The sequence below is a fragment of the Heptranchias perlo genome, chromosome 11 (assembly GCF_035084215.1).
Source record: "Heptranchias perlo isolate sHepPer1 chromosome 11, sHepPer1.hap1, whole genome shotgun sequence".
Classification (NCBI taxonomy): Eukaryota; Metazoa; Chordata; class Chondrichthyes; order Hexanchiformes; family Hexanchidae; genus Heptranchias; species Heptranchias perlo.
In genome coordinates this window covers 24482858-24594291 of record NC_090335.1, presented here as the reverse complement: position 1 = coordinate 24594291, position 111434 = coordinate 24482858, and the positions used below count along the sequence as shown (strand labels likewise).

The following is a 111434-nucleotide window of genomic DNA, read 5'->3' as shown; positions in this document are numbered from 1 at the left end:
AATGTATCAGTGAATGGAAAGACCGTTGGTCAATTTGCAGAAAGGAAACTCAGATGAAAGCTCAGTTGGCAAGACTTCCTTTAGGCTGCTTGTAGGATCCTTGTTAGATAAGCACATGGTATACGTTTTCTATCTTGGTCTTAAAAGCTTAATACTGCAGTACAGATACAAGGACACAGACCGTGCTAAAACAAATCTGCCTAGTGATTTAAAACCCACCGCTTTGTACCTAAGAGTTATTTTAAATAAATAGCCAACTAATGCATTTAAAATAGAAGCTGTTGATTCCTCTTAAAAAAGAATTTACCATATTTCTGTGTCTGGAAGAAAAGTAAGTTTAGCTGTAAGGCAAGATAGAAACGGATGTATGAATCACCATGAAACAAGCTACATCAGCCAAAAAGCCCATCTGTCAGCTTTTCTATCTGACTGTATCTAGCTGTCAAATATCTGTTTCATCTTTAATTCTTCCTATTTTACTTCCATCTCTCTTTTATGATTTCTCTTTTTGCTTGTGTTTCTATAAATTCACCAGATTAGAATATTAGAACATAAAGAATTTCTTATGAACAGGAGAAGACATTTGACACAACCAGCATGCTCCTTTTTCATAGATTAACTCCAGCTACCTGGCTTCTCAACATATCCTTAATTCCTCTTTCTCGCTCTCTCTCCAAAAACACATTGGGCGCTAATTTGGGCTGTGTAGTGCCCGTTGTTTCGGCACTATGCGGCCTCATGAACATCCAAGGTGGCATCTTGGCTGCGCACACGTTTCCAGCGTGACTTGTGCCAGATGCCATCTTGGTATAGGAGTTAGCACATGCTCAAAGACCGAACACCGGAAGCATGTAAACGAGGGAGAAAATGCGTGCAATCAGTGTGTAATGCTGATTTAAAGTGATAGACACCATTTTGGACCGTAATGCTCAACTCAACACACAGTCTTAATCATGCACACCTGAACATGTCTTACAGTGCCTGGAGGACCCCCCCCCCCCCCTGCCAGCGCTATTTAAAGGGGCCATGCAGGATTTACAGGTTAGTTGCTGAATTATTGCTTCTGGATGCTGGTGGAGTAGGAAGTGTTTTTTGAAGCTCCCTATACTTACTGAGAGTTCCTAGACTACATTTGAGAGTGCTCTGGCAGGTACTGCCTTACGGTTCAGAAAGTTACAAGTGTGGTTGAACAACATTCCTGGCAACCAATGGGTGGTCTGCTAGAGCTCCCGCTGGGCATTGAGCACGACTGGGAGCATGCAGAGAGGCCACGCCCAGCAGGTCAAGCTGCGAGGAGGCCCGGGGCACTGAGCAGGAGGCCCTATGCAATGAGGGCTCGCTGGGACCAAATCTCTTACCTCAACGTGACAGAGGAGGATTGCATCCGATGCCTGAGGTTCACCAAGGAAGCCGTGACCGAGATCTGTCAATTGACGTGGCCTCAACTGCAGCCTCAGAGCAGGGCAAGGACAGCATTGCCTGTGGCTGTGGAGGTCACCGTGGCGCTCAGGATCAGGATCAGTTCAGGCCTCTGCTGGCGACATGTGCAACATCTCGCAGTATGCAGTGCACTGCTGCATAAGAGAAGTCACAGACGTACTGTACCAGATGAGGAACAAGTTCATCACCTTCCCTCTTGACAGAGACAAGCAGAACAAGCAAACAGAGGGGTTCACTCGCAATGCTGGCTTCCCCATGGTGCAGGGTGCCATTGACTGCACACATATTGCCCTGCTTGCCCTGCATATCAACTTGGCCGTCTTTGTCAACCGAAGGGGCTTCCACTCCCTCAACGTGCAGCTAGTGCGTGACCACACGCATCGAATCATGGAGGTCGGTGCCCACTACCCTGGGAGCAGTCTTGACGCCTTTGTCATGCGGCAGTCTAACGTGCCAGCTATCTTTCACCCGCCTCGGCAAGTCAAAGGCTGGCTACTGGGCGACCAGGGCTATCCCCTCACGGGGTGGCTCATGACTCCGGTTAGGAATCCACGCACACGTGCACAGCAGGTCTATAATAAGAGTCATGCTGCCACACACATCATGGAGCACACCATAGGCCTCCTCAAACAACGTTTCCACTGCCTAGACTGGTCTGGAGGAGCCCTGCAGTACTCCCCATGAGCGGGTGGGCAGGCTCGTGGTGGTATGCTGCATGCTGCACAACCTCACCATCGTGAGGGTTCAGCCTTTGCCACCAATGATCAGAGAAGACCTGAGACGGAGGTGGAAGAGGAAGAGGCTGAGGAGGAGGAGGGGGAGGGGGAGGGGGAGGGGGAGGGGGAGGAGCCGGAAGAGGAAGTGGAGGAAGATGCAAGGGTGCAACAGGGACCACACACCTTGTCTGCGAGAGCTCTGCGTGCTCGCCTGATCCGTGCCCGCTATCAATAATGTCAACTACATCCCCCAACTCACCATCAGTCCTACACTCCCCACCTTTCCGCTCCCACAAGAAAATCAAATCGCCCTCCATCTGATTACACATTGGTTTCCCCCTCAGCTCATTGCACAAATGAAAACCACCACCAAATGCAAATTCAAAGTCACAATTATCAATGAATAAATGAAATTATGGAATCAGAACAGAACTATTCACCCATGTGCATTCCCTTAGTGCCTGTTGTTCGTGTGCCTTTATCTATCCCAGTGCTCCTACGAGGTGCTTCCCCAGTAGCTGGAGCATGGATGGTGGGAGGCTGCTGGCCTTCAATGGAGGAGTGTGCAGATGGCCTTGGAGGACGACCTCGAGCAGCTCTGGGCCGGGAGAGCCCGGCTACAGACTGCACCATCTCAGCATAGGCTACAGCAGTCTGGCCTGGCTGGCTGATAGGCAACAACAGGGGCACTGGCGGAGGGCACAGGTGGGAGCAGGAATGGTGTCATCCTGAGAGAGGACAGCAGGTCTGACTGCCATGGCACCACTGCCACTCTCCCGGGGTGGCGCCTCAGCAATCCTGGTGATCAGCTGGAGAACGGATTGCTGGAGTGCTGTGACGCCCTGGAAGCCCCATTCAACAGTGGTCCCCAGAGCCACGATAGCAGCAGTCTGAGCTTCCATTGCAGCAGTCTGAGCTGTAACCGTATCTTGCAGACCTTTGATGACGCCAGTTTGTGCTGCAACGGAAGCTGCGATATTGGCCATCAGACGCTCCATCATGGTGGGTTCCACAGATGCGCTGATGGAGGTGACCACCCATTCCATTTGAGAAAGGATGGGCTCTAAGCTCTGCGCAAAACCCTGCGCCAAGTTGGAGCTGGACTCCCTCCATGCCCCTTGACATTGTGCGCAGGCTTTCTGGCAGGCTTTCCAGTGCCCCAAGCATTTGGTGGTGTACGCCCATCTTCTGTAGCATGGCCCATCGAAGTCCTCATCTGACTCCTCTGCAGCAGAACTAGTGAGTGACCTCGCCCTCCAGCGAGCTGGTACCTGTGGTATCTGTTCCCCCCGGCCCATCTCCTGCACACTTGTGCTCGGTGTCTCACCACATGCAGATCCCTCCTCTAACCTAACCTCTAAAGGACGCGCAGTATCAGTCTTTGAGCTGGTGGAAGCAAGTGTCAGATCGAGTGACAGTGTGGCTTCAGTGTCCTCCTCCTCCTCCTCCTCCTCGGACGGTGCCGTCACATGTTCTTGGGTATCTGCAATGACAAAGGGAAACAGGTTGAGTTGTGGAGTGGGGAGAGGAGCAAGTGAGACGCGCGTGCCGACAGCATCTGCAGCACGTGAGTCAGAAAAGATTATGGGAGGAGGGAGATGTGGGAAACGAGAAGGAGATTTGCAGACACCCCCTTCATCATGTCCTCCAGCGCGGCATGTTGTGATGGCTGCAGCGACGGCCTGCCCAGAAGCACTGTCTCCTCTAGGGGAGTGAGGACGTATAAACGTGTCCGTCCACCCTCAGGTCTCTCCTGCTACCGGCTGTTATGCGCCACCTTCTCCTGCAAGACAGAAGACAGTGTATTAGTGAGTGTCCTGCAAGGTGTGTGGATGATGTGCCTGTCATGGTGGAATAGCTGCCAGTGAATGTGACCTGTGAGTGGTGGTTGTGTAGCCTGACAGTGTGGTACTATGTGCGGGTGAGATGCAGTATACCAAGTGCAGCTTTGCACATGGATGGGCAGTGTTTGTTGGTGTGTGGGTGACGGAGGGTGTGATGCGTGGAGCAGTGGTCCAGTCGGTAGGATGTGCTACTTGACACTTGCATTCACTCACCTTGACCACTCGTGTCAAATCATTGAACTTCTTTCGGCGCTGCACCTACGTGTGTGATGTAATGCTCCTGGTGTTCACTTCCCAGGCCACAGACTGCCAATGCCTGCGGAGCTGCAGTCTGGAGGGTCACCTGCCATCCTGTGGGTACATGTTGGCCCTCCTTTCATCCACCCCTTCCACCAGAGCCTCCAGTGCATCATCGGAGAAGCGTGGCGTCCTCTCTCGCGCTGGTCCTGCCATCCTTGTGGCCATCTTTCCCTCCTCCTAGTGGACTGTGCATGTCACGTTTAAAATGTGCACCTGCACCTTTAAGAGCTGCAAGCTGCTGATGACGTGCGCTGAGCACGCCCCACTTCCGGCTTCCTCAATCTCTGTGCAGCCTCTCAGCAGCGGGGGTAGCGCTGGCTGCACGGAGATACCATGGTAAGTAGCAGGCAGCTCGAAATTCACATGCTGCCTGCGTAGGAGCCATCAGACGCGGGGTAATAGCGGATTATGCTACCCGCGCCCAAAAATGGGCCCTATCAAATTTTATTTTCCCCCATTGAATTGTCTCTTAAATTCTTTTATACTGTCTGTTTCAATGGCCTTCCCTGGTAACATCCTATAACTATATTACTCTTCAAGTGACTACATTCCATCTCCACCTGTCTCCTTGCTTCTAATTTTTAACTTGAGTCCCGTGATATTTGAAACTTTTGCCACAGTGAACAATTTGCTTGGATCAATTTTGACAAAATTATCTTTCATTATCTTGAAAACTCCAATTCAGTCTGCTCTTTTCCAAGTACAAATTCCTCCATTTTTTTTTGAAACTTCATTTCATGTTTACTCCCCTTGTACCCTCTCGAGGGCAATACTGTCCCATCTATGACTAGATGAACAGAAACATCTACATGCTTCAGCGTGGGTCTAACCAATGTCTCTGATTTGTCGTGCTGCTTGTCTGACATTCTGTATTGGCTGAGCAGAAATTTCCTCCAACTAAATATTGAAAAGATAGAAGCCATTGTCTTCGGTCCCCGCCACCAACTCTGTTCCTTGACCACCAACTCTATCCCTCTCCCTGGTCACTGTATGAGACTGAACCAGACCGTTCAAAACCTTGCCGTCCTATTTGACACTGTGCTGATCTACTGACCACATATCCGCTCCATCACCAAGACCTCCTACTTCCACCTCCGTATCATCGCCCGCCTCAGCCCCTGCCTCAGCTCATCTGCTGCTGAAACCCTCATCCATGCCTTTACTACCTCTAGACTTGACTATTCCAATGCTCTCCTGGCCGGCCTCCCACCTTGCATCCTCCATAAACTTGATTTCATCCAAAAATCTGCTGCCGTATCCTAACTCGCACCAAGTCCCGTTCACCCATCACCCCTGTGCTCGCTGACTTACACTGGCTCCCGGTATGGCAATGCCTCGATTTTAAAAGTTTCATCCTTGTTTTCAAATCCCTCCATGGCCTGGCCCCTCCCTATCTCTGTAACCTCCTCCAGCCCCACAAACCTCCGCGACCTCTGTGCTCCAATTCTGGCCTCTTGCGCATCCCCGATTTTCATCGCTCTGCCATTAGGCCGTGCCTTCAGCTGCCTAAACCCTAAGCTCTGGAATTCCCTCCCTAAACCTCTCCACCTCTCTATCTCTCTCCTCTTTAAGACACTCCATAAAACCTACCTCTTTGACCAAGCTTTTGGTCACCTGTCCTAATATCTCCTTATGTACCAAATTTTGTTTGATAACGTTCCTGTGAAGGGCCTTGGGATGTTTTACTGCATTAAAAGCGCTGAATAAATGCATGGTGTTGCTGTTACACAACAACAATACAACCTCTTTAAATTTGTGCTTTATCTTTGCTAATGCAATGCATCATCATGTCCTAAATTTGTCTGTTACTAGTTTGAACATGCCCCCTTGTGCTACTGTCATTTTTGTCCTTGCCTGGGTATATAAAATAATAAGGATGTAAATATTTACAAGAAAGTGATTACATTTCCTGTGCAGCGGCATTTTCTGTGTTGAAATATGTCTTAACATTTTCATTGGAGGCCTGAGTCTTTCCGAGAAGCCTGGGCTTTGAGTTAATGGGCTTCTCAGAGTTACCACTGAAGAGACTCAACAAAGTAGCAGTCTGCAATTCACAACATGCATTTTTTTTTATCTACAGCAAGACTAGCCATTCACAGAGCATGCCAGGATTTGCTATTTGTAAGTACCATCTACCATCACCTCCCCTTCTGTCCAGTGATGGAGCAGCACTGACAGGACTAAAAGCTAGGCAAACCATTTTAAGAGCAGTGAAAGAAACCAGTATATAAGTATCAACAAGCTCTACAACTTTCTATGAGGTGACTGCTGAAAAGACAGTGTACATGACTATATTCAGGGGGTTGCTTATGTACCAGATGGAAATGTTACATGTGTAACAAATGACAAACTTTCCATTTTGGAATATTTATATCTAATATTTTAGTAATGTATTCAAATTGACTTATCAAGAATTAAAATGGTATACCAAGAAATAAAAAAAATAGTTAATATAAACAACATGTTCTGGAATGATGTTACAATTATTCAAGTCAAGAAGGAAATTCTGTATAAGGTCCTGAATTTAAGCTTATTTATTTGAGCAGAACATTTTATTAGCACTAAGCACTATTATGCACTAGGATTTGGACAAATATGAGCTGATCAGAGAGAGTCAGCATGGATTTATAAAGAGTAAGTCATGTCTAACGAACCTAGTTGAATTTTTTGAGGAGGTAACTAACGCAGTAGATAAGGGAGTGTCTATAATGTTATTTATATGGACTTCCAAAAGGCATTTGACAAGATTCCACATAAGAGACTGTTAAAAATGAGAGCGCATGGAATTGGAGGCAACCTATTGGCTTGGATGGGGAATTGATCAGGAGGTAGGAGACAGTGATAATGGGTATGTAGTTAAATTGGCTGGATGTGACTAGTAGCATCCCCCAGGGATCTGTACTGGGGCCACAGCTTTTCACTATAGTTATAAATGACTTGGATGAAGGAATAGAGAGCCGTAGATCTAAGTTTGCTGATGACACTGAGTTGGGTGGTGCAGTAAATTGTGTAGATGGGAGAAGAAAGTTGCAAAGGGACATTGATAGATTAAATGAGTGGGCAAAACTGGCAGATAGAGTTCAATGTGGAAAAGTGTGAAATCATCCACTTTGGACCTAAGAAAGAAAGATCAGAGTACTTTCTAAACGGCGAGAAGCTAGGAACTGTGGATGAGCGGAGAGATTTAGGGGTCCAAGTACAGAAATCACTAAAAGCTAGTGGACAGGTACAAAAAGATAATTTAAAAAGCTAATGGAATATTGGCCTTTATCTCAAGAGGGCTGGAATACAAATTTATGTTACAGCTGTACAGAGCTCTGGTTAGACCCCATCTGGAGGACTGCATTCGGTTCTGGGCACTGCACCTCAGGAAGGATATATTGGCCTTGGAGGGGGTGCAGCGCAGATTCACCAGAATGATACCAGGAAAGGGTTAAATTATTTTAGGTTGCATAAACTAGACTTGTATTCCCTTGAATATAGAAGATTAAGGGGTGATCTAATTGAATTGTTTAAGATGATTAAAGGACTTGATAGGGTAGATCGAGAGAAACTATTATCTCTGGTGGGAGAGTCCAGAACAAGGAGGTATAACCTTAAAAATAGAGGTAGGCTGTTCAGGGGTGATGACAAAAGGTACTTCTTCACACAAAGGGGAGTGGAAATCTGGAACACTCTCCCCCAAAAAGCTGTTGAGGCCAGGTGTCAATTGAAAATTTCAAAACTGAATTGATAGATTTTTGTTAGGCAAAGGTATTAAGGGTTATGGAACCAAGGTAGGTAGATGGAGATAAGATACAGATCAGCCATGATCTAATTGAATGACGGAACAGGGTCGAGAGGCTGAATGGCCTACTCCTGTTCCTATATTCCTCTATTGCAGAGATACTTGGTAAAGAAGGAAAGATGTAAATCTTATCTTAAATTTTATATGTTTCTTCATTCTTACTTTAAAAAAAAATGCATCCTAAACAGATGAACAGTAAAAGTCAAGATATTACATAATAAATATAAGTGAGTAGGGCTAATGCCATGCATGTGTTTACCACGCTGGGTTCTGAATTTAAGTCTGCTGAGAGGGGAAGGGACTTAGATGCTATAGAGCATAATTCTCTAAAGTTCCACAGTGGGGTTGCCAACTCTGGTTAGGCATATTCCTGGAGATTTCATCACATGACCTCCTGCTTCCAACTGCCCCACCACCACACTCCTGCCATTGGTCGCCTGACATGTCGATCCTCATGGTGCATTACCTTCCTACGCCAATCGGAAAATGAATAGACTCTTCATTACCCGATTGGATTATTCTTCACTGTCAGTCAAACTGCCTTTTTTCCATTTCCAATATTTTCATAACTAGTAAACAAAAGTGTTCAAAGAATATTTTTTTAAAACTACAATTGTTTTTTATTGCCTCAATGATTTTTCTCCAGGGTCACTTGCAGCAGTGTCCTGGAGATTAGTATTTAATTCCTGGAGACTCCAGGGCAATCCTGGAGGGTTGGCAACCCTAGTCCATGGCCAGTGCCAAAAGGCTATAGCGAAAGCAAATAGAGCATTGGGATGTATAGCTAGGATGATACAATATAATACTAAGAGCACCACAGTGCCCTTGGACAAGACCTTGCTTAGGCCCATCTAGAGTACTTAGTACAGTTCTGGTCCTCTCGCATGGTGGGAGATATGAAGGCCCTGGAAAAGGTTCAGATAGGCCACTAGATTAAAAACCCTTAGTTTATCATGATAGGCTTAGAGAGTTACGTTTTTTTATTCTAGTAAAGTGTAGACTTCAGGGAGACTTGATTGAACTATTTAAAATGATGAAGACAATAGACTTTGTCCATGCAGACAGTTCATTTGAATTGGTCAAGTTGAGGAGAACAAGGAGGCATGAGTATAAGTTAACTAAGCATAGAACTAGGTTAGATGTCAGGAGCTCGTTCATTTCCCAGAGGATTACTGACTTTTGCAATAAGTTGCCGGCTCGTGCAGTGAGTGTGGATTCGCTGCAAATGTTCATAAAGGAAGCTGGACAGGTTCCTGAAGGAGGCTGACATCGCTGCACACGGAAGGTAGGTGGGATGTTGGGTGATATACCTCGTGGTTACTGTTATCTCCAGGAACTCGTTTTTAATTACGTTCGGAAGTCCAAGAGTAATTTGCCAGCATTCTTTTCCCTGAATTGGCCTAGGTTTTTAAAAATCTGTCTTTTGTCTATCCCAGGCTGGTGGTGGGCGGGGAGCATTGAGAGTCATGTTGCCTAGTTGCAAGTTGGGATGGACCAGCTGGTCTTTTTCTATCAACTTTTTTGTGTGTATATGCAGATATTTATTTATGTAACTGTGCTATATGGTAATATGTAATGGATAATGAAAATACTATTTTAGAGGAACCAATAAAGAAACACTTGCTTCACTGCCTGAGGGGATTACTTATAAAGATCTTTCCAAATATTTTCAGTGGATATGTGCGCCCTCCCCAAATCCAACAACCCAGCACTCCACCCTCTTGCAACAGCATAGCCTCCCACCCATTATGAACAATGCCATGGAAGATCCAGTGTCTATATATAAAAGTCCTGCATGTAGCACATCCACCACACACCGGACATCAAAGTACGACACTTTGTTACAGATACAAAACAAACTTTTTTTAAAAAGAGGAAGAAAGCCAGTTGTTGACTTGCAGCCTGAAATTTGCAAGCTTGACCAGTGAATGACTTTGTTTGCCTTTTTGGCCCAGTGGCCTTAAAGGGACAGAGTTAGCAGTTAAACATTAAAACCAGACCCTAGATTAATTACGACCAATGCCACAGGAGATCTGCTAATATTAATGGTAAAATAACAAAGGTCCCAACATTGATCACCAGGATAACTTCTTTTTCCAGTCCGATTATAATTACCCTTTCTTTTTTAGCCAAGGTTCTGCCCAGCCCTATACCATACTTCCTATTCCATAAGTCCTTACACATTGGTAACTGATGAGGAACCTTGTCAAAAGCTTTTTGAAAATCCCAAAAAATTGTATTTCCCTGTCTACCAGGTCAATAATAGCTTCAAAAAAATCTTCAGCAACTTTTTAAAATATGACCTCATTTTCCTGAATCCATGCATCCACCCTTTAACAAGTTATGCTTTTCCAAGTTATTTAGGGATGTATAGGACTGGAAGAGCCCATTGTGTTCCATCTGCCTGCTTCCAAAGTTTGAACAATACCACATTCTATTTTTCTTATCCTTCAATCCTTTGATCTGCAAAATATTTATCCTGTTCCTCCTTGAATTTGCCAAAGCCATCCACCCAGGCAGTCTGTTTCATATTTTCACCACCTTGTGTAGAGTGTTAAATCTCAACTATCTTCACCTTTCTTCTTCTGAGCCTAAATTAATGTAGTTCAGTGTTTTTAGACTTACAAATAAAAATAAGCACAAAGTCATTGTCAACAATATAGATCGGCATTTTTCCAACTTTCTCCATGGTTTAGTATTTAGAGAAAAATCAACAATCACCATTTGGTGACTGGTATGTGAAATGTACAACAGATAATGCACATTATAAACAACAATTAGGACCATGGCTACAGTTTATTAACCATGCAAAACATTTTGTTTCATGCTATCTTTGGAGAGGTGGAACTAATTATTGAGTTTCACTTTCGTTGTTCTTGTACAAGTGAAACTTTATTTGACACCAAGTTCTAGACATACCAGCTCCTAGATCTACAGTAGGTAATACACTGTACACACTCTACAAAAAAAACTTTATCTGCTAATAGGACGAGGTAACGTTGAAATAATTGTTGTCATCCAAAGAATATTTTAGCAGTTTTGTTTAGAAGATGAAGAAAAGTTACTGAGGCAAACGTGGCTCCTTCTAGAAACACAGAAAAAATGGTAGGTGTTGTATCACTTCTACTTTTTACCATGTGTTATATTCTTTGGAAGTTTGAAAGTAATTTGGTGTATTTTGTAATTTTTAAATATCTCAAATCTAAGTGTTAAGCTTTAAGGTGATTTTTTTATACCACTATCTCAAACAGTGTTAAATCTGATTTTTGTATTGGCCTTTCAGTAATGAATATCTTGTTCGTCAGTACAGAAATCAGTATTACACATTTGCAGAACCTATCTCTTCCATACTATATAAAAGGATGTAAGTTATCCATTGCTGAAGGGAAATACAGTAGCATTCTGAAAGGATGGTCACTTCTTTTTATGTAAGGAGTCGCACAACACCAGGTTATAGTCCAACAGCTTTATTTGAAATCACAAGCTTTCGGAGCTTTGCTCCTTCATCAGGTGAAGGACGAAGGAGCAAAGCTCCGAAAGCTTGTGATTTCAAATAAAGCTGTTGGACTATGACCTGGTGTTGTGCGACTCCTTACATTTGTCCACCCCAGTCCATCACCGGCATCTCCACATCACTTCTTTTTAGTAAGGAGAACTTGTATTAAATAAATATTTGCTGAATGTGTACTGTTAAGAAGGTGGTTGAAATAGTCACGTTTGATTCCTGGTCTGCATTGAGTTGGCTGAGCTTAGCTCAAAGCTATGGTAAGAGTGCTACAATTAGTCTGAGTGTCACCTGGGCTAAGGAGGGGAAAATCAGCCAAGGTTCCCACTTCTGAACGCTATCGGCGACCCCCCTGCTGGAAGATGTGTGTGTGGAGGACAGGTGAGGCAGGTTCAGGCTTGGCTGCAGTGCTTCCAGGATTGAATAGGCAGCCGACATTTACTGTCTAGGCTCACATGTGAAGAATGGTCACTTGGGCAAAGTGCTGGAGGACTGCTGGCCCTGTACCTCATTGAAAGGTAACGCCTTGAGAAAAGGAGGAAAGTAAAATTTATTTTGCACAGAAAAGGAAATATGAGGGTTTAAATTTATTTTCAATAAAATTCCCAAGGGAAATCAGGTTGCCAGATTGATCTAAAACTATAGTATCTGTGATCTGTGATTTAAATGTAAGGGAACTATTCACAATCCCAAAACACTCTGTTTCCCAATGACTGCATTGCAATGAAACCAATAATTTTGTGTATTGCTATGAAGAGTGTTCACTATCCCATAACAACATAAAATATAACATGAAAATATTGAACACGCAGAGAAAGTAGGTCCAAGAATGGTATGTAAAATATATATGCGTGTGTTCACGTGCACTCACCAATTATTCAACATTGAGATTTTTTTGGGTGATAGCAGCTCTCTGATAATGGATGCTCAAAGCCAATGTGCATTGTATTTTTAGCATCATAATATGAACCCTGAAGGGTGTGTAATAAAATTATAAACCCGTTCTTTATTAATAGGTTTAGTATTTTGTTACACTTAGTACACAGAGGAAATCTTCCTCTACTGTAAGGAAATTGTTGCAAGTTTATCAAATAATAATTAACAGTTAATGACTGATAATGTGAGGAGAACATTTCATCTGGTCAATATGTGTTAGAGATATTGTAAACCTAATGGGAAGATTTCCCATGCTTGCTATTTCTAGCAAAATCAAAATGATTTTACTAGAGATAGCGATCAGAAGAAATCTTTCCCATGATTGGTTTATACAGAATAAATGATGGGCACAAATGGGTTACCAGTTGTCCGTTCAAGCTTAAATGTTGTCAACAGGAAAGCTAATCTTGAGTGGTTTATAGAGTCGTAGAATCAGCCCATCGAGTCCGTGCTGGTTCTATGCAAGAGCAATCCAGCTAGTTCCACTCCCCCGCCCTATCCCTGTAGCCCTACAAATGTTTTCCTTTCAAGTATTTATCCAGTTCCCTTTTGAAGGCCACATTTCAATCTGCCTCCACCACCCTCACCCCCCCCACCCCCCACAGCAGTGCATTCCAGATCCTAACCACTCATATGTAAAAAAAAATTTAAATCTATGTCCTCTGGTTCTTGACCCTTCCGCCAATGGGAACAGTTTCTCTCTATCTACTTTGTCTAGACCCTTCATGATTTTGAATACCTCGATCAAATCTCCTCTCTACCTTCTCTGTTCCAAGAGAACAACCCCACCTTCTCCAGTTTATGCATGTAACTAGACCCTCATCCCTGGAATCATTCTAGCAAATCTCTTCTGCACTCTTTCTATATCCCAAGAATCTGTTATAATCTCCGAGACATTGTAACTTTAATAATATATAGAGTTTGCATATTTTCTATCCACGAGGAACCAGGTTGAGACAGCCCAAATCCAGTTCATACCAACAGACCTTTGTCCTATCAGACTGAGCTGGTTTTGAAACCCGATCCCAGGGATCAACCTGCTCCACCACCCACCTTGAAATATTTAGAATGTAAGTGGACCTGACCCAATAACATTCAAACAAATGTGTTTCAGGTGGATCAGAGGTATATATAAATATATACTGATAGGCGTAGTATTTGCATAATATGGGCCGAAGAGGTTAAGGGGGTTGCCTGATAGAGGTCTTCAAGAATTCAAAAAGATATGATAAGGTAAACTTTGAGAGGTTGTTTCCACTGGTCAGTGAGATGGTAAAACAGGACACAAATTTAAGATAATCACAAAAAGAATTGATGGGGAAGTTAGAAATATTCCTTTACACAGGGCATGGTTAGAATGTGAAATTCTCTGCCACAAAAAGGGAAGTAAATACTTAAAAATTGTAGGTATGGAGAGTGGGATTAGACTAGGTGGCTCATTTGAACAAATACACCATTATAGACTTGATGGGTCAAATGGCCTGTTTCTGTTCTGTAAGATTCTATAATTCTAATGTCAGAAACACAACATCTCCAGCTAATTTTTGAATTTGTAATGGTAGATGAAATTTAATGCAGACAATTGCAAAGTACTACACATAGGAACAGAAAATGGACAACGGCCTTGCTCATCCATAATTACATTGTTATCCTGTGAAATCAGGGAAATCATTTGCAGTTTTAGTGCTGATTAGTCCTAAATATGTTGTCATATTTGGAGAGATCACAAATGTGGGTGTTCAACATGGACATTTCATTCTGATACAATAGGGGTGCTTTTCTGTGGAGAGGGTGGATAGAATTTTATATCTAGCCTGTGCTATGCTTTACTATGTTTGATTCCGAACAGGCCAGGCCCTATAGGCAATGCAGAGTAGAGCAACGAGGCTGATATCTGTTTTATGAGTGAAGAGCTATGAGGAACAACTTGATAATCTAGGGCTACACAGCATTGAAATTAGATATCTCAGAGGGAACCTTATAGAATGGTAAAGAAGAAGTAAACCTGAAACAATACTTCCAGATTTATGAGGCAGCAGGACAAGAGGGTACAGGTTCAAGGATGTGACAGAAGTCAGGAGGCATTTCTTTACATAGAGGTTGGTTGTGGCAGTGATTGTCAGGAAGAGTGCTTGAGGTCAGGAGCCAACTAGTATTCTGGAAGAATGAGTTTAAATGGACTGAAGGGCTTTCTTCATCCAAAACTACTTTGGTATCTTGAAATACCAGAAGTTCCACTGCAAGGAGTTTATGTCCTTCACGTTGAATAGCACAATTTTTTTTCTAAGTCTCAGCCTTGGCTCAATGATAGCATTCTCACCTCTGATTGAATTCAAGCCTCATTCCAAAGACTTGTGTACATAAGCCAGGCTGACACTTCAATGTAGTATTGAGGGAGTGCTGCACTGGTCAGAAGTGCAGACCTTTGGATGAGACATTATATGGAGGTCCCATTTGTCCTTTCAGGTGGACGTAAAAGATCCAATGGCAGTATATGAAGAAGAGCAAAGGAGTTCTCCTGGTGTCCTGGCCAACATTTACCCCTCAACCATTTATCTCATTGCTGCTGTTGGACCTTGCTGTGTGTAGATTGGCTGCCATATTTCCCTATATTACCACAATGACTACACTTCAAAACTACTTATCTGGTTGTGAAATATTTTGGGACATCCTGAGATTATGAAACGTGCTATATAAATGTGAATTCTTAATTTATAAAATAAATGTAAGTTTTTAGTTATCTATGTGTGATTGATGGGGCATAGTAGTCTCACTAGCTGTAAAAATAGGCCAAACTCTTGGTCCCAGTTATTTTCTAGCCAAGTAGGAAGCCCATCTTTCAAATGTTTTAATTTACCAATGGTATTTGGGCATTTAGCACCTGAAAAAGATCCCGTCACAGTGTTAACAAAGGATATTCCATGCCACAATAAAGCAAAAGCAAGGACATTCTTTTTAAAGAAGGTCACTTATGTTGCATAGTAACATCATAATATTTTGGGCAAAGGAAGACCATTGGTGCATCTACCCTATCCTCCTAAACCACTCATCAGTTTCCTTACCATGATTCTGGAACTAAGAGCCCTGTATCCCCTTTTCTAATAGGAATTCATCCAATCATTTTTTAAAAACCTTTCATGGCATTGTGTTCCAGCACCTTTGCTGGTAACTTGTTCCACAATTCTACCCTGCTCTTTTCTTTTAACATTAAACTTTGACTCCTAGTCATCGACATTTTAAAAATAAAATGGAGCTGATGAATAGTGTTGAGGATATCTTCCAGTTGTTCCCTGCACCACTCCAGTACAAATATTGATCATTGAGATCCAGTACCAAATAGTGCCTCCTGGTTCCATTTCCATCAAATGCACACACGATCAGCAAACCATTACAGCTCCTGGTTGTGCATATGAGAAAATAGCATACCAAGTGCAACCATCCAAAAATTACTCATAATCAAAGCTTCCACCTTCAAATTTCTCATACTATATTTATTATTTAAAGTTATCCATATATAGGTAACAATGAAGGGGTTGAGGTGAGTATTTAATGTAACTTTTAATGTTCCTCTTATACCGTTTTGGCACAAGGCAAAACTGAGTGCTGAAATGGGCCCTGATTTGGTAAAGGCGAGATAAATGGACCCTTTAGAGTTCATCATTGCCATTAGGTCATGGTTCTGTATATATTATAGTTAATTTATGTGGCTATGATTCTTTGACTGTCCTGATGTAAAACAGTGAACTATTTGTGAGACTGAATAAAACTGGGCCTGTATGTGGGGGAGTTTACAATAACTCATCGAGTCAAAACTGTCCTTTCCCTTACCCTGCAATCTTCTACAAACTGTAAGATGCGCGTGTGGCTTAAATCACCGTCTTCTTTCTATTTTAGGTAGTAGTAAACAGTGCCTCTGTCCTGCTGCTTCACGTCCTCTTTCTATTTACCTCAGTTTCGAATTCAACTGAAAGCAGATGGTTTCCAAGAAGTCTCCCATGCGACGTCAAGAAAAGTGGCCCTGCGGTGCTTGTGGACTGCAGTGATCGTGAACTGAGTAAGGTGCCAACGGGGTTTCCTTCAAACGCCACCAACATCACCTTGACCATCAATCACATCCCAGAGGTCCACAGCATGGCATTTTCTGGGCTGAATAACCTCATTGAGATAGACCTGAGATGTAACTGCGTGCCGGTCAGACTGGGTCCCAAAGACCGAGTGTGCACCAAACCTCTGAGGGTTGAAAGAGGAGCCTTCTCCTCCTTGCCAGCCTTGAGATCGTTGTACTTGGACGGGAACCAACTCAACAGAATCCCGCAAGGCTTGCCTCGTACTCTGACCTCGCTGAGCCTCGAAGCCAACAACATTTTCGTTCTGGGCAAAGAAAACCTTACGGAGCTGACCAACCTAGAGGAGATCTACCTCGGCCAGAATTGCTACTATCGCAACCCTTGCAACACTTCGTACCGAATCGAGGAGGACGCTTTCTACAACCTGAGCCGTCTCACCATCCTGTCGCTCAAAGACAACAACTTGACCCATGTCCCTCGGAGACTGCCGCCGAGCTTAAAGGAGCTTTTTCTCTACAATAACATGATTAAACGGATTCATGAAAACGATTTCACCAATCTGGTTGAGCTGGAAACCCTGGACTTGAGTGGGAACTGCCCCCGGTGTTACAATGCTCCGTTCCCTTGCCAGCCCTGCCCTCCCCCGGGTCATATAAACATTCCTGCCAATGCCTTCCTAACACTAAGCAATTTGAAGATTCTGCGTCTCCACAGTAACGCTCTAATGGCAGTGCCCAGCTCTTGGTTCAAGAACACTTCCAACCTAAAAATACTGGACCTGTCACAGAATTTCTTACTGAGGGAAATAGCCGCGGCCACTTTTTTAAAATATCTGATCAAACTGGAGGAAATAGATCTATCCTTTAACTATCAACTAAAGTTGTACCCGAAGTATCTGAATTTGTCCAAATATTTTTCCAGGTTGGAATCTCTTCAAAGTTTAACAATCAGAGGATATGTTTTCAAAGACCTTAAGAACCAGAATCTGAGGCCGTTGTTGGACCTCAGGTACCTCAAACTTCTGGACCTTGGCACAAACTTTATCAAAGTGGCCGATTTGCAGATGTTCACCAAGTTTCAGGCTCTGGAAGTGATCAACCTTTCAGAAAATAAAATCTCTCCCTCTTCCACCGACTCGTACGCCGGTTCGTGCGGGACGAGTGGTCATTTCCAGGGCACCAGTGGGTTTTATGGATCTCTCGACCAGTTGCATTACTTCCGCTACGACGAATACGGCCGGAGCTGTAAATCCAAGAACCCCTTCTTTCCCGTCCTTAAAACCGAGTGCAACAGTTACGGCTCGACTTTGGACCTGAGCAGAAACAACATCTTCTTTATAAGTCCCACACAGTTCAAAAACCTTTCCTTCCTGAGGTGCCTGAATTTGTCCGGCAATGCTATCAGCCAGACCCTCAATGGCAGTGAATTCCAACATCTCCCCCATCTGCAGTATTTGGATCTTTCAAATAATCGCATTGATTTGCTTTACGAGTCTGCTTTCCAGGAACTGAGAGAACTTCAGGTTCTGGACCTCAGTGGCAATAACCATTATTTCGAAATGGAAGGTTTGACCCACAGTTTAGGTTTTATGCAGAACCTGACCTCTCTCACAAAACTAATCATGAACAAGAATGGAATTTACTCTTCAGCGGACCCTATACTCAAGAGCAAATCCCTCAACGTCTTGGAATTCAGAGGCAACCGCCTGGATTACATGTGGAAAGATGGCAATGACATGTACATAAAGTTCTTCAAAGACCTTTGCAACCTGACCCGGCTCGACCTTTCGGACAACAGCCTCAACTTTATACCGCCCGGAGTCTTTGAGCACCTCCCCCCAACCCTTAAAGAGCTGCTGCTGAGTGGAAACCAGCTGACGAGCTTTAACTGGGGCAGACTCTACCTGCTGGCCTCGGTGGAGATGCTGGACCTCAGCAGCAACAGGCTGACCACCGTTCCCCGTGTGCTGGCCAATTGCACCAGCACCCTGCGTAAGTTTATCCTGACCAGAAACAAGATCTCCCACTTGACTAAGTACTTCCTCCAGGACGCCACCTTCTTGCGGTACCTCGATCTGAGCTACAACAAGTTAAGTACCATCGAGCCCTCCAGTTTCCCAGAAAACGCCCTGGGCCAACTCGAAGTGCTGCTGTTAAATGGGAATCACTTCCTCTGCACCTGCGACGCGGTGTGGTTCGTGTGGTGGATTAACCGGACCACCGTCAACATACCCCGGTTGGCTACAGATGTCACATGCGCCTCACCTAAAGCACACCGGGGCCAGAGTGTCATCTTCTTAGACCTGCACTCCTGTGAGCTGGACTACGTCGGGGTTACCCTGTACTCTGTCACAGCCGCCAGTATCCTCTTGCTCCTCGTGATCTCGATCACCGGCCACTTGTTCTTCTGGGATGTTTGGTACAGTTATCACTTCTGTGTTGCAAAGTTAAAAGGGTATCGCCCGATAGCCACAGATAACACCACCTATGATGCATTCGTTGCCTATGATACAAAGGACTCGTTAGTGACAGACTGGATCCTGGAAGAATTGATAACTAATTTAGAAGAAAAAGGAGAAAGACGGTTCTGCTTGTGCTTAGAAGAAAGAGATTGGGTGCCAGGACAACTTGTAATGGATAATCTATCTCAGAGCATACACCAGAGCAGGAAAACTATTTTTGTCCTCACTAATTGCTATGTAACTACTGGGAATTTCAGAACTGCTTTCTACATGGCTCACCAGCGATTACTGGATGAAAAGGCTGATGTGATCATTTTGGTTTTCCTGGAGAAAGCTTTGCAGCACTCCAAGTACCTTAGGCTGAGAAAGAGACTGCGAAGAAGCTCAGTCCTCGAGTGGCCCTGCAACCCTCGGGCGCAACCCCTTTTCTGGCAGTACCTCAGAAATGCATTAGCTACAGACAATCACATGCAGTATGGGAAACTCTTCAATGAAATTATATAGCTCGATGCATTTGGGAATGTGCCAGAAACAATCTGCTTTAGATTAGTGGGAAGTGATCAGCATCAATCAAAAAAGTTCCAACGAACCGAAATGTATAATGTACATGTACACATTTAAAATTATAACCCTAATAAAACCCACTGTGTAAATACAGGACGTTATGTTTTGCAGTACGATGCCAGGTTATTCGCTATCTTGTACACATTAAATACCACTAATGTTTATAGTCCAGTTGTTACTGTAGGAGCAGCAATTCACATAATAATAAACAATTAGGAAGGAATTTCAGTTAGTGGTACAGGTTAAAATGTTTACCGATATAAACCATAAGAATGGTTGGTACAAGAGATGCAAATCCCAGATTTGTATTATTACTGTTAACTATCTCCTGTTTATATTCAGCTTGAATTTTTAATCATGGGAACTGAAACTACCCAGCGACTTACAGTATTCACAGCTGCCTTGGATCCTTGTACACTGATGTCATTAAATGTATATTGCACAAGCTTTGTGGCATATAAACAAATTAAAGTTATTGATATGTGATTGACGGAAAGTTACGTTGTGCCATACAACAGCAAGTTATTTGTTATCTTGTGTATATATTAAATACCACTAATATTTATGGCCCAATAATGACAATGGCATTTGTTACTACAGTATTATAATTAGGTCTGGCACCATTTACACTCTATTCAGACAAAGTCACTCTGATTACAGACTAGGACTGCTCTGGACCACACTTTTGCCAGTATTCAGAATATACAGAAAAAGGTTGTGTGAAGGTACTTTTCATTGAGTCTTCCAATGGCAGTTACCTTGTAAATTATTCTTATCTGAACAGAGTAGGCAATTTCATGCCAGCTAATGTCACATTCTAATTGAGCTCTTGAGATTTGAATGGGTAGTCTCAACACAGCAATAGTGGGATAACTTGTATAAGCCTTCACCCTGAAACACAGTTGCAGCCTGAAGTATATGATCAAGTAACTGGATTTTGGGTTCTGTTTGGTTGGATATTCAAATTTAACTAATTAGATACCTATAATGTCACACATTAGCTGGTTAAGGCAATGCAGGGAGCCAATAGAAAGCTGGCAATTGAAAAATGACAAAGCAGCTCTGTATGGCATACTTCATTTTCTAAAAGACAGAAATAACTTGCATTTATATAGTACCTTTCATAACTTCAGGGGGTCCCAAAGTACATCACAGCTAATGGATTACCTTTGAAGTGTTGTAACTGTTTTGTGGAGAAACACAGCAGATAACTTATGCACAGCAAGCAAACAGCAATGAGATGAATGACCCATTAATCTGTTTTGGTGATGTTGGTTGAGGGATCAATTTAGCCAGGACACAGGAAGATTTCCTTCAAAAAAATGGCATGGGATCTTTCAATTGACGAGGTCTTAGTTTAACATCTCATCTGAAAGCAATACCTCCTACAATGCAGAAGTCCTCAATACTGCACTGAAGTGTCGGCGTAGATTATGTGCTCAAGTCCTGGAGTGGAATTTGGACTCAAAACCTTCTGATTCCGAGGTGAGAGTACCACCACAGGGCCAAACTAACACTGAATTTTATATATGTATATATAATATTGAAAGTTGTTAGTCTGCACAGTGTCTGCGGCACTTGACTTCCTGTTGTCATGTTTTGAAATAAATTCCTATGTCCATATTCATAATGGAAAATGCTTCAGTAAACTTGTCACTCTGATTGTATAGTCTGGCCACTGTGTTCCCACAATTCTCTCAAAATGTTTTCCAGAGATGATTTTCATCTGCCATTATTTTCCTCAGTAACTCAAAACAAGGGTTTGACCAAAATTTTAAAAAATACATATTTCACAATAACATAATTGTATTTATCAATTGAATTGTCTTTTGAGTGTTTTTTAAGTGTGTGAGAGTGAGAGCGAATTGACACTGTTCCGATTACACATTAGTTGTAGCCTTTATTTTGTGTTCTATAGAATTTCAAAAGTGAAAGGGAGAGAGACTGGGTTTGGAGACAAATGGTGGGTGAGACAAAGGGTAAGAGGGAGAAAGCATGCCTTTCTTCAATTAATAATACTTAAATTTAAAAAAACAGTTAAACATTGAAAGTGACCGACTACCTCACATGTGTTTTGTTAATAGTTAGAAAAGGTCAGTACTAATGGCTTACACCCGTGAGACAGAGGTTCTAATTTCTAACACCTGTGAAACAGAGCAAGAGAGAGACAGAGAGAAACACACAAATAGAGAGAGCAAGGCAGGCAGACAGTTTCTTTCCACATTCTAATTTGACTTTTTGAAAAAATATATGAATTTTAAAAGCAAACAAAGCCTCTTCTTTACAACGCTTCTTAAAACCTACCTCTTTCACCAAGTTTTTAGTCGCCAGTCCTAATGTCTCCTTCTTTGGCTTGGTATCCATTTTATTTGTCCGATTATGCTCCTGTGAAGCGCCTTAGGAAGTTTTACTATGTTAAAGGTGCTATATAAATTCAAATTGTTGTTGTTATTATCCTTTTTTAATATCTGCAATCATTACTGTACTTCATTGAAGCACAACAAAGTAAGCTGAAGATGATTGGGCCTAGGACACTGCTCTGAGGAACTCCTGCAGCAATGTCCTGGGGCTGAGATGATTGGCCTCCAACAACCACTACCATCTTCCTTTGTGCTAGGTATGACTCCAGCCACTGGAGAGTTTCCCCCCTGATTCCCATTGACTTCAATTTTACTAGGGCTCCTTGGTGCCACACTCGGTCAAATGCTGCCTTGATGTCAAGGGCAGTCACTCTCACCTCACCTCTGGAATTCAGCTTTTTTATCCATGTTTCGACCAAGGCTGTAATGAGGTCTGGAGCCGAGTGGTCCTGGCGGAACCCAAACTGAGCATCGGTGAGCAGGTTATTGTTGAGTAAGTGCCGCTTGATAGCACTATCGATGACACCTTCCATCACTTTGCTGATGATTGAGAGTAGACTGATGGGGCGGTAATTGGCCGGATTGGATTTGTCTTGCTTTTTGTGGACAGGACATACCTGGGCAATTTTCCACATTGTTGGGTAGATGCCAGTGTTGTAGCTGTACTGGAACAGCTTGGCGAGAGGCGCAGCTAGTTCTGGAGCACAAGTCTTCAGCATTACAGCCGGGATGTTGTCGGGGCCCATAGCCTTTGCTGTATCCAGTGCACTCAGCTGTTTATTGATATCACGTGGAGTGAATCGAATTGGCTGAAGGCTGGCTTCTGTGATGGTGGGGATATCGGGAGGAGGCCGAGATGGATCATCCACTCGGCACTTCTGGCTGAAGATGGTTGCAAACACTTCAACCTTGTCTTTTGCACTCACCGCCTTGTTTTTGGCTTAGGAAAGAATGTTGGCTAAGAACTCCCTGCTCTTCTCTGAATCATGTCATGGAATCTTTTAATGCACACTGAATAGGCAGGCGGATCCGGGAATTGTAAAAAGATTCCGGTTCTAATTAAGCAATTTAACTGTACAAGTGACAGAGGAAACCAAGAAAGAAAGACAGTCTCAAAGCAGGAAGTAAGCAAATATTATCTCGATTGGCATCAACATTGACAGATTTGAGAATAAGACAAATATTGTACACCAGGGGGCAATGTAGGCAACTCTTCACATGATGTCGGTGATGGCACAGTGTACTCTGCTAAATTATATTCGCATCATTTAACTAAGGTGGATTGTTACAGTATTTAAAAGTGACTTCTACAAAAGTCAGGAGACAACTTTAAAAATGCAGTGTGTTTTGCAAAGCACTCAAAACTGTTGAGCTCCTTACCTCCCTCCATCATCCTTCTACAATCAACAGGCTTTTAAAGCCCGATTTAGGCATCACCTAATCATTCTTGATTCACCTAATCTTCTCTCCTGGTCTTTCTAATCTTGATTATGTCTCACACTGTGAAACTTGGCCATTCGCTTACATTTCTTAATGAAGAAAGACAGCTTATTGATCAACATGCAATTGGTCAACAGTTGCTTATATTGTTGCTTTTAACATATCATATATTCCTGGTTATACATGCATAGCATGCTGATACAATCTAATCACAGTGCAGGTTTTATTTTTATTGTTATTATGAAATGGAGCATGCAATCCACAGTCAGAAAAAGCCTATCCTTGTGAACCTTCAACTTTGACTGGGAGGGTGGGTGGGGGTGGGTGGTGGAGTAGGAGGAGGCACAGGGGGCAGGAGACAGGGAAAGAGATAAAGCGACCAGACATTCAAAAATCGCCCTTCAGTTTATCTGCCATCCAAAAAGAACTAAAAGGCAGGGTAAGTAATCTCCTTATGATTTTATCCTTTTAAAGCAAAACCCATTAATAAGTATAATAATACTTCTATTTATACCTAATGTCATTCACATCTGAACTTCTCAGGGGAGTTTACACGTTGAATTATTTTTTGAAGTGCCCATTTAATGGATCAGTACCTGCATTAAAATGGTGTACAGGCAAATTTCATCTAGAGGCATTTGTTACCAGTATCGCACAGCACAATTTCTACCTTACTATTGTTTTAGATAAATTATGGATAAACGTCAAAAAAGTGCTGATTTATAGATTGTTGTAAGATCACATCTTGAATGTTTTTCTTTCAAGATGGCTTCTCTGTTTATTTTCATTTATTGGGGTGGTCTTTTTTCGCTTAATTATGCACTACTTTATCGTGCTTTAAGAAAGTATGTTACTTTTATTTGCTTTATAATTCTTATTGCTTGAAAGATTTGGATCCGTGTCATGATCACCATGTTACCATAGCTGCATAACATTACTATGAATTACAGAGGCGAGAAAGGAAGTCAGTAGCTGAGAAACGTTTTTGTAAAACCTTAATTTTCTCATCTGTTTTGTGGTTATCATTAGAAGTGAAGGGGTAACTTTGTGTGACTCTGCCGCTTACTAGGCTTTGCCAGTAGTGAGTACAAGTCACAGATTGGGACGACATTGCTACAACCTTAACTCCACCAGTCCTTACTGAAACAGAAACAGCACCTTGCAAAATTACCCCTATAATGTCCCTAAAATAACAGAAGAGAATACTAGGATTCAGTTGGGCGACTCATTCAAATTATGCTGGGCCTCTTATGTAAAACAGAAGCATCCAAGACCAAATTGGCAGATATCTTGGGCATAAAGGATCAGGTGAAAGTGATCCATGAAAGAAAAGAAAGAAAGACCAGCATTTGTATGGTGCTTTTCGCGAGCTCAGGATGTCCCCAAAGCGCTTTGCAACCAATGAAGTACTTTTGAAGTGTAGTCACTGTTGTAATGTAGGAAATGTGGCAGCCAATGTATGCACAGCAAGATCCCACAAACAGCAATGAGATAATGACCAGATGATCTGTTTTAGTGATGTTGGTTGAAGAATAAATGTTGGCCAGGACACCAGGGACATGTCCCCTGCTCATCTTTGAATAGTGCCATAGGATTATTTACATCCACCTGAGAGGACAGACGGGGCCTCAGTGAGAGCTTGACCACAGAGGTTGGGAAAGACAGAGAGTGAACCTCAAATGGAGCGAAGCGCTAATAGAGTGAAGACATTCAACTGGGAATTTGGTGAGTGAGGGAGTTAGGTGCAGAGGGGGAAGGAGGAGCTAAGTGATTTAAACCCAAAGAACTACAGACAAAGACTGAGCGGAGCATAAAGGGAGACTCGAGGAATCAAAACAAGAAGTGTCAAGGGTAAGTCCGTAAGTATTTAGTTCATTGGTTAATGTTTCTAGTGGTTATTGGGGATAAAAGGAGCAGGAGCGGAGACCCGAGAGCAGAAGGAGCGGGACCAGTGACCAAGAGCAGAGCGGCAATATAAAGGAGAGGGGCCAGTGACCGAGAGTAGGGCGGCGATATAATGGAGAGGGACCAGTGACCGAGAGCAGGGCGGCGATATAAAGGAGAGGAACCAGTGACCGAGAGCAGAGCGGGGATATAAAGGAGAGGGACCAGAGACTGAGAGCAGAGCGGGGATATAAAGGAGAGGGACCAGTGACCAAAAGCAGAGCGGGGATATAAAGGAGAGGGACCAGAGACCGAGAGCAGAGCGGGGATATAAAGGAGAGGGACCAGTGACCGAGAGCAGAGCGGGGATATAAAGGAGAGGGACCAGTGACCGAGAGCAGAGCGGGGATATAAAGGAGAGGGGCCAGTGACCGAGAGCAGGGCGGGGATATAAAGGAGAGGGGCCAGTGACCGAGAGCAGGGCGGGGATATAAAGGAGAGGGGCCAGTGACCGAGAGCAGGGCGGGGATATAAAGGAGAGCAGACGGGGATATAAAGGAGAGCAGACGGGGATATAAAGGAGAGGGACCAGTGACCGAGAGCAGAGCGGGGGTATAAAGGAGAGCAGACGGGGATATAAAGGAGAGCTGACGGGGATATAAAGGAGAGGGACCAGTGACCGAGAGCAGACGGGGATATAAAGGAGAGCAGACGGGGATATAAAGGAGAGCAGACGGGGATATAAAGGAGAGCAGACGGGGATATAAAGGAGAGCAGACGGGGATATAAAGGAGACCAGACGGGGATATAAAGGAGAGCAGACGGGGATATGAAGGAGAGCAGACGGGGATATGAAGGAGAGCAGACGGGGATATAAAGGAGAGCAGACGGGGATATAAAGGAGACCAGACGGGGATATAAAGGAGAGCAGACGGGGATATGAAGGAGAGCAGACGGGGATATGAAGGAGAGCAGACGGGGATATGAAGGAGAGCAGACGGGGATATAAAGGAGAGCAGACGGGGATATAAAGGAGAGCAGACGGGGATATAAAGGAGAGCAGACGGGGATATAAAGGAGAGCAGACGGGGATATAAAGGAGAGCAGACGGGGATATAAAGGAGAGCAGACGGGGATATAAAGGAGAGCAGACGGGGATATAAAGGAGAGCAGACGGGGATATAAAGCTGAGACCAAATCAAACACGGGCAGAAATTTGAAGGAGTGACATCAGAGGACAGCTGGTTGGTGACTGGTTGGTGGGTAATACATTTTTTTGCTCTAAGCTGGGGGCGTGGTTTAAACTAGCAACCTATCACTTGCTAATACTTTATTAAATTAATAACCTAAACTAGATAAATTAATTTTTAAAATAATTAAAAATAAACCAAGTTAATTCATTACATAAAAACTTTAAATAAATAAGTAAAACCGGATTAGATCGAGATGCCAGTGCAGGTGATGTGCATAACTGCAGTATACGGGAGTCTGTGGAGAGCAGCATGACCCAAGGCAAACACATCTGCAGTAAGTGTTTTTTGGCATCAAGTGTGTTCCTATTCGGGCTTATTTGGATCTGAGCGGATTGGAACGCTGGCTGCGACCTCATGCGCTCGTAAAGTGCGGACTTTGCTGTGATTGGTTGTTTCGTGTGCTGGCTCCTCCCCTAAATTTGCATAAGGACCACATCGATACTGCAATGGCAGGGAAGGGCACCCGGGCACCCGGCCATGGTGTGCCAAACACTGTCAGGGTGACGGTAACGACAGTTGAATGTGTTACGCTGGTGGATCGTGAGTTTTTCGTCAAACGAGTTTTGCTCGACTGCTGTGGATTCAAAGCGACGGACATCTTCTGCCTACAGGATTTCCCTCGAAGCGGACATTTTGACGTCACCTTTAAAACCGTCGCTGGATGCCAGAAGCGTCTTCAAGTCTTCGATGAGAAGGGGAGCGAAGGACCGCTGGCCATTCTCGCTGCGGAGCCGCTCTTCACCCTCCCAACGCAGAGGAATCGGAAGCTGATTGTACACATGTACAACCCACACGTCCCGGTCGTCGATGTGCTGACGTTCCTCGCCAGATACGTCAACGGGGCGGAGAACAGCGTCGACATCACCGACCAGTTTGGGATCTGGACCAGCAAGAGGGAGGTCACGGCAACGTTGAGACTGGACGACCACGGCAACATGCAACATCCTCCACCCTCCCTCCAGCTTCGCCATCGGAGGAAGTCGAGGGTACATCATGTACGTGGGGCAACCCAGAGTCTGTCGCACCTGCGGCAAATCCGGCCACATGGCGGCCTCCTGCACTGCAACCGTCTGCAAGAACTGCAAGCAGGAAGGACACCAGACGAAGGACTGCAAGGAGAGCAAGTGCTGCAACCTGTGCGGGGAGGATGGCCATCTCTACAGGGCCTGCCCCAAACGCAGCTTCAGCTACGCCCAGGCGGCCAAGAGCAACACAGCGGAGGAGGAGGGGGCAACAAGCAAGGCTGCCCCAAAGAAGGCCAAGAGTCATCGTCCGGCCGCGACCTCCTCCAAGAAGTCCCTGGCCCAGGAAGACAAGGAGCAAGGAAAGGGTCAAGCCGAAAACTGCCAGACCCCGACACCCAGCTCCGAGCCTCCCCACCAGACGACAGAGTCCATGGACGAGGAGGCAGCAGAGGGAGAATGGCAGCTGGTGAGCAAGAAAAACAGAAAGAGGAAGCCAGAGGAAAGGAAACGAGCCCCTGCCGACACTACACCAGGGGTTAAAAGAGCACTCGAGTCGCAGTCGGACTGCAGCGACTACCCCGTGTCTGACGAGGAGGGACGACAGGAGCGAAGTGGTCAGATGTCCCACCGAAAGCGGCAAAATGTCCAAGGTGACACAGACGCGATCGGCAGCCCCCATCTCCAGAACACTGGGAGCGACAACGCCTCCAGTACCCTCCAGCTCCGGGAAGCCGGCAGCATCGTAGTGCCCAGCGCACACCAGCTCCGGGACACCGGGAGCAGCACCGCAGAGAGCGAAGAACGGCTCCGGGAAACCGGGAGAAGCAACAACGAGGAGCCCCAACCGATCGAGGATCGCACGGACTCTTCACCCGACACCAGGCCGCCGATGTCACCCCGGCGGAACGACGACCCCCTCTCTGAGGCAGAACAGAACTCGTACCTCAGCTCAAGGAGCATGGAACACTTTGCACAGATCACCGGGATGCAGGGACACGGCCAAGAGCTGGAAACAGCAAACGGACTGTCGGGTGAGACTTTAAACTGTTGTTAAAATGGGTCTAAATGTCGCATCCATTAACGTGCGTAGCGTTAAATGCACTACGCGATATGTGTCGACCTTGGACTACCTGGCCAAGGTCAAGAGCGACCTGCTGTTCTTACAGGAGTGCGGCCTGCCGCATCTCAGCAATTACCGGCAATGGTCGCAGCGCTGGGCCCACGGGCCGTCGATCTGGTCGGGAGGCAACGATAACCGTGCCTCCGGCCTGGGGATTCTGCTGCGGGGAGGCAACTTCACCATCACCGAAGTAAAGGAGGTGGTGGGGGGTCGTCTCCTCGTAGCAGACAAAATGTACAAAAACGCTCCGCTCCGGCTGATCAACGTGTACGCCCCGGCTCTGAAGAGCGAGCGGCTGGCCGTCTTCCAGCAGCTCCCACTGTTGCTGGCGACGTCCAAGCCGGTCATTCTCGGCGGTGACTTCAACTGCATCATCGATGCGGCTGGACGATCCGGCAGAGCCGACAGCAAACTGGACTCCACGTCCAAACTCCTGATGGAAGCGGTGAAAGACGCCAAGCTGTGCGACATCTTCAGCAACCCTGCAGACGGAGTGGCGCGTCAATACACCTGGTCCAGACCAGACGGGTCCGTCCGTTCCAGGATAGACTTCCTGTTTGTGTCCCCGAAGCTCAAGGTCAGATCCACCAAGGTCACACCGGTGTTCTTCTCTGACCACTGCCTCCTCCTGGCCGACTGTCACCTACAGGACGATCAGAGAGTGGGCAGGGGGACATGGAAGCTGAACTTGAAACTGTTGACCCCGGGAAACATTGAGGAACTGACGAGGGATTACAAAGGTTGGAGAACCGTAAAGCCCCTCTTTGATTCCCCAGTGCACTGATGGGAAGCCATCAAGGCGAACATCAAGAGGTTCTTCATCCTCAAAGGTGTTCAGAAGGCGAGAGAGAGGCAGAGGGAAATGTCCCGACTCCAGAAAAGCATGCAGAATCTTCTCCTGCTGCAGTCGATGGGGATCGATGTTGGGGAGGAACTCAGAGAGGTGAAGGACCAGCAAGCCTCGCTCTTTGCCTCCGAGGCCTCCAAGATCATCTTCCGGTCCAGAGTCCGCTCCGTGGAGCAGGACGAGACTTGCTCGCGCTTCTTCTTCCAAAAGGTGCACAGAGAGAGCTCTGTGATCAGCAGCCTGAAGGAAGAGGACGGCTCGGTCACGTCCTCGCAGCCCGACATACTGAGGATCTACAAATCCTTTTATGCCGGACTGTACGACGCGAAGCCCACAGACAGCGCGGCCTCCCAGTCCTTCTTGTCGTCTATCACAGAGGTTCTAGACGACAGCAAGCGGGAGAGTCTGGATCACCCGCTAACTCTGGACGAACTGACAAAGGCCGTCCGTTCCTTCGAGAAGAGTAAGACTCCCGGAAGCGACGGCTTACCGGTGGAGTTGTACTCGGCTCTGTGGGACTGGATAGGCCCAGACCTGCTTGAAGTGTACGGGGGTATGCTTCTGGCAGGCAGCACGTCAGACTCCATGAGGAAAGGCATCATCACCCTCATCTACAAACAGAAGGGGGAGAGGGAAGAAATCAAAAATTGGCGACCCATCTCACTACTTAACGTGGACTACAAAATTCTGTCCAAGGTCATCGCCAATCGGGTCAAGTCAGCCCTGGAGGTGGTGATCCACCCCGATCAGACCTGCACCGTACCCGGCAGGAAGATCTCTGATAGCCTGGCGCTACTCAGGGATACGATTGCCTACGTATAGGACAGGGGGGTGAACACCTGCCTGATCAGCCTGGACCAGGAGAAGGCCTTTGACAGAATATCCCACACGTACATGATGGACGTGCTCTCCAAAATGGGGTTTGGGGAGGGAATCCGCAATTGGATCCAACTGCTCTACACAAACATCAGTAGCGCAGTTTCAATCAATGGGTGGGAATCAGAAAGCTTTCCGATCAAATCTGGAGTCAGGCAGGGCTGTCCTCTCTCCTCCGTCTTGTTCGTGTGTTGCATCGAACCCTTTGCCGAGTCCATCAGGAGGGATGCGGGCATAAGAGGGGTGACGATCCCAGGCAGCGGAGGTACTCAGGTCAAGGCCTCCCTGTACATGGATGACGTCACCGTCTTTTGCTCAGATCAGCTCTCGGTCCGCAGATTGATGAGCATCTGCGACCAGTTCGAACTGGCCTCGGGGGCCAGGGTAAATCGTAGCAAGAGCGAGGCCATGTTCTTTGGGAACTGGACCGACCGATCCTTTGTCCCCTTCACCGTCAGGTCGGATTACCTGAAGGTGCTGGGGATCTGGTTTGGGGGGGCCGGGGCGTGCACCAAAAACTGGGAGGAGCGTATTTCCAAGGTTAAGCAGAAACTGGGACTGTGGGATCGACGATCCCTCTCGATCGTGGGCAAGAGCTTGGTCATCAGGTGCGAGGTGCTCTCGATGTTGCTGTACGTGGCGCAGGTCTGGCCCATACCTCGCTCCTGCGCCGCGACAGTCACCTGAGCCATCTTCCGCTTTGTCTGGAGATCAAAAATGGACCGTGTCCGCAGGGTCACGATGTACAAATCTCCAGAGAAAGGGGGGACAGGTGTGCCCAACGTGGCCCTCATCCTGATGGCCACCTTTGTGTGCGGCCGCATCAAGCTGTGCATAGACCCTCGGTACGCAAACACAAAGTGTCACTACGTGCTGAGGTTCTACCTGTCCCCGGTGTTGAGAAGGATGGGCCTGGCCACACTGCCACGGAACGCTCCGTCCAGTTGGACCGTTCCGCCCCACCTGTCCTCCGTGGAAAAGTTTGTGCAGAAAAACACCTTTGACCACAAGGCGATGAGCAAGTGGTCCGCACGTAACGTCCTCGAGACCCTGCGGGAAAAGGAGATGATGGATCCTGTCGGTTGGTTCCCCGAGCAGACTGTCAATGTCATTTGGCAGAACGCCTCATCGCCAGAGCTTTCAAACAAGCACCAAGACCTAGCTTGGCTGGTGGTGAGAAGGGCCCTTCCCGTCAGATCCTTCATGTACTCCCGGACTCTGGATTACCACCTGAGCCATGTGCAAATTGGCATAGGGACAAACAGATTAGATGGTTAAATGGGTGGCTGAAAGAGTGGTGTGGGAAGCAGGAGTTTCAATTCATGAGGCACTGGCACCAGTACTGGGGAAAGAGGGAACTGTTCCGTTGGGAGCGGCTCCACTGAAACCGGGCTGGGACCAGTGTCCTGGTGAATTGAATAACTAGGGTGGTAGATAGGGCTTTAAACTAATAATAGGGGGGCAGGGTTCAGGTTAGGGTAAATTTATAAGTTTAAAGAGAAAAGTCAAAGCTGTAGAGCAGAGTAGTAATTTGGGTCAAAACAAGAAGAGTGCGTCAGGAAGGAACAGAGAGTTTAACAAAGGTAAAGGGCATTAGTGACTGAGGTCACATCAGGGAAAAATAGTAAAAGATTAAAATTAAGACCTATATCTGCTTGCATGAAGCATTGGTAACAAGATAGATCAATTAATGGCACAAATAAAGACACAGTAGTGAAAAAGGATCTTAGCTCAGAAAATCAGGATGTAGAATCAGTATGGGTGAAGCTAAGAAATAACAAGGGGCAGAAAACACTGATGGGGGTAGTTTATAGGCCCCCCAATAGTAGCTATAGTGTTGGACAGAGTATAAATCAGGAAATTAGAGGAGCATTTAACAAGGGTAATGCAATTATCGTGGGAGACTTTAATCTTCATATAGACTGGGCAAACCAAATTGGCAAAATTGTTTGGAGGAGGAGTTTATGGAATTAATCCAAGGCAGTTTTCTAGAACAATATGTTGAGGAACCAACTAGGGAACATGCTATTTTAGATCTAGTATTGTGTAATGAGACAGGATTAATTAGTAATCTTATACTTAAGGATCCTCTGGAGGAGAGTGATCATAATATGATAGAATTTCATATTGAGTTTAATAGTGATGTAGTTAAGTTCGAAACTAGGGACTTAAATTTAAACAAAGCCAATTATGTGTGTATGAGGGGCAAGTTGGCTAAGGTAGATTCGGAAATTAGATTTAAAAATATGACGGTAGATAAGCAATGGCGAACATTCAAAGAAATAATTCATAATTCTCAAAGAATATACATTCCCTTGAGGAATAAAAACTCCACGGGAAAAATGATCCAACCTTGGCTAACTAGAGAAGTTAAGGATAGTATTAGATTAAAAGAAGAGGCTTACAATGTTGCCAAAAAGAGGAGTAAGCCTGAGGATTGGGAGGGTTTTAGAAATCAGTAAAGGTTGACCAAGAAATTGATAAAGAGGAAGAAAATTGAATATGAGAATAAACTTGCAAGAAACATAAAAACAGATTGTAAGAGCTTCTACAAGTATATAAAAAGGAAGAGATTAGCAAAAGTAAACATGGGTCCCTTAGAGGCAGAGACAGGAGAAATTATAATGGGGAATAAGGAAATGGCAGAGACATTAAACAACTATTTTGTATCTGTCTTCACAGTAGAAGACACAAAAATCATAATGAGAGTGAGGAACTTAAAGCAATTAAGATTAGTAAAGAAAAAGTACTGGAGAAATTAATGGCTCTGAAAGCCGACAAATCCCCTGGAGCTGATGGCCTACATCCTAGGGTTTTAAAAGAGGTGGCTGCAGAGATAGTGGATACATTGGCTTTGATCTTCCAGAATTCCCTAGATTCTAGAATGGTTCCCATGAATTGGAAGGAAGCAAATGCAACCCCACGATTCAAGAAAGAAGGGAGAGAGAAAACAGGGAATAATAAGCCAATTAGCCTGACATCAGTAGCAGGGAAAATGCTAGAATCTATTATTAAGGACATAGTAAAAGGGCACTTAGAAAATCACCATACGATTAGGCAGAGTCAACATTTTTTTATGAAAGGGAAATCGTGTTTGACAAATCTATTAGAATTTTTGGAGGGTGTAACTAACAGGGTAGATAAGGGGGAACCAGTGGATGTAGTACATTTGGATTTTCAAAAGGCATTCGATAAGAACATAAGAACATAAGAAATAGGAGCAGGAGTATGCCATATGGTCCCTTGAGGCTGCTCCGCCATTCAATCAAATCATGGCTGATCTTCGATCTCAACTCCACTTTTTCACCCAATCCCCATATCCCTTGATTACTCTGGAGTCCAAGAATCTATCCATCTCAGCCTTGAATATATTCAATGACTCTGCATCCACAGCCCTCTGGGGTAAAGAATTCCAAAGATTCACAACTCTCTGAGTGATGAAGTTCCTCCTCATCTCAGTCTCGAATGACTGATGCCTTATCCTGCAACTATGCCTCCTAGTTCTAGACTGTCTAGCCAGGGGAAACAATCTCTCAGCCTGTCAAGCCCCCTCATAATCTTTTATGTTTCAATGAGATCACCTCTCATTCTTCTAAACTCCAGAGAGTAACTTCTCTTCAGAGGACAACCCTCTCATCCCAGGAATTAATCTAGTGAACCTCCATTGCACTGCCTCTAAGGCAAGTATATCCTTCCTTAGATAAGGAGACCAAAACTGTGTGCAGTACTCCAGGTGAGGTCTTATTAAAGACCTGTACAACTGTAGTAAGACTTCCTTACTCTTGTACTCCAACCCCCTTGCAATAAAGGCCAACATGCTATTTGCTTTTCTAATTGCTTGTTGTACCTGCATACTAACTTTTTGTGTTTCTTGTATGAGGACACCCAAGTCTCTCTGAACACCAACAATTAATAGTTTCTCACCATTTAAAAAATAGTCTGTTTTTCTATTCTTCCTACCAAAGTGAAAAACCTCACATTTCCCCACATCATACTCCATCTGACACCTTCTTGCCCACTCACTTAATCTATCTATATCCCTTTGCAGGCTCTTTGTGTCCTCCTCACAGCTTACTTTCCCACCTAGCTCTGTATCGACAAAAATAGATACATTACACTCGGTCCCTTCATCTAAGTCATTAATATATTTTGTAAATAGCTGAGGCCCAAGCATCGATACTTGCGGCACTCCACTAGTTACAGCCTGCCAACCTGAGAATGACACGTTTATGCCTACTCTCTGTTTTCTGTCCTTTAACCAATCCTCTATCCATGCTAATATATTACCCCAAACCCCATGAGCCCTTACCTTGTGTAACAACCTTTTATGTGGCACCTTATCGAATGCCTTTTGAAAATCCAAATATACTACATCCACTTATTCCCCTTTATCTACCCTGCTAGTTACATCCTCAAAAAATTCCAATAAATTTATCAAACATGATTTCCCTTTCATGTTAATTCTGCCTAATCATATTATGATTTTCTAAGTGCCCTGTTACCACTTCCTTAATAATGAATTCCAGCATTTTCCTGATGAGCGATGTCAGGCTAACTGGCCTGTAATTCCCTATTTTCTCTCTCCCTCCCTTCTTGAATAGCGAAGTAACATTTGCTGGCTTCCAGTCCACTGGGACGGTTCCAGAATCTAGAGAATTTTGTAAGGTCATAACCAATGCATCCACTATCTCTGCAGCCACCCCTTTTAGAACCCTAGGATGTAGGCCATCAGGTCCAGGGGATTAGTCGGCTTTTAGTCCCATTAGTTTGTCCAGTACTTTTTCTCTAGTGATATTAATTGTTTTAAGTTCCTCACTCTCATTTACCCCTTGGTTCCCCACTATTTTTGGTATGCTTTTTGTATCTTCTACTGTGAATATCAGATACAAAATATTTGTTTAACCCATCTGCCATTTCCTGATTCCCCATTATAATTTCTCCTGTCTCAGCCTCTAAGGGACTAACGTTTACTTTTGCTAATCTCTTCCTTTTTACATACTTGTAGAAGCTCTTATGATCCATTTTTATATTTCTTGCTAGTTTACTTTTAGATTCTATTTTCTCCATTTTTATCAATTTTTTGGTCGTCCTTTGTTGGTTTCTAAAACTCTCCCAATCCCTGGGCTTATTACCCTTCTTGGCAACATTATAGGCCTCTTCTTTCAATCTAATACTCTCCTTAACTTCTTTAGTTAGCCATGGGTGGATCACTTTTCCCATGGAGTTTTTATTTCTCAATGGAATGTATATTTGTTGAGAATATTAAAATATTTCTTTAAATGTTTGCCATTGCTTTTCAACTGCCAAACGATTTAATTTAATTTCCCAATCTACCTTTGACAACTCGTCCCTCATACCTATGTAATTGGCTTTATTTAAGTTTAAGACTCTAGTTTCTGATTTAAGTACATTACTTTCAAATTCAGTGTGAAATTCTATCATATTATGATTACTCTTCCCCAGTGTTTCTTTTACTGCGAGATTACTAATTAACCCTATCTCATTACATAATACAAGATCTAAAATAGCCTGTTCCCTGGTTGGATCCATGATGTATTGCTCTAGGAAACCATCTCAAATACATTCCATGAACTTGTCTTCCAAATTACCTTTGCCAATTTGATTTGCCCAGTCTATATGCAGATTAAAGTCCCCTATGATGACTACATTTCCTTTGTTAAAAGCTCCTATTATTTCATGATTAATACTCTGTCCAACGGTATTCCTACAGTTAGGGGGCCCATAAACTACTCCCACCAGTGTTTTCTGCCCTTTGTTATTTTTAATTTTCACCCATATTGATTCTACTTCCTGATCTTTCGAGCCAAGATCCTTTCTCACCATTGTCCTTATGTCATCCTTTATCATTAGGGCTACACCAACTCCTTTTCCATTCTGCCTTTCTTTTCTAAATGTCTTGTGCCCTGGAATATTTGGTCATTTTCCATCCATGTCTCTGTAATGGCTATTAGGTCAAACCCATTTATCTCTATTTGTGCAATTAATTCATCTATCTTGTTACGAAAGCTCCGTGCATTCAGAAAAAGTCAATTTTGACTTTTTACCATTTTTTCCTGCTTTGAACTTACTTGTTGTTACACTATTATTGGTAAACTCTCTGTCCCTTCCTGAAACACTCTGCTTATCTTTACCCAAGTCACTACACTGTTCTATTGTCGTAACTTTTCTCATTAGATTTTTAAATTTCCCCTCGCCTGACCACTCCCCCACTCCCTTTAGCTTAAAGCCTTATCTACAGCCCTAATTATTCGATTCACCAGGACGCTGGTCCCAGCTCGGTTTTAGTGAAGCCTGTCCTGTCGGAACAGCTCCCTTTTTCCCCAGTATTGGTGCCAGTGCCCCATGAATTGAAACCCATTCCTCCCACACCACTCTTTGAGCCACACATTTAACTCTCTGATCTGTTTGTCCCTATGCCAATTTTCACATGGCTCAGGTAGTAATCCAGAGATTATTACCTTTGAGGTTCTGCTTATTAATTTAGACCCTAACCCCTCAAACTGTCTCAGCAGAACCCCATTCTTAGTTCTACCTATGTCGTTGGTTCCTATGTGGACCACAAATGTGCCACACAAGAGGTTGTTACACAAGATTAGGGCTCATGGGATTGGGGGTCATATATTAGCATGGATTGAAGATTGGTTAATGGACAGAAAGCAGAGAGTAGGAATAAACGGATCATTTATGGGTTGGCAGATTGTAATTAGTGGGGTGTCGCAAGGATCAACGACTTAGATGAAGGGACCGAGTGTAATGTATCCAAGTTTGCTGTCGATACAAAGCTAGGTGGGAAAGTAAGCTGTGAGGTGGACACAAAGAGGTTGCAAAGGGATATAGACAGGTTAAGTGAGTGGACGAGAAGGTGCCAGATGGAGTATAATGTGGGGAAATGTGAAATTATCTACTTTGGTAGGAAGAATAAAAAAGCAGAATATTTTTTTAAAGGTGAGAAACTAAGAAATGTTGGTGTTCAGAGGGATCTGGCTGTCCCTGTACATGAATCACAGAAAGTTAACATGCAGGAACAGCAAGCAATTAGGAAGGCAAATGGTATGTTAGCCTTTATTGTGAGGGGGTTGGAGTATAAGAGTAAGGAGGTCCTGCTGCAATTATATAAGGCTCTGGTGAGACCATACCTGGAATACTGTGTACAGTTTTGGTCTCCTTACATAAGGAAGGATATACTTGCCTTAGAGGGGGTGCAACAAAGGTTCACTAGATTGATTCCTGGGATGAGAGGGTTGTCCTAGGTTGAGAGGTTGAGTAGAATGGGTTTATATTCTCTGGAGTTTAGAAGAATGAGAGGTGATCTCGTTGAAATGTATAGAATTCTTAGAGGGCTTGACAGGGTAGATGCTGAAAGGCTGTTTCCCCTGGCTGGAGAGTCTAGAACTAGGGGTCATAGTCTCAAGATAAGGGTTCAGCCATTTAGGACTGAGATGAGGAAAAATTTCAGAGAGCTGTGGATGCTCAGTCGTTTAGTATATTCAAGACTGAGATCGTTGGATATTTGGACTATAAGGGAATCAAGGGAATGGCAGAGCAGGCTCAAGGGGCCATATGGCCTATGCCTGCTCCTATTTCTTTATGTTCTTATGTTCTTAATGTCTCATCTGAAAAACGCCACCTCTGACAGTGCAGTACTCCCTCAGTACGGCACTGCGGTATCAGCCTAGATTTTGTGCTCAAGTCCCTGGAGTGGGACTTGAACCCACAACCTTCTGACTCAGATACATGAGTGCTATCACAAAGAGAACACATAGAAGGTGGATAAACAGGACCCAGAAGTACTGTTTGCAATGGATGTACCACAGCAGAGTAAGCTACCTGGGCTTACAGAGGGGCAGTGCTCAGCAGGAAGGTTGTCACTAATCTCTGTCATCTGATAGAATGAGACCTATTTCAGTGCAATACTGAGGGAGTGCTGCACTGTCGGAGTCTTTTGGATGAGACATTAAATTAAGGCTCTGTCTGCCCTCTCAGGTGAAAGTGAAAGATCCCATGGCACTATTTGAAGAAGAGTAGGGGAGTTCTCATTAGACTCATAGAATCTTACAGTGCAGAAGGAAGCCATTCAGCCCATTTTCCCAATGCCGGCTCTTGGAAAGAGCTGTCCAATTAATTCCACTCCCCTACTCTTTCCCTATAGTCCTGCACATTTTTCATTTTCAAATATATATCTAATTCCCTTTTGAAAGTTACTACTGAATCTGCTTCTATCACCCTTTCAGGCCATGCATTCCAAATCACAACTCACGGCATAAAAAAAATTCTCCTTATCTCCCCTCTTTTTTTTGCCAATCATCTTAAATCTGTGTCCTCTGATTGTCCTCCCGGTGTCCTGGCCAATATTTATCCCTCAACCATCATGACTAAAACAGATGATTTGGTCATTTATTTCATTGCTGTTTGCAGGACCTTGCTGTGCACAATTTGGCTGCGGCGTTTTCTACATTACAACAGCGACTACATTTAAAAAAAATACTTCATTGCCTGTAAAGCGCTTTGGGTCGACCTATGATCATGAAAGATGCTATATAAATGCAAGTTCTTCTTCTTCTACAGGTGAAGTCCACCATCGATCCTGCACTAAAGGTCACAGTTGAGTCAACCATTAGTCAACTTCCTTCCTTTTATGGTTTACAATGAGTAAGTGCGAAACACTCGATAGTGTAGTACACGGAACAGACATTATTCATACATAGCATAGGTGATCAATCTGTACCGTACAAAGGAGTAGCTTCATAGAATCATAGAATCATAGAAGTTTACAACATGGAAACAGGCCCTTCGGCCCAACATGTCCATGTCGCCCAGTTTATACCACTAAGCTAGTCCCAATTGCCTGCACTTGGCCCAAATCCCTCTATACCCATCTTACCCATGTAACTGTCCAAATGCTTTTTAAAAGAAAAAATTGTACCCGCCTCTACTACTGCCTCTGGCAGCTCGTTCTAGGCACTCAACACCCTTTGAGTGAAAAAATTGCCCCTCTGGACCCTTTTGTATCTCTCCCCTCTCACCTTCAGGTTTCTCTCTCTTTCAATCTCTCCAACTAACTCTGGAAAACCTTCATCCTCTATACACCTCAGTTTGCCTACTTCAAAGGAACATTTTACAGATAAGACCTTATGATTTATCTGTTCTCAGACCCTTTTAAGAACAGTTTATAGACAGCTTATATATCTAAACATCCACCCTATACCATGGTTAATTGATCCCTCTGCCTATGTTTATTACACTAGTCACAAAAGTTATACATTAATCACTCATGGTTGATGTTGTCCCAGTCACTTATTTCCTTGCGCAAGCATTCCTTGTAGACAATAATCGACATATGGGAGCAAAACATAACCCATCCTTCCTTCCCGTGGGAACCCCGCTGTTTTCCTGTTTATCTTAGAACACTTGTTACTCCATTGACCAGTCATAGTTATACAGGTCAGTTCGATTATTAACCTTTAACTCTCCAGCATGTCCAATAGTCATTACAGACGTCAACTTCTATGCCACATGGTCATTCCAGTCACCTGCAGGAGACATCTCTGTGGTTAATCAGTTTACCATGCACTAAAGAGATTATATTTTCCCTAGTTTGGCACCCAAACAGTATGTGGATTCTCTTCACAATAAGGGGGAATCTGAGTGTGCCTGAAAATTCCCAAGAAATAGCACTGAAAATCATTGGATGTTCAGGTTGCTTTACCATGTATATCTATTGCTGTGGACACCTGTGGAATAATTGGAAAGGAACAGGCTGGATTTCACTTTCAATGAGAACTTGTAAGACAGATTGTGGCTTTCTACAAGATCATAGGGCACTGCACTAAAGCCTCAAGGTAAACCCACTGATTTTTTTCAATTGACATAAGGCTATTTGTGGCTGAATGCCACCCTCCAGTATAAACACAGGTGCAAATTACATGGAGGAAGGGCACTGACTAAGTCAATGCAGGCACCCAGCTTCCTCATAGCTGGCTCCAAATGAGGAAGAGGTTTGCTTGTATCAGGGTGAAGGAGAAGGTAAGTGTGTTCCTCACTTTTGCACTCACTGCTTGTGGGGGCCATTAACCATGACACAAACCGAAGATCAGAACAGCCACACTCTCCGGGAGGTACTGTTTGAAGCATTGTGCACAACCATTCTCCTCTTGTAAAAATTCTTTCATTGTGCTGAAGCTGCCTGGCATCCTTTTGTTGAAGGTGGATATGGCAGCTGATAAACAGCAAACGGATGCTCTTCTTCTGTTAGGGGGTTTCTCAGTGGAATTAGCAGCCATGGATGCAGGAGATAGCCCTGTTCTCCTTTGGGCCATCCACCCAGTGTTCCAATTAAAAATACTTAATTGGAGGAGGGCCAATTTCAGTGGGTTGAGAACGGATCTGGCCCGAGTAAATTGGAATCAAAGATTGGCAGGCAAAACTGTAATTGAACAATGGACGGCCTTTAAACAAGGGATGGTTCGGGTACAGTCTAGAATATACAAACGGCCAGAACAAAAAAAAACAGAGAGAGAGAGGCAGAAACATAGAAACATCCGGAAGGAAAAGACAGCAATTGACCCGTTATATTAAAAATAGATAACTTTTGTTCGCTGGTGGGGTTACGTGTAGCGTGACATGAACCCAAGATCCCGGTTGAGGCCGTCCTCATGGGTGCGGAACTTGGCGATCAATTTCTGCTCGACGATTTTGCGTTGTCGTGTGTCTCGAAGGCCGCCTTGGAGTACGCTTACCCGAAGGTCGGTGGCTGAATGTCCTTGACTGCTGAAGTGTTCCCTGACTGGGAGGGAACCCTCCTGTCTGGTGATTGTTGCGCGGTGTCCGTTCATCCGTTGTCGCAGCGTCTGCATGGTCTCGCCAATGTACCATGCTTTGGGGCATCCTTTCCTGCAACATATGAGGTAGACAACGTTGGCCGAGTCACAGGAGTATGAACCATGCACCTAGTGGGTGGTGTCCTCTCGTGTGATGGTGGTATCTGTGTCGATGATCTGGCATGTCTTGCAGAGGTTACCGTGGCAGGGTTGTGTGGTGTCGTGGACGCTGTTCTCCTGAAAGCTGGGTAATTTGCTGCGAACGATGGTCTGTTTGAGGTTGGGTGGCTGTTTAAAGGCGAGTAGTGGAGGTGTGGGGATGGCCATAGTGAGGTGTTCGTCGTCATTGATGACATGTTGAAGGCTGCGGAGAACATGGCGTAGTTTCTCTGCTCCGGGGAAGTACTGGACGACGAAGAGTACTCTGTTGGTTGCGCCCCGTGTTAGTCTTCTGAGGAGGTCTATGCGATTTTTCGCTGTGGCCCGTCGGAACTGTCGATCGATGAGTCGAGCGTCATATCCCGTTCTTACTAGGGCGTCTTTCAGCGTCTGTAGGTGTCCATCGCGTTCCTCCTCGTCTGAGCAGACCCTGTGTATTCGCAGGGCCTGTCCATAGGGGATGGCCTCTTTGACGTGGTTAGGGTGGAAGCTGGAAAAGTGGAGCATCGTGAGGTTGTCCGTGGGCTTGCGGTAGAGTGAGGTGTTGAGGTGCCCGTCTTTGATGGAGATTTGTGTGTCCAAGAAAGAAACTGATTCTGAGGAGTAGTCCATGGTGAGCTTGATGGTGGGATGGAACTTGTTAATGTTATCGTGTAGTTTCTTTAGTGATTCTTCGCCGTGGGTCCATAGAAAGAAAATGTCGTCGATGTATCTGGTGTATAGCGTTGGTTGGAGGTCCTGTGCAGTGAAGAAGTCCTGCTCGAACTTGTACATGAAAATGTTGGCGTATTGGGGTGCGAATTTGGTCCCCATGGCTGTTCCGTTTGTTTGGGTAAAGAACTGGTTATCGAAGGTGAAGACATTGTGATCCAGGATGAAGCGGATGAGTTGTAGGATGGCGTCTGGAGATTGGCTGTTGTTGGTGTTGAGTATTGATGCTGTCGCAGCGATGCCGTCATCGTGGGGGATACTGGTGTAGAGTGCCGAGACGTCCATCGTGGTGAGAAGTGTTCCTGGTTCAACTGGTCCGTGGGTACTGAGTTTTTGTAGGAAGTCTGTAGTGTCGCGACAGAAGCTGGGGGTTCCCTGTACGATGGGTTTCAGGATGCCCTCGATGTATCCAGAGAGGTTCTCACACAGGGTTCCGTTGCCTGATACAATAGGACGTCCGGGTGTGTTGGCTTTGTGTATCTCTGGGAGGCAGTAGAAGTCTCCCACGCAGGGAGAATGTGGGATGAGAGCGCGTAGGATGCTTTGAAGGTCTGGATCGAAGGTCTTGATCAGTTTGTTGAGCTGGTGGGTGTGTTCTTTGGTCGGATCTGCGGCTAACCGTCTGTAGTGTTCCTGGTTGTCCAGTTGTCGGTATGCTTCTTTGCAATAGTCCGTTCTGTTCTGTACGACGATGGCTCCTCCTTTGTCCGCTGGTTTGATGACGATGTTGCGGTTGGTCTTGAGAGCGTTGATGGCGTTGCGTTGTGCTCGGGTGACATTCTGGACTGTCTTCTGAGTGCGGCTGATGAATCTGGCATTGACGCATTTCCTGACAGCTTGAGCATACATGTCAAGCTGAGGGCAGCGACCCTCCGGAGGAGTCCAGTTTGACTCTTTCCTCTTCGGTTGCTGTACCGCGGATCCCTCTGTCTGCTGTTCCGGATCGTTGATTGTCTCATTGGGTTTGCTGCTGGAATTTTGGGATTTGTGGAAGAATTCCTGCAGCTTCATTCTCCTGATGAATTCCTCTGTGTCCGCCGCGAGACTAGTGGGGTCCATTTTGGTAGTGGGGCAGAAATTGAGCCCTCGGCTGAGAACTTCAATTTCGTCTGGTTGAAGGGTGTGGTCTGACAAATTGACGATAGACTTCCCTGTGGTTGCAACCGTGGTACCAGGGGAAGCTTGGTCGATGCTGGTGGTGATGCCGAGTTTCTCAAGCTTCCTGCTCTTGGTTTTCATGTAGGCAGCGTAGTTCCGTTGCCTCATCTGTTTGGCGGTATCTCGTAGCTGGTCTGCTGTGTCCTGAGTACAGGTTGAGAGTATGGACTCTATCTTAGTTTCGAGGTTGCGGCGTCTGCTGTAGAGTTGGTGTATGAGATGGTTGCGGAGTGTGCGAGAGGTATGACGGCAGAGTCTCTCAGCATAATCCGAGTTGTATGTGGACTTGAGTGGGTTCGTGATCTGTAGTCCTTTCGGGATCTTGTCTGCTTTCTTGCAGCTCTGTAAAAACTTGATGTCTGTGTCTATATGCGCGATCTTCTTGGATATCCTTTCCACTGTGAGCCGGCAGTTTGTGGTGTCGATGGTAGCCATGATGTGGAGATTCCGGTGATGGACTGGGGTTGATAATTGTAAACAATTTTACAACACCAAGTTATAGTCCAACAATTTTATTTTAAAATTCACAAGCTTTCGGAGGCTTCCTCCTTTCTCAGGTGAATGTCAAGAAATCCTCGAACCTCTCGCATTTATAAATACCCACGGCGAAGAATCACTAAAAAAACTACACGATAACATTAACAAGTTCCATCCCACCATCAAGCTCCACCATGGACTACTCCTCAGAATCAGTTTCTTTCTTGGACGCACGAATCTCCATCAAAGATGGGCACCTCAGCACCTCACTCTACCGCAAGCCCACGGACAACCTCACGATGCTCCACTTTTCCAGCTTCCACCCTAACCACGTCAAAGAGGCCATCCCCTATGGACAGGCCCTGCGAATACACAGGGTCTGCTCAGACGAGGAGGAACGCGATGGACACTTACAGATGCTGAAAGACGCCCTAGTAAGAACGGGATATGACGCTCGACTCATCGATCGACAGTTCCGACGGGCCACAGCGAAAAATCGCATAGACCTCCTCAGAAGACTAACACGGGGCGCAACCAACAGAGTACCCTTCGTCGTCCAGTACTTCCCCGGAGCGGAGAAACTACGCCATGTTCTCCGCAGCCTTCAACATGTCATCAATGACAACGAACACCTCACTATGGCCATCCCCACACCTCCACTACTCGCCTTTAAACAGCCACCCAACCTCAAACAGACCATTGTTCGCAGCAAATTACCCAGCTTTCAGGAGAACAGCGTCCACGACACCACACAACCCTGCCACGGTAACCTCTGCAAGACATGCCAGATCATCGACACAGATACCACCATCACACGAGAGGACACCACCCACCAGGTACATGGTTCATACTCCTGTGACTCGGCCAACGTTGTCTACCTCATACGTTGCAGGAAAGGATGCCCCAAAGCATGGTACATTGGCGAGACCATGCAGACGCTGCGACAACGGATGAACGGACACCGCGCAACAATCGCCAGACAGGAGGGTTCCCTCCCAGTCAGGGAACACTTCAGCAGTCAAGGACATTCAGCCACCGACCTTCGGGTAAGCGTACTCCAAGGCGGCCTTCGAGACACACGACAACGCAAAATCGTCGAGCAGAAATTGATAGCCAAGTTCCGCACCCATGAGGACGGCCTCAACCGAGATCTTGGGTTCATGTCACGCTGCACGTAACCCCACCAGCGAACAAAAGTTATCTATTTTTAATATAACGGGTCAATTGCTGTCTTTTCCTTCCGGATGTTTCTATGTTTCTGCCTCTCTCTCTCTCTTTTTTTTTGTTCTGGCCGTTTGTATATTCGGTGGCCCTGTAGGTAACACCTATCTGTCTGAACACTTTGGTTACCTTGACAATGGGCAGTTGAAAAGACTATCTGTAATCACCAGGTATTGTTCTGTGACCTATAAATGCGAAAGGTTCGAGGATTTCTTGACATTCACCTGAGGAAGGAGGAAGCCTCCGAAAGCTTGTGAATTTTAAAATAAAATTGTTGGACTATAACTTGGTGTTGTAAAATTGTTTACAATTGTCAACCCCAGTCCATCACCGGCATCTCCACATCACGAGTATAGAAAGTTCAGAGGAGAAGTTAAAAAGGAAATAAGAGGGGCAAAGAGAAAGTATGAGAATAGACCAGCAGCTAACATAAAAGGGAATCCAAAAGTCCCAATATAAATAGTAAATGGGTAGTAAGAGGAGTGGTGGGGCCGATTCGAGACCAAAAAGGGGATGTACACATGGAGGCAGAGGACATGGCAGAGGTACTAAATGAGTACTTTGAATCTGTCTTTACCAAGGAAGAAGATATAGCCAAAGCCACGGTAAAAGAGGAGGTAGTTAAGATACTGTATGGAATAAAAATTGATAAAGAGGAGGTACTAGAAAGGCTGGCTTAACCTAAAGTAGAAAAGTCACCCGGTCCGGATGGGATGCATCCTAGGTTGCTGAGGGAAGTAAGGGTGGAAATTGCGGAAGTACTGGCCACAAACTTCCTCCTTAGACACAGGGGTGGTGCCGGAGGACTGGAGAATTGCAAGTGTTACACCCTTATTCAAAAAATGATGTAAAGATAAAGCCAGCAACTACAGGCCAGTCAGTTTAACCTCGGTGGTGGGGAAGCTTTTAGAAACGATAATCCAGGAAAAAATGAATTGTCACTTGGACAAGTGTGGATTAATAAGGGAAAGCCAGCACGGATTTGTTGAAGGCAAATCGTGTTTATCTAACATGATTGAGTTTTTTGATGAGGTAACAGAGAGAGTTGATGAGGGCAATGCGGTTGATATTGTGTATATGGACTTTCAAAAGGTGTTTGATAAAGTGCCACATATTGGCTTGTCAATAAAATTGAAGTCCCTTGAATAAAAGGGACAGTGGCAACATGGATACGAAATTGGCTAAGTAATAGAAGACAGAGGATAGTGGTGAACAGGTGTTTTTCAGACTGGAGGAAGCTATACAGTGGTGTTCCCCAGGGGTCAGTACTGGGACCACTGCTTTTCTTGATATATATTAATGACTTGGACTTGGGTGTACAGGGCATAATTTCAAAATTTGCAGATGACACAAAACTTGGAAGGGTAGTAAACAGTGAGGAGGATAGTGATAGACCTCAAGAGGATATAGACAGGGTGGTGGAATGGGCGGACACGTGGCAGATGAAATTTAATGCTGAGAAGTGTGAGGTGATACATTTTGGTAGGAAGAACGAAGAGAGACAATATAAACTAAAGGGTACAACACTAAAGGGGGTGCAAGAACAGAGAGACCTGGGGGTGTACGTACACAGGTTGTTGAAGGTGGCAAGACAGGTTGAGAAAGCAGTTAAAAAAGCGTACGGGATCCTGGGCTTTATAAATAGAGGCATAGAATACAAAAGCAAGGAGATTATATTGAACATTTATAAAACACTGGTTCGGCCACAATTGGAGTATTGTGTCCAATTCTGGGCACCGCACTTTAAAAAGAATGTGAAGGCCTTAGAGAGGGTGCAGAAGAGATTAATTAGAATGGTACCTGAGTGAGGGACCTCAGTTATGTGGATAGACTGGAAAAGCTGGGATTGTTCTCCTTAGAGCAGAGAAGGTTGAGAGGAGATTTGATAGGGTCTAGACAAAGTAAATAAAGAGAAACTGTTCCCATTGGTGGAAGGGTCGTGAACCAGAGAACACAGATTTAAGGTGATTGGCAAAAGAACGAAAGGCGACATCAGGAAAAACTTTTCTACGCAGCGAGTGGTTAGGATCTGGAATACACTACCTGAAAGGGTGGTGGAAGTAGGGTCAATTGTGATTTTCAAAAAGGAATTAGATAGGTACCTGAAGGAGAAAAATTTGCAGGGCTACAGGGAAAGGGCGGGGGAGTGGGACTAGCTGGATTGCTCCTTCTGTGTCGCAACCATTCAATGATTCTATGATTCTTCGGCTTCAAATAATGTGGACGTTGTACAAACCCACTGACATGTAGAATGTTTTTTCTGTCATGTCGGGATATTGCCTATCCTGATACCTCACAGTGATGTTCATGGTTTACCTTTTTGCTTCACTTGGACCACTTGATAAATTCTTTTGAATTATTCTTTTTGTAAAGCTATTTAGCCATTTATCTTTGTTGCCTAAAACTTCCTAACATGTCCATATATCTCCTGTTCAGTTAATTCACATTAACCATTATTGCTTACTTTCTATCATGCCCATATTTGATTTGTTTTGATGCTTCCCATTAATGTTCACGACTTATTAAGGTCGGATAGCTTTTTATGGCACTGCCTGCCATGTCCAGCATGCCTGCAGTATCTTGCTAGCTAATTTTAGGTACACAATGCGTAGCCTCTAATAAAATGGGAACACTAAGGGTACAGATGAGACATTTTCTTGCACAATAGTCTGAGCTGCATAATTACTGTTGTACCATTGTTGCTGTTCCTCTATGATTGCGTGCACACTTCTCTAATTCCACACTAACAACCATCTGCTAAAAAGCATTGCTTCTTAATGACAGTGGCAGCCTTTTAACAGATACTCCGTAGTGGTGAGCAAAATGTTTCCTTTATTCAATCATTTCTGTTAAGCCAACATAATGAAAAATATGTATTTTGATCCTAATTGGCTGCAATAATGGCTACAAATATAACTTATAGTCTATCTGTAGTAGTAAGTTTGCATTTGGCCGATGAGATAATATGAAATCACTTTGTTGCAATCCTTACGATGATCCAGCCAGTTATACAGTCAGATTTTATCAGACACTTTGGGGGCAATCTTTAATCTAACTCACCAGGCGGGAAACCCACAGGATCGATTGCAATGCTGCTTTTACACCCCGCCAATTTGAAGTCAATGAAGAGTAATATTGGGCGGATGTAAAACTGGCGTTCCACCCAATCGCGTGGGCTTCGCACCCGGTGAGTTAGGTTAAAATTACCCCCTTCGATTCAGGAGACAGTAGGTATTGAGCATTGTGGCAAATCAGAGGATCTCTCCTGTTTCAAATCATAAAAATCTCTGCATTAAATGGCTATATAGGAATCTGTAGCAAAATCAGTACGGCAACAATTTTTAAAATGGGTTCTGTCGCTGTTTTTTGGGACAGGTTTTCTGCTACAAGTATATTTATTTCTCTATGTTAGGGAAAGGTGGGGAATACAGAATCCTATCTCATACATAAATATCCACTTCAAAGAGAGGTGACTCCCCTCATATTCTGTTGATTGCTGTTGATTGAGGATTAGTGGAAGCAAAGCCCACCAGAGTGATAGAAATGATTAATATTGATCACTGAAGATAATTACCTTATGGGCTATTACAATTGCAATTGCCCCAGGCTTCTGAAAGGCTAATTGTAAATAGGTCTGCAATCTCTTTGGAAGCAAATAAAAGCTGTTCCTTTTTTAAACTTTATTTAAATGAGGGAAGTCAAATAACATCGTGTGATAACAGCGTACATCATTTTATATCAGGACCAAATGAGCAATCAGGAAGTTAAAGTTTCAGTGTTGCAGTTTTAAGAGAACTTCCCATCATACACATTTATTTTGATAGACGTTAAGAGTGATATTCTTTCTTTATAGAGGATAATCTTTGGAAATAGTGTGATATCTGACCCACCAGATGAAGACTTTCAACCATTGTGACAGCTTTGCTTTGTTCTAAGAGGTATGAAAATATTATCGGAAAGCCCGCGAGGCAGTCTTTGAGGCTTTCGATAAACCTGACTTGATTAACAGATATGTCACTGCAGTGATTCAAAGTTAAATAGATTTGATTAATCCAATTGGAAACTTCTTATCTTCAATTAGCTGGTACGAATTTCCTATTTTGCTGCACTGCTATTGGAGTTGGAGGCAAATAAGCTGGGCTAGAAATTTGGCCGCCTGGTGCCCATTGTTTCGGTGCTACACGGCCTCCCGAAGTGCCAAGGTGACGTCTTGGCTGCGTACGCACGTTTCCAGCATGACATGCGCTACACGCCATCTTGGTATAGGTATTAGCGCATGTGCAAATATTGAACGCCAGAAGCATGTAAAGTAGGGAGAAAATGGATACAATCAGTGTGCAACGCTGATTTAAAGTGATAGACACCATTTTGGGACTTAACGCTTAACTCAATGCACAGTCTTAACCACAACCATCTGAATATGTCTTAGAGTGCCTGGAGGACCCCACCAGAGCTATTTAAAGGGACCATGCAGGATTTACAGGTTAGTTGCTGGATTATTGTTTCTGGCTGCTGATACATTTGTAACTGTTTTTGGAGGTCTCCTATACTTGAATATTAGGACGCAGGGACATAGCCTAACATTTAGAGCTAGGAGGTGCAGGAGTGAAGTTAGGAAATGCTGCTACATGCAAAGGGTGGGAGAAGTTTGGAACGCTCTTCTGCAAATGGCAGCTGATGCTAGCTCAATTGTGAATGTTAAATCTGAGATTGATAGATTTCAGTGAACCAAGGGTATTAAGGGATATGGGGCTAAGGTGGGTATCTGGAGTTAGGTCACAGATCAACCATGGTCTCATTGAATGGTGGAACAGGCTCGAGGGGCTAAATGCCACTGCCACTTGCTGTCTCCTGTTTTTCGCCACCTTCTCCTACAAGCAAGCGGGACATGTGGCTGGGTGATGTGCCTGTCATGGTTGAATAGCTGTCAGTGTGTGTGGCCTATGAGTTGTGAGTGGGCTGTTTGCAACAGTGGTAATGTGTAAGGGTGAGAGGAAACATCTGATTGGAAGAGCTAAGTACTGATTGAAAGAGTTTGTTGGTAAGTGGGTGATGGGGGCTGTTGTGCGTGGAGCAGTGGATGCGGCTAGTGGTGCAGTTGGTAGGAGACGCCACTTGACTGTTGACATCACTCACCTTGACCACTCGTGTCAAAGCATTGAACTTCTTCCTGCACTGCACCCATGTTCATGGTGCTATGTGCCTGGCATTGACTTTGTCCCCCGCTGCCTCCCACTGCCTTTTGGACATATGTCTGGAGGGCCTTTTGCCACCCCCACCATCCCCCTCCTTCTGTCCACCTCTTGCACCAAGGCCTCTAGTGCATCAGCAGAGAACCTTGGTGCACGCACTCTCGCAGGCCTGGTACCAACTCAGATCGGCAGTTTGGTGGGGTCTGGCATGCAGATTGGAGGATGTGGGATTTAGTAGTGCGCAACCTTTATTCAATGTTTTAACATAACTCAGCAATTTGTAAATATAGTGATGGGACCTGCATCTGTGTTTTACGTGTGTGATGTCTGATCTCCATTCAGACTATGTGCAGACATCAGACTGTTATTTTCAGCAAATAACAGGTATAAGCTATCTTTAAGAGATTTTAAGAGACAGCCTGCCTTTAATTGGGGCTCCCCCTGCCTGTGGAAAGTGTGAATTGCATTGAATCCATGTGTCAACGTTAATTTCCAACGCAGTTTGAAGGTAAGTTCACAGGCCTGACGAAAGTCTCATCCTGCCTGCGCAGGAAGCACCAGGTGCGGGTTAATAGCGGATCATGCTACCCGCGCCCGGTTTTTAGGGTTATCCAATTTAGCCCCTGATATTTTATAGGGTTTATTGGTCATGTAAAGCTTTTCATCATTGACACACGGTCCAAAGTTACTGACGAGAACTGAAAGACTTTAGAGATTTTATTGTTTTGGAACAGATGAGGTAAAGTTAAGTGAGGTAGGGTAATTTTCTCTAATCCACTGATTTGCTCTTGCTCCTGTAAAATCTTAATAAACACAAATTAATAGTTATCATTTTGAGCTAACTGTCTACCAGCAGGGAACATTCTATCTGTTGGAGAGATGAGGGGGGTTAAATTGGACCGCGAGGCGCCTATTTTTCAGGCGCTAAGCAGCCTCCCAAGGCCCCTAAATGGTAGGCAGGAAGCCTGCACCACCCGCTATATCGGGTAAGGACAAATTGAAGGCCTCCTTTACCCACACCTGAAGCAGGCGTTAGGCCCTTCGCATATTCAAATAGGGGGCTTAATGCATGCTTCAGCTCCCCGCTGCAACATTAGTTTGCCCTTCAGGCAAAACCAACCATAAACATCACCTACATTTAAAAAAAAGTTAAGTACTTACCACAATCACCATCCCGATCGCTGCCACTCCTGGCCCCAAGATCTTTATCTACGACCTCCAGGCCGTGGCCCCGACCCATGATATCCCCCACCTCCTACCCCCAACGTCTACCTCTCCGAGCCACCCTATACCCCTGAGCCCTGTGAGCCCAACCTCATCATTTACCTGTCCAGCCTCCGAGGGGCCGAGGGGTTCTGATAGAGTTGATGGGGAGAAACTGTTTCCACTGGCAGGAGGGTCGGTAATCAGAGGACAGAGATTTAAGATCATTGGCAAAAAATCCAGGGGGGAGTGAGGAGAATTTTTTTTCCGCAGTGAGTTGTTATGATCTGGAATGCACTGCCTGAAAGGGTGGTGGAAGCAGATTCAATAGTAACTTTCAAAAGGGAATTGGATTTATACTTGAAAAGGAAAAATCTGCAGAACCATGGGGAAAGAGCAGAGGAGTGGGACTAATTGGATTGTTGTTTCAAAGAGCCGACACAGGCATGATGGGCCAAATGGCCTACTGCTGTGCTGTATCATTTTATGATGGTTTGATTTTCATTTCTGGCATACATTGGGTGGGCAATAGATTGAGTGTTCGCTTTGTTCTCCCAATGACATCGGCAGGAGGCCTGATCGATTTTTGTGATCAGGCCTCATTTGAATATATACGGCAGGCTACCAGCACTAATAGCACTGCTTATAGGCAGCTCACTGTTTGGGAGGGTGGGATGTCCAGCCGGGCAGAGACTGAAGTAAGCCTGCAGCAGGACTGAAAAGATCGGGGTTGGGGGGAAGTGGGGTTGACAGAGCAGCAAATTGAATTGGCAGGGAAATGTAAAGAGCACACCAAGGGGCAAGGAGTTAAACTCAAGGAAGTCTTTAAGGCTTAAAGGTCCCAAAAATAATGAAGAAAAAGTTATTGCCAGACCTGCTTCCAGCTTTCCCGAGTACATATTATGATCCCTATAAGTAGTAGTGCAAATGGCCACCTCGTGATCATGGTTTGTGGGCAATTGGAGGGCTGCAGCTGTTTCCTTGTCAGTTATGGATCCATGTTTTTAGTTACACGTACAAATCATAGATTCCGCCTTCTTCCTAAAAAATGTTGTTATAACTTACAATTGTTTTTTTTTAACACAATTAATACCAGGCCCACAGTTAATAGCAAACCCGAACATATAATATAGGAACCTTAAATTAGCAGCTTTGTTTTTCAGTTAATAAGAGTTACATGTGCTGGGCAAGTCTCCATTTGTAACCTTACTAGACTAGCTTTTGTAGCTAAAAGACTTAAAAAAGAAAGACTTGCATTTATATGGCGCCTTTCAAGACCTCAGGACGTCCCAAAATACTTTTTGAAGTGTGGTCACTGTTGTAATGTAGGAAACACAGCAGACAATTTGCGCAAAGCAAGGTCCCACAAACAGCAATGAGATAATGACCAGATAATCTGTTTTAGTGATGTTGCTTGAGGGATCAATATTGGCCAGGACACTGGGGAAAAGTCCACAGTTTTTCTTCGAAATAATGCCATAGGATCTTTTTACATCCACCCGAGAGGGCAGATGGGGTCCCGGTTTAACATCTAATGAAAAACGGCACCTCCGACAGTGCAGCACTCCTTCAGTACTGCACTGGATTGTCAGCCTGGATTTTGTGTTTTAATGGTGGTTTTACCTCACATAAAACATCTTAAAGGGGTACATCGAGTTACATCGAGTCTATAGCACAGAAACAGGCCATTCAGCCCAACTGATCTATGCCGGCATTTATGCTCCACATGAGCCTCCTCGTCCCCCCCCCACTTCATCTAACCTTATCAGGATACCCTTCTATTCCTTTCTCCCTCGTGTGCTTATCAAGCTTCCCCTTGAATGCATCTATGCTTTGCCTCAACTACTCCTTGTGGTAGCGAATTCCACATTCTTACCACTCATTGGGTAAAGGAGTTTCTCCTGAATTCCCTATTGGATTTATTAGTGACTATCTTATATTTATGACCTCTAGTTTTGGACTCCCCCACAAGTGGAAACATTTTCCCTACATCTCCCCTATCAAACCCTTTCATTATCTTAAAGACCTCTATCAGGTCAGAAATGGGGATGTTCGCTGATGATTGCACAGTATTCAGTTCCATTCGCAACCCCTCAGATAATGAAGCAGTCCGTGCCCGCATGCAGCAAGACCTGGACAACATCCAGGATTGGGCTCATAAGTGGCAAGTAACATTCTCGCCAGACAAGTGCCAGGCAATGACCATCTCCAACAAGAGAGAGTCTAACCACCTCCCCTTGACATTCAACTGCATTACCATCGCCAAATCCCCCACCATCAACATCCTGGGGGTCACCATTGACCAGAAACTTAACTGGACCAGCCATATAAATACTGTGGCTACGAGAGCAGGTCAGAGGCTGGGTATTCTGCAGCGAGTGACTCACCTCCTGACTCCCCAAAGCCTTTCCACCATCTACAAGGCACAAGGCAGGAGTGTGATGGAATACTCTCCGCTTGCCTGGATGAGTGCAGCTCCAAGAACACTCAAGAAGCTCGACACCATCCAGGATGAAGCAGCCTGCTTGATTGGCACCCCATCCACCACCCTAAACATTCACTCCCTTCACCAGTGGCGCACAGTGGCTGCAGTGTCTACCATCCACAGGATGCACTGCAGCAACTCGCCAAGGCTTCTTCGACAGCACCTCCCAAACCCGTGACCTCTACCACCTAGAAGGACAAGAGCAGCAGGTATATGGGAACAACACCACCTGCACGTTCCCCTCCAAGTCACACACCATCCCGACTTGGAAATATATCGCCGTTCCTTCATCGTTGCTGGGTCAAAATCCTGGAACTCCCTTCCTAACAGCATTGTGGGAGAACCGTCACCACACGGACTGCACCACCACCTTCTCAAGGGCAATTAGGGATGGGCAATAAATGCCGGCCTCACCAGCGACGCCCACATCCCATGAACGAATTTTAAAAAAGGTCACCCCTCAGCCTTCTCCTTTCTAGAGAAATGAGCCACAGCCTGTTTAGTCTTTCCTGATAAGTATATCCTCTCAGTTCCATATCCTTTTTATAATGTGGAGACCAGAATGTGCACAATACTCCAAGTGTGGTCTAACCAAGGTTCTATATAAGTTTAACATATCTTCTCTGCTTTTCAATTCTATCCCTCTAGAAATGAACCCCAGTGCTTGATTTGCCTTTTTTATGGCCTTATTAACCTGTGTCGCTGCTTTTAGTGATTTATGTATCTGTACCCCGAGATCCCTTTGCTCCTCTATCCCATTTAGGCTCTTATTATCCAAGCAACATGTGGCTTTCTTATTCTTCCTACCAACATGCACCACCTCACACTTATCTATATTGAAATTCATTTGCCATTTACACACTCATTCTGCAAGTTTATTAATGTCCTCTTGCATTTTAGAGCACTCTTCCTTTATAGTGACTATACCCTCCAATTTTGCGTCTTCCGCAAATTTTTTAATTGTACTTGCGATTCCCGAGTCCAAATCATGAATGTAAATTGTGAACAACACTGGTCCCAGCACGAATCCCTGTGGAACACCACTTCCAACCTTTTGCCAGTCTGAGTAACTACCCTTAATCCCACTCTCTGTTTTCTGTTTTGTAGCCAGCTTGCTATCCATTCTGCAACCTGTCCCCTGATTCTACATGCTGACCTTAGTTATGAGTCTACAATGTGGTATCTTATCGAAGGCCTTTTGAAAATCCAAATATATTACATCCACTGCATTACCCTTGTCTACTCTTTCTGTTACTTCTTCACAGAATTCAATAACATTGGTCAGGCATGACTTTCCCTTCTGAAATCCGTGCTGACTATTCTTTATTATATTTTCGCTTTCTAGATGTTTTTCTATTACATCTTTGAGTAAAGATTCCGTTATCTTTCCTACCATCGACATTAAGTTAACTGGTCCATACTTCCCTGGACTTGTTCTGTCTCCCTTTTTAAATATAGGAATCACATTAGCTGCCTGCCAGTCTTCTGGCACTATTCCCTTTTCAAATGAATTTTTTAATGTATGTAATAGTGCCTCTGCTATCTCCTCCCTAACTTCTTTTAATATGCATGGATGCAATCCATCCAGACCAGGGGTTTTATCCTCTCTAAGTTTGATTAGTTTAGCAATTATCTCCCCACTTTCTATCTTAAATATCTTTATATCTTTTTTGATCTCTTCTTCTAATGTCATACCCACCTTGTTAGTCTCCCTGTTAAATACTGAGGCAAAGTAATTATTCAATATTTCTGCCATTTCACTGTCATTACCTCTGAGTTTATCTTGTGCATCCCTTAGTGGCCCTATCCCTATCCTGATTTTCTCTTGCTATTTATGTGTCTGTAGAATATTTTACTATTTCTTTTTATATTCCTTGATAATTTAATTTCGTAGTTCCTCTTTGCTTTCCTAATTGTTTTTTGACTTCTTTCCTAACCTTTTCATATTCCCTTTTGTCATCCTTTCCTTTACTGTCTGTGTACGTAGTGTATGCCTTTTTTTGAGTTTCAATTTTACTCTTATCTCTGTATTCATCCATGGTGTTTCATTATCGGCTAGTTTGTTCTTGTTTTTTAGAGGATTATATTTCTCCTGAACTCCATTGATCACCATTTTAAATATTTCCCACTGTTGTTCCATCTCTTTGTCTATCAAAATTCTTTTCCAGTTTACCTCCTCTAGTTCCAATCTCATCCACTCAAAATTAGCTTTTTTCCAATCTATTACTTTGGTCTTTGTCTCCTTATGTCTTTCTCGATCATTATTTTAAACCTTATTATGTTATGATCGCTATTTCCTGGATGTTCTCCTATGCTTACTTCTCTTATCTGCTCTGGTTCATTTCCCATTACTAGATCCAGCCGTGATTCCTCTTTTGATGGGCTTCTCACATACAAGGTAAGAAAGGAGTTGTGTACACAGTCCATTCCCCTTTCCCCTTTCCCTATCTCTTCTTGCCAGTTTATTTGGGAGTAGTTGAAATGTCTCATGATTATTTTTTGATGTTTTTTACTCATTTCATAGATTTGCCTACATATTTCTTCCTCCACTTCCCTTCCACTATTAGGTGGTCTGTAGATTATATCTATTAATGTGATCGATCACTTCTTATCCTTTATCTCAATCCATATGGATTCTGTTTCTATCTTAATATTACTTATGTCCCTTTTTTCTATTGCCATTATGTAGTCTCTAATTAGTACAGCTACCCCATCCCCTTATTCCTTCCCTATTCTTTCTAAATATGTTATATCCTGCAATATCTAATTATCAGTTCTGTTCTTTATGTAACCATGCTTCAGTTATTCCTCTACATCTGGCTCCTCACTACAGATTATTGCCTCCAGTTCCCCCATTTTTTTTCAGATGCTGTGCACTTTGCACATTGTTGCTGTTACTGTTGCTACGAAAGGGTTGTTAATCCTTCAACAATAACTTCCGCAGGTAATTCGGGCATGAATAGATATTAAACAATAACGTTTAATAGATTGACTCGTAACAATATTATAGTTATAATACAACTTTCTTCAGATTACATTAAATGACAAACAATCAATACAACCTCGTCCTGGACTCGAACTGATCAAGTCTGACCTCCTCGGCTGCCTGGGGTGGTGGACTTCCGACTGCCCTCTCGAGAGCTCTAACCTTTGGGAGGGAGAATGCCCTATCTTGATACTATTTGGCTGCATTGTTCTGCACATAAGCATCTCTGGTCGTAAGTCATCCCACCGTGCTGACGCTACATTAGCAACTCAAGATAAGCTGTTATACGTAACGTAGCTAATCACCTCAACCCTCATCTCTGTTTACAAGCTGTATGATCCTTTAAGGAATACGTGGGCACTTCTTATCTGAGCACAGCCCCCACATTCAGCCTTGCACGGCCCAACCAATGATGGTTTCTTAGCCACTTCTCTTGTTTTGGTGTAAATCACCTTCTGATGTTAATATTATCTATTCTATGGCCTCCCTGATGTTCTGCTGTGTAAGCTGTCCTTGTTCTCACAGAGATGCTGAACCATGCCCCCACCCTTTCTCAACATCGCCCTCTTGCTAAATGTTTTGACACAATGCAAGCCAGGATATTTGACTATTCTTGTTTTAAACCATATTTTTACATCTGTACAGGCAATTTAATTTGTTTTAAATAATTGTTCCCCTCACTTTATTTTTAACTCATTTTGTACTTATGTTCTATAACTGGCCGTTTATGTTACCCATGTTCCTTACCTTGGTCTGACCTTTACTCCCATCTCCTATTTCTTTTATTTTCAGACTTATGATATTTTCACCAGATCCCTCCCCCTGTCTTACTAGTTTAAAGTCCTATCCACAGCCCTATTTATCTTTTCCGCTAGGACTCTGATCCCATTCCGGTTCAGGTGGAGCTCATTCCAGTGGTACAGTTCCTTTCTGTCCCAGTACTGGTGCCAATGTCCCATGAAATGGAACCCTCCTTCCCACACCACTCTTTCAGCCATGCATTCACCTTCCTGATCTGCCTATCCCTATGTCAATTAGCATGTGGCTTAGGTAGTTATCCCAAGATTGCCACCTATAAAGTCCTGTTTTTTAATTTAATTCCTAACTTCTGACATTCCCTTAGCAGGACCTCCTTCCTTTTCTTCCCTATGTCATTGGTCCCAACATGGACCAGATTAACTGACCGTCCCCCTCCCTTTCCAAGTTCCTCTCTAGTTGCTCTGAGATATCCTTTACCTTTGCACCAGGTAGGCAACACACTCTTCTGTACTCTCGGTCGTGACTGCAGAGGACATTAACTATCCCCCCTAATTATCGGATTCCCGATGACTACAACCTTTCTATTCTGCTGTTCCCCCCCCCCCCCCCTTGGACTGCCTTCTGCTCCACATGCCATGGTTAGCATTCTGGCTGTCCAACCCTCAGCCTGCATCCTTATCCTCTCAGGCAGCAAGTACATTGTACCTGTTAGATAGGACCAATGTCTCCGGGACCTCCTTCTCTACCTCCCCTTGGCTCTCCTCCCCTTGCTGACTAAAAGTCACACTCTCCCCTTCCTGCACCTGTGCTTTCCTCTGACTTGTGACTGTACTCTGGAGAAAACTATCCAGATATTCGTCCCCCTCCCTTATGTGTCTCTAACTCGCACTCCAGCTCACGGATTATGGCAGAGACGTTACCTGTAGCAATCCGGGACAGTCTCCACAAACTCCCACATATCACAGTCCCAATACATAGCCTGCACTGCCATTTCTAGATTTTAAAAAAATTCTTTATTCATTTATTTATTAGCATTAATTTAGTTCTAGATATAATACATTTACTTGAGATCTAGAGTATATTTAGTGCATGGATTCAGCTTGATTTCAGATTAATTAGTAGCTAATTAGCTCTGTTTTTTGTTTATTAACTTCTTTATATTTTATCTCCTTAACTTCTATTTATTATTTATGTATACCAGATTTTAATTTAATGAAATTCAGATCCCTTTAATGCTAGTACGCTCTGTTTAGTTAATTTTAGTTTTACCCCCTTAGATCTGATTAATTGATTAAACACTTAGCTTAATTAGATAATAAATTAAACACTTAGGTGTAATTCCTCAGGCTCCACCGGTCTGATGTCACTTTTTCAGATTCAGAATTTTTTTTCAGATTTTCCCTGCATTTCTTTTACTGCCACTCCACTTGTCCACTTCTCCCCTGTGCTCTTTAAGAGCTTCGCTCAGCCGCTTCTCTCCCGCGCTCTTTAAGAGTTTTCAATGAATCAATGGTGGTATAGAATGGAGGCAATCTACTGAGCACAATAGAGTAGAAAGTTCCCAGATCCTATCCCTGGTCTGTCTTGATGTTAAGAGCCTGAAATGTGGCACCGCTGTGGGCATGGAAGCCTGAGGCCTGATTTGTGCCCATTGCACATTGTGTGTGCCTGTGCACTGGGCAGTGGGTAGTACAGCGAGAGCCTGCATAAAAATTGTGAGAAAGGCTCATGGGGGTCCTAATTTTTATGGAAATTTGGGGTCCTCCCCATAGTGTGGCTTGAGCACCTGAGCAGCACTCCAGACATTCGGCACCCATTTGGAATGGATGCTTTGAATTTACCTCCTCAGTAGCCTGTTCCTTCGGATGGGGCCTCCCTTTGTTTCCAGATCTTGCTATTTTGGTCTCCAAAGGCCAATGCATGGCAGGGGTCTTTGTGTCCAAAGTATTTAAAATGTTTGAAGGGAAACTTGCATCCCTTCACTGGTTACTGGCATCTGACATTCTGGCTTTTCCAGGGCATCAGGCACTAGATGCTAGGATTGCCACAAAATTATATAAATGAGATGACCTTGTTTTGCTCTACTAAGTTAGCTCATAGGGGCCCAGGCCCATACAGCGCCTCAGGAGCAGCAGTCCCAGTGATTTTGTGCTGGTCAATAGGTAAGGCTATCAAGGGATATGGATCAAAGGCGGGTAAATGGAGTTGAGTTACGGATCAGCCATGATCTAATTGAATGGCAAAACAGGCTCGAATGGCTGAATGGCCTACTCCTGTTCCTATGTAACAAAAAATTATATTTTACTGGAATGTGGAATGTGGCCAGCTATAGGTTTTATCATTTCCTATTTTTAATTTCCAGAAGTTCAGGGGTGGTGCTTTTCTATTATTTACTAATGTGTTTCGTACAATAAAACTTTCACTCTCTGTGAGGTACAACAGGGGTTAGTTTTTAACGTGTGTGTCATTTTTAACCCATCCAGGCAAAGCATTATTTCACCTGCTGCCCGGAATCTGCTTGGAGAACAGTCAGCACTTCTGAGATCCTTATATTCAAATTTGATCTGTGTCTTGCTCGATAACAAAAGAAATTGTTTTAACTTTCAAAGGCGATATTTTGATACCTCAAAATCAAAGTGAAAATGGTGAGTAGTTTTGATTTTTGTTTTTCAGTGTGAGTCTGTTGTGATTTGGATCAAAGCAGGAAAGGGCCCTATATTTTTTTCCCCCAAATGGCAAAATTTCTCAAAGTCTACGGTCTTTCTTTCTTTCTTCCTTTCGTTTCTTTCCTTTCCTTCCAATAGCTGCAGCACGTGAGTGGCCTGCACTCTGTGTCCATAAGAAACGCTTCGGATTAAGGTGACCCTTGACCTCAGCGAGCAGGGGTCTTAGAATGCTGAACTACATGATACCCAACTTCAGTAGCTGCAGAATCAGCCTGGCCCTGCCTCTTTTTTTCATATATGACAAAAGGAAAGGGCAGAAGTGTCAACCTGAGATACACCAACATCTCCCATGGCCATTGCATATCTGTCCCTTTACTGAGCATTGTCTCCACATGCCCATTGATCAGCATGACAACAGATTTAATGTCAGCATTGAAATTAGTGAAGCCCCTATTAAAGGCTGTCTCCATGTGATCTCTAAGCCTGTTCAAAGAAAAGGAGACAGTGGAGACCAAGGGCTGTATGGCACTATATAGAAATTACAAAACAAGAACAGGCCGTTCAACTCAATCAGTCTATGTTAGTGTTTATCCTCCACATAGGCAGTAGTGCTAATCTCATGAGTCTGTAGTCTGAGCATTCATGAGGGATAATAAGACTCTATTGTGGATGTCCCTGGAGTTGCAATATGCTCCATGGTGGAATGCAGAGTTTCTATTCTGTGCATCAGCACACCACACACGCAGGTTGTGGACTCCTTCATGCTAGTTACCATGAGCTGAAAGCTGCTAGGAACTCTCTCCAATGACTACAGCATTCTTTCATACTCAGAAAGTATCCTTCTTTTAAAAGCAGGGTGTTTGAGGACTGAGTTCCTGCTCTTAGGAACTGAGAATGGACATAAGTTAACCCTCCAGTCAGCTGGCACCTGCCTCTCCTACCGTAGTGCTTTATGTAGCACCCAATGCACTCCTCTCAAGCTCTCCTCTACATCCCCTAAGGTGGATGTATCTGCGCTACTGTTTTGCAGGGTTAGATTAAAGGATGCAACATGCTGTGAGATACAAGGTTGCTCCACTTCCCTGACCTTTGCTTCAGATTCCTGTGGCATGTCTATATAAAGGGAAGAGGAACAAGTGTTACAATTATATGTTCCCGATAAGGTCATGAAATGTAGCATTCAGCTAAATGAGTGGCATGATCCTTTTTTTTAATGCGTGGTTTGTTGGCAATGAGTGAGTGACTAAATAGGATGGAGAATGAATGAAGTATAACTTTGCTACCAACCCTGACCAGGCATTCTATTTCTCCATCTCCTGCTTCCCCTATAGTCACGCTTCCTACAGAGCCACTTCTACAAATGCAGCAAGAGGATGCAGACTTGGGAGTCCTCCTCTCATGCATATTCTCTCCCTCTTGTTAAATGCAGAGTTATCCTGCAAAACCAATGGAAGGCATTAAGTACTTGAATTGGTAGTATGACAAATCCATGTACCACATTGGTGACATAGCCAATGTACCACATTGGTGTCCATGTGACAGAAATGGTGTTGTCATGACAGGAACATGCATCATGCCAATCCAGTACATAGAAGGAGTTGTCAAAGGGAGCAGCGATTAAGGATGTTGCATAAAGAAAGTGGTAGGAAAGTGAAGTACTGAGAAGAGTATTATGGTGCATAATGGGCAACCATGGGAAACTAGCCAAGTACTGTAAGATCATTATGGGTGGGAAAGGACTCTTCATTACATTCATAGTTAATACACTGGATTCAATGAGGTTACAAAGTTTAGTGCAAGTACTCATCTAATCTACCGTCCTATTGTAATGATGTAGATTCGGGTGTACAAATTTTACCAGCTGCCAGACTTCAAAGGATGGTCTGCTGACCCACCATGCCCAAAGTTCAACTCAGTAATTTTATGATTTCATCTACAGAAGAAACATGACTTTCAATATGAATGTTTTTGATTTACTAAGAGCAGCTGGCTACTGTTTCAGAGTAATCATTAGCAGCTGTTTACCACCCTTATTACATAACTCGCATGTTTATAAAAAAACACTGAAATGTAAATATACTCCACAACTAATGTTTATAAAAAAACTGAAATGGCTTTATGGTTGATATAAAAAAAAATGAAATTATTTTCTTAAAAGGTTCATAATGAAACTATATGAAAAGCAATAATGCTGCTGAACTGTAAAGCTTTCAAGTTTAAAGTGCTGGCAAAATAAATATGGAAAATGCAGGTGCGCAACATACAGTGAATTTTTAATAAGATTTCATGAAAGAGTTTTTTACTGATGTATGTTCATAGCTATCCTCACTGGTGAACAGATGAATTTGAAATCTGCAAGTGTGTTAGTTTCCATGTAACCTGAACCACCAGTACACGTCATTATTTGGTGACAAAAAAACATTAACTTTGAAATATGTTAATATGTATAAAAATGATTCAGTGATGTATTTGAATAGCTAAATTCAGGAAGAGTGTATTAAATATAAACTTTCTGAAGCCAGGTGTTTCCCTTTGAGTTCGGTGTATATCATTTCTTTGTGACAAAATTAAGTGGAGAAATGTGTCCCTTTTAATAGAAAATTATTAATCATTGTCTATATTTAAATACAATAACACTAAGTTCCCTTTTTAATTCATTTGGTATGTTTCTTTAGGCAAAAGAAAAATCAGCTCCAGCACTGACTTTACTCTGCTTCCTCTTTCTACTCAACTTTGTTTTAAAACTGCTCGCAACCAGCTGGATTCCCAGAAGCCTTCCATGTGACGTGATTATACAGAAAAATGGCTCCTCCATTCAGTTAGACTGTGCAAGCCGTCGACTTATAAGCGTCCCAGGAAACATTCCTTCAAATGCGACCAGTCTAAATTTAGCAGATAATCGGATCACAAATATTTTCAATTACACCTTCTCTAACTTACAAAACCTTACCAAACTAGATTTAAGTCGGAACTGTTTACCTCGAAGCATTTTATTGCATCCGTATGGGAGTGGCATGATTATTGCAGAAGGCAGTTTCTCCATCCTGATAAAAGTACAAGAATTGTACCTGGATGGAAACCACCTCTGGCGAATCCCCAAGAGACTGCCATCTAGTTTACAACTGCTCAGCCTCAGTGACAATAAGATTTTAAATATAACAAAAGAGAACCTACCAAACCTGTCAAATATAGAAACACTTCACTTGTCACAAAACTGTTACCATCACAACCCCTGCAATGTGTCTATCCATATAGAGGATGGGGCGTTTTCAAGTGGCAACAAACTGAAGGTTCTCGCACTTGGCTCGAACAATTTAACTTCTGTTCCTCGTAACCTGCCAGAAACTTTAAGGTCTCTACACCTCGGTAAAAACAAGATTCAAACTATAAACCAGGACGATTTTAGTAATCTGGTTGATCTGGAGATCCTCGACTTAAATGGAAACTGCCCCAGATGTTACAATGTTCCTTACCCGTGTGAACCCTGTCCTGGAGGTCACTCCATTGACATACATCCTTATGCTTTTCAAAGGCTTTCAAAGTTAAAGATATTATTTCTTAACAGCAACTGCCTCCGCAGAATACAAAGCAGCTGGTTTCAAAACTGTACCAGCTTGAAGGTTCTGCATCTTCAACTGAATTTCTTGATTTCTGAAATTGCTACTGGAGACTTTTTAAACTACCTACCTGGGCTAGAAGAACTTGACTTGTCATTCAACTATGAAATAAAATATTATCCAGACAAAATCAGCCTTTCAGGAAATTTTTCCAAATTAGTGTCCCTGAGACAATTACATATTGAAGGTTACGTTTTCAAAGAACTCATTGCACTGGATCTAAAACCACTGTATGGTCTCTGCAATCTCACTGTCCTCAACCTTGGTACGAACTTCATTAAACAAGCAAACTTAATGAGCTTTAAACAACTTACATCGCTAAAGATTATTTATCTGTCAGAGAATAGGATATCACCTCCATCAGATAATGGAGATCTTTTTTATGGTTCTGTATATAAAGGTAAACATTTTCCTTACATAGAATCAGGTTTAAAAGATTCATATTTACAATCTGAAAATAGCAATATGGGATATGAAACCTTAGATAATGATGACCATGTCCCTAGACTAATGGTAAAGTGGGCTTGCCGCTCTTATGGAAAGACATTGGATCTGAGTTTGAACAATATTTTCTTCATCAACCCAAAGCAATTTGAAGGCGTCCCGGAAATAAGGTGCCTGAATTTGTCAGCAAATGCAATCGGGCAAGCTTTAAATGGTACTGAGTTTACATCCTTGCCCAATTTGAAATATTTAGATCTTTCTTTTAATCGACTTGATCCAGCTTATGATAACGCTTTTAAAGAACTAAAGCAACTGGAAGTAATGGACTTAAGTTACAACAAGCACTATTTTATTGTTGAGGGTGTCACGCATAAAATGGGATTTATTGAAAACCTTAAATATTTGAAAGTATTAAACTTAAGCCACAATGCCATCTTCACCTTGACAGAGTCGGGATTGAACAGTGACTCATTGGAAGTTTTGGAATTCCAAGGAAACCGCCTGGATATCTTATGGAATGAGCAGAACAGTAGATTTTTAAGCTTGTTTAAAAATCTAACTAAATTAACATATCTTGATTTGTCTTACAATCAACTTCAACATATCCCATTTGATGTTTTTGAAAATTTACCACATAACTTGACATATTTGTCTTTGAGCCACAACGGTTTAGACATAATTGAGTGGGATAAACTACAATTATTGAAGAATCTGCTGACCTTAGATCTAAGTAACAATAAACTAACCATTGCCCCCGATAGACTGTATGATAACACCAAATCTCTCCAAAAACTTTTACTGAGAAAAAATAGAATTTCTCAACTTCCCGAAAGCTTCCTTACAACAGCAAACAGAATAAAATATCTTGATTTAAGCTATAACAAAATTGAAGTGTTAAACCAGACAGTTTTTCTAGCAAGTGAACAACTTTTCTTAGAAGTACTGGTTTTAAAAGGGAATCCATTTCATTGCACTTGTGAACTTGCACCATTTATTGCATGGATTGATACCTGTGACCTGGATATTCCTCAATTGGCTACTGATGTTACTTGTGATTCACCTGAAGATCAGCGAGGACAGAGCATTATTTTCCTTGATCAGCATGCATGCACAATGGATGACGTTGCAGCTTCATTATGTTTGGCTTCTGCCATCATCATTTTTTGCACTATGGTTATAGCGGTTACCCACCATCTGTTTTACTGGGATGTACAGTACTTTCACTATTTCTGCACGTCTAAGGTGAAAGGGGATCAGTATCACTCTCTTACAATGCAGAGTTGTTCGTACGATGCATTTATTGCTTATGACTCTTCGGATCTGGCTGTGACAGACTGGGTTGTGAATGAACTATTAGTTCATTTGGAAGATAAAGGAGAAAGGCACTTTTGCCTCTGTTTGGAAGAGAGAGACTGGGGGTTAGGAATGGCTGTTGTCGACAATCTTTCCCAAAGTATACATGCGAGCAAAAAGACTGTGTTTGTGCTCACAAGGAGCTATGTCAAGAGAGGAACTTTCAAAACAGCCTTTTATATGGCTCACCAAAGACTAATGGATGAAAATGAAGATGTGATTGTGCTGATTCTATTAGAACCTGTTTTAATAACCTCAAAGTATCTAAGATTGAGGAAGAGATTATGTAGAAGCTCTGTGCTATACTGGCCTAAAAACCCTAATGCTGAAGGTTTTTTCTGGCAGTGCTTAAGAAATGTAATAGCAACAAACAATCAGTCAAGATACAACACAATTGCTGAATTCACTTAACTCCAATTGAACCTTTTTGCTTTTATCCACGTCATATACAAGCTCTAATCAGGCAGGCTAAAAACTCAAATGTACCTGCATGGCTATCCATGGCTTGTACCTGCATGGCTAAGTATGGCTTGACCATCTTAAGCTCAACCATTGCTCCTTTCCACGACCAAGTTATATTACAACTTTAAGGTCAACATGGAGAGCAAGACCAAGTCTAAATTTCTCAATTCCCTTCTTGATAATAAACTGTCAAACTGGCTACCCCCACAGCTCCCTCCATCCTCACTGTGGACACCAACTGTGAGGACCTCATGGATTTCTGTATGATCAAAATTGGGACATCCTTCTCCCAGCTCTATTGCTCAGACCACTTCTCCATCTGATCACCCACTACCGCTTATTACAGTTTCGCTCCCATCTGACCTCCCACCATCACAATACCTATTTTGTCCTTCAAGCTTTACCACCTACTTCCTCAATTTCCTCCCATAGCAACCCTTGATCACCCAACTTCTCCTTCTCAGTACCATGATTGTAACATCATCAACCTGTCCCTTTTCTCCAGCTCGGTCCTTATATCCTTCAAAATGGCGGCCATTATTCTCCCTCCTCAAATCCCACTCTTGATCCTTCCACCCTTTCTAAATTCTGCTCCATCTACAATCTTCCCTTTCTTTCTATAGTCCTGAAATGCATTGTTGCTTTGCAATTGCAATCTCACCTCTCCCACTAATCCCTGTTTGAAGCCCACCAATCAGGCTACTGCCTCAATCTTAGTACCAAGACGACACTGGTCAAAGTCGCCAAAGACTCTTGTGTGAGCACAATTCATTCTCTCTTCTTACCCCACTTGACCTCTTTATGACAGCATCAACCATTCCAGCTTCCTCAAACATCTCTCCACCTAGGTCTACCTCTCTCCTGGTTCCATTTATGCCTGTTGCATCATTGACACTACTTTATCTCAAGTGGCTTCTCCTCCCATGCCCACATAATCACCTGCATCATCCTTGCACCCACCTCTTTATTATTTACATGATGATTCTTGAAGATATAATTTAGAAGCATGGAATCAGTTTCCACATGCGTGCCAGTGATGCTCATTATTCCCCATCTACCTTCTCCATCAAGCCATGGCTGACACCTCTCCTTTCAGCTGCCTGAACAGCACAAAAACTTGGAAGAGCCATAATTTCCTCCAGTTTAATGTCAGCAAAACTGAAGCTATCATATTCGGCTCTCATAAGCAACTATGATCTTCCAGCCTTGATTCCATCAACCTCCCCCCGGCTACCACCACAGTCTGAGCCCAGATGTGTGAAATCTCGGCATTCTGCTGGATACTGAACTCAGCTTCCTCTCCCACATCCTATCAGTCACTAAGATTGCTTTCTTTCATTTCCAAGAACTCGCCCGTTTCTGCCCCTACCTCTCTCTCTCAGCCACCAAAACCCAAATTCATACCTTTATAACAGTGAGGCTGGGTTTCTCCAACATTCTTCTCGATGTTTTTCCTGTCTGCACCCTTCACACACTTTGTCACTTCTTTTGCATAGGCTTCCCCACCCCACGTCCTCGCCCTTCGATAGCTATCAATAGAGGAAACGGTATTATTAACAATATAATTGTAATTCAATCCATTAAACTTACTTTGAGCTTACCTATTTACCTATTATCGAGTAGGATGAGGGGAAATCATAATACTGGTGCAGTGATAGTTCAGTTTAAGTGAGTACTGCTTCTGAAAACACTTATTTTATTTGATTTAAGATGTGTTCTGTTCCAGTATATGCAGTGGGGCCACTGTGTTGTTTTGTTTACTTGATGTTGTCATAATAACCTTTTTTGCCTTATTCACTATGTCCAATTCTCCATTTCAACCTAATCATGAGAAAGTGGTTCTGGTCAGGTCTTGATATGGATACATATATAAGGTATTGAATTTCCATGTGGTGAGTAGCACTTTTACACCAATGGAAGAAGGTCTGTGCCCACCAGTGATCCAGAGAGGTACTTGCAAGAGAGTTTCCTGGGTGAGCCCAATTGCATATCCATTGGAGTAGTGATTGTCATAAATTCCATATCAAATAGGGATAATCTGCTGGAGTGCATGGAAATTATGCATTTTAACAAATTAATTTAGGACAGGCTTTGGAGTAACCTCCCCTCCCCCTCTTTCCCAGCATATGGCACCATCTCCAACTTCCCTTCCCACCAATCCCTGGATATAGTGGTCACTAATACTGCTGCCTCTAGCTTGCCCACCTACTGATTCCCTGCCTGAGTTATGATACTGCTACTTATAAGTCATTGACTTAGAATCATAGAATCATACAGCACAGAAGGAGGCCATTTGGCCCATCGTGTCTGTGCCGGCTCTTTGAAAGAACTATCCAATTATTCCAGCTACCCTGCCCATAGCCCTGCAAATTTCTCCTTTTCAAATATATATCTAATTCCCATTTGAAAATTACTATTAAATCTGCTTCCACCACCTTTTCAGGCATTCTAGATCATAACAACAACTCACTGTGTAAAAAAATGTCTCCTCATTTCCCCCCTGGATCTTTTGCCAATTATCTTAAATCTGTGTCCTCTGGTTAACGACCCGCCTGCCCGTGGAAACAGTTTCTCCCCAGCTACTCATAATTTTGAATGGCTTTATCGATCTCCCCTTAACATTCTGTGCTCTAAGGAGAACAATCCCAGCTTCTATAGTCTCTCCACAAAACTGAAGTCCCTCTGAGTCCCAGTGCTGGTGCTTCTCTTCACCTGCTGTTGCAGAAATAAACAGCAGATAGAGGTTAAAAATGAAAGAGCAAGACACAGATGAAGTGGCAAGCAATTATTGTTGAATCATTTAAAAGCAGACTGGGGAATGGGTAATACAGTTAATTAGAACTGTGCCCTTTCACCTCTGGGACCCCAGTTCTTAATCAATCCAGGCTGAAGGGATGAATGTGCCTTCCCTCTATCAGCTGTAAAGTTCCTAAATCACACAGAAGCAAAAGGGGATGATCTTCAGGGATTGAGATTCAAGGTTATTGTAGAGGGAGTGCAGAGGGAATTTTTATCTGCATCTAATCTATGCCACATCTGAAATTGCAGCCAAATATAGAAACTCCCTGTTTCTGTTATAAGAAATGTTATGATCAGAGCTTAATAATTATGGTAATTCTGGGCATTGATCATAATCATGCTGTTACTATCTTTGGAGATTTACATTTTATTAATCCCCTTCCAAATGAACCTAATGAGTTACTTTTTAAGATCTAAAAATAATTGCGAGGATATGGATAGCAACCTGTAGAAAAGAAGCAATTATACCATATTACAGTATGGCGAGGTGGGGGGGAGGACATCCTGTCCCTTACTGCATTCGTGTTCATCTATTTCTCTGTGATGTTCAGACAGAATGGTGAATTTAGCATCTGAGTATGCCAAAAGATGCATATGGACATGTTTCAATATTGCTATGCAGAGCAATGTGGAAAATATTTTTGTCAGGATTGTACGATCAGTGCTAACTTTGCATCAGGCCAAAATATGTAGTTCTTGACATACCAGAACTTACTCAGATATTTGCGGTGTCTAAAGTAAGATTTACTAACTGCCTTTTTCTGTCAATTTTCCTGGCTTTGTGTTCTTTAACCTTTTTAAACCATATGGGATCTACAGCTCTTGCCAAGGGTATAGTCTCATGACAACATTTCAATTTACAGCAACCTTCTTTCAAAAGCATGTCTCTACCAAGTACCAAGAAGAGGTGAGAGTAGCTACCCTCAACATCAAGGCAGCATTCAACCAAGTATGGCATCGAGGAGCCTTAGCAAAGCTGGAGTCAAAGGGAACATCTTCCAATGGCTGGAGTCATACTCAATGCACAGGAAAGTAGTTGTCAGAGGCTAGTCATCAGAGCCCCAGGACATACTGCAGGAGCTTCTGAGGGAAGCATCCTCATCCCAGCCATCTTCAGCTGCTTCATCATAAGGTCAGGAATGGAGCTGTTTGCTGACACATTCTTTATTGTTCAGCTCCATTTACAATTCCTCCAATAATGAGTCAGTCCATCCCAGGCTACAACAGAACCTGGATAACATCCAGGTTTGGACTGACAAGTAGCAGGTAACATTCACACCACATTAATGCTAGATAATGACCATCTCGAACAAGAGAAAGCACAGCCACCTCCCCTTGACCTCCATTGTCACTGGGTCAGAATCTGGAATTACCATCATTGTGGGAGCAACATCACCACAAGATCTGCAGCGTTCAAGGAGAAGGCCCATCACCAGCACCTTAGGGTAACTAGGGATGGATAATCAATGCCGGCCTTGCCTGCGTCACCACATCCCGAGAACAAATGTTTTAAAAAATGAAACAGTGTTGTAGTTGAAAGAGGTAGTAGTTATAATAAAGGTAGCATTCTTTGAACTCTAAATTGAACATTGAGGTTTCCACAATATGGAGACAGTCTTATTTACAATGCTAGTACAAAAACCTACCCATATGTTTCATGTAGTATGCAAATATATTCTGCATTCTCAGTGAAGCGAAGGTTAGGTTACCCTTCATGATGCTACTAACTCTGACACAGTCAAAGACCCAACACAAAAGGTTCTACAAAACTATCCTAAGTAGATGACATTTTGTTTCAGTGATGCATAGTCTTGATCCACTTACAACTGTAGTCAACATGTGGTCTTCTCAAATATTTTGATTGTCTGAGGTTATTACGGTTGCTCAAGTATAGCTAGAAACTTCATAAGTTACTCAAGCAGCAAAGAATTTCGTTATAAAATAAGCATTCCTATATTTAAACTATTGCATATTAGGATTGAAATTTACTTTGAGCTGGTGAGTCCCAAAAGCTATATTTAATTATTATCATTGCAATGGTCTTACAAGATGCTGAGATGTTTCCAAAACTGTCAGTTATACTGTTTTAAGGACGTTGACTTTGATAAGCTTAAAATAAAGCATATTACATTATATGCACAGAAAAAAAATTAATTTCCTTCTCATTGAGAGTATTAAAATTGACACAAGTTCTCAAGATTTATCATTGATTAATAAAGGAGCTGCGTATTCACTCTTTTTTACCTCAACCTTGTTATCCAAAGAAAAAATGATAAGTTTATATTCTTATCTGATTGACTGGAGTATGGAGCTTTCAACTGTGTCCTCTATTAAGTAAATTTTTCTTTTTTTCTTTCTTTCCTCCTGAATGTACTGACTCATGCAGCACCCACACTCACATATCTCACAAAGGTTTGCATTGAATCCATGCCCAATGACTTATGATATTTTGGTACTCTGCTTTACTGCACAAAAAGAAATACTACCTGTTTCTATTTCTTATATCAGCTATCCTTGTAATCTCTAATTTAGACTGGAAGTGTAGTGCCAATTTTAATGATATATTAGTTTACGTTTGTAATTTACACACATTCCTTAACACCAGTAAGCATAGTATCAATAATAGGCAGGAGAATACAGGAGAAGTCAGGCAGTCCCCAGGATGAAGTTTATAAAATAGAATGAGCTGCTAACGCTGTTGTATGATAAATTGTTTTTCATTTTAATAATTATATGGTTGTGTTTTATTTCCCATTCAACCATGGAGTATAATGAATCCTAAAATAAGTTCAATGTAAGGACTTTAGGTGGAGACAAAGTGGCTGAATAAAAGGGACTGTGAAAATAAACACCACAGTAAATAAATGAAAAAGAGCCTCATATAGAAATGTGAAAGTAAAATGGAAAAATTAACTGGAAATCTTGCAGAAAATTGGTAATATTTTTCAAACAACTATTTGGAGTATTTTTAGCAGCTAATAATTAAGAATACAAAAGAATGCAAGCATTATCCAGCCTTTGGGAAAGTATATTGTGGATGATTATATTAACATCCTAGCTTTGGCTGAAACTTGATTTATGAATGGCAACATCTTGCCCCTAACCAAAGCCTCTCTGCCTGGCTAGACTTTCCACCATCTGCTCCACCTAAATTGCCACGGTGGTGATGTGACTCTTATTACCAAGTCACAACTTGGCCTCACTCCCTACTGCTCTGGCACGTTCTCCTCCTTCAAATATCTTAACCTATTCCATCCCTCTCACATCTCCTTTAAAAGCCTCATAATCAACAGTCTTCCCAGATCTCAACTTAAGTTTCTCCCCAAGATATCCTCCCTTTTTTCTGCCCTTAGTTTCTGCAATGAGTGATTCCTCATTCGCAATGATTTCAATCTCCATCTCAGTTCCTCTTATCCTCTCTTCCCCCCCAATTCACTGCACTCCTGTCCTCCCTAAACCTTTCCTTTCATATGACCGCTCCTTCCATATTATGGCCACCCTGTCAACCACGACATCTCCCATGGTCACTCTACTCTCATGGTCTCAATCACCAAAAAACTGATCTCTGCCTACATCCTTGTATCTCTCAACAACTACATCCCCCTAATCTCCTTCAATTGTACTTCCTTCTGGAAAAAAATCTCCCCCAGTTTGCTTAGAACTGCACTCTCAATCTTCCAACAGACTAGCCTTTGGCCTTCTATTCACCGATACCTCTGTATCTGTTGATTTACTCAACCACACCTTCACCTCCATCTTTGATGTCCTCATCCCCAGCAAAGACCTTCACTGTTGCGTTTCCCTGTCATTCCCCCTACTATGGTCCCCATCTTCATTCTCTCAAGTCCAAGGGACATAAACTTAAGCATATTGGCACACATCTGCCTTAGCCATCCATCTCCATAATCATTCTCTCCCAAATCTTGATCTCCTCTACCTACTACTCTAGGATCATCCTGGAGGGCAAAGACAACCCCGGGTTCCTTTCCTCTAACACCAATCAGCTCCTTAAACCTTCATACACTCACCTCTAACAGGAGCTCACGCATTTCTTTGTCACCGATACTTTGTCTTGGCTACAAGTGCAGGTCAGAGACTAGATATTCTGCGGCGAGTGACTCACCTCCTGACTCCCCAAAGCCTTTCCACCATCTACAAGGCACAAGTCAGGAGTGTGATGGAATACTCTCCACTTGCCTGGATGAGTGCAGCTCCAACAACACCCAAGAAGCTCGACACCATCCAGGACAAAGCAGCCCGCTTGATTGGCACCCCACCCACCATCGATGCACCGTAGCTGCAGTGTGTACCATCTACAAGATGCACTGCAGCAACTCACCAAGGCTTCTTCAACAGCGCCTCCCAAACCCGCAACCTCTACCACCTAGAAGGACAAGGGCAGCAGGCACAAGGGAACATCACCACCTGCAGGTTCCCCTCCAAGTCACACACCATCCTGACTTGGAAATATATCGCCGTTCCTTCATTGTCGCTGGGTCAAAATCCTGGAACTCCCTTCCTAACAGCACTGTGGGAGAGCCTTCACCACACGGACTGCAGTGATTCAAGAAGGCGGCTCACCACCACCTTCTCAAGGGCAATTAGGGATGGGCAATAAATGCTGGCCTTGCCAGCAACACCCACATCCCATGAATGAATAAAAAAAAGAAAAAAATACAGAGACCATCTATTCAGCAGTCTCTGCTGCTTCCCCGTCCCCTCACACAAGAAGCAAAACTTTCCCACATTCCCCATTCTACTCTAGCCCTGACCCCTCATCTCTCTCTAGTTTCTCCCCAATCTCCCTCTCTGCCCTCTTTCAGCTCATCTTGCCAGGAGACTCACTCCCTTGACCCCATTTCCACTAAGCTCCTGACCACCCAACTTCCCTTCCTGGCCCCCATGTCAGCTGGTTTAATAAATGTTTCCCCCTGCTCAGGCACAGCCTCCCTCCCTTTCACCCACTCTTCAAAAAACCACCCTCAATCCTAACACCTCTGCCCACTCTCAGTGAAAATTAACATTTGTGGACCTCGAGTCAGTGACTCCCCAACCAGAGGAAATATTCTTTCCCTATTTACTCTATCAAAATCCTTCATAATTTTGTTTTCAAAAACTCTTTTAAATCTTCTCTTAGCTTTCTCGGCTGCAGTGGAAATAGTCCCAGCATCTCAAATCTGTCCTCATAACTATAGTTTCTCATCACTGGTATCATGCTGGTAAATCTACGCTATAAGTGCTCTATGTCCCTAGTGTCCTGGGGCATCCAAAACTGCACACAGTACTCTAACTGTGGCCTAACCTATTTGCTCTTGTAATCTGTGCTCCTATTTATAAAGCCAAAATGTTGTTGGCCTTTTATATGGTTTTATTTATTGCATGTGCACTTTCAAGGAATTAGTTCTCTCTGTTCCTTCCACTCTTTTCAGCATCTTTCTATTGAGTTTATATTCACATTCCTTGTTTTTCCTTCCAAAATGTATTACCTTACTGTCTCTACATTAAAGTGCATCTGCCACCTGCCCACAAATTCTGCTGTCCTCCCCAAGTCTTTTACAGTCCCGCTCTCTGTTTGCTCATCTCCTTGCTTTGTAGAGTAAACACGTAAACTAGCTTCATTTGTATCATTATAATAAGGAAAATATTTCTGTTCCTTCTAGGCTACAGGAATGTCACTAATTATAATGTTGGATTTCCTATTTTTATTCATTCTTGCTTCAAGTTTAACTGCAGTGCGATGGTTTCCCAGAAATCTTCCATGTGCTGTGACTGTGAAGAATGCCAGCTCTTTCATACAGTTTGATTGCAGAAATCGCCTACTTGAAAAGGTGCCAGAGGGCATCCCTGCCAATGCTACCAGCCTTAACTTAGCCAAAAATCAATTCCAAAATATCTACAATAATTCCTTCTCTAAATTACACAACTTTACCATACTGAACCTAAAAAATAACCATTTATCTCAAATTGGGTTGAATCATAGAATCATAGAAAATTACGGTACAGAAGGAGGCCATTCAGCCCATCGTGTCCGCGCCAGCTGAGAAACGAGCCACCCAGTCTAATCCCACTTTCCTGCATTTGGTCTATAGCTCTGCAGGTCACGGCTCTTCAGGTGCACATCCAGGTATTTTTTTAATGAGTTGAAGGTTTCTTCCTCTACCACCCTCTCAGGCAGTGAATTCCAGACCCCCACCACCCTCTGGGTGAAAAAAAATGTCCTCATTTCCACTCTAATCTTTCTACCAATCACTTTAAATCTATGCCCCCGGTTATTGACCCCTCCGCTAAGGGAAATAGATCCTTCCTATCCACTCTATCTAGGCCCCTCATAATTTTGTACACCTCAATCAAATCACTCCTCAGCCTCCTCTGTTCCAAGGAAAACAACCCCAGCCTATCCAATCTGTCATCATAGCTAAAATTCTCCAGTCCTAGCAACATCCTCGTAAATCTCCTCTGCACCCTCTCTAGTGCAATTACATCCTTCCTGTGATGTGGTGACCAGAACTGTGCGCAGTACTTAAGCTGTGGCCTAACTAGTGTTTTATACAGTTCCAGCATAACATCCCTGTTTTTATATTCTATGCCTCGGCTAATAAAGGAAAGCATTCCAAATGCCTTCTTAACCACCTTATCTACCTGTCCTGCTACCTTCAGGGATCTGTGGACAGGCACTCCAAGGTCCCTCACTTCCTCTACACCTCTCAGTATCCTCCCATTTATTGTGTATTCCATTGCCTTGTTTGCTCTCCCCAAATGCATTACCTCACACTTCTCCGGATTGAACTCCATTTGCCACTTTTCTGCCCATCTGACCAGTTCATTGATATCTTCCTGCAGTCTACAGCTTTCCTCCTCACTATCAACCACACGGCCTATCTTTGCGTCATCCGCAAATTTCTTAATCATGCCCCCTACGTTTAAGTCCAAATTGTTAATGTATACCACAAAAAGCAAAGGACCAAGTACCGAGCCCTGTAGCAGCCCACTGGAAACAGCCTTCCAGTCGCAAAAACACCCGTCGACCATTACCCTTTGCTTCCTGCCACTGAACCAATTTTGGATCCAATTTGCCTCATTCCCTTGGATCCCATGGGCCTTTACTTTTTTGGCCAATCTGCCATGTGGGACCTTGTCAAAAGCCTTGCTAAAATCCATGTAGACTACATCAATTACACTACCCTCATCGATCCTCCTTGTCACCTCCTCGAAAAATTCAATCAAGTTAGTCAGACACGACCTCCCATAACAAATCCGTCCCGACTGTCCTTGATTAGTCTGTGCCTTTCTAAGTTTATCCTGTCCCTCAGAATTGATTCCAATAATTTTCCCACCACCGAGGTTAGGCTGACTGGCCTGTAATTACTCGGTCTATCCTTCGTTCCCTTTTTAAACAACGATATAACGTTAGCAGTCCTCCAATCCTCCGGCACTACGCCTGTATCCAGTGAAGTTTGGAAAATGATTGAAGCTTTCCGTAGTATTGAGTTCCCAGTGTCGATCATAGGCTTTCTTTTTCTGCCTTATCTTACCCTGAATGTTTCTTGACATCCAACGGGCTCTAAATTTGGCAGCCCCTCCCTTTATCTTTATGGGAACATGTTTACCCTGAACTACTTGAGTCACCCCTTTGAATGTCTCCTACTGCTCTGACACTGATATTTGTGACAGGGGCAAGTTAACAGATGGCAGTTTCTCCTCCCTGATAAAAGTACAAGAATTGTACCTGGATGGAAACCGCCTCTGGCGAATCCCCAGGAGACTGCCATCTAGTTTACAACTGATCAACCTCAATGACAATAAGATTTTAAATATAACAAAAGAGAACCTACCAAACCTGTCAAATATAGAAACACTTCACTTGTCACAAAACTGTTGCCATTGCAACCCATGCAATGCAATCCATATAGAGGATGGGGCATTTTCAAGTGGCAACAAACTGAAGGTTCTCACACTTGGCTCGAAAAATTTAACTTCTCATCCTCGTAACCTGCCAGAAACTTTAATGTGGCTACGCCTCGGTGAAAACAGGATTCAAACTACAAACCAAGACGATTTTAGTCATCTGGTTGATCTGGAGTTCCTTGATTTAACTGGAAACTGCCCCAGATGTTACAATGCTCCTTTACCCATGTGAACCCTGCCCTGGAGGTGACTCCATTCACAAACATCCTTATGCTTTTCAACACTTCAAAAATTGACACACTCTCCAACTTTCTGGCAATTCCCTCTATACAACACCGAGCAGCTGGTTTCAGAACATAACTAGTTTAAAAGTTCTGCAACTTAGACGGAATTATTTGATACATGAAATTGCTATTGGAGATTTTTTAAACCATTTACCCAAACTGGAGGAGCTTGACTTGTCATTCAATTACTGCTGTGAAACATACCCAGAATACATGATTCTATCAAGTAATTTTTCCAAATTGGTTTCTCTTAAAAAATTACACCTTCAATACTATATTTTCCAAAAAATTGAGGAACAGCAACTAAAACCATTATTCAGTCTCTGGTAATCTCATTCAACTCAACCTCAGTACTAACTTCATCAGACAGTCAAAGTTAAGAATGTTCAGAAATTTCACATCATTACAGGTTCTGGATTTATCTGAGAATATGTGCACGCCTCAATCGGACAGCACAGGCTCCCTTGATAACAATATAGATTCAAACAGTCTTGTCATCTCTGTAAAGAGAGCTTTGGAAGGTATAGGGTCGGTTACTGAAACAGAATAGGAGATGGGTATCAAGACAAATACAATACATTTGGAACTTCAGTGAAATGGGAATGCCGCTCTTATGGGAAGACATTGGACTTGAGCCAAAACAGCATTTTCTTCATCAACCCAAAGCAATTTGAAGGCTTTGAGGAAATAAGGTGCCTGAATTAGTCATCAAATGCAATCGGGCAGGCTTTCAATGGCACTGAGTTTACCAACATCCCCAATCTGAAATATTTAGACCTTTCTCGTAATTCCACTGATCCAGCTTATAATAATGCTTTTAAAGAACTGGACCAACTTTAAGTGTTGGATTTAAACTGCAACTCCCACTATTTTGCTGTGGAAAGTGTTACGCACCAACTGATGTTTATTGAAAACCTTAAGTCTCTGAAAGTGTTAAATTTAAATTGGAACAAAATCTTCACCTTGACAGAGCCAGGACTGAATAGTAATTCGTTAGAAGTATGGCAATTTCAAGGGAATCGGCTAGATATGGGATGTAGCAGACCATAGATACATTCATTTGTTTAAAAATAACTAACTTAGCACGTCTTGACATAACCAATAATGGACTTTGCTATATTCCCCACAATGTGTACAGAAATCTCCCACTTAAACTATCATTTTTGTCTCTGGCACATAACAATTTCCGTAGCTTTGACTTTCTTAAACTACAGTGGTTTAAGAATCTTCAAATCTTACGTTTGTGCCACAATGAGTTAACCACTTTAAACGATGAGTTGCATAATGATGTAAAATCTCTGCAAAATCTTTTCTTGAATCACAACAAAATATCAAATCTTCCAGATAGCTTCCTTGTAGGTGCCAGTCATCTGAAATACCTTGAGCTGAGTCACAACAGGCTGAAAATTGTAAATCAGATGGTTTTCCCAATTGGTATTCCAAATTATTTTAAAATGTTGCTTTTAGCAAGGAATACGTTTCAATGAACTTGTGAATTTTTGCCGCTCGTTGTATGGATTAATTCATATGACGTGAATATTCCCCGACTATCCACAGGCATCACCTGTGCTGAACCTACTCGGCTTCAAGGAAAGAGTATCATTTCACTTGATCATCATTTGTGTACAATGAATGGACTTACTGCCTCGTTGTACTTCCTTTTCTTTCTAATTGTTTTGTGCACCGTTGTGACAGCGGTTACCAGTCAGCTGTTTTACTGGGATGTTCGCTATTTTTACTATTTCCGCACTGCTAAGGTGAAGGGGCAGCAGTATCACTCTCTTACAATGCAGAGTAATTGCTACGATGCATTTGTTGCTTACGACACTTCGGATCTGGCTGTGACAGACTGGGTTGTGAATGAACTATTAGTTCATTTGGAAGATAAAGGAGAAAGGCACTTTAGCCTCTTTTTTTTTATTCGTTCATGGGATATGGGCGTCGCTGGCGAGGCTGGCATTTATTGCCCATCCCTAATTGCCCTTGAGAAGGTGGTGGTGAGCCGCCTTCTTGAAACGCTGCAGTCCGTGTGGTTCTCCCACAATGCTGTTAGGAAGGGAGTTCCAGGATTTTGACCCAGCGACGACGAAGGAGCGGCGATATATTTCCAAGTCAGGATGGTGTGTGACTTGGAGGGAACGTGCAGGTGGTGTTGTTCCCATGTGCCTGCTGCCCTTGGCCTTCTAGGTGGTGGAGGTTGCGGGTTTGGGAGGTGATGTCGAAGAAGCCTTGGCGAGTTGCTGCAGTGCATCCTGTGGATGGTGCACACTGCAGCCACTGTGTGCCGGTGGTGAAGGGAGTGAATGTTTAGGGTGGTGGATGGGGTGCCAATCAAGCGGGCTGCTTTATCTTGGATGGTGTTGAGCTTCTTGAGTGTTGTTGGAGCTGCACTCAGCCAGGCAAGTGGAGAGTATTCCATCACAGTCCTGACTTGTGCCTTGTAGATGGTGGAAAGGCTTTGGGGAGTCAGGAGGTGAGTCACTCGCCGCAGAATACCCAGCCTCTGACCTGCTCTCGTAGCCACAGTATTTATATGGCTGGTCCAGTTAAGTTTCTGGTCAATGGTGACCCCCAGGATGTTGATGGTGGGGGATTCGGCGATGGTAATGCCGTTGAATGTCAAGGGGAGGTGGTTAGACTCTCTCTTGTTGGAGATGGTCATTGCCTGGCACTTATCTGGCGCGAATGTTACTTGCCACTTATGAGCCCAAGCCTGGATGTTGTCCAGGTCTTGTTGCATGCAGGCTCGGACTGCTTCATTATTTGAGGGGTTGCGAATGGAACTGAACACTGCAATCATCAGCGAACATCCCCATTTCTGACCTTATGATGGAGGGAAGGTCATTGATGAAGCAGCTGAAGATGGTTGGGCCTAGGACACTGCCTTGAGGAACTCCTGCAGCAATGCCCTGGGGCTGAGATGATTGGCCTCCAACAACCACTACCATTTTCCTTTGTGCTAGGTATGACTCCAGCCACTGGAGAGTTTTACCCCTGATTCCCATTGACGTCAATTTTACTAGGGCTCCTTGGTGCCACACTCGGTCAAATGCTGCCTTGATGTCAAAGGCAGTCACTCTCACCTCACCTCTGGAATTCAGCTCTTTTGTCCATGTTTCGACCAAGGCTGTAATCAGGTCTAGAGCCGAGTGGGCCTGGCAGAACCCAAACTGAGCATCGGTGAGCAGGTTATTGGTGAGTAAGTGCTGCTTGATAGCACTATTGACGACACCTTCCATCAATTTGCTGATGATTGAGAGTAGACTGATGGGGCAGTAATTGGCCGGATTGGACTTGTCCTGCTCTTTGTGGACAGGACATACCTGGGCAATTTTCCACATTGTCGGGTAGATGCCAGTGTTGTAGCTGTACTGGAACAGCTTGGCTAGAGGCGCAGCTAGTTCTGGAGCACATGTCTTCAGTACTACAGCTGGGATGTTGTCAGGGCCCATAGCCTTTGCTGTATCTATCGCACTCACTTGGTTCTTGATATCACGTGGAGTGAATCGAATTGGCTGAAGACTGGCTTCTGTGATGGTGGGGATATCGGGAGGAGGTCGAGATGGATCATCCACTCGGCACTTCTGGCTGAAGATGGTTGCAAACGCTTCAGCCTTGTCTTTTGCACTCATGTGCTGGACTTTGCCTCCTCCTCCCATTAGTTATTTAATTGTCCACCACCATTCACAACTGGATGTGACAGGACTGCAGAGCTTTGATCTGATCCATTGGTTGTGGAATCGCTTAGCTCTGTCTATAGCATGTTGCTTCCGCTGTTTAGCACGCATGTAGTCCTGAGTTGTAGCTTCACCAGGTTGGCACCTCATTTTAGGTACGCCTGGTGCTGCTCCTGGCATGCTCTTCTACACTCCTCATTGAACCAGGGTTGATCTCCTGGCTTGTTGGTAATGATAGAGTGAGGAATATGCCTGGCCATGAGGTTACAGATTGTGCAGGAATATAATTCTGCTGCTGTTGATGGCCCACAGTGCCTCATGGATGCCCAGTGTTGAGCTGCTAGATCTGTTCTGAATCTATCTCAGTTAGCATGGTGGTAGTGCCACACAACACGTTGGATGGTGTCCTCAGTGTGAAGACGGGACTTCATCTCCACGAGGACTGTGTGGTGGTCACTCCTACCAATACTGTCATGGACAGATGCATTTGCGACAGGTAGATTGGTGAGGACGAGGTCAAGTAAGTTTTTCCCTCGTGTTGGTTCGCTCACCACCTGCCGCAGGCCCAGTCTGGCAGCTAAGTCCTTCAGGACTCGGCCAGCTCAGTCAGTCGTGGTGCTACCGAGCCACTCTTGGTGATGGACATTGAAGTCCCCCACCTAGAATACGTTTTGTGCCCTTGCTACCCTCAGTGCTTCCTCCAAGTGGTGTTCAACATGGAGGAGGACTGATTCATCAGCTGAGGGAGGACGGTAGGATTGTAATCAGCAGGAGGTTTTCTTGCCCATGTTTGACGTGATACCATGAGATTTCATGGGGTCCGGGAGAGTCAATGTTGAGGACTCCCAGGGCCACTCCCTCCTGACTGTATATCACTGTACCGCCACTTCTGGTGGGTCTATCCTGCTGGTGGGACAGGACATACCCAGGGATGGTGATGGAAGAGTCTGGGACGTTGGCTGAAAGGTATGATTCTGTGAGTATGGCTATGTCAGGCTGTTGCTTGACTAGTCTGTGGGACATCTCTCCCAATTTTGGCACAAGTCCCCAGATGTTAGTAAGGAGGACCTTGCAGGGTCGACTCGGCTTGGTTTGCCATTGTCGTGTCATGGTGCCTTGTGGTTCGTCCGGTTTTATTCTTATTATGACTTTTCGTAGCGATATTTTACAACTGAGTGGCTTGCTTGGCCATTTCAGAGGGCAATTAAGAATCAACCACATTGCTGTGGGTCTGGAGTCACATATAGGCCAGACCGGGTAAGGACGGCAGGTTTCCTTTCCCTGAAGGACATTAGTGAACCAGATGGGTTTTTACGACAATCCGGTAGTTTCATGGCCACCATTACTGATTTCATGGCCACCATTACTAATACTAGTACTTTAATTCCAGATTTTTTATTTAATTAATTGAATTTAATATTCGCTAGCTGCCATGGCGGGATTTGAACTCGTGACTCTGGATTTTAGTCCAGGCCTCTGGATTATTAGTCCAGTGACATAACCACTATGCTACCGTACCCCTTGGAAGAGAGAGATTGGGGGTTAGGAATGGCTGTTGTCGACAATCATATGTATGTCCCCTTGTTCTAGGCCCCTCAACTGTTAGAAACAGTCTGGCGGTGAGTTTCCGCAGGGGTTCTCCCACTCATACCCTGTATTTTCGGTGGAAGTGTGAAGTTATGGTGGGCGAGCTGGAGAACCCCAATGGATGGTCACTTCCTCTATCTCTAGCTCCTCTGTTCCAACTCTTCATAATTTTAAACACTATCAAATCACCCCTGAATCTCTTCTGTTCTAATAAAAACAGCCCCAATGTTCCGAGTCTTCATATTTGTATTTCCTCATACCACACAGCATCCAAATGAATCTGCTGCCTCAATATCCTTCCTATTCTGTGACGATCAAAGCTACATACAGCACTCCAACTGTGGTCTTACTAAGGTTTTATATAGATTCACCATGCATCTCGACTTCTATATTCTATACTTCTTGCTATAAAATCCAGTATTCCATTAGCTTTCACTGGCATTATCTGCTTTTAATGTCTTGTGAACCCAAATCCCTCTCGCAAGACATTCCTCCATCCTCTATTTGAACAGAGACATTTTGAATGTGCTAATGATTCTGTTAAGACAGCAGGCAGAGGAATGTCATACAAATGTGTCAAGCATTCATCTAATATTATCATAAGAACATAAGAAATAGGAGCAGGAGTAGGCCACATGGCCCCTCCAGCCTGCTCCACCATTCAATCAGATCATGGCTGATCCTCGACCTCAACTCCTGCCCGATCCCCATATCCCTTGATTCCCCTGGAGTCCAGAAATCTGTCTATAACAGCCTTGATTATATCAATGACTAAGCATCCACTGCCCTCTGGAGTAGAGAATTCCAAAGATTCATAACCCTCTGAGTGAAGAAATTCCTCCTCATCTCAGTTTTAAATGGTCGACCTCTTATCCTGCGACAATGACCCCTAGTTCTAGACTCTCCAGCCATGGGAAACAACCTCTCATCATCTACCCTGTCAACCCCCCTCATAATCTTATATCTTTCAATGAGATCACCTCTCATTCTTCTAAACTCCAGGCAGCATAGGCCCAGTCTACTCAATCTCTCCTCATAGGACAACCCTCTCATCCCAGGAATTAATCTAATGAACCTTCGTTGCACCGCCTCTAAGGCAAGTTTATCACTTACAGAAATGTCTAGCCTGGTGAGTCTGGTACAAACAGATATTTGACCAGGTTTGCAAACACAGGTAGTGTGTTCATTCCTGTTCTACACATTTTTTAAAACTTTGATTTGTTGGCTAAGAAAACAAAAACAAGTGATTGTAAAAGTTCACGTTACATCAGATGCAAAATCCATAATGGTGTAAATGTTTCCTGGCACCCATGCTGAGTTTAATTGTTGGCTTTTTGTAATGTAAGAATTATGCATCCATATCACTTTAAATATTGATTTCCGGCTCCCCAATGGTTGAACTAATATGCCGCTGCATAGTGTAGCACTGAGTGGTAAAGAAGTTGGGAAGATCGCAAGTTTGACTCTCGTTCTGTGCTGAGTAACCTTATCTCTACCAGGGCATCAAAAGGAAGCAAAAGTTGACCTCGACCATTCTAAGTTAGAGATGGTACAAAATCACCAAGGTTCTCACTCCAGAATGTTGAGCTGTGATCTCTGCTGGCAGGTGCAGGAATGTGGGCATGGGATGAGGATATGATAGGCTTGGCTGTGATGCCCTACAAATTTAATAGGCTGTCAATATTGTTTAGATTCCCAGGTGAAAAATTGTCACTTGCTTAAGTCAGCCAGTCTCCATGGAATCCTACCCTAGCATCTGACAGCATCTTCAGGGGAAAGGAGACAACTGGGAGAAATTCTGATTTCAAACTTCTCGCTAAATTATTAACAGGAGGCTGGAGATTCAAGTTCTGAGCTGCCAAGGCAACTTTTCCTCAACAAACAATTTGCATTTTTTATTTTCACTGACTCCATAAACAGTCAGAAATGTCTGTGAAAAATGTAGAGTTGCAGCAGGGCACTAGATGATGCTCCTGTTACTGTGCTACACTGCTCCTGCTTCTGTGTTCAAAATGGCCCAGAAATTGCATCGCGCAGTGAGTGTTGTGATTTGGATTTTTTCCCTCATCCTTCAGCTTCAATTATTTTTCTGCCGCAAATTGCTGGAAATCCGAGTTGATATGGCAGGGCAAGGTCAAGGAGGCATCTGGGACCTCGGTGAATGGTGGGACCAATAGTCTATCTCCTTAACCAATGACATTTAAGGATAGAGAAAGTAACAGAGCGAACGACGGTGAAGGAAATAGGGTGAATTAGAGTCAAATTAGATACGGAAAGAGAAATAAAGAGAGGGAAAGAAAGATTGGATTAAGAGAGAGAGAAAAAAAGAGACAGAAAGAAACAGTAAGAGAAAAATTTAAAATTTAAAAAGCTCTAGGAACAATTTACCACCTGCAAGAGGGAGACTCCAGCGTTTCAGTTGTTCCCTTTCTGGGCCTCCAAGGTTGTGTTTCATGTCAGGACAATAAATCACCCCATTCACAGGGTCCTTATGCCATGAAATAGCAGCTCTAACTTTCTGCGGCGAGTTTAATTCATATTTACGGCGCAAATTCAGCAATTTCTTGACACTCATGGGGAGGTTGACGACGAGCTCCCGGTTTTGTGAAGCTAACGGCGGAGCAAATCGTCAAGCAATTTGTGGCAATTCGCAACTCACAATGTATCTCTTCCTCGCCACAAATTGCTGGGTTTTATACGCACTAATAACGGCGTGCGCATTAAACTCGCCATTATTTTTCCAGCAAAGTCTGGGCCATTATCCCCTGATTATCACTAACTCTCTATTGCTAATTTTATTCATTTCTTTGGTAATTTTTTTACATTTGCAGTTACTTGGTGTGCACAACTTCAGAGAATTATCTAAAATAATACATATATATATCTAGTACAAAACATAGGTTTCAAAGGGACTGTTAAATAGGAATACAAAAAGCCCCACAATCCCAGTATGTTGAGGTTAGCGTAGAGCAGGGAATGTCCTGGGTAGAGGTCATGGGGTGCTATTGCAGTCAGCTTGGCAAGTTGCTACAATGCATCCTGTAGATGGTACATACTTCAGCCACAGTGCACTGGTGGTGGAGGGGATGGATATTGAGTTCAGTGGCAGGGGTACTGATCAAGAAGACTGCTTTGTCCTGGATAGTGTTAAGCTTTGTGAGTGTTACTGCAAAGTTGTTACCACTTGGCATAAATGTTTGCCGTTTTCCCCATATTCACCTCCAGAGGGCAGTGGTAATCAAAAAAAAACATATTTGCTGCACACCTACTAATCCCAAGCGACAGGTCAAATTCACCCAGAACTGCCAACTTTGAGCAAACCAAGGAATTTAGTCATGAATCAGCTGCACGTGCAAGGAGTTATCTTGCACCAAAACCATGATGTGTTTTTTTTAAACTTCTTTTATCTTCCTTTTCATTGATGCAGATATGTTCAACATGATTTAGATCACAAGCCTGTCACTGAGGTTTCTTTTCTGGGTTTCCCTTCTCCACTGAGTTACTTACCAAGTACATGACTGTCAGCTGCATGAAAACTAGATAGAAACATTGTGGAGGTGGTTAATGTTTGAGTTTAGGCTGAGTACACTTACATATATTTTACTTTCGAAGGAACAACTCTAAACTTCCTCAAGAACCAGGACAGTACAGTGGCTCAGAAAATCACAACAGCGCTTAATTTCCAAGAGGCACCAGGTGATCTCTGCCAGGTTAATCAATTGGCTGTCTATTCTTGCATGAGGCAAGCAATTAATGCCATGTTTGGCAGGGTAACTCGGTCCAGGAGGAGCAAGACAAATGGGTGAACAGGCCATTAATCGTTATCGGATCACTGGGTTTCTAAGTGCATTTGGAGCTATAGATTACACTCATATGGTCACATGGGCCCCTACAGTCAACCCACATCATTATGTGAACTGAAAGGCATTTCACTCCCTTAATGTCCAATTAGCGTGCGACTACAGGCACAGGTTTCTGTACGTCAATTTTCGGTTTGCAGGGAACTGCCTTTATAACTTCATCCTTCGGCACTCCAATGTCCTTGCACTCTTTCAGAATCAGAGGCAAAGACACTGGCTGACTTCTTGGAGACAAGGGATATCCAATGCTATTACCTTTGAGAAGGACCACCAGTGAAGTGAAGAAACATTACAAGAAGTCACACATCTGCACTTGAATTAAGATGAAATGGGCAATGTTGAAGGGAACATTCAGGTGTCTCAATAGGTCTGGGGTTTCCTTCCAGGATTCCTCCAGTACTGTTTTGCGAATTGTACTGACCCGCCACATCCACCACAATTTTGCTTTTCAGAAAGCCATGGAGAGCAAAATTCCTAAGGGGGATAGAAATTCTGCAACTGAACCCCCTGAGACAAAGGAGCATGGACATGAAGGGGTCACAGCAGGGTCACAGACAGCAGCAGGGAAAGGATTGTGAGACTGACAGATTCTCTTTTCCTTTACTTTATTCTCACACTGCCACCTGCAAGCTTTAGATGTGAGATATAGACAGCTGATATATGTGAATATCAGCAAATTGGAATGGAGCTGACCCTCCTCTCAGGGCCTTTGACTCTTGTAATAAACTCATGACTGACTGCATCTCTGGGTTTGGCTTCTCTACAGCTTTGGTCTTTCTTCTACCTATTAAAGTATCTGAGGTGACTGAGTAGAGATATCTCCTTGTTGTTCTTGAAGCGCTCTCCTACTAAATCAGTGGTCACTGATCTGCAGGAAAACAGAGCTTAATATCCCTTAGAACCTGAGAGGGAGTATACCAGCCATACTCCATTCCATGATAGATGTTGCCCTGGATATATAGATCTCTCCATCCGGTAGATATAGTTCTCTGTCGTCAATGCCTCCAAAATGGAGGTGCTAACTTGCCTGCAGTCCTCTGTGATAGCTAAGATATTTGCAAATGAAGCTGCAGCTGTCACTTGCTCCAGCATGCACTGCATTAATTAAAAGCTCTCTTTGATATTGCCAGGATGGCATTAGACTCTGCGATCCACCAGCGTCGGACATCACCGAAGACTCTGTTCAGGAATATTATTCTCCACCCCCAATTCTTTATCCTCTAACTTCTTTGTGAGTTGTGAATCACCCTATGTTAATTCCTCATCTAGACTATTTGTATCACCCTCATTTAATCTTTCTGGGTGGGTGAGTGCAAGTGAAAGGATTCATGACAGGAGTGGGTCAATTTCTGCTGGCAGTGTCAGATGTTTAAGGTTCTGGCGTTGGCTCCTTCTCTCTTTGCAGCATCTTTCTTGCTTCTGGCTTCTGTGGAGATAAGAGGAATCAGAAATGTAATGAGCTGTCCACTTTTTCCTTCCTGTTAGGTTCACGTAAGGGTCACCTCAGAGTATGAGTTGTAAAAAAGAGAAACCATTTTTGTTTTTGGAAGGTCAGCGTAAACTGTGTGCTGTGTTTACAGGCCCTCCCACATCTCCATCCCCTAGCTGAGCAAGTTCCTAGGATTTCCATTGTCTTCTCCTGCCAGATTAAGAAGTGGGTGTCTGCTGTCCCTCCTTCTGTTGCCTGGCATTCTAGAGAATTGTGCACTATTAATGCCTGCATGAGAAAAGAATGCTATCAGGCACAGAATGGTTTATTTCACAACTATTAGAGAACTCTGATCACTTCTCCTATGAAGCTCCCATAGAAAAAAATCATGCTTCAAAGTGTCTGCATTGCAGGATTCTACAGCCATTTAATTTAATTATTTCATGTGAGAGAGTCTGTACAGTTTATTTAGGCCACAGGGTATATCTTCATGTTTGTTTCTGCACTTTTAGAGTTAATACTCGTCTGCAGTCAGTAAAGTTTAAAATAAAGATGACTAGCATCTTCCTACCATCATACTTTGCTAACCTGATGAAGTCTTTGAACTTCTTCCTGCACTGGAGAGGGGTCCTAGGGTTTGGGCCGTTTCCACTCACGGCCCGTGCCACTTCCTTCCACATGGTTTTGGCTGTTGTCTTGACAGGTGTCTTGCCACCAATAACAGCATCCCTCCAGGGCCTTATTCGGTGAGCAGAGGATTAATGCTGAGGATTAATGGTGACTCTTCCATCATCATCCCTGGGTATGTCCTGTCCCATCGGCAGGACAGACCCACCAGAGGTGGTGGTACAGTGATATACAGTCAGGAGGGAGTGGCCCTGGGAGTCCTCAACAGTGACTCCGGACCCCATGAAATCTCATGGCATCACGTCAAACATGGGCAAGGAAACCTCCTGCTAATTACCACCTACCGCCCTCCCTCAGCTGATGAATCAGTCCTCCTCCATGTTGAGCTCCACTTGGAGGAAGCACTGAGGGTAGCAGGGGCACAGAATGTGCTCTGGGTGGAGGACTTCAATGTCCATCACCAAGAGTGGCTCAGTAGCACCACGACTGACCGAGCTGGCCGAGTCCTGAAGGACATAGCTGCCAGACTGGGCCTATGGCAGATGGTGAGCGAACCAACACAAGGGAAAAACCTACTTGACCTCATCCTCACCAATCTACCTGTCACAGATGCATCTGTCCATGACAGTATTGGTAGGAGTGACCACCACACAGTCCTCGTGGAGGCAAAGTCCAGTGAAGTCCCGTGAAGACACCATCCAACGTGTTATGTGGCACTACAACCGTGCTAAATGGGATAGATTCAGAACAGATCTAGCAGCTAAAAACTGGGCATCCATGAGGCGCTGTGGGCAATCAGCAGCAGCAGAATTGTGTTCCAGCACAATCTGCAACCTCATGGCTCGGCATATTCCTCACTCTACCATTACCAACAAGCTAGGGGATCAACTCTGGTTCAATGAGGAGTGTAGAAGAGCATGCCAGGAGCAGCACCAGGCGTACCTAAAAATGAGGTGCCAACCTGGTGAAGCTACAACACAGGACTACAGCTATACAGCGGAAGCAACATGCTATAGACAGAACTAAGTGATTCCACAACCAACGGATCAGAACAAAGCTCTGCAGACCTGCCACATCCAGTCGTGGATGGTGGTGGACAATTAAATAACTAATGGGAGGAGGAGGCAAAGTCCAGCATGTGAGTGCAAAAGACAAGGCTGAAGCATTTGCAACCAACTTCAGCCAGAAGTGCCGAGTGGATGATCCATCTCTGCCTCCTCCCGATATCCCCACCATCACAGAAGCCAGTCTTCAGCCAATTCGACTTACTCCACGTGATATCAAAAAATGGCTGAGTGCACTGGATACAACAAAAGCTATGAGCTCTGACAACATCCCAACTGTAGTGCTGAAGACTTGTGCTCCAGAACTAGCCGCGCCTCTAGCCAAACTGTTCCAGTACAGCTACAACACTGGCATCTACCCAACAATATGGAAAATTGCCCAGGTATGTCCTGTCCACAAAAAGCAGTTCAAATCCAATGCCAGCCAATTACTGCCCCATCAGTCTGCTCTCAATCATCAGTAAAGTGATGGAAGGTGTCACCGACAGTGCTATCAAGCGGCACTTACTCACCAATAACCTGCTCACCGATGCTCAGTTTGGGTTCCGCCAGGACCACTCAGCTCCAGACCTCATTACAGCCTTGGTCCAAACATGGACAAAAGAGCTGAATTCCAGAGATGAGGTGAGAGTGACTGCCCTTGACATCAAGGCAGCATTTGACCAAGTGTGGCACCAAGGAGTCCTAGTAAAATTGACATCAATGGGAATCAAGGGGAAAACTCTCCAGTGACTGGAGTCATGCCTAGCACAAAGGAAGATGGTAGTGGTTGTTGGAGGGTTGGAGGCCAATCATCTCAGCCCCAGAACATTGCTGCAGGAGTTCCTTAGGGCAGTGTCCTAGGCCCAACCATCTTCAGCTGTTTCATCAATGACATTCCCTCCATCATTAGGTCAGAAATGGGGATGTTTGCTGATGATTGCACAGTGTTCAGTTCCATTCGCAACCCCTCAGACAATGAAGCAGTCTGTGCCTGCATGCAGCAAAACCTGAACAACACCCAGGCTTGGGCTGATAAGTGGCAAGTAACATTTGCGCCAGGCAATGACCATCTCCAACAAGAGAGAATCTAACCACCTCCCCTTGACATTCAACGGCATTACCATCGCCTCATCCCCACCATCAACATCCTGGGGGTCACCACTAACCTGAAACTTAACTGGACCGGCCATATAAATACTGTGGCTTCAAGAGCAGGTCAAAGGCTGGGTATTCTGCAATGAGTGACTCACCTCTTGACTCCCCAAAGCCTTTCCACTGCCTACAAGGCACAAGTCAGGAGTGCAATGGAATACTTTCCACTTGCCTGGATGAGTGCAGTTCCAACAACACTCAAGAAGCTCGACACCATCCAGGACAAAGCAGCCCGCTTGATTGGCACCCCATCCACCACCCTAAACATTCACTCCTTTCACCACCGGCGCACTGTGGCTGCAGTGTGTACCATCCACAGGATGCACTGCAGCAACACGCCCAGGCTTCTTCAACTGCACCTCCCAAACCCGCAACCTCTATCATCTAGAAGGACAAGAGCAGCAGGCACATGGGAACAACACCACCTGCACGTTCCCCTCCAAGTCACACACCATCCCGACTTGGAAATATATCGCTGTTCCTTCATTGTCGCTGGAACTCCCTACTTAACAGCACCGTGGGAGAACCTTCACCGCATGGACTGCAGTGGTTCAAGAAGGCGGCTCACCACCACCTTCTCAAGGGCAATTGTGGATGGGCAATAAATGCTGGCCGAGCCAGTGATGCCCATATCCCATGTACGAATAAAAAAAAAGTCATTCTCTAAAGAAGTTTGCTGCTCTTCTCTTAATAGATTTCATTGGAGCCATTTCAAAACCTGATTGTCAGTTGCTTCTGTTTTAAGTGCAGTCCAGCTTTAAGTCCTGCTGTGGTGCCCCTCAGAAAGATTCAGTCAATTCCCCTCATTCCCTGAAGAATTTGCACTGCTTCCTAGGTGCCGTAGGCTAATTTCTGGCAGAATTCGTATTTGTGTCCCATCCAGCAATATTAAAATAAGCTGACCCTGCAATTTCAGTGGGAATTCAGAATATCCACACTTCTGGCAACAGAAGTGGAATTCCATTGAAATTCCAAGGTCAACGACTCCAAAATCTCACCAAAGAGATTTGGCAGATGCAATACAATATTGGAAAATGTGAGGTTATGCACTTTGGCAGGAAAAATCAGAGAGCAAGTTATTATCTTAAAGGCGAGAAACTGGAAAGTACTGCAGTACAAAGGGATCTGGGGGTCCTAGTGCAAGAAGATCAAAAAGTTAGTATGCAGGTGCAGCAGGTGATCAAGAAGGCCAACGGAATGTTGGCTTTTATTGCTCGGGGGATAGAATATAAAAAAAGGGAGGTATTGCTGCAGTTATATAAGGTATTGGTGAGACCGCACCTGGAATACTGTATACAGTTTTGGTCTCCATACTTAAGAAAAGATATACTTGCTCTCGAGGCAGTACAAAGAAGGTTCACTCGGTTAATCCCGGGGATGAGGGAGTGGACATATGAGGAGAGGTTGAGTAGATTGGGACTCTACTCATTGGAGTTCAGAAGAATGAGAGGCGATCTTATTGAAACATATAAGATTGTGAAGGGGCTTGATCGGGTGGATGCGGTAAGGATGTTCCCAAGGATGGGTGAAACTAGAACTAGGGGGCATAATCTTAGAATAAGGGGCTGCTCTTTCAAAACTGAGATGAGGAGAAACTTCTTCACTCAGAGGGTAGTAGGTCTGTGGAATTTGCTGCCCCAGGAAGCTGTGGAAGCTACATCATTAAATAAATTTAAAACAGAAATAGACAGTTTCCTAGAAGTAAAGGGAATTAGGGGTTACGGGGAGCGGGCAGGAAATTGGACATGAATTTAGATTTGAGGTTAGGATCAGATCAGCCATGATCTTATTGAATGGCGGAGCAGGCTCGAGGGGCTGATTGGCCTACTCCTGCTCCTATTTCTTATGTTCTTATGTAAAACTTCAGGCTGGACAGCTTTAAGACTGCTTCTGATGGCTGTGCATTGCTGTAATGGCACAATGCATTGAAATCTGCCGGGGTACTGCAGATTTCAATGTATACCCCTAATACATAGAATTAATGGACCTTATAAGGCTTACATCATGGAGCAGTGAAAACCTCCTGCTCCCCAATGCAGGCCTATCAGAAAACTCCAGAGCAGTGCAAATCCACCGAACAGCCTCTGACCCTGGATTTCTGCAAATTTCCTGTATTACTTATTTTTAAAGTTGCAGTTAGCAGAACTAGTTCTAAATTTATCATTAATATTCAGGGTTTCCATATAGAGGTTGTGTATTCGTCTAACCTTGACCGACACATAGGCAGACAAAATCCCATTCAGCAAGCAGTAGCAGATACTATTTTAAATTTATTACAATACTGGGTTTAACTAAAATTTCATAGAGATCCTTAAGATCTGAAACAGGGTGTGTCATTAGGTCCACCAGTCAACACAGAGAACATCTCCTAACTCACACAAAAGTATTTTATCATCTTATCTGACTTTGGAAAGAGAATGCTAAAATGCAGGTTTATCAATGCACTGGAACACACGTTCTCAACCACACACACAACAGAACACTAGCCTCATTGTTTCTTTATCAACTGTTCCAAATGAGATTTTATCCCAACAGTGAATGCATTACTTAGTGACTAAAAATCTTACATTTCAATTCAAAGCCTTCCAGTGATCAGATACAAGAAGATTACAAAGTAGCACACTCATCAATGAGTCCTCGTGGTGCCATAATCAGGAAAAACAGTACTCAAGCAGTTTGCACCAGTCACCTGACACCCGTGCTGAAGTCACAGCCTTCAAGTCACATGAAATACACATATATTTTTTAGAATCTGTATTATGTTCATGGTGGTGGCATGATTCACTTTTGGATGGGGGTTTTACTGTAGCAATAGCAGGTTAGGCTGCAACATATCAATGATACATGACATTTACATTGAAACATTCATCATGACGATGTATCAAGTGATAAACCACATTTAATTGGTATATATTGTGTAGAGAACAATGCCTGTACAGGAATGATTACAAGGCAATAATCTTATTATGGAGCTCAGCAATGTCGTTGACATGAACTTTGCCCTGATACCATTCCTACATATCCCTTATTTGTTACAATATATTCTGAGGAGCTTTTGGGACAGGTTCTTTTTAATAAAGAATTCTTTGATTTTCTTCTTTCCTCTTCCGAAGGTTCTGACTCTTGGCAAGTTACAGATTCATCTCTACAGGTCATTCCATACTTCACCCATGTGGTCATTCTTCATGTGTGAACCTAGACAGTGAGTGTCGGCAAGCCATTCAACTTTGGGGACACAAGGCCTGAACCTGATTCACTCCTCAAAAGAGGTCTTCTTGAACCCCTCTTCCCTGCCTCCTCCACACTCACCTCCAACAACAAGCGTGAGGAGCTCATGGACTACTTGGTCACTAAGATTGAGACCATCCATTCGTCTGCTTGTGCCGCTTCCCTCCCTTCCCCTAGCCCACCAAGCCAAACTTCCCCTTCGGCTCCCCCTGCCCTAGCCCTGAACTCACATCTTTCTCTAGTTTCTCTCCTATCTCCCCTCATACCCTCTCCAAGCTCAACTTGACCATGAGACCCATCTCCTGCTCCCTCGACCCTATTCCCACCAAACTGCTGACCACCCAACTTCCCTTCTTGGCCCCCATGTTAGCTGATATTGCTACTGATTCCCTCTCCTCGGGTACTGTCCCCCTCCCCTTCAAATCTGCTATCATCACCCTCTTCTCAAAAAACCCACCCTTGGTCCCTCTGTCCTTGCAAGCTACTGCCTCATCTTCAACTTCCCTTTCCTCTCCCAAGTCCTTGACTGTGTTGTCGTCTCCCAAATCCGTGCCCATCTTTCCCGCAACTCCATGTTTGAATCCCTTCAATTAGGTTTCCGTCCCTGCTACATTACTGAAACGGTCCTTATCAAAGTCACAAATGACATCCTATGTGTCTGTGACTGTGGTAAACTATCCCTCCCCATCCTTCTCGACCTGTCTTCAGCCTTTGACATGGTTGACCACACCATCCTCCTCCAGTGCCTCTCCTCCGTCATCCAAGTGGGTGGGATTGCCCTCGTCTGGTTCCATTGTTATCTATTCAGTCGTAGTCAGAGAATCACCTGCAATGGCTTTTCTTCCTGCGCGTCAGCCAAGGCTCAGTTGGTGGCACTTTCGCCTCTGAGTCAGAATGATGGTGGGTTCAAGTCTCATTCCAGAGACTTGAGCACAAAATCTAGGCTGACACTCCAGTGCAGTACTGAGGGAGTGCTGCATTGTTGGAGGTGCGGTCTTTCGGATAAGACGTTAAACCGAGGTCCTGTCTGCCCTCTAAGGTGCACGTAAAAGATCCCACGGCATTATTTCGAAGAAGAGCAGGGGGAGTTCTACCTGATGTCCTGGCCAATATTTATCCCTCAGCCAACATCACTAAAAACAGATTATCTGGTCATTATCACATTGCTATTTGTGGGAGCTTGCTGTGTGCAAATTGGTTGCCGCGTTTCCTACATTACAACAGTAACAACACATAAAAAAAAATACTTCATTGGATGTAAAGTGATTTGGGATATCCTGAGGTTGTGAAAAACGCTATATAAATGCACGGCTTTCTTTTTTCCCGCACTGTTACCTCTGGATTCCATAAGGATCTATCCTTGGCCCCCTCCTATTTCACATCTACATGCTGCTCCTCGGCAACATCATCCGACAACATGTCAGGTTCCACATGTACGTTGATGACACCCAGCTCTATCGCACCACCACCTCCCTTGACCCCACCACGTCTCTGATTTGTCACACTGTTTGTCCGACTGGATGAGCAAAAACTCCCCCCAGCTAAATATTGGGAAGATCTAAGCCATTGTCTTCGGTCCCCACCACAAACTCCGGTCCCTAGCCACCGACTCAAACCCTCTCCCTGGCCACTGTCTGAGGCTGAATCAGACTGTTCGCAACCTTGGCATCCTATTTGACCCTGAGATGAGCTTCCGACCACATATCCGCTCCATCACCAAGACCGTCTACTTCCACCTCCGTAACATCGCCCGTCTCTGTCCCTGCCTCAGCTCATCTGCTGGTGAAATCCTCATCCATGTGGTTGTTACCTCTAGACTCGACTATTCTAATGCTCTCCTGGCTGGCCACCCATCTTCCACCCTCCAAAAACTTGAGCTCATCCAAAACTCTGCTGCCATATCCTAACTCGCACCAAGTCCCGTTCACCCATCAACCTTGTGCTTGCTGACCGACATTGGCTCCCAGTCTGGGAATGCCTCGATTTTAAAATTCTCAACCTTGTTTTCAAATCCCTCCATGGCCTCGCACCTCCCTATCTCTGTAACCTCCTCCAGCCATACAACCCTCCAAGATCTCTGCACTTCTCCAATTCTTGCCTCTGGCACATCCCCGATTTTAATCATTCCACCATTGGCAGCCACACCTTCAGCTGCCTAGGCCCTAAGCTCTGGAATTCCCTCCCTAAACCTCTCCACCTCTCTATCACTGTCTCCTCCTTTAAGATGCTCCTTAAAACTTACCTGTCCTAACATCTCCTTATGTAGCTCGGTGTCAAATTTTGTTTGAAAATCGCTCCTTGAGGCGTTTTACTACGTTAAAGCCACTATATAAATGCAAGTTGTTGTTGTTTATGCATGTGTACTCTCAGCAAGAAACACTGGACAGTGATAAGAAGCAGGAACCTGGGCTGAGTTTTCCCTCCCTAGTCTACGTGCGCTAAAGCATATTGCAACATCTCAACTCCTACCTGAGCTGAGAACAACTAACTCAGGATCAAGGCTGAGGCAATTACTTATAATAACCTAGCCACCAAAATAAAACTACTGGTTCATAACTCCTATGCATCCTTCATTTGTTAGTGTAATTTCTGTTGAGTTGGGGACAATTTTATGCTATTTTTCATGACAGACATCCAAAGCCATGACACCCTACGAATTGCTGCAGACAACATTCACACTTCAGAAATGATGATCGCAACATAATCAGTACAAATTCAAGTGATAATGCACAGCTGATACCAGGGAATAACCATCAATATCTATTATCATATATATTATTATGAATAGATATTAGAACTATGATATTTCAAACAATCAAGACCCAAAATTCTGGAGTCTCTGCTCCACTGCTGAAGTCTGGTGGAGCAGGACTCCTGGCCACCAGTTACAGAGGATGTTGGTCCCATCCTAAAGTACAGTCGGGGTGGGCGGCCCACGCTTGTAGAGTCGTCCCCTCCAAAGGAGTGCCGAAAAAATCAGTGTGGCACCCTACTGCTCTAATGGTGGACGGGGGGGAATTCACAGGCCTTCAATGGGCCAAAGAGATCGGTCAAATTTTTTAAAAATTTCTCCAAGGAGAAACCAGGCTGTTCCTTCTAAGGTAATCGAACCCAGAGGGAATTGATTACTTTGACTTCCTGAAATGTTCGGAGCCTTGGGAAGGTTCAATATGGAACCCATGGAAGCTCTCAACAGATGTGGCTTTTGCTGGTTTTAAGGAGGGTGTAAAGGGCAGAATTCATATGGCAGCCCAGGAAAACACTCAAAGTCTCTGCTAGACATAAGGGCAGTGGGCACAAGACTCGTCAGCCCCTGCCGATTGGAACTTCAATGGGGAGGAAACCCAGAGGATTCAGGTTCTACCCCAGATTCCTGCCCCAAATTCCTGCCCTGCTCCGCCCCGTAGGAAATCCGTCAGAATCGCACCAACCCCTACCTCAGGAATTTCTGCCCCTGTATTAATTGGGCCTCATTTTTCTTTTAAGTATAATGTTCAACAATAAAAATATTTCTCTGTGTGTGTCCCTTTGATAATGAAAACTTGCCTGTAGAAGATATAAGGTTGGGACCAGTTGTTTGTGCAGAATATACCACAACTGACGCCAACTCTATGGGCCATAAATTCTGGTAGCCTTGAAGTGTGTCTTCTGTTTTTATAGTACTTTTTAGACAAACTAAGTTTAATTTTATTTAGTTTTACTATTCAGGCAGCCTTACTAATGTAAAGTATGTAAGGTCCAATTTTCTGAGCACGTACTGCTGGCAGGGAGCCTTGCCCGCACATTTGGAAATTGAAAGCAACGTGCCCACAAACTCTCAATGTATGTGGCTGGCGAGCGAGTCTCTCTGCCGACAGCTCGCACTCAGAAAGCCAGTCCGGCAGTGAAAAACTGGAGTGGGACATGCACCGATATCATATAAAGTGGGCAGAGCTGTGCCACGAAACAAGTGAGGGATGATTTTAAAACCCAAGAAGAGGTGGGTCGGGGGCGGGTGGGAGTTGAAAATAGTTGTTTTTTGGGTCGTGTACACACCCTGGCTTTATTTCGGGTTTAACATCGGCGCGTAAAAGTACAGGCTTCCCACTGGCAATGAAAAGTCTGAAAATGTTGCAGTCGCGACCCAAACAACAACTATTTTCAACTCCCACCCGCCCCCCAACCCACCTCGGGGTTTAAAATCATCCCCCTACCTTGTGTGCTAATGGCAGGTGAGGCTCCACACTGGGAGCATGTATTCACAAAATTTACCCTATAAGCTAGAAGAGCTGGTGGTGATCTTGCGTGTGATTTTTCTGTTTGTGGTCATTTGATTTTCTATCTGGTGGTCGCAGTAAATCCACAGTTATGTTAGGGCTTGTACTTCCCCTTATCTCAAGAACCAATGGTAGGAAGCTACTACTTGATGAAGGGGTGGTGTTGCCAGCCTGCTTCCCGATTTACCATTTTCTCCAGCAGTGGAGATGCACTCAGCTAGAACTTGGTTTTATCACTGTTGGTGGCAGCAGATGCATTCCCTGAGCTGCTGCTACCATGATCAGTGCCTGGAGTCATCCTGTCCTCAGTGATGTAGGATTCTTGCCATGCAAGGCAAAATCCTTTATTTTGCTTTGTTTATTTTCAAGAAAAATGATTTACTTAACACCCAACTGCCTTAGCAAAAAAAATGGATGTCACCACAAGTCATTTCGGTGAAAATTGGAATATTTCAATTTTTTTTTATCATTGCTGGCAAGGATAAAAGAATTGTTCAAGGCAGAAGCAGATGGAAAAAGCAAAATATCAGACTCAGTACATCATCAACATAACAGAAGACCTTTATGGCTCTCATGGTCTATTTAGATTGCAGAATTGCTTCAACAAGTCTGGGGGTCCAGGTACTGTTGAAACCTTTCCATTTATATTGATTTTATAGCACCGGAACCACAGAAAGATAATGCACGTGTGCCACAGTTTTAAGATCATGATTCAGCACTCTGTTGCTGATTACCGTACTTTCCTCAACAGCTGAGGAGGTCCATACAAGTCAGTAAAGTTAAAATCACATCACTGGCTGTGTGAGTGAGTTGAGATGTTCAGCTTGCAGGCAACCAAGAAATATGGCAGCAAAGCCTCCCTCAATAGTTAGACATTTTCCTGCAACCTTCATCTCAAAAATGTTTTGCCTTGTAAGTTGCTGGAAGTGTGAGCTGATAATGGCACAGCAAGGGTAACGGGGCATCTGGGATCTTGATGAACGACAGGACCAACAGTGTATCTCCGTAACCAATGAGATTAAAAGATTGAGAAATAAATACAGGAAGGACGAAGAAGGTGGGTGAATTAGAGTTGGTGAATTCAATGTTAAATCAGGTACAGAAAGAAAAATAAAGAGAGGGAAAGAAAGATTGGATTAAGATAGAGAGAAAAAAGAGACAGAAATTAAAAATTAAAAATTTTACATCTTTAAAATCAACAACAATTCACCACCTGAAGGAATGAGACGCCACACTTTTAATTGTTTACTTTCTGGGCGAGAGGTTGCATGGCAGTCATTAACAATTATCATGCCGTTGAAAGGGTACTTACGCAAATTTAATGGGCAATTAATGAGCACTTCATGAAACTCATGGGGACGTTAAGTGCGACATGCCATTTTCGCGAAGCTAACGGCGGAGTGGTGCAAATTGTCCAACAACTTGTAGCAATTCGCAATTCACGGGGTGTCTCTTCCATGCCACAAGTTGCTGGCCGATTTGCACATTAATAATGGAGTGCGTCGTTCACACGCCGTTCTTTTTTCAGCAAATTTCGGCCCATTAGTTTCAACAATCTAAGCACAGACAAACCTGACCCTCACAAGTGCATGGAGATTTTTTTAATGAAGTGCACGAGTTGCTCTGATTACCTCTAATGGAGCTCAGCTAAGAGAAGTAAAAAGTTTGTTACAGCTGATTTGAAATATCAGATTTGCAGTGATAATGTTTGTTGGCAACGTGACAAAATAAAAGTAAAAGCCCATGGGATCCAAGGGAGAGTGGCTAGTCGGTTCCAAAATTGGCTCAGTGGCAGGATGCAAAGGGTAATGGCTAACGGGTGTTTTTGCGACTGGAAGGCTGTTTCCAGTGGAGTTCCGCAAGGCTCAGTATAGGTCTCTTGCTTTTTGTGGAATATATTAATGATTTGGACTTGAATGTGGGGGATTTGATCAAGAAGTTTGCAGATGATACAAAAATTGGCCGTGTAGTTGATAGTGAGGAGGGAAGCTGTCGACTGCAGGAAGATATCAATGGACTGGTCAGGTGGCCAGAAAAGTGGCAAATGGAATTCAATCCAGAGAAGTATGAGGTAATGCATTTGGGGAGGACAAACAAGGCTAGGGAGTACACAATAAATGGGAGGATACAGAGAGGTGTAGAAGAACAAAGGAACCTTGGAGTGCATGTCCACAGATCCCTGAAGGTAGCAGGACAGGTGGTTAAAAGATAAGGTGGTTAAAAAGGCACATGGGATACTTTCCTTTATTAGACGAGGCACAGAATATAAGAGCAGGGAGGATATGCTAGAATTGTATAAAACACTGGATAGGCCACAGCGTGAGTACAGCGTACGGTTCTGGTCACCACATTACAGGAAGGATGTAATTGCACTAGAGAGAGACAGAGGAGATTTACGAGGATGTTGCCAGGACTGGAGAATTTTAGCTATGAGAAAAGATTGGATAGGCTGGGGTTGTTTTCTTTGGAACATAGGACACTGAGGGGAGATTTAATTGAGGTATATAAAATTATGACAGGACTAGATAGAGTGGATAGGGAGGACCTGTTTCCCTTAGCAGAGGGGTCAGTGACCAGGGGGCATAGATTTAAAGTAATTGGTAGAAGGATTAGAGGGGAGGGGAGGTGAGGAGAAATTTTTTCACCCAGAAGATGGTGCGGGTCTGGAACTCATTACCTGAAAGGGTGGGAGAGGCAGAAACCCTCAACTCATTTAAAAACTCATTGGATGTGCACTTGAAGTGCCGAAACCTACAGGGCTATGGACCAAGTGCTGGAAAGTGGGATTAAGCTGGATAGCTCTTTTTCGGCCGACAAGGACACGATGGGCCGAACGGCCTCCTTCTGCGCTGTAACTTTCTATGATTCAATGATTCTATAATGGCTTCCTAATTAATATAAGTATAGTTTACTGCTAAATGAAACTTATTTAAATTAAGAACTAGCTTGATTAAAATACTGTTTCACTTAAAAGATCAGTTGCTTTGGGTTATTTCTAAATAGGAACTTGTAAGTACTAGGGAACTTAAGTACTTACCCTGGGTAAGTCCCAGCAAAATTATTTTTTATCTATTTTTCTTTAGATTTCCACCCCTCCAATTTTCTTCCCTTCTCTCATGGAGGCACTGAGGCAAACTGGGATATAGCACTCCTTCAGTACCTCATCTGAACGCCCATTCTTCATATGTGAACTTGCGCATTGAGTGTTGGTAGGCTGTTCACGAGGAGAGACTGGATGCCACAGCCAGTCTGATCCTGCTATGGTATGAGAAAGGCCCTCACCCCCTCAGCTCCCACACATGGATTAGGTATTCGGGGAATTGCTCTGGTCAGAGTGCCGGATGATGCGCCTGTATGTAAAACTGGAGAAGTACCAGACAGTTCTGGACCCTAATCCCAGAGAAAAGCACAAAAATGTACCCTTGGAAAGGAAGGGATTGGCTGTTGCAAGAGGGAAGCTGAAAGCATACACCACTACCTGCTCCAGGGTCCATAAGGGTAGTGACTCAACTACATCACCAGAAAAAGTAAGATATCGTCTGTGCACCCAATTCCTGGTGTTGTAAGATTCCTTACATTTGTCCACCCAATTCCAACAGCCCTGATCCTGAAGTGTGTAAAAGTCTTCTGTCAATAGGTACAATTGAGCCATCAGACTCAGGCAACTTTAACCTAACCTGTTTAGTTAATGGAGAGTAATACTCTCCATTTAACCAGTAAAACCAGTCTTCCACTCGATCCCGTGGGTCTCCCACCCGGCGAGTTAAGTTAAAATTACCCCCAATGTATCAGGATATACTCCTGTAACTGATGTGGAAAAAAAATACAACTCCACCAATGTGTAGACCAGTGTATGGTTTTCTCTTTTAAGTAAAAGACAGCTAGTTTAATGACCAGTGGGGGAGGGATCGACATACTAATTTGGATCGGTGATGTGAGCCTGCAGCTAAAACAAATCAGCAGACCAACTGTTTAAAAGAGAGTTTGGCAACATTTGCCTGTGTAATGATGTCACCGCGACAAATTGAAGCTGTAAATAATACTTACATTTATATCGTACATTATTACCACGCTGATAGTCTCAAAGTGCTACACGCAACAAATAACTTTCAAAGTCCAATGACTGTTAATGCAGACAAACTTATAAGAAACCTAAGAAATAGGAGCAGGAGAAGGCCATACAACCCCTCAAGCCTGCTCCATCATTCAATAAGATCATGGCTGATCTTCTACCTCAACTCCACTTTCCCGCCCTATCCTCATATCCCTTGATTCCCCTAATGTCCAAATATCCATCGATCTCAGTCTTGAATATACTCAATGACTGAGCATCCACAACCCTCTGGGGTAGAGAATTCCAAAGATTCACAACCCTCTGAGTGAAGAAATCTTTCCTCATCTCGGTCCTGAATGGCTGACTCCTTATCTTGAGATCAGCCATTATTCTAGGCCAGCAACATCCCATTAACAGTAATAAAATGAATGATCAGTTAATCTGTTTTTTTTCATTGATTTTGATTGAGGAAGGAAAATTGGCCAGGATGCTAGGAGAACTCCATGGGATCTTTAACGCACAGCAAAACAGGCAAATGCGGCCTCAGTTTAATGTCTCATACAAAATGCAGCACTCCCAAAAATGCAGTGCTCCTTCAGTACTGGAGTATTAGCCTAGATTATTAGTTGAAGCATAGTCTAGGGTTTACCTACAGCCAGAGAGAGGCAAATGTGCTATCAACTGAGCCAACTGCTATACAAGCTAATAGCTTGGCAACTACTTGGGAAACATTTAGAATACCAAAGATCACTGAGCAACTTTTTCTTCAGCAGCTATTTGATTTTGTTAGAACAAGCTGTTCGGTAGCTTGTTCTGTAAACTGACCCTTTACATAAATTATCTGGCAAAGGTGCCAGTGTTCAAGCTCCTCAGGTGGTAAATACATTGCCTTTTATGGAACTGAGCCATATTGATCAGGAAGTTCCAGTTTCAATCCCTGATCTTTGCTGATCTCTGCTGGGGTGGTGGTTTGAGTGCTGCAATTGGTTTCAGCGTTTCAGGTTGGCTTAGTTGATATCACACTTGTCTCAGAGTCAGAACCCTGTAGATTCAATCCCCACTATAGACTTGAGCACATAATGTAGGCTGACACAAACGCAATATTGAGGGTGTGCGGCACTATCTGTGCTGTCATTCTGATGAAACGTTAAACCAATGCACCATCTGCCTGTTCAGTTGGACGTAGAAGATCCATGGCATTATTCAAAGAGCAGGGAGTTCTCCTGATGTACCTGCCAGCATTCCTCCCTTGACCAACATCACTAAACACAGATTATCTGCTCATTCTTTCATTTAATGTTAATGCATTCAGTGTGTATGTTACACAAAAAAATTCACTGGTCATCAGCTTTCACACTGAGATTACTGGTAAAGCAAGAGAGGAGAAGAGGTATTTTGGACTGATTATATTTCTGTAATATCATTTCTGGACTCTGATAACCTTTATTATCGAACCAACCTATTGGTGAAAGCTTGCTATTAAAACAATAAAGCCTATCGTTTTTATATATGTATTTTCTTGCTAATTACCCCTGCTAATTTTCTCCCCTCCTCTCTTAAAGCCCACACATGTACCAGCGGGAGTCAATGGATAGGCTGGAGATTGAACTTTGGACCTTTCTAGTCTCTGGCTCAGTTATTCACTGGATGAATTCACTGCGCTATCATGGGACCATGAGCTTGTAGTTATAATGGGGAAGCAGGAACATTCAATACTGCTATGAATGCTGAAATAATCTCACGTCCACAGTAATCTCTTAGTTTGTTTCGCTGGAGAGCAGAAAAAAACGTAGTAATGTTCGCAACAACAATTTGCATTTATATAACGCCTTTAACATAGTAAAGCGTCCCAAGGCGCTTCACAGGAGCTATTTTCAAACAAAATTTGACACCAAATCACATAAGGAGATATTAAGGCAGGTGACCAAAAGCTTGGTCAAAGAGGTAGGTTTTAAGGAGCGTCTTAAAGGAGAAGGGGTAGAGAGGCGGAGAGGTTTAGGGAGGAAATTGCAGGTATTATAATTGCAGGTTGATTATAAAGTGCTGTGGGTGCCTGCTCCCTACATTATCAGATGCAAAGGTATGTGGTCTACAATCTACCTCAGACATTGCTCCCCAGTGTGACCAGCCAGAATGACCTGTGCACAAGCTGTTCACGAGGCTCATTAAGGTCTCAGATTTCATGTAAATGAGGAGGTTTCCTCAAATACAGCTGGAATGTCTGACTGGGCTCCAGCTGCACAGCACCCGTTTGGAATAGGTGCTTCAGGGAAAGTTACAATGAAGAAGATTTCAATTTCCCTTGCCCTCTGTCCCAATTGGTGTCATCTCTGAATCACTGAAATTCTCCAAAACCGGACAGGGGCTGGGCTAGTTCATGGCTCCTCTTTGAGAAACCACGTTGGCACTTGATGGGTACCAGCAGCCCTTCATTGCCTGCTGGAACCCGGAATTCTGGCCTCTGTGTTGCCCATCCCAGCACTTGTAGCGTAAATCACGTGTTGCGCACTGGGAACACCTACAAAATATGATAAGCACCTGAACCACATTATTGGCCCCTAAAAGTCTGTTTTTTAGCACAGCCATCCATTTTATTCACCTACTGCCATGCCTTAGGGCAAGCATTAAAAATTAAGGTTTTCATTGAATTTACATTATCAGCCTTAGCAAACATCTGAACTCAAACTATGATCCATCCCAGCCTCTGCCCTGTTTTGGAGTTGTGTAAAATTAGTAACCCTGCTGAAGACACAATTTAACTATCAAATTAAGAGAAATTTGAACTCAAACGCCATACAATTGAAGAATTTATGTGACTTAGAGCAGATATCTCAGCAGCAATAAAGACAGCAAACTCAGATTAAAGGGCGAACAGACTTTTGTGACCCATGTGATGGATCCAACTTGCCACTCTTAACCACATATATGTTTTTAGTGCGAGATGATTCCTGGACGAATATGGCTGACTTTGTAACCGAAAATCTCATACCTAAGATTTATCATTGTTGAGAGTACTGCTGTATATAACCCAATCTTCTGAATCTCTGGTTAAGATTGCTGTTGCCTAATCCACTTTTGTCTTCGTGGACCACTTAGGTTCGTAATATAGAGACGCAGGGGCCACTAATCAAGTTAAATGTTAAAAACCTTGTTTCTATGACCCTGCATATGTCTCAAGTTGTTGATACTATGAACCTTAGTGCTTTGATTTAGGATTTATCCACCAATGAGGCAACAGTGCTTAAAGCAAACTTTTTCAAACTCTAAGCCCACAAAATCTAAAGAAGATAAACCAATGAATAAGAAATGTAAGCACAAATAGCACCTAATTGCCTGGACTTCAAGGGCTGGATTGCCAGGAGAGAGGGGCGGGTATCATGGGTTTGATGGGGGGCTGGTGGGGTGGGTGTAAGAGGCACAGATTGGAAATGCCTGCTCTATGTAACTGTTTAATGAAGAAACCTCTACTTAAAGGTTACTGCCAGGTTTTTTGGGGGAGGGTGGAGTTAACTGAAGCCTAGACCCCTCTGTACTTTCAAACTAACGCCCTATTTCCAAACCTCCCTTTCCTCTCCAAAGTATTTGAATGTGTTGTTGCCTCCCAAATCCGTGCCCAACTTTCCCGCAACTCCATGTTTGAATCCCTCCAATCAGGTTTCCATCCCTGCCACAGTACCGAAACGGCCTTTATCAAAGTCACAATTGACATGCTATGTGACCGGGGCCATGGTAAACTATCCCTCCCCATCCTTCTCGACGTGTCTACAGCCTTTGACATGGTTGACCACGCCATCCTCCTCCAACGTCTCTCCTCTGTCGTCCAGCTGGGTGGGACTGGTTCCACTCTTATCCAGCCAGTCGTGGCCAGAGAATCACCTACAATGGCTTCTCTTCCCGCTCCCACACCATTACCTCTGGAGTCCCCCAAGGATCTATCCTGGTCCACCTCCTATTTCTCATCTACATGCTGCCCCTCGGCGACATCATCCAAATACACAACGTCAGATTCCACATGTACGCTGACAACACTCAGCTCTACCTCACCACCACCAACCTCAATCCTCCACTGTCTCTCATTTGTCACACTGCTTGTCCGACATCCAATACTGGATGAACAAAAATTTCCTCCAACTAAATATTGGGAAGACCGAAGCCATTGTCTTCAGTCCCTGCTGCAAACTCAGTTCCCTAGCCACCGATTCCATCCCTCTCCCTGGCCACTGTCTGAGACTGAACCAGACCGTTCGCAACCTTGCCGTCCTATATGACCGAGATGAGCTTCTGACCACATATCCGCTCCATCATCAAGGCTGCCTACTTCCACCTCCATAACATTGCCTGATTCCGCTCTTGCCTCAGCTCATCTGATGCTGAAATCCTTATCCATGCTGTTGTTACCTCGAGACTCGACTATTCCAATGCTTTCCTGGCTGGCCTCCCATCTTCCACCCTCCATAAACTTCAGCTCATCCAAACCTCTGCTGCCCGTATCCCAACTCGCACCAAGTCCCGTTCTCCCATCACCCCTGTGCTTACTGATGTACATTGGCTCCCAGTCAGGGAACGCCTTGATCTTGAAATTCTCATCCTTGTTTTCAAATCCCTCCATGGTCTTGCCCTTCCCTGTCTCCATAACCTCCTCCAGCCCTACAACCCTCCGAGATCTTTGCGCTCTACCAATTCTTGCATCTTGCGCATCCCTGATTTTAATCACTCCACCATTAGTGGCCATGCGTCATCTGCCTAGGCCCTAAGCTCTGGAATTCCCTCCCTAAACCACTCCGCCTCTCTACCTCTCTCTCCTCCTTTAAGACGCTCCTTAAAACCTACCTCTTTGACCAAGCTTTTGGTCACCTGTCCTAATATCTCCTTACGTGGCTCGGTGTCAAATTTTGTTTGAAAATCGCTCCTGCGAAGCGCCTTGAGGCGTTAAAGGCACCACATAAATGCAAGTTGTTGTAGAGTGCTGGGCCTAACAAAAAGCCTATTGTCTCTTTTGGAATGAAATGCTATGTTTTATCCTTGAAGTTTCCTATAATAATCACACACACACACAAAAAAAATTACTCAACTAAAACAACGCTTTAGGCCTCTAGGTACAAAATGATTAACTCAAAGCAATATGGAAACTGAACAGTATCCCTGCAGCAACCGTAAGGAGCCTGCATTGTAATAGCAATGTCAGACTAATTTCGCTTGATGTCGCTCTTGGTAAAAGTTCTCAGTGTCTGCAATTGGAATACTGGATGGTGAAACAATTGGAGACACCGAACCTGCTACTGGTGGCATCTTAGAATCCCTCCCACTAAACCCAATGCAACCCGCCCCAATTCACCGGCTCCCAGTGAATGGATAATGAGGCCAACAAGCATTAGTTGCACTCGTTCTTGGGCAAAGGGTGGGTGCAGAGCCAGCGTGTGACGTGCCTGCGATTTGCATAAACTCCGATATAACGGCTGGGACCTAAGGCAGCGCTCGTCAGTCGAGAGCTCCCTTCGCTTGAGTTAAGACATTTCTTTGGGAAGTGTAGACGAGTGGTAAGAGGTTATTAGTCATTCGAGTAGTTTGTGCCTTTTCTTAATTGCGATTATTTTCCTTTGTGTGATGCTCGACTCTCATTTGCAGCAGTGTTGGGCGCCTTTTATTAATTCTAACTTGAGTGGGAAAATGTTCTGTTGCGAACAGTGTATCGAGTTCTGGGCGGTGGCTTAAGGCTCTTCGTGAGAAGAGAGTATTAGGGGGAGGGAGGAAGGAGTATTAATGGGGGGGGGGGGAGAGTATTATTTTGTAGGGGGTGAAGAATATTAATGGGAAGTAGTATTTTGTTGGGGGGGGGGGTGCTTAATGGAGAGGAAGAGCATTAAAAATAAGAACGATTTTCGGGGGGATTGGGTGGGGTGTATTGGAATACTGTTTTACCGAATGTATTACTGGTTTTTATGGACTGTAGGATTTTATATTGAACAGTACTGCCCTGTAAATCTTGACTGTAGACTGCCGCCTTAACCTCCAGCAAAAGAGGAACTATCACTTGTACCTTGACTATCTTAAAGTGTGGCGGATGCTCGTTTTCTTTTTGATGCTCGAATTTCGAAGGATGTACAACCGAAGTAACGTTTCTGTTCTGGTGTAGATAGCTCGGGGTTGAAGATGGCTGACGAGGAACCCAAGCATGCTGTACTTGGGGGGGACCTGCAGCACGCGATCACTCAATTCAATAAGGATGAACTAACTAAAACTGTCACTGAAAAAAAGAGCCAGTTGCCCGACGCAGCAAGTAGGTGTAATTAGACGATGTCGAATTCGCTCAAACACTTTTTTTTTTTTGTTTTTTTTTTTGGCGGAGTGGGGGGTGTCTTCTATGGAAACAAATTGAATACTGGAAAGATCAGTGTTTTAGCAAATCTCAATGCACTATAAGAAAAATGACGAATCTATTCCATAGACGATGCAGTAAGTGGTTTCAAAAGCAAAATACTGGAAATCTGAAATAGAAACAGAAAATGCTGGAGAGGCTCAGCAAGTGAGGCAGCGTCTGTGGAGAAAGAAACAGTTAATGGTTCTGACTAAACTTCTTCGACCTGAAACGATAAGTGGTTTAACTAGCTTTGACAATTACACACGATGCTATAGTCTAAGATACTTGCGCCTCCCCCTCCATTTTTTTTGTGGGGGGGTGGGGTGGAAATGTGTCGGCCTTTTTGTTCTCCTGAGCTGCATCATTATGGGTGGGTGGGGGTTCAAATTAAAGTCATGGTCCTAATAATAATCTGCATGTATCTTGGTTTGACATAGCTTGGGGTTTTTTTTTTCATCCAGTGAATGAGGTGGCAATCCCCAACGAGAGAAACCACTTTCTTAAAAAAAAAATTAGGGTTGAGTTTCCTGAGCTTCGAGGGCTGGATTGCCACGTTTTTTTTGGGGGTGGAAAGAAAGCAGCGAGGTGGTTGTGTATGACCAACAGGCTGGAATTTGGGGACACTTTAACTGCATGGCATTCTAACTTTTCTTTTGTTTTTCTAGCAATCGCAGCAGAAAAGAAAGCAGCAGAAGAAGAAGCAGCGGCAGCACAATGAGACTGGTTTTCTGATTTGCACTGTACATTCCACAAGCATTGCCTTCTAGCTATATATCTTTGTAAGAAAAAAAACTTGGATTCAATGTGATCAGATATTGAGTGAACTGGCTGGCTCTTGACCCATTTTCTCCTTTCACCATTTCTTTCTTCCCCTCTTGTCCCCTCCCCACCCCTTTTTTACTGACCATCTGGCTGGCTTTGTACTTCTGGTGGCACTAAAGAGCTTGCATGTCCAAGAGGAGTCCAGAAAAGACTGCAGGAATCTTAATAACCAAATGCCTGTGAATGGAGTGAAGATACCAAGGACCTGTGTTCAGTTAAATTGATGATGTAGAGTGCCATTTTGTTAGGTCTCTTGGTATGCACAGTAACTTTTTTTGATATGCAAATAAACATTTGAAATCTAATTGACTTAAGTGTTTTAAATGGAAAGTGGACTTTCAGACTGGTCCCTGGATCCAATCGGAAGGGATGGGGTGGTGGTGCCTGAAGTTCTTGACTATTAGTCTGGCATCAGACTCTTCAGTTTTTCTTGCTTCAGAAAATTCTGCAGTAATACCCTGTTTGGGTAGCTTGACTCCAAGATAGTGCCCTTGGCAGTAAATATTTCCAGGGCTATGTAGATAAGAAATCCACTAAGGTATGTGAGGGCTGAAGAATAATGTAACTGGTATTACAAAATTCAGTGTTTTAAGGCAAGATATGTAGAAATCATACATTATCACCTAACTATGAAGCAATAGAAAGCTGAAGATACTTTAAGACTAAAAATGCTTCCTCTAAATATATTAACGGCCCCTAAATTCTAATGTCTTGTGTTTTAAGTCAGCAAATGGAAGTTTCTAGTGGCAGTATATTTTAATGTGAAGATATCAAGCATAGTAACTAAAGACTAGTTGAATTTCCTTCTGCCCTACGACAATTGTAGTACATAAATTCCATTCCCTCATCATCACTGGGTCAAAATCCTGGAACTCCCTACCGAACAGCATTGTGGGAGAGCCTTCACCACATGGACTGTAGTGGTTCAAGAAGGTGGCTCACCACCTTCTCAAGGGCAATTAGGGATGAGCAATAAATGCTGGCCTTGCCAGTGATGCTCACAGCCTATGAACAAATTTTTTTTTAAAAACCTCCCTGGCAAAGGTCACTCAGTAACCATTGGTTACTGTTGCTCCATGTCACATTTACAGCTACGTAACGCTAAACTTTTACCATCAACACTTGGGGAAATGGCTGTCATGTCATGCAAGGCTAATGAATGGGCTGGATTTTCCTGTGAGCAGTGAAGGAATGGTGCTTGCTGTTTGTTAGACTTGCACTTGTCCATAGATTTTTCATAAGCTTTTGCAGACCAACCTCTCATGGGGCCCCTAATCTAACGTCGTGTCCTCTCCTGGGCATCCGAGTTGTGTGAACAGGGCAAGCAACTGTATCCCCTTAACCAATCAGATTGAAGAATTGTTAATGAGCAGCATAGTCAGAACCAGGAAGTGTAGATTACAACAGTGAATTCAATGTCCAATCAGGTACAGAAAACGAGAGGGTAATTGTGAATTAAGCAACAATGAGGAAAAAAATTAAATTTGTTTTAAATGTCCAATAATTAAAATCTGAAGGAATGAGACTCCACACTTGTAAAAGTTAATTTTCAGTGCCAGAAAGCTTGTTTGGCAGTAATTAAGACTTACCACACAATTAAAAGGGTGCTTAGACTTGAAATGACTTGACATAACTTTTTTCTTTTTGGCGAAGTTTTTTCATATCCATCAGGTCAGTGCAGGAAATTACGCTGTTCCATTCATTTGAAAGGTGAGTTAGACGGCGAGATGTCGTTCTCGCGAAGCTAACAGAGGAGCCGGGCGTCTGGTACAGCAACTTCCGGATTTCCACATTTAACTGCGCATATGGGGTTGTTGGAAGTTGCTGTACCAGATGCACAAAAATAATGGTAAGCCCAGATAGCCTCGTCATTTTTACAGGAAAATCCGGCCCAATGTGTAAACAGCGCAATGTACTGCTGTACTAACATAAACTCTTAAAAGCCTTTGATTCATTAAGGTGTAAAGTATGAACACTTTTTACATTTTTTTTGAGGGGAAGAGATGTTGAAAGCCTGGTTATAATTTTTTTTCCCATTCAGCTATTTAAATATAAACTTTGTACCCAAAATTTGATGCTGAAAGCATCCCATGGGCCTATTGTAATTTGTTGTTAGCTTGAATATGACTAGTATTTTTATGGGTCAAGAGATACCAGCTACTGAACATTTTAATTAAATGTTGCCCATTCTTTGTAGAAATTAGTTAAAATTGTCATGGTTACTGCAGCAGAATTTAATATAATTACACTAATT

General features: G+C 43.7%; 2 protein-coding genes, 1 long non-coding RNA gene and 1 pseudogene across 3 annotated transcripts; all 4 read left to right on the top strand.

Moving 5' to 3' along the window:
- The first annotated feature begins 1328 nt into the window (after window positions 1–1328).
- On the top strand, window positions 1329–20109 carry tlr7 (toll-like receptor 7). Its single transcript, XM_067992207.1, has 2 exons — window positions 1329–1559; window positions 16423–20109. Exons 1-2 carry the CDS (start codon window positions 1329–1331, stop codon window positions 19558–19560), a joined length of 3369 nt encoding a protein of 1122 aa, XP_067848308.1. The 3' UTR covers window positions 19561–20109.
- Window positions 20110–27003: 6894 nt separating this feature from the next.
- On the top strand, window positions 27004–66045 carry LOC137326826 (toll-like receptor 8). The gene is made up of 4 exons (XM_067992206.1): window positions 27004–27552; window positions 27755–28252; window positions 62896–64204; window positions 64286–66045. Exons 1-4 carry the CDS (start codon window positions 27004–27006, stop codon window positions 66043–66045), a joined length of 4116 nt encoding a protein of 1371 aa, XP_067848307.1.
- Window positions 66046–70191: 4146 nt separating this feature from the next.
- On the top strand, window positions 70192–93655 carry LOC137326824 (toll-like receptor 8; annotated as a pseudogene).
- Window positions 93656–107412: 13757 nt separating this feature from the next.
- On the top strand, window positions 107413–109485 carry LOC137327176 (uncharacterized). Its single transcript, XR_010964380.1, has 3 exons — window positions 107413–107537; window positions 108134–108277; window positions 109024–109485. It is a non-coding gene; the product is annotated as an uncharacterized lncRNA (long non-coding RNA).
- The last annotated feature ends 1949 nt before the right edge of the window (window positions 109486–111434 follow it).

Excerpts from the sequence above, each read along its gene's own strand:
- tlr7 (XM_067992207.1), top strand. The coding sequence starts at position 1,329 with ATGAGGGCTCGCTGGGACCAAATCTCTTACCTCAACGTGACAGAGGAG. Across the intron at positions 1,560-16,422 it reads GACATGTGCAACATCTCGCA|GTAGTAGTAAACAGTGCCTC; the intron begins GTATGCAGTGCA and ends TTTCTATTTTAG.
- LOC137326826 (XM_067992206.1), top strand. The coding sequence starts at position 27,004 with ATGGCAGGGAAGGGCACCCGGGCACCCGGCCATGGTGTGCCAAACACT. Across the intron at positions 28,253-62,895 it reads GTACCCTCCAGCTCCGGGAA|GCAAAAGAAAAATCAGCTCC; the intron begins GCCGGCAGCATC and ends ATGTTTCTTTAG. Across the intron at positions 64,205-64,285 it reads GATATCACCTCCATCAGATA|AATCTGAAAATAGCAATATG; the intron begins ATGGAGATCTTT and ends ATTCATATTTAC.